This window comes from Plecotus auritus (genome assembly GCF_963455305.1).
Source record: "Plecotus auritus genome assembly, chromosome: 2".
NCBI lineage: Eukaryota > Metazoa > Chordata > Mammalia > Chiroptera > Vespertilionidae > Plecotus > Plecotus auritus.
Window position 1 is genome coordinate 120,994,256 of NC_137771.1, and position 130,431 is coordinate 121,124,686.

Consider the following 130,431-nt stretch of genomic DNA (forward strand, 5'->3'; position numbering starts at 1 on the left):
TATTTTACAAGAAAGTGTGCAGAACTTATTTGGCATTCTTTATTAAAGGAAAAGAGTCACAATATTTTTGGTACTCACCCTTTCTGAAGGAAGGAAAATCACTACATGACAGGTTGAACACCAGGTGGCGATGTTTCAGAGAACCCCCCCACCCCCCACAGGAGCCCTCTGCTTCCAGAGCTCTAGTCTTTAGACTGGGGTGTTCTGAAGGATGTAAACAAATGGACAAAGGCCTGAGCATTTTTCTGATACGCTTGCATGGAACAATCAGACAAACGCAAGTCAGGTTTCATCTTGAGAAGAGCTTCAGTGAATTTAGCCCTGCGATGAGGGAGCCCTCTGTCCGCTTAATCTCATTCAGATGGAAAATGTTACTCTTGCTCCTCTGACCATGGACATTTTTCTTAGCAAGACACAAAGTAGGAATTTAGGCTGCAATGGAATAATAACGGCAAAAGAAATACAGTAAACCCTCAATTTTTCGGACCTCAATTTAATGTACTTCGGATTTAATGGACAAAATTTCTGGCCCGTATGTCATATATAAAAATTAACACCCTGTTAATTTTAAAATGAGTTTAACCAAGATTTGCCTATAATTAAATTAACAGGTTATTTTTATTATTAATTCACTGTTATTTTTTAAAAATATTTTTATTGATTTCAAAGAGAAAGGGAGAGGGAGAGAGAGAAACATCAATGATGACAGAGAATCATTGATTGGCAGCCACCTGCACGCCCCACACTGGGATCAAGCCTGCAACCAGGGCATGTGTCCTAACTGGGAATTGAACTGAGACCTCCTGGTTTGTAGGTGGATGCTCAACCACTGAACCACTCTGGCTGGCTGGGCTTCCCTGTTATTTTTAACAAATTTTAGAGAATAGGCCGTATGTTGGAAAAAACATTAGATATTTCGCCGACATAAATAAATATTACATATTTACAACTATAGTCTACATATTTAATTCCAGTAGCCACCACTCATAAACAATGTTCAGTGAATGATTATCACGTGGTAACACCGCACAGTGCACGGAATTGGTTCTGTGGTCGCCTGCTATGGCTTTCTGCAGCAGTTTTAACGGTGCTAGGCCACGCCCCCAGGCCAAGCCGAGCCGTGTGCATTTGTTTCCTAGTGCTGAAAGGTGAATGCAAGCATTTACTAGACCTACTCAGTATAATTTTTTTGTTTCCACTGCATTTATTACTAATATAAAAAACGTTAAAAAGAAAAAAATTCATTTTCAGTTCTCCAACGGCTCTCACCCTCTCTCTTGCCCACACAACTCCTGACTATGTCCTCAGGGCCAGTTCAAGACTGAGTCTGCTCTTTGCCGTTTTCACAGAAAACAACCAGCAGCAGCGACGCAGGGATGGAGGTCGGGAGAGGGCGGCAGGACTGTCCAGGTGGAAACTCACAGAATTCAAACGGAAGGCCTGTGGCCTCCAGTGCCGTAGTCTAAGGAACACGGGCTGTAGAGGAAAAAGGGGAGGCTCACCAGAGGCTTAGAGCACATCTCATGGGCCCATCAGACCCAGAAAAAGCCACACCAGAAGCATGGGGAGGCCAAGGTGGCAGTCTGGCGGAAGTTCCCAGTGCTCCTGTGTTGGGGGTGGGGAGAGCCTAGAGGGCACCAAGAGCCTCACTCGTTTTGGCAGAAATACTCTAGTGGGGAAGCCGCAGGAATGCCCCGGCACCGAGGAAGGCTCCGAGGGGATGCGGTTCACCAAGCACAGCGATCACAGGCCACAGCAGTGGGGGCCATGCTACTGATGGCGAAACTACGAAATCCAAGAGCAGGGAGAGTGTCCTTTCAGGAAGTGACTCTGTCCCAGTCATCCAAACTTGACCCCAGGTCAGTCAACCTGGGAGTTCCTCAGAGCAGAGGGCAGTACCGGGGTCTGGGTGGACCCGTGCACAAGAAGCTGCACCAAATACCCCTCCTGCTCAGCAGTCAGTGGCAAAGGAGAAGAGGACCCAGGAGGCAGTTGAGGGAGCAAAGATGGGGTCCTGAAGGCGAGTCTCTGGAGGCTAGATCAGCAGAAAGAGTTCACACCTCACCCCAGTGATGAAACGCAACTCTGAACCCCAAATGGAGGAGGTGGTGGACTGGGGTGGTGTTACTGAGGGAGGGCTGTGGGTGGAACAGCCTCACAGTAGCTGCCACAGGGAAACACATGGCCTAGGTCACAGGGCTCCCGCCAGCTCTGCTGGGAGGGCTCAGTCTCACAGAGGAGGTCCACTGACGCACAGAGGCACAGAGGTCCTCATATCGACAGTGGCCTTTTTTGGCAAAGTGTCAGCAGACTGGGCAGTTAAATTTGTCTTCCATAACCTGGGATTCATCCTTGGGGGGCAGGTATTCTTGACAAGAGACCAGCTTTTGAGCCTCCAAGAATGTCTCTATTCTTTGTGAAAGCCTCCCCTGGGGGGACTACCTTGGTCTGGCCCAGGAAAAGGAGGCTCAGCACTGATCCCCCACCAACGGCAACCATACGTGCGACACCTGGGGCCCAAGCCTCCCCAAATTGGGCCTCTGCCCCGGGTAGGAGGTGGGAGACCCGGCAGTGGTGGAATCATCAGTCCTCTTGATCCTGGGGGATCTCTGGAAGAGAGCCTGTATTCTTTTGTGTCTAGCTCCTTTCGCTCGTTTGTGAGATTCATGCACGTTGTGCGTAGTAGGAGTTCACTAGTTTCATTGCAGTGTAGTATCCCATGGCATGCACACACAGCAACTTATTTATCCATTCTACTGATGGTGGACATGTGTTTCATCACTGGGGTGAGGTATGCACTCTTTCTGCTGATCCAGCCTCCAGAGACTAGTCCCCCATCTTTGCTCCTTCAACTGCCTCCTGAGTCATCCTCCCCCTCACCACTGACTGCTGAGCAGGAGGCGTATTTGGTGCTGTTTCTTGTGCATCTGTTCACCCAGCCCCCGGTACTGTCCTCCATTCCTGAGACTGGAGCAGTTTCCTACCATTCCCTTCTTCTGGCTTCTTGTTTCAAGTCCTCTCATGTCATTCCAATTTGGGCTGACTTGGGGTCACCAGGCTTTCCATTGGCCATGGGGGGAGGTCCCAGAAGGCTAGGTGGTCCTGGGGCGGCGGCTGCCACTGAGTCTGCTTCTTCCATTTTGGCATCGAAGTGGCTGCAGCAGGGCTTCTCTATCCCCTTCCAGGGTGGCAGCGGAAGGGGGCAGGGGGCGGGGGGGGGGGGACAGAAGTGCTGGGTTGACTTTCCTGGAGGCTGTGGGAGCCTTTGTGCCTTTTCTCATGTCACCCTCCCCGCGCCTCTGCCTCCACCCTCACCACGCTCTGGAAGGCCAGGCCCACCTGCTCCTATAAATTTAAAATTATAGTAATACATATAGAAAACTTTTCTGTGAAATTAAACTTTTCATGTATACTTATTTTTATTTTTTAAAAAATATTTATTTTATTGATTTTTTACAGAGAGGAAGGGAGAGGGATAGTTAGAAACATCGATGAGAGAGAAACATCAATCAGCTGCCTCCTGCACACCTCCTACTGGTACATGCCCTTGACCGGAATCGAACCTGGGACCTTTCAGTCCACAGGCTGACGCTCAATCCACTGAGCCAAACCAGTGTCTACATAAGAAAAAACAGGTAAACTAATTAATTTGTTAATTCTTAGCATACAAATGTAAAAAACATACTTTATTATATAACGGACTTTTGGTTTTAATGGACACCCCCTCACCCGAATTAGTCCGTTATATCAAGGTTTTGCTGTAATAAGCTTTCCTTTTAGACAAAGACAAGGCAGTTGTGAATTGTCATTACCAGGTAGGTAACCTGTTTATATTACTCAGTTCACCCAGTTTCACCATTACAATTTACAAAATCTATTTGTCCAGGGTGTACAATGTGTGGAATAATGCTTCTTTGTGAAAAGCCAAGATTCATTTAGAAAGAAGGCCAAGCGCCTTCTGACCATGTCACTGTGCTGTCAAATTGAGCTCTTGAGGCAGAAACCTATCTGAATATGTCGGTTTCCTGTCTAAAATCCCTTAGGCTCCAGAATGAAATTCATCTCTCTGACGATGTGGTTATAGACTGTCCTCTAGTCTCATCTCTGGTAACTTCACTTTGCCCTCGGGGTTCTAATCATACCTACTGACTTTTCTCTTTTTTAAAGCTATATTCACTGAGCCTGCTCTGTACCACAAGTCAAGTACAGTGCAAGGATTGTATATGGGTTACCTCATTTAGCCTTAATGACAACTCTAGGAGGTAGACCCAGAGGGCGTAAGTAACTTGCCTAGGTAACTCCCTATAGCCAGTACTAGTAAGTGCTAGACTAAGAATTGAACCTACGCAGTCTGACCACAGAGCCAATGCCTTGCCTTGCCTCTCCCCTGGAAGTACCATGCTCTGTCTTGGCTTTCCATCTTTGTTTATGCTGTTTCTTTTGCCCTTCATACCTCTGTAACTCCTTTGCTTTGTTTAGAAGTCAGAATGGACATCACCTCCTCTCACATGCACTCACATGGTACCTGTAGTTAATTCTGTCAGAGTTGTCATATGTGTGTGTGTGTGTATGTAATTTTTTATAGTCTCCCTCCTTACCAGGCTAACAGCTTTTTTTTTTTTTTTTTTTTTTTTTTAGCTAGGAACTACATCTTTTATCTCCATATCCCTACTCTGAGCTCCTAGAACTTAGGAAGTCCTAAGTATATAAGACAGTCAGTACAGTTTTTTCATTTAGGCAGTGAATGTGTGATGTGTACCTTTTCCTCACCTGACAGTCTGGATCCAGCATTCAGGGCTGGGAGAGAGCAACAGGGGGAAGGGCCCAGGCTCCTTCTGTCTCTTTGTTCCTCCATCCTGGGAGTGCTGCTCTTGTCCACCACATTCAAACATTCAGTGGGAAGGGAGAAAGGAATAAGGGGAGCACTCACTCTTTCCCTTTAAGGACCCATCTTGGTATTTACACTACTCACCTCTGCTCACATACTGTTGGTCAGAACTGAGTGATGTGGCTACACCTTGTTATAAGAGAGCCTGGGAAATGCATTCTGGGAGGCCATGTGCCCAGATAAAAACTATTAGCATTACTCTTTCTATATATAAAAGCCTAAGTGACTGTCACAACCGAAACAACTGAACGGACAACCGAACAGGCTGCGTGGGGTGACCAGGCCAGCAGGGGGGTTACTGAGGGGCAACCAAACGACCAAACAGCAGGCTTCGTGGTGCAACTAGGCCAGAAAGGGGGACAGATGGAGGTGACAAGGCCGGCGGGGAAGGAGGGCAGTGAGGGGTGACCAGGCCAGCACAGGGGGTCAGTGAGGGGCAACCAGGCTGGCGGGGGGGGGGGGGGGCAGTTGGTGATGACCAGGCTGGGTGATGACCAGGCTGGCGGGGGGGGGGCAGTAAAGGGGCGACCAGGCTGGAAGGGGAGGCAGTTAGGGGCAACCAGGTTGGCAGGGGGGGCAGTGAGGGGCAACCAGGCTGGTGTGGGGGGAAGTTGGGGGTGACAAGGCCAGCGGGGGGGGGGGGGAAGTTAGGGGTGATAAGGCAGGCAGGCAGGTGAGCAGTTAGGGGCCAGTGGTCCGGGATTGTGAGAGGATGTCTGACTGCCTGTTTAGGCCCGATCCCCAGGTGAGTAGGATTGGGCCTAAACCGGCAGTCGGACATCCCCCGAGGGGTCCTGGATTGGAGAGGGTGCAGGCTGGACTGAGGGGACCCCCCTCCCCCCCGTGCACGAATTTTGTGCATCGGGCTTCTAGTATTACTATATAAGAAGAAAAATGAATATTTGGGCATAACTATCAATTTTTGCCATAGTGAACAAGAATTTAAAAATCACTATAGAGTCTATCTTGGGTATATGTTTGTGCTGTGTTAAATCAGCATGTTGAAAGTAATTTACTTGGTAGACTCTAAGAACTTTTTAGCTGGAATAACTTGTCAGTGTTTGCATTATTAAGTGAATCAGTATAGTGGAAGGATGGAGGAGTGGCTTGTCAGAGAAGGTTTCATAAGGGAGGAGGGTCTGATCTGATTTCTGAAGCATCAGTAGGAGTTAGCCAGGTGAAGGTGAGCCCATGGCTCCAGGTTCTGAGGCTGCAATGGTGACCAGATACACATGGGCCACCATCAATTCCATGCCAGCGCCACCTGACAGCACCCAGCTACACGCCTGTGCTCAGAACTCTTGCATTCAGTTCTGGGGCTTCCCTGGTGATGGTGAGAGTGAGAGGTTGTGGGACCCCATTCAGTGCACACAAATACACCTTATGCCTGAGATAAGAGCTGATGGATTCGTTTATAGCCCTTTCTCTCCAGGCTGAATGACCTTGAGGTGTGTTTTCAGTGGCTTCTCAGAGGAGTGGTCTGAAGTCCAGCAGTCAGGCACACGCATGTGCTGCACTCCCATGTGTCGACCTTTTCCCCTGTTTCACTCCCTGTCCCTCACTTCTGCCCATGGTGTTGCTGTCCCTAATAAAGGACAAATGCCCAGGCCTTCACCTTTCAGACTGCTTTCCAGAGATTACCTTGTTTCCTCAAATACCACTTCCCATTCCATCAGCAACAAAATTCATTCTCTTCTCTGTCATCTCTGTGAAGTGAGTGAGAGGCACAATACTCGTCCACAGGAATACTCTCATTCCCCACCCCTCCCTTTCCCTGGAGGATTTTAACTTTTGTAAAGACTTACAGGCACAGGACTTTTTCAGAAAGCCATTCAACCACATATTTCAATTTAGATCACATTGATCCCATGTTAGCATGCGGAGAGGGAGTTATTAAGTCTGCTCTTGAGTGGTTCTTGCCCTTGCCCTGCCACAGAGGAGCTTGTCATCCACACGGGGGTGGGGCAGACAGGCAGGTGGAGCTGGGGCATCAAGGAGTTGGAGTCAAGTTAATGTTAGAAGAAAAGTCCTCCCCCACCTCACCTCATACCCACAAAAAAATTCCCCCTCAGACACTCAGCAAGGAAAATAGGACAGTCTCACCTTGACTGTGGAGTCCCTACTTTAAATAATAGAGGAGATTTTATCTACTACCTGTTGGCCAATCTTGTTTTTGCCTCTTTTTTTTCTTAAATTAGAAGAACATGGCATTAAAAACATTTAAGAAAAAGATAAAAGATCATCCACAATCCCACTCACTTAATATAGTGCCAGAGACTTGTTGGGAGCAGCTGAGGTTGGTGACCTTCACGGTGTTGTGGGTGTCCAGGAATCTGTGATCCTGGCTGTGATTGTGTTTCTCTTCCTAGTCCTGCTGAGGCTGACAGCCCATCACCTTCCCAGGCCCCATACTTGTCCCATGGTAGAGTCCTGGGGCCTCGCATGGGCCAAACTCTGGAGTGGTTGGAACTTCAGGGTACAGTTCAAGTGGTTCCCTCATTAGCCCGAAAGTGCCAACTCTTTGGGTCTGGGAGCAACTTCCTGCCATTGGGAGGAACTTGAATGTTTTTGATCCAGTAATAAAGCATAAGGGCTTAGGTGTTAATTTTGTTAAATAACTGTAGAAAACAGAGTGTAAAAAAGTCATCCACAATACCAACATCTTATAATTATTATTACCACTGGAATCTATTTTCTTCTATATCTACACATAAAATGGTCTCTGCTTATCCTGTGATGACTTGAGCACCCATACTACCTCATTAGCATGAAGCCCAGTGTTTCCTTCATGAATTCTGAAGGGATGTCTCCTTCCCCTTATTTGTTGAAAAACTGCAGGAGTTTACTTGGGATAGTGGTTTAGTTCTGCTTTCAGATGTCAGGCATGGGTAGCACCAGAAACTGGTCATTCCTACACCACTCATTGCTTCCTAGTATGTATTGCTCTTGAAGACTATTCTGTGCTATTGAACCAATGACTTCCATACTCTCTGAAACATTACAAAGGTGCTTCACATGTTAGCTTCAAGTTCATAGCCATGGGTGCCCAAGGCATGAAACCTCTGAGGAATGACACAGCTAGGGAACCTATAGCCCCTCCTGAATCCTCAAATCCTTTGGGTTGAGTCTGGACCAGTCTACTAGTAAACAACCCCTTTTCCTCAGGGTAATTTTATATCATGACCTTGTTGCCCTTTGCTAAGCTGGGTTTTGCTTGGGATTACCCCATGATTCTCCTAACAGATCTCTCTAATGTGAATTTCAGTAAGCAGGGGTGGAGCAGATAGCACCTTCTTACCCCGAAGGAGCTTTGGCACTTTATGCTAATAGATCTACTCATCCCCACAATCCTCCAGTCCTACTAACCACAACAGATGGGGACCAGTTACACCTTTTTCTTCAGGACCACATGTGGCCACCACCTTATACATCCATTGTTAAAAGGACCTCTCAATCAGCGGTACATTGGCAAATGTTTAAGCACAGATCTCTGAAAAAATTAAAAGTTCTGATTGTTTTCCAATTTCTGTGATGTAAATACTCTTACCATGGCCAATTCAACCTACCCAGGTGATGCCACTAGGCTGGGAGTTGGGACTTGATGCATGCATGGGCACACTGTGCCCTTGGGAGTCCAGCCGTCTCCAGGACCCTGCTGCCTCAAGTGACCAGGCATGAGGGGACCTTTTGTCTTTGCCTACCAGAGAACTGCTAGAAGCATTTTCTAAATATGTAAATAAAGTATACCACATGTTATGGTTAAACTCTGGGATCATACCAAACAATATAATCTTTAAACATTATTGAAATGAAGCTTCTAAAATCCAGGGTGTTTTTTTGTTGTTGTTGTTGTTGTTTGTTTTTGGTAATTATCAAACACCTTACAAAACCAGGGTTATTTTGTTGTTGTTTAACTATTAGCTTAAAAAAATGTGCCCAATCATGTAAAGCACCTCCTTCCTAACCAACTCCATTATCTCTGCCCTTTTTGCCCCTCCCCCACCTCCCTTCTCCCTCTTCCCTTTCTGCCTTCTTGCTGAGGAATTAGGACATTGAGAAGCAAAGTCCAGTGTGCAGGCAGCTCCAGGCTCTGTTCCTAGACCCCTAAGACTTGGACTTTGCTGTTTAAGGCTGTGTGATTTTTTTTTTTTAAGTTTAGAGCGCAGTAAAATTCAGTAATGACTTTATTTTTTCAGTTAACATAACCAGCCCACAATACAGCACACTGACTCTTAGCATACAAATCCAAGGAAGGTAACACCTTCACTAAGTTACAAAACTTTGGCAAATCAATACAGTACTCTTTAATAGAATCAAATCATATTTTTGTTGGAGTTATATTTTACTTGAGTGATAATTTTCACTCCCAAAATGTGTGGACAAAAGGGGCCACATGCTAATTGACAAGCCCAGGGAAGGCCTGCATGGCAGTCTTGAAACTCAGAGACCTAAAGTAACCACAAAGGATGGCCTGAAATGAAACTTTAACTAAAAGCAGTTATGGTGGGTAGTTACCTCCTAGGCCGGTATCTTCACTGACAAGGTCAACCTTTACCTTAACCGAGCCTATCTCTCTTTTTGCATCTATAATAACATACCCTTGAAATGTCTGGGTAGCTTGTAACTTCCCTTTTTCCAGAGACCTTGCAGAACAAGTTAATGTGCCTGGGCAACAGGACAGATACCACAAATTCCTTCATTGTTATCATGTTAATTGTTGACTGTTGGCTATCCTACACTCTATCCTACACCCATTTAAGTAATGTGTCTATCATTTTACTTTTTATCCAATCCCAGAGGTTTCCCCACTTTGCTTTCTCCCGCCTCTCTAATCTATCACCAATGGATTTCAAGTAACCCACCTACATCCCCTCCTTTGATTGCAATGTATAAAAATTGATGAAAACCCACCATGCTCAGAGCACTATCCCAATCCATAGAGATACTGCTTCTAGGCAATTGTCGACTGTCTGGCTCAAATAAACTCACAAATTCTTTACAGGTTTAAATGTTTTTACGTTAACAAATGTCATTTAAGTACCAAATTAAAACACTGTGGTTTTTAATGGTGGTTTATAGCAGAGCAAGTTATTTTATGCAAATTAACATCTTTAACACGATACAATTTCTCCTAAGAAAGTGAGTTCCCTCTTGAAGTTTTCCACAGCAGGGTATTTGTGTCTATTTGCAGGTGGCTTTGCTTTGTTCTGGGGTTGCTCCAAAGCCAGGTAGAGTTCCAATGCATGAAAAGCTTTAAATTCTACCTGAAGAAGATTTAATATGCTAACACTGTTGCAGAAGACCAAAAAAAAAAAACAAAAACAAAAACCAAGCGATGCTTTAAAGAAAAGGAGTGACACTTTTTATTTATGCCAGCGGACTCAGAGAATAACTTTCCAAATCTGAGTAAAGTAACATGCGGGGGCTTCTCTTTTATATCTTTCGGGGGTCTTTGTCCCGCAGATATGGATTATGCTTCTGGTCCCTTTCACGGGCCTTGCAAGAAGGCCCCTAGGTGTTGGAAGTCTCCAGGCCATATCTGATGGTCTGGCCTGGCGCCAGCATTAATAACCCTCCCTCTGGGGCAGTGCATTGTTCAGTTTTATGGCCTCTGTAACAGGTTCTACAAGACCAGTTTCTGGGAAGGAGGTAGTGACTTAATTATAGGTTATCAAGAATGTACACTGAGCTTGCTGGCATGGATTCAGATCACTATCCCCCAAATATCAGGGTTACATTGGAATTAGCCCTTTTTAGCCTTCTCAACACCAACTTTCAAGTACTTAAAAAAATTGTTTAATTTTTACATAAATAATGGAACCTTCAAAGCCAGACAGTCATTTCAAACATTAATAATTTCACTGTTCCCTTTTATTTAGAAACACTGTACCTCTTTGTTTTGATCAAATCACATAACCTTTCTTCAACTTATTAAAAAAATATAACCTAAAATATAGTTGTATTTTTTAAATGACAAATAAGTATAATGCCAGCTAATAGAGATCTGGGGACTGGGTGTTATATACCAACTTCCATCATTTCTCTACAACAAGCATGTCAAACTCAAAGGCTAACATGGACCAAATAAACAAGGTTTAAGTATATGTGGGACCACAAAAAAACAAAAGCTTCAATTTTCATAGAAATGTAGGTTTATTTCTATAGAGACATGCTGAATAAAAAGGGCTGAAATAAATGAGTAATCGTTAACATCAAATAATAGAACATTTTAATAAAAATTAATATTTTTTCTTGAACATTAACTTACCAGACACTGAATAACTGCACAAATTAATAAGCACAACACAAATAAACCTATTTTTCTTGTTCCCTGAATGCAAAATAGCTCCTGTTGCGCACACCAAACAAGTCAGTACATGACTAATGACGTGGCAATCGGCTGCTAAAATATTTGCAGCTAGTATTAGTGAAGAGAAATGGTGTGCTTGCGCGTAAGGCAGGTAAGGGAAATGAATGCAACACGATTATAGTAATCAGTCATTAACAAACATTGTAGTTTGTTATTAATAATTATGTGTAACAGGATATTGTAAAAATTTAGTTATGAATTTTTTATTAAAACATTTCTTACATACCGTTATATTGGCTGGGCAGCAAAAATACTTGTTGCAGGCCGCGAGTTTGACATACTTGCTCTACAAATGCTGCTGCTACTGCCATTGGCATCTGTATGCTCCCTCCTGTTGAAGCCGTCAATTCTTAATCTCAGCGTTTAATCTATGCATTAGCCATTCCATTGCTCCTAGGCCTCTGTCAGCATTTGAGATGTACTTGCCAGCAGCCCTTTGAGATGACTTCTGAGACTGGCTCCTTTCACAGTGATTATGGCCTCTAGAATTGAAATTTTTTTTTTTTCTGGGTCCTGAGGATGTGGTTTGTGTATAAGTCTCTCATCTACTGAAGCCATATTTGCAAATGAAATATTAATGGGTTTTAGTTCCATTGTTTTCTCTCCAGGGTCAACCTCAGAATGGTCTTGCACATGTGTTTTGGTTCCTGCCACACCTACGAGAGATTTCACAGTGGAAGGCAGTCCCCACTCTGTGCTGAGCGGTCTATGGCTGTGCAGCTTTCCAGAAGGACCTCTATGTCTGTCCAGTACAGCAGCTCCAACCACACTTGGGTTCATAGGGTTTGGGTATTTCTGCATTGAGGCTGTTGAAACAGTTTCCATGGGTGGTCAAAGACGTGCTCCGAAGTCCAGATCTTCAAGGTGCCGCAGCCTGAGCGGTGTCTGGGCGGCACAATGAGGCAAAGGGCTAAAGCTCTGTGATACTTTGATGAAGAATCTTTTGTTATTTATTAGGCATTTGGTTCAGAGGTGTAATCAATATCTGCTAGCATCAATTTCCTTTAGGGATCTTAGTTATACATTATAATACACATTTGCTTTAATATCCATATTGCCAGTTTTGTCTCAAAAGCCTATCTAGTGATTTAAAAAAAAAAAGAAATGCTAGGTTACACTATAATTAATCCTCTACCTTTTCAGTGTTTTGAAAGAGGATTGTTGGCACTGAGCTACTATGTGTCCCCTTCTCCCCCTATATCTTAGTTTGGCTCCCAGTACAGAGAGGATCCCCTTCTGGGCAGCTCCCTCCATAACATTTCCTTTTTCTTCTGGGGATTTTGCCTATGGCCTTAACACACATGATGGTGAGATAATTTAGTCACAATAGGGGAAGCTTATAGGAACTGTGCATTTATTCAACAGTTTTATTCGGAGCTTACAACATGCAAGGCGCTGTATCAAGTGCTGAGTTTTATCAGTGAACAAAACAAAATTTCTGTTGTCATTAAGATAATGAATGAATGAATGAATGAATGAATGAATGAATGAATTCTGTGCAAACAAGGACCAATGGCCTGCTGGGGCAGTGTTCACTTTTTGCTGAAGGACACTGAAGAGTCCTGGAGTCTTTCAGAAAGACTTCAAAACTCGGCTATCCTGTCATAGACTCATGAAGCGCGCTGTTTGGGGTCAGGGAGATGGCCAAACAGTGGTTGGCTCTGAAGTCACCCTTTCCATCAACCCTCAAGACTCAGGAGTGGTGGACTGGCCTCGCCTGCACTGATTTAGCAAACAGGTGGCAGCAGAGACAAGGGTAGAAGGACACCCCTCCCCTCAAGGAATCACAAGTCCCAGGTTCGAGTCCTCCTAGATGTAAGGCTTCAACTTGTTTACCTTCTCCGAATGTATTTCCTCACCAGCAAATGGGCTGCTAAAACACCTCCAGGATCATTGTGAAGTTTACAATAGCTGATACATAGAAAAGCATGTTGCAAACCTAATGCACAATTTCAGTCTATTTAAAGCTATATTGATTATGAGCTAAAAAACCTAGTGACAGAGGTGATCAGTTTGGAAATCTGTCATGTGCTTTCTTTGTGACCCTTTCTCTCTTACCATGTAAACTGCATTTCCAATTCGGTATTAGATGCTGAAGCTATTTTCAAGTGGGGGGTTAAATAAAAGATTAAGGAACCATGTCAGGCACCTGCCTGGTGACAGTGTGAGACTTCTCTTTAAGTCTGAACCTCCTCTGTTGTAGTAGGGGCCCTTAGGAATTGACCTAGTAGCAAGGTCCCTGTTCCTAGGGCTGAAAAGAAGGGGTGGAAGTTCACAGGGTGTCTCGGGACTCAGGTGGAGATGGGATGGAGGGTGATGAAGGTTCAGGTGCAGAACCACTAGGAGAAATGCTGTCTCAGTCAGGGTAGATGGAGGTCTTTTAACAAGTCCGAACCTCTCTGCCATCTTGCACAAAATTCCATTCTGTAGTGTCCAAGGAAAAGCCATTGCCTGTGGTTCTGATTTGCACATACAGGGCGTCCCTTGCTGTAACTTAATAATAAACTAATTTTTGGTCATTATTTGCCTGAAACCTCAATGCTGACTGTAATCTCATAAGCAACCTTTTGGGTCACACTCAGAATGTTTATTGATGCTCTAAAAATATTAAATTTATGTCAAGGCATTTACATGAAAGAACTGATTGTGTTTATAATTTGATAATTAAATCTCACAGCTCAAGAGTGGGGAGTGAGGAGGAGAGAGCAATTGCAAAGCTTACACCTAAGTCAATGTTAGGAACCATTACCTGCACTTTTCAATTCCACATCTTTAAAGTGCACACACACACATTGGGTTTAAAAACATATGCTGAATGTTTAACTATTAAACTTCAACTAAAGGTTGAATCATTTTCCCCCGTGATGATTGTTTCATTATTGTCAGAAGGAGCCTAAAGCACTTAATGTATTGTTGTAGTCCTAATACTTTTGGAAATAGATTGTGGGCTGTAGTTATTTAAAAATGAGAAAACAAACTCGGTGAGGGAATACTCTTTTCTTCTGGTGCAAAATAAGCCAGACATGACAAGAAGTCAGCTTTTCTGACTAAGCAGGTGTCTGTTATGGCTTTTTACAAAACGTGCACAATTACCAGGGTGCACGGTTCTCTTTCCTCCCAGTCCAGCTCTCTGGGCAGCTTGCCCCTTACCAGCCTGTCTTAAACACTCTCTCTCCCTCTCTCTCCCTCTCTTCCTCTCTCTCTCTTCCCCTCCTCTTCCCTCCCTCCCTAAAGATACCATTCAATCAAAAGATAGATTACAGCTCTAGCTGGTTTGGCTCAGTGGATAGAGCGTCGGCCTGCGGACTGAAGGGTCCCAGGTTCGATTCCAGTCAAGGGCATGTACCTTGGTTGCGGGCACATCCCCAGTAGGGGGTGTGCAGGAGGCAGCTGATCGATGTTTCTCTCTCATCGATGTTTCTAACTTTCTATCCCTCTCCCTTCCTGTCTGTAAAAATCAATAAAATATATTAAAAAAAAAAGATCGATTACATTTATTTCTCAGGCCAAAAGATGACTCACAAGACAGAAGCAAAGAAAAAATGGAAGGGACAGACTGGTTTTGAATTATTTATTCAGTAGCAGACTCCATGTAAATAAAACTATCAAAAACCTCAGGATTTCCAGGGAGAAGAAGCCAGAAAAGAGCAGCCCAGATGTGGCCTGCAGGTTGGCATGGCAGTTGTTCACACAATTTTTTTTAATGTTGAGACAGAACAAAGAGCCCTGGCGTCTTACATCCTTAGTTCATTCTTTCCCTTAGCTAGCAAGCTCAGCCTGAGTGTGCAGGGCAAAGTGACCCAGGTCGCTGCAGGAGCAAAGTATTTTCCATGCTGTACCATTCCTTTTTCGAAATGGGAAATCTCATTTTCTGGAAAAGATTCCAAATTGGCTTTTGATTTTACATGCCAATTGCCAGGGCAGCTGCAAACGACTTTAAGCAGTGATTACAGCCATGTGCACATAACTTTCTGCCTTTTATTGCCTAGAAATTCAGGGGCTGGCCTCTCTCCGCTGTTATTCTGAACTGGCTTCACATTCAGAGACTTGCACTCCCGCACACCTCACCCGTGTTCGGCACTTCCTGCGCTGAGACGGGCCTGAGAACCAGCCAATAGCAAGGGGGCGATTTTATTTCTACAAACACGGCAGTTAAGTTCCCTTAGCCAGCTCAGGTGCCCGGCCCCGCCCCGCGGTTTTAAATAGCTTAGTTAGTGCATCTGGCTTAATGTTAAGTAGCAGTCAAGCAGGTTGCTCACCTGCCACTTTCGTTTTGCTCGCCAGGCTCCCCATCTTTCTGTGCGGTCAAGTCTGATTAACTTTTTTTTAAATTTTATTTTATTGTTTAAAGTATTACAAAGAGTAGTACATATGTCTCCTTTCCCCCCCCCCCATTGACCTTCCCCCAGCCTCCCCTACCACGCACATGCCCTCCCCCCCCCACCCCCGCCAGTGTCTTGTGTCCATTGGTTATGCTTATATGCATGCATACAAGTCCTTCGGTTGATCCTTACCTCACCCCACTCCCCGCCCTCACCCAACGCTCCCCAGCCTTCCCGCTGTAAATTGACAGTCTGATTAACTCTTGCACAATGTGGCTTCTTGGGCTGCTGCTGAGGGTAACCTGTGTGCTCCCTGCGCACATCTGCGTATGGCGCTCAGTCGTGCAAGCACCACAGGGAGGCAGGGGAAAGAGTGCTGTGAACTTGAGTGTCCTTGGCAGAGGAAGGGGCTAGTTGCATCCCTTCTGTGGGGTTATAATCTCATGCAAAACTAAAGCTACTTAGAAGTGAGGTAGGGGAGGGTCTGCTTTCAGGGTGTGTAAGACTCCACATATTAGTTTCTTGTAAAGGAACTGTGTTGGTTATTCTAGGGAGGGGTGTGGTGATGAAATTTTCAACACCTCTCTCCCAGATGAGCTTATGCATCTCAAAACATTCTGGTTAGAGAAAGAGACTGTTTGTCCCCACAAATCTGTCAGGTTTTTATAATTTTACCATGACCCCTTTCAAATGAATGGTATCAGTACTCCTTATAAGTAACTATCTTTATAAACAGTTTTATTGAGATATAACTCACATTCCATAAAGTTAACCTATTTAAATGCTCTTTAGTATACAGGGTACCCCCCCTCCATGTATACATTGAAAGTGCCATTTAATGTAACAGAGTTTGAACAGTTTATTGGCATGGTTTCAGATTCTCATTGCAACTAAACTTTAACAAATGACTGCTTGTAGAGTTTTGAGGTAGCATCAAAGAAGAACAGCCGCAAAGCTATTAAATTTCTCCTGCCTTACTAGCTAAATATCTATGTGAGGATTGTCTTTCTTCATATATTCAACCTAAAAACATATCACAATAGATTGAATGCAGAGGCAGAAATGAGACTATAGCTATCTCATATTAAGTTGGCCTTTAAACAGATTTACAGAAATGTAAAATAATGCCACTCTTTTCACTATATTTTTGAAAATATTGACTCTTTTAAAAAATACTCTCTTAGGTTAATATGTAAGGTTTTATTATTGTTATTTTAAATAAATAAATATTTAAATAATTCTTTAGTTTTAATTTCTAATAGGATAAATATTAAATAGTCATAACCCAGATAAACAAAAAATATTTGGGGTTATTGATAATTTTAAGAGCATAAATGGGGGCTGACACCAAAAAGTTTGGGAACTATTGTCTAGTGGGTAGTAGGTATTTAACACATAAACATACACATAAGTACATAATTGAAACCATGGTAATATAGAGAAGAACAAGGTGCTGAGAGAGGACCAGGGGAACCTTAGATGGGGGATGCTCTCAGAGAAGGCCCTTCTGAAGAAGAGGTTTCTTAAACAGAGATCTGAAGAATAAAATGGGTGAAGATTATTGTGGGCAGAGGGAATAGCATGTGCAAAGCCCCTGAATTGGGGGTTAACCTTGATTTGGGTGGAGAAGGAGAATGGCAGGAGATGGGTCAGAAGCTATCTATCCTATATAATAAAGATGTAATATGCAAATGGTTGTTATGCCATGAAGCGTAATGACTGACCATGTAATGACCAGGTCACAGATCAGCAGGAGGGTGGGGCAGCGAGCTACAAGCAGGCGGTGGAGAACTATAGGAGGGGGCAGGGCAGCAAGTTATGAGAGGGTAGGGGGAGGAGGGGCAGGGGGAGCTACAGGAGGGTGGGGCAGTGGGCGGAGAGTTACTGGAAGGTGGCAGCGAGCTATTGGCGAGCTACTGGCACACGGATTCATGCACAGGGCTACTAGCATATATATATATATATATATATATATATATATATATATATATATATATATATCTAATATGCAAAGTGTCCCCTGGAGTTCGATCAGGAGACCAGGAGTTCGATTGCTCGCTATGATGTTCGCTGACACCAGAGGGCATTGTGGAATGAAGGAAAGCCCCAGCCAGCAGCTGGCAGCTGTGAGGGACCTTACCTGTGCACAAATTTTGTGCACTGGGCCTCTAGTCTATAATAATAAAAGCATAGTATGCTAATTAGACCGGATGTTCTTCCAGATGTCCTTGCTGACAACCTTACAGATGAAGCTGGGGCTGCAAGGGAAGCCTGGGTCCTGGATGCCTGCTGGCAGCCAGAAGGAAGCCCAGGTCCCAGGTGCCAGTGGCTGGAGGGAAGCCCAGGTGCTGGGAAGCCAGTGCTGGCAGCCAGGGGAAGGAAGGCCTACTCTTGCATGCATTTTGTATATCGGGCCTCTAGTCTATATATATAAAAGCCTAAGCGACCATTATGACTGAATGACTGGAACCACCGGACAACCCATCGACCAGTTGCTATGACACGCACTGATTATCGGGGGGGTCGGGCAGATGCTCAATGCAGGAGCTGCCCCTGGTGGTCAGTGCGCTCCCATAGCAAAAGTGCCGCTCAGCTGACTGACCTGTCCTGGCAGCCCACCAGCAGGCGGCAGCCACTCACTCCCTCAGTAGTCCTGCAGGTCCATTCTCCAGAGAACGGGCCAGGGACCGATGTACCAACACCTCTGGCATGATCCTGACAGCACCTCCTGGAAGTCGGCCTCATGCACTGTGGCTGCCAGGTGGCTCCCGATAACCAGTGCAAATGTCAGTGGGATGGATCCGGACCCCAGGCCGGCAAGGGCATCCCACTACCCGCCTGGAGGGCCTATTGCATCCCGGCCCCCACATCCCCCTTGGGACGGGCCCCAGACTCAGGGCTCATGGTTGGGGAGCGCTGCTGCAGTGGCATGAGCCTCTCCTGATCAGGACTGACTGGGCGCAAGCCTGTGGCAGGCACAGCAGGGTGGCCAGGATGAGCGGGAGCTGCAGGCAGAGCAGCAGGAAGCATTGGACTGCCAGTTTCGGCCCAATCCCCGCAGGCCATGCCGAGGAACCCCACCCATGCACAAATTCATGCACCGTGCCTCTAGTATCTTATAAGCTCTTGTAAATCATGTTAAAATTTTGGCATTTTGTCTGAAGTACATAAAAATGACTATAATATGAATTACTATACTATGATCATTCAAATTTTAGAAGAGAACTGATTGCTTTGTTGGAAAAGGATTGGAAGGGGACAAGAAAAAAGATGAGGAGAGCACTTGGATGGCCATTTTAAAGGTCCAGGTGAGAGACAGTGGCCCCTGTACTGGGAAGAGATGGTGCACATGGAGTTACTTTGTTTAATATAGTTCTTGCTGTCCCCATTGGAGAGAAGACTCCTACTCACCATGCTTAGTGACACCAATTCTAAGTATCACAAAGATTACATATCCATTACATCAATTTTATAATTATTTACTTTATGTGTGTGTATTGTGACTAAATGTCCATATTTACTTTGGTAATTATGTTGGATAACGAGATTGAAAAAAATCACTCTAATAGCACCATCTTGTGGACAGTAATGAGAAGTTTTCTGTTTGTTTATTTATTTTTAAATTGGGTTCAATAACAAAAACCTGAAGACATACAAAGTTCTCCAGAGGGTTTACCAGTTATCAGCCACCCTGAGTCCTTCTGGAAGGAGATGGGATATGAATGTATTCAACAGAGTTGAAGTTAAACTGGATATCCTGAAAATAACTGCCTGGATTGAATAAATAAATAAACTTAATCCTCTCTGGTTGATTTTAACACAGAGTCATTGACTGAAAATCATTCATTAATTAATTCATTCATCCATTATAAAGAGAGTCCCACAACTTGCAGAAGCTTTGGGCCTCACATAACCAAACCAGAAGCTTGAAAATACCTTTTAGTTGGGTATCATTGATGGCCACCTCCTCTATCTGGATGTGTTTTCTCCGCCTCCTTTCTAGGCTATTACTAGTCAAGTACTTCACTTGACTACTGACACTGGCATTCCTCGGGGCTCAGTTGTAGGTCTAGCTCCCTTTTTGCTTCATAGTTTCCTTAGGCCAGTGGTCAGCAAACCGCGGCTCACGAGCCACATACTGCTTGCGAGCTGCGGTTTGCTGCTCTGTTGACTAATGAGTTTGCCGACCACTGCCTTGGGCAATTTTATTCCAGACCATCATGTTACTATCAGTGACTTCCACATGTATTTCTCTGGTCCAAACCTCTTCTCGGCGTCCCAGGTCCTTAACTTAATGCAATATTTTTTTAAAATTGATTTTTAGAGAGAGAGGAAGGGAAAAGAAAAGAGAAATAGAAACACTGATGAGAGAGAAACATCATCGATTGGCTGCCTCCTGCAGGCCCACTGAGGATTGAGCCTGAAACCTGGGCATGTGCCCTGACCGGGAATTGAACCAGTGATCTCTTGGTTCCTGAGTCAATGTTCAACCACTGAGCCACACCAGCTGGGCTCTAATGCACTCTTTAAAAAAAAAAGTTCTTTCTTGTTTAAACTTGCAGTGGTCGCCAACCGGTGGTCCATGGACCACTGGTAGTCCAAGAGGTCTGAAAGGTTGGCGACCGCTGGTTAAAGTATTACATATGTCTCCTTTTTCCTCCATTGACCTCTCTCTGGCCACTCCCACCCCCATCACATGCCCTCACCCCCAACTGTCTGTGTCCATGGGATATGCTTACATGCATGCGTACAAGTCCTTTGGTTGCTCTCTTACTCCCCTTCTCCCCACTCCTCACCTGAGATTGGATGGCCTGTTGATGCTTCTATGTCTCTGGATCTGTTTTTGTTCATCAGTTTATGTTGTTCATTATATTCCACAAATGAGTGAGATCAATTCATATTTATCTTTCTCTGACTGGCTTATTTCGTTTAGCATAGTGCTCTCCAGGTCCATCCATGTTGTTGCAAATGATAAAAGTTCCTTCTTTTTTACAGCAGCGTATTATTCTATTGTGTATACTATGTACCACTGTTTTCTTCACTCATCTGCTGATGGGCACTTAGGTTGTTTCCAAATCTTAGCTATTCTAAATTGTGCTGCTATGAACGTAAAGGTGCATATATCCTTTCTGATTGGTGTTTCTGGTTTCTTGGGATATATTCCTAGAAGTGGGATCACTGGGTCAAATGGGAGTTCCATTTTTAATTTTTTGAGGAAACACCATACTGTCTTCTACAGTGGCTGCACCACGCTGCATTCCCACCAGCAGTGCATAAGGGTTCCTTTTTCTCTGCATCCTCACCAGCACTTGTCCTATGTTGATTTGTTGATGATAGCCATTCTGACAGGTGTGAAATGGTACCTCATTGTCATTTTGATTTGCATGTCTCAGATGATTAGTGATTTTGAGCATGTTTTCATATGGTTGTTGGCCTTCTGTATGTCCTCTTTTGAAAAGTGTCTATTTAGGTCCTTGGCCCATTATTTGATTGGATTGTTTATCTTCCTTTTGTTAAGTTGTATGAATTCCCCAGAAATTTGGGAGATTAAACCCTTATCAGATATAACATTGGCAAATATATTCTCCCATGCAGTGGGCTCACTTATTGTTTTGTTGATGGTTTCTTTGGCTGTGAAGAAGCTTTTTATTTGGATGTAGTCCCATTTGTTTATTTTCTCCTTAGTTTCCATTGCCCTAGGAGCTGTATTGGTAAAGATATTGCTACAACATATGTCTGATATTTTGCTGCCTATCGATTCTTCTAAGATTTTTATGGTTTCCCATCTTACATTTAAGTCCTTTAAGCATTTTGAGTTTATTTTTGTGTATGGTGTAAATTGGTGGTCTAGCTTCATTTTTTTGCATGTATCTGTCCAATTTTCCCAACACCATTTATTGAAGAGACTGTCTTGACTCCATTGTATACTCTTGCCTCCTTTGTCGAATATTAATTGAGCATAGTGGTTTGGGTCAATTTCTGGGTTCTCTGTTCTGTTCCATTGGTCTAGATGTCTGTTCTTGTGCCAGCACCAGGCAGTTTTGAGAACAGTGGCTTTGTAGTATAGCTTGATATCTGGTATTGTGATCCCTCCAACTTTGTTTTTCTTTGATGCACTCTAATATCTCTCCACATGAATGTTCATGTCCAAGACTGAACTTGTGACTTTCTCCACTCCAAGTCCGTTGTTCTTTAGTGTTTTCAAATTCAATGGAAGCACAACCACCACTTTTCAAACCAGAAACTTAAAAGTCATTCCTGAGCCCTTCTTCTCCTTCATTTCCATCCCCCTGCAATCAATCTCTTGCCCTTGTCTATTTTACCCCCAAGTGGTATTTGCTCTACGTTTATTGCTGCCCCTCTACTCTGGTCCTGTCTTGCCTAGTCGTTGCTATAGCTTTCTAACTAGTCTCTGCATTGACTCTGGTTTCTCTCCAACCCATTCTCCACACTGAGCCATTTTTTCAAAATGCAAATCTTACCAGGCCACTTAAAACCTCCCGAGGTTGCCCATGCCTCTCATCTACCCTGCCTTGGAGGTGCTTACCTGCCCCTCCAGCTGCCTCTCCACCATCTCCACCCTGCTCTTTGCATGGCAGCCCCTGGGGCTTCTCTGTTCCTCAGTCTCATTCACCACAGGGATTTGTACCTTTGTCCTCTTCCCCTCTCCTAGTAATCTCTACTCAGCCTTCCACATGCAGCTTAACCGTCTGTTCCTCAGAGATGCTGTTTCCTAAACGTCCAGGCCTTTATTACAAGATATTACTCATCAGAAACCCCTGCCCTCCAAACCTTGTCTCACTTTTCAAGTTTATATTCATTAAGGTGTTTTTATTATTCCCATTGTCATGACCTCAGAAGAGCCTAAGCCAGCCGTGGGCAAACTACGGCCCGCGGGCCAGATCCGGCCTGTTCGGCTGTTCTATCTGGTTCTCTTGCTCTCCCCTCTGCTCCTTTACTTTGAATTTATATTAGTTCACACAAACACTCCATCCATGCTTTTGTTCCGGCCCTTCGGTCCAGTTTAAGAACCCATTGTGGCCCTCGAGTCAAAAAGTTTGCCCACCCCTGGTAAGCTCTGTGAAAGAGGAGGGGCCATGGTTGGCTTTGCTCACTGTTTCTCCTGCCTCCACCTGGCACATAGGGGAAGTTTAAAAATGAATGAACAGTTGTGTCTCTAGGCCCTGACAAGGCATTTGCAACAGTCAACAATGTCCATAGTTTGTTACTCACTTAAAAATAAAATCAGGGAAAGCACTTCCCTGCTGGGGAATAATGGCGGCGGAATAGACAGACGTGTTCTGAGCCTTGTCCCGGAGCAGAAAGAAAGAACAGCTGAGGGTCGCACAAGGAGTGTTTGTTGGCTGGTTGGGAGACAGCAGAATTCCAGAAGGAGGTGGGGGACTGCTAAACGGGGTTCCCCTGACCTGGCAGCACCAACTGCGGCTGGGTCCCCTCCCGGAGCTGCGGGCTTGGACGCGGAGTCTGCGCCATCTTGATCTGGAAAGTGGAGCTTATCGGAAGCCTGAGAATCCACAACTGCGGCACCCAAGGAACGACTGCGAGCCCCAGAACAACGCTCCCCAATTGGCGCAAACACACGGGTTCAGAGGAGCTCTACACTCCACCACAGAAAGGTCAGATTTCGCCTGGGATAAGGTGAGGTCTCTGGTCCCGGCGGGAGAGAGGAACGCGCGTTTTGTGGGAGCTGGAGGACCAGGGAAGTCTGTGCCTAGAAAAATCCGTGGCTGTAGGGGCTGGCGTGATCTGTGATTGTGGAAAGGGGTCATCAGAGCTGCTAAGAAAAGGGCACTCTAAAAAGCAACCCATTTTGATCTGACGTGGAGGGACACCCTAAGAATTTCAGGCAGCCCAGACTTACGCGCAGCCCCTGTGTTCCCTGGGTGCCTGGGCTTAGGCGCAGTCCCGGAGTTCGCACAACTGGGCTTTTTCCTCTTGAAATTCTTGCTTCTGATTACTAAGCCCAATACATAGGATCACCCAGTTGGGGACACCCTGGGAGACTGCAGGGGAAAGTTGTTTTTCTGGAACCTGGGGATCGGAGCAGGGAGTGACCATCGGAGAGTCAGCTCTGAGGCAGCCCACTCCCACAAACCGGTAGTGAGTGCCACAGGGAAAAAAGGCTCTAATACTGCCTAGAGAGGCCATAGATAGACCCGGAAGTCAATCCAGAAACACTGCCACCCAGGGGCTGAATCACAAATTGACTCTTGTGTAATCAAAAATAAAGGAATACGAGAAATTAAGACACACCGCCTGCTTAAAATCAGGACTGGCTTACAACACTGAAGAGCAGTGGATCGCAGGGAACTGCAATACTGTCTGGACTGAGAAACAGGCGCGACAAACAGAAAAACAGAGGAAGTGAATGACCTTCACTACTTCACATCTTATTTTTACCTTTTATTTATTTATTTATTTATTTATTTTTATTTTCATTTTTTGCATCTTTTAATCAAGAAACATTTTTTTTCTTTTTTCATCACTTGATTTTACCTTTTTAATTATTACATTTTTATTTTCAATCCGTATTATTACTACTGCTATTTTATCTTTTTTTTTTTTTTTAAGTGTCATTTTATTTTCTCTTCATTTTATTTTGGGATTAGGGATCTACATTCTATTTTTATCTTTCCTTTAGCATCGTTTTACTCTATCTCAACTCTACCTTTAGGCCATCACTCTCTTCCTAACCTCCCCCTTTTCAGTGTCCTGTTTATCTTACCCTTTTACTGCTTTAGATTTTCCCTATTCTTTCTGTTTACCCCTTGTTAAAATTTCACCCTACTTACATATCTAATCTCCAATCCCCTGCTCCAAGTCCACATACACCTCTCCCTTCGCTGTCTGAGCTATCCATAAACTTGTCCTTCTCTCTGTCCTTTTGTTGTTGTTTGCTTGAATGTAGATTATATCGAATTTTTATGCTTTTTTGTGAGATTGTTCTGCTTACTCTTCTTTTGTTTATTTATTTTTTGTTTGTTTTGTGCTTCAGCTTTCCCTTGCCTCACTCCATATTAGTTGGTGTTGTAGTTTGTACTAACCCCCAGGCACTTGTTGCTGGCATTTGCTGGGATTAGTGATTGTTCTATTGGAGTTTTATCCCCAATATATATAGTCTGTTCCCCTTTCTCTCTTAGTCACTTTCTTGTCTCTCTTACTTTTTTTTTTCTTTACTTTCCCTTTTCCCAATTTCATTTTCACACTCCTTTTTTCTTTTTTTCTTTCTTTCTTTCTTTTTGCCTCTTCTTCTTTCTCTCCTGTCACCTAATTTGTCTTTCTCTGGTGGTCACCTATATTGGAGGTTATTAATATCGTGAATACATTCCTGTTCGGTGCCTTGTGAGTTGTACCTGGTAGTGCTGTAGTTTGTGCCTTTAAATCAACCCAGGAGAGAGAGAACTACATAACCAGACACCCAGAGAAGAGAGACCATGGGGAGACAAAGAAGCAGCCCACATATGAAAGAAAAGCAGGCAACACCAGAAAAGGAAGTAAACGAAATGGAGGCAAGCAACCTTCCAGAAAAAGAATTCAGAGAAATGGTCATAAGGTGGCTGAAAAGAATGGAAGACAAATTCGACAATATGAGCAAGAACCAAGAGGAAATGAAGAAGAACCAAGAAGAAATGAAAAATGACATCGCTGCTGTAAAGAACTCAATAGAAAGCATCAAGAGTAGACTAGAAGAAGCAGAGGACCGCATCAGTGAGCTAGAAGACAAGATGGAAAAAAATACCCAAGTAGAGCAACTTCTAGAAAAAAAAATTAAAAGGCAGGAGGAGAGTCTAAGGGAACTTTGGGACAACACGAAACAAAACAACATCCGCATAATAGGGGTTCCAGAAGGAAAGGAAGCTGAGCAAGGAATAGAAAACCTCTTTGAAGAAATAATGACAGAAAATTTCCCTGATATAGGAAAGAAAAAACCCACACAAATCCAAGAAGCTCACAGAGTCCCAAGCAAAATGAACCCCAAAAGACTGACGCCAAGGCACATTATAATTAAATTGGCAAACACCAACAACAAAGTAAGAATCTTAAAAGCAGCAAGAGAGAGACAGAAAGTTACATACAAAGGAACCCCCATCAGACTAGCAACTGATTTCTCAACAGAAACTCATCAGGCCAGAAGGGAATGGAATGAAATATACAAAGTCATGCAAAGGAAGGGTCTGAATCCAAGAATACTGTACCCAGCAAGGCTGTCAATCAAAATTGAAGGTGAAATCAGGAGCTTCACAGACAAAAAAGGACTAAGGGAATTTATTACCACCAAACCAGCAATGCAAGAAATGCTAAAGGGTCTGCTGTAAAAAAAAAAAAAAAAAAGAAAGAAAGAAAGAAACAGGAAACAAAGAAGTAACACAGGGGTAAAGAATAGGAATGGCGACAAATAAGTACCTATCAATAATAACATTAAATGTAAATGGATTAAATGCCCCAATCAAAAGACATAGGGTAACGGATTGGATAAGAAAACACGACCCATATATCTGCTGTCTACAAGAAACCCACCTCAGAAAAAAAGACGCACACAGTCTGAGGGTGAAGGGATGGAAAAAGGTTTTCCAGGCAAATGGAACTGAAAAAAAAGCTGGGGTAGCAATACTTATTTCTGACAAATTAGATCTCAAAGTGAAGGACATAACAAGAGATAAGGAAGGCCATTTCATAATACTAAAGGGAGCAATCCAACAAGAAGAAATAACTCTGGTAAACATATATGCACCCAATACAGGAGCATCCAAATACATAAAAAAAACTCCTGGAGGATATCAAGGGAGAGATTGACAGCAATACAATCATAGTAGGAGACTTTAATACCCCACTATCACGACTGGACAAATCCTCTAAACAAAACATCAGCAAAGAGCCGAAACCGGTTTGGCTCAGTGGATAGAGCGTCGGCCTGCGGACTGAAAGGTCCCGGGTTCGATTCCGGTCAAGGGCATGTACCTTGGTTGCGGGCACATCCTCAGTGGGAGGTGTGCAGGAGGCATCTGATCGATGTTTCTCTCTCATCGATGTTTCTAGCTCTCTATCCCTCTCCCTTCCTCTCTGTGAAATATCAATAAAATATATTAAAAAAAAAAAAAAAACATCAGCAAAGAAACATCAATCCTAAATGACTCACTAGACCAGATGGAATTAATTGACATCTTCAGAACATTTCACCCCAAAGCCACAGAATATACATTCTTCTCAAGTGCACATGGGTCATTTTCAAAGATAGACCATATGTTGGGACATAGGCAAAGTCTCTTCAAATTCAAGAAGATAGAAATCATATCAAGCATCTTCTCAGACCACAGTGGCATAAAACTGGAAATCAACTACAATAAAAACAATCCAAAGAAATCAAACACATGGAGACTAAACAGCATGCTATTAAACCATGACTGGGTTACCAGAGAGATCAAAGAAGAAATAAAAAACATCATGACAACAAATGACAATGAAAACACTACAATCCAAAATCTATGGGACACAGCGAAAGCAGTCTTGAGAGGGAAGTTCATAGCTGTACAAGCCTACTGCAAAAAACAAGAAACAGGGGTAATAAATTACCTAACCCAACAACTCAAAGAGTTAGAAAAAGAGCAACAAGAAAAGCCCAGTGTAAGCAGAAGGAAGGAAATAATAAAGATCAGAGCACAGATAAACGACATAGAGACCAAAGAAACAATACAAAAGATCAACAAAACCAAGAGCTGGTTCTTTGAAAGGATAAACAAGATTGATGAACCTCTAGCCAGGCTCACCAAGAAGCAAAGAGAGAGGACCCAAATAAACAAGATCAGAAATGAAAGAGGTGAAATAACAACAGATCCCGCCGAAATACAAAGGATTGTTAAAAAATACTACGAACAACTCTATTCCAACAAACTGGACAACCTGGAGGAAATGGACATATTCCTAGAAAAATATAACCTTCCAAAACTCAATCAGGAAGAATCTAAACAGCTCAACATGCCAGTAACTATGGAAGAAATTGAAGCAGTCATCAAAGAGCTTCCGGCAAACAAAAGCCCGGGGCCAGACGGCTTCACAGGAGAGTTCTACCAAACATTCAAGGAAGAACTAAAACCTATCCTCCTCAGACTATTCCAAAAAATTCAAGAGGAAGGAACACTTCCAAGCTCCTTCTATGAAGCCAGCATCACCCTAATACCAAAACCAGATAAAGACAACACAATGAAGGAGAATTACAGGCCAATATCCCTCATGAATGTAGATGCCAAAATCCTCAACAAAATTCTAGCAAATCGGATCCAGCAATACATCAGAAAGATCATGCACCATGACCAAGTAGGGTTTATCCCAGGAATGCAAGGATGGTTCAATATCCGCAAATCAATAAATGTGATACATCACATAAACAAATTGAGAGATAAAAATCACATAGTCATATCAATTGATGCAGAAAAAGCATTTGACAAAATCCAACACCCTTTCTTGATAAAAACTCTTAACAAGGTGGGAATAGAAGGATCATACCTCAACATAATAAAAGCTATATATGATAAACCCACAGCTAACATCATACTCAATGGACAAAAACTAAAACCATTTCCCCTAAGAATAGGAACAAGACAGGGATGCCCACTCTCACCACTCCTGTTCAACATAGTACTGGAAGTATTAGCCACTGCAATTAGACAAGAAGAAGAAATAAAAGGCATCCAAATTGGAAAAGAAGAAGTAAAGCTGTCCTTATTTGCAGATGACATGATATTGTACGTAAAAAACCCGAAAGACTCCATCAAAAAACTAACAGACTTAATAAATGAATTCGGTAATGTAGCAGGATACAAAATTAACACCAAGAAATCTATGGCATTTCTATACACCAACAGTGAACTTACAGAAAGAGAGACTAAAAAAGCAATCCCATTTTCCATCGCACCAAAAAAATTAAGATACTTAGGAATAAACCTAACCAAGGAGGTAAAAGACCTATACGCGGAAAACTACAGGACACTGAAAAAAGAGATAGAGGAAGATGTAAACAGATGGAAGAACATACCATGTTCATGGATTGGTAGAATCAACATCATTAAAATGTCCATACTACCCAAAGCAATCTATATATTCAATGCACTCCCCATTAAAATACCAATGGCATATTTCACAGACCTAGAAAGAACTCTCCAAAAATTCATCTGGAATACAAAAAGACCCCGAATAGCCACAGCAATCCTGAGAAAGAAGAATAAAGTAGGAGGGATCTCAATACCAGATTTCAAGCTGTATTACAAAGCCACTGTCCTCAAAACAGCCTGGTACTGGCACAAGAACAGACATATAGATCAATGGAACAGAATAGAGAATCCAGATATCGACCCAAACCAATATGCGCATTTAATATTTGACAAAGGAGGCATGAGCATACAATGGAGTCAAGACAGTCTCTTCAATAAATGGTGTTGGGAAAATTGGACAGATACATGCAAAAAAATGAAACTAGACCACCAACTTACACCATACACAAAAATAAACTCAAAATGGTACAGGACTTAAATATAAGACGGGAAACCATAAAAATACTGGAGGAATCCACAGGCAGCAAAATCTCAGACATATGCCAAAAGAACTTTTTCACTGATACTGCCCCTAGGGCAATGGAAGCCAAAGGGAAAATAAACAAATGGGACTACATCAAAAATAAAAAGCTTTTTCACAGCAAAAGAAACCATCAACAAAACAACAAGAAACCCATATTTGCAAATGTTATCACTGATAAAGGTTTAATCTCCAACATCTACAGGCAGCTTATACAACTTAATAAAAGGAAGATAAATAATCCAATAAAAAAATGGGCAACAGACCTAAATAGAATCTTTTCAAAAGAAGACAGAAGGAGGGCCAAGAGACACATGAAAACATGCTCAAAGTCACTAATTATCCGAGAGATGCAAATCAAAACGACAATGCGATACCATCTCACACCTGTCAGAATGGCTATCATCAACAAATCAACAAACTACAAGTGTTGGCGAGGATGCGGAGAAAAAGGAACCCTCGTGCACTGCTGGTGGGAATGCAGACTGGTGCAGCCACTGTGGAGAACAGTATGGAGTTTCCTCAAAAAACTGAAAATGGAACTCCCATTTGACCCAGTAATCCCACTCCTGGGAATATATCCTAAGAAACTAGAAACACCAATCAGAAAGGATATATGCACCCCTATGTTCATAGCAGCACAATTTACCATAGCTAAGATTTGGAAACAGCCTAAGTGCCCATCAGCAGATGACTGGATCAGAAAACTATGGTACATCTACACAATGGAATACTATGCTGCCATAAAAAAGAAGGAATTACTACCATTTGTAGGCACCTGGATGGAATTGGAGAACATTATGCTAAGTGAAATAAGCCAATCAATGAAAGAAAAATACCACATGATCCCACTCATTTGGGGATAATGAAAAACATTATAAACTGATGAACAAAAAGATAGATACAGAGGCAGTAAAGCATCAAACAGACTGTCAAATTACAGCAGTAAGGTTAGGGAGAGGTGGGGGAAATAAGAGATCAACTGAAGGACTTATATGCATGTATATAAGAGTAACCAACGGATGCAAAACATTGGGGGGTGAGGCATGTATGTGAGTGGGGTGGGGGGAGGCAATGGTAAGATATGTACACATATAATACCTTAATTAAAAAAAATAAAAATAAATAAAAATAAAAATAAAAAATAAAAAAATAAAAAATAAAAAAATAAAAAAAATAAATAAATAAAATCAGGTCCAGGTGTGACTGAAGTTTGCATGTAACCTGTACAGCATGAAGCCAAACCAGCCAGTGCTAGGTGAAGGGGATCGCAGGCCTGCCTGCCCCGTGGCCTGGTCCCACTTGGTCTTTTAACATTGGTGAGTACACATTTGGAAAAATGTTACATGCATCTTCTTTAAGAACAAACAATAATTTTGAGGGACATTCCAGTCCAAGTCAATATTTGAGAAAAAGAAAAGCGTTTGCCTTCTCCTTCAGGGCTCAGTCCCACTAAAGATAGAGTCAGTTTAGGTAACTATTCAGAAAAATCATGATCCTTGTCTCAAGCAAATGGCTTTCGCCTGCTCCATATTTGAGAATCTGAAAGAACAATTAGTCATTTTTCTCAAAACACAGAAAGTTCAAAGGTAAATTGATGGTCTCAGGAAATTTCTAGCTACTTTTAAATAACTTTTTACCTTAAAAACATTTCAATTATTACTGGGTGCCCTGTTTATAAGGTAAAATAAATACTTATTTTCACTGAACATTGACGTATAAAGTTATTAATACCTTTATATATAAAAATTATTATACCTTTATGTATAAAACATACTTAATCTTTGCTGTATTATTTTACTCATTTAAAGATTTGTTCCAAGAATAATTTAAGTACAAACTATAAAATATGGCAAAATAATATATATTATAGAGGAGAGAAACCAAGATGGCAGCATAGGTAAGCACCTGAACTGCTGCCTCACACAACAATTTCAAAACTACAACTAAAAGACAGAACGGACACCATCCAGAATCACAGGAAAACTGGCTGAGTGGAAATTCTACAACTAGAAGGAAAGAGAAAAGCTCACAGAGAATTGGAGGTACGGCAAAGGGTCTTTGTGCGCACAGAGAGGAAGGGCGGCTGAGAGCCTGGCTGACTTTCTCTGGCGGAAGGGGGAAGAAAGCCCCCGACAGCACTGAACCCCAGTTCTGACTGCACTGAACCCCGGTTCCAGGCGAGCCCCTGGGGACCCACGCTCTTGTGGGGGGAATCTGGACTCTCGGGCGGAGACTCGGGAGCCGGGGAAGGCAGAGGTCTGAAGGCGCGCGCGTGCACACAAGGGCAAGGCTGACGGGAAGCCAAAACTGTCTGCTCCGCCCTGAGACTCCACCCCATCCAAGCTGAGCACAGAGGCTATTGCAATTTGGCAAGTCTAATCCTATAAGGCTGTCTCCAGCACCGAACTTCTCCCAGCGTAGACATAGCTGATTCTTACAGCCAACTGGCCTGGAGGTCAATTCCTCCCAGTGATACCAACAACAATCAAGACTTCATTACAACAAGGCTGTACACACAGTCCACAAAGGGGTGCACCAAGAGTGTCCACCTCAGGTTAACTGGGGAGGCTGACCCACTGGGCCATATAGGAAACCTAGCACACAAATCTACCCTACCAACTCAGGGAAGCAGTGAAAATGCAGCGTCAAAGAAACAGATCACAAACGAAAGAAATGGAGGAAAACAAACTACTGGATATAGAATTCAAAACCACGGTTATAAGGCTTTTCAAGAATATCCTAGAAAAGGCTGATAAATATAACAAGACCCTCGAAGATATGAAAAAAGACCAACTAGAAATTAAGCATACACTGACTGAAATAAAGAATATTATACAGAGACCCAAAAACAGACTAGAGAAACACAAGAATCAAGTCAAAGAATTGAAATATAAAGAAGCAAAAAACACTCAACCGAAAAAGCAAAAAGCAAAAAAAAAAAATCCAAAAAGTTGAAGATAGTGTAAAAAGACTCTGGGACAACTTCAAGTGTACCAACATCAGAATTATGGGGGTGCCAGAAGAAGAGAGAGAGCAAGATACTGAAAACCTATTGGAAGAAATAATGACAGAAAACTTCCCCCACCTGGCGAAAGAAATAGACTTACAAGTCCAGGAAGCGCACAGAACCCCAAACAAAAGGAATCCAAAGAGGACCACACCAAGACACATCATAATTAAAATGCCAAGAGCAAAAGACAAAGAGAGAATCTTAAAAGCAGCAAGAGAAAAACAGTTAATTACCTACAAGGGAGCACCCATACGATTGTCAGCTGATTTATCAACAGAAACTATGCAGGCTAGATGGGAGTGGCAAGAAATATTCAAAGTGATGAATAGCAAGAACCTACAACCAAGATTACTCTACCCAGCAAAGCTATCATTCAGAATTGAAGGGCAGATAAAGAGCTTCACAGATAAGAAAAAGCTAAAGGAGTTCATCACCACCAAACCAGTATTATATGAAATGATGAAAGGTATTCTTAAAGAAGAGGAAGAAGAAAAAAGTAAAGATAAAAATTATGAACAACAAATACATATCTATCAACAAGTGAACCTAAAAATCAAGTGAATTAAAAACCTGAGGAACAGAATAATCTGGTGAATATAATAGAATCAGGGGCATAGAAGGGGAGTGGACTGATAATTCTCAGGGGGAAAGGGGTATGGGGGGTTCAGGAAGAGACTGGACAAAAATCATACACCTATGGATGAGGACAGTGGGGGGGAGGTAAGGGCAGAATGTGGGGTGGGAACCGGGTGGAGGGGAGCAATGGGGGGAAAAAGGAGAAACAATTGTAATAATCTGAATAAAGATTTATTAAAAAAAAATATATATATTATAAATAAATTAAAATTCAAAGGCAAAATATAATAGGGACAGAAAATAAGTTCAGAAACTAGGTCAATTAAAAATGCCTTTTGTAAGAAGGAACACTGCTAGGCTGGGGTCTACACAACCGCCACCCTGCTCTTCCTTCTACAGGAACCAAGGGTCCTGTGCACAGTCCTAGAGGGTGAGCTGTGACTGGTTAAGAGTCATGGACCCCTCGCTGGACCATTCTTGTTAGAAAGGAATGTCCTGGTTGTGTGAGACGCTTGTAGTGAGATCTCGTATTTGTGGCTGGGCTCTTGATTCTCTATTGCCAAGATTCTTTTGGCAATAGCTTTCCAGCAGTCCACTCCAAAGGGACATTTTGTTAGAGATAACTCTGTGTCCCTAAAACAAAAGCAGGCTGCACAGAGAAAACACAATATTGCTAAGTTAAGACCAAATGAGACACGGGTCTGTAGGGATTCATTTGTTTGCCCAATGTATTTAAAATCCTGAATGAAAATACCCATGATACAGATGTTGTAATCAAGCAACCCACGCCAAATTGGCTTTCTCTTTTGACGTAATTTATTACTCACCTTGAAGTTTCATTTTCCGCATGCTCCTTAAGTTAAAACATTTTTCTTTTAACCAAATGAAAATGCATTAACAAATTAACTTGGAAAATATGTGCAGAAAAGTTGTTCTTTACAAACTAACCTTTGGCTTGTGTGTGAGTGGGCAGACCAGTGGGATGGGTAGGAATGGTGTAGGCAGTTCCTATGTGCTCCCTTAGAAAGAATATGTCTTACTCTGTGTATTTCTTCAGGAAAAATTGTTTCCTCTAAACACTGAAAGCAACTGCAGAGGGCTTAACAGAGACAAAAAATGACATAAGGAGAGATTTTATTTTTATATATAATTTAATTTTATCTAGGAACCAGACTTCTTTCTGTTTGTCTGTCTACATATCTATAAACAGCTTATAAAGAAAAGAAACAAACAGCACTGAAAGGTTGTCTCCTTCTGTGTGCTTGCCATGACTATTTGAATCCACAAGTTCACTTCTATGGATGCCAGCCCACCAGGAATAGCACCCACAACAAGCCTGACGAAGCCCATTTATTACTTTAATGACAAGAACTTGCTAATGTGGGCACATGAAATGTAACCTTGGAAAGGCATGCTCTTTGCACCGGGAGGTCTTTGGGAAGCTTGAGTTTTTGCCAGGACTAAGCGTTTGATGCATTACCAATGACTTCATCCCAAGAAAGGACAATTTGGAAATAGCATGCAGGAAAGAGACTTCATTTTCTCTTTTGAATAGAATAAAAGAAGTAGTCTACATGTGTATAGAGGATGCAGCTCCCAGACCCTGCAGTAAGGGCCCATGTTTCTCCTACAACTGCAGAGGGCTTAACACAGAGTGCCCTAAAATATAATGGGGTTTTTCTGTGGGCAATGTAGATGTGAAATGATCTCCCCCCAAATTAATCTTTGTATCCCATCATTCTGACACTTCATTGCACATCCTGGCTTTCTCTTTAGAAAAAGGGAATAGTTCCATTCCAGTTAATGGTGGCTTCTCTCCACTTGGTTCTGATTGCCATCTCCACTGGAGAACACTGTCTTCCTGGTCCATGTTCCTCCACACGTTGGTCACTTTCCCAGTGATGGGAGTGAGTATCTGCAGGAGGAACAGCCAGCACTTAGACACCAGCCTATGCACCCCGTTCCAGAGGAAGCCAGGAAGGAAGGCAAACGGGGGGTGGGCAGGAGTCAGGCTCAGCATGTGTTCCTAGAACCAGTAAGCAGAGGGGGATGGTACATGGAGAAACTGGGTTGTTTTGTATTTTGGAACATGAATATTGATAAGTCATGTAATGAATGTGGCAATACCATGATATAACCTAGAGCAAGGTGTAGGTCACCAGATGTTGTCAGGAAAAAACAAACAAACAGGTAAAGTGGAATGCTATGACCTCTTCAATGCTTCTGTGAAATTTTGGGTGAAGAGCAAGGTATCCTGGTAAGGTAATCAAGAACTGTGTTCAAGGCCCAGATTTGTTTCATGCAACATTTGAGAAGGCACTGAACATCTCTCAGCTTCCTGTAGTCAATTAGTAACTATTGGCCACCTCTGTTTCCTCCATGTAAAAATAGGTACTAGTATCTACCTCATATGACTGTTGAGAGAATTTAATGGGAAAATGTATGCAAAGCTTTCAACACAGTGCCCACAACAGAATGCTTGCCATGCATGTGAGCTAATAAAAAATGATGCTTTCCTCAAATAAGACAGTAAAGTAGAAATGATAATATATTTTAAGGAACATATTGTCCATACCCCACTAAATTAAATAGTTTAATATATATTTTTCAGAATTAAAGAAAAAGAATCAGTAGCTGCACAGATAAGCCAGTCACTAAGATACTTCTCCAGATTTAGTCTTAATAATAACAGGCCTGTGATGCCCATACGAAGAGTCAGAGATGAAATCAACAGACGCCGTTCTCATCACTTTTATTCCCTTGTCCAAAGGGTCAGTGTTTAAAGCCACCTTAAGGTTAGTCTTTTCCCGCATGAGTTAAAAAACAAGATGGTTGAAATTGCAGTGAGATGACCCATGTGGTTGTCTGCTTGTTCCATTGGACTAGAACCTCCTGATGTTTGCAGGACTGTACCTTAGTCTTTTGCTTTCTTGGTGTTCAGCACAGTGCCTGGCACTTAGTAGGCCCTCAGAAAGGCTTTGTGAACTAATCTGAACAGAAATGCACCATCAGATTAGTTACTTATGTCACTGGATGCTCATCTTATGTTGGGTCATGGGATAGCATTGGCCAGTGGGAACCTTCTCCTCCCAATTGTTTTAGCGGTTCTTTCCTCAGGCATGAAATGCCACATGCTCAAAGACAAATGACCCTGGAGAAGGCTTTTTGGAAATTTGACTCCACCTTTTGTTTTTCCTCTAACCTATAAGTTATTTGTTCCTCTGTGCTGCTTCTAAGCCCCTGCTCTATTTACAGCTGGCTTAGAACTCCCAGGTTACAGTGCGGGGTTTAGGCCCCTGGAGCTCATGCAGGGTTTCCTTTCATATGGCAAGCCTAAGCATTCGCTTGCAGACCTAGCATGAATATCCACACTGCTGTTAAATGTCTCTTTGAGCCCATTAAAGCACACGGCCTATGGAGTCAGAAATGCTCACCCACTGTAAGACGGGCAGGCTTTTTCTGGAAGGGCTGCCCACCATACAAGTGCAGATCAAACCGCCGCTCCACTTTCCAGTCTCCTAGGAGCTGCCTGTTGGTGCTAAAAAGGACATTGTAGCTTCCATTGATGTTGCACAGCCAAATGGGCAATTTGGGAGTCTTCAGCATGCTGCCCACCTGGGAGGGGGAAGCACATGCAGGTGAATACATAGCTTTTGCTGACTTTGTGGCGGATGCTGATACAGCTTCGTGATCAAAAAGCAGCTCTGAGACACCTGCTGCACCTGTAGCAGAGAGGGGCTCTGCTGGAGGGAGACTGGAAAGGAAGCTTCATGAATGAATTTACATTGATGAATGGTGCGTTCTGCTAATCATGCTGTTTTTCTCTCAATGGATTTTTTTTTTTAAACCAGGGGCCCAGTGCAGGAATTCCTGCGCTTTGAAAGGAACTGTGGGCCTTGAGGCTGCATGGGCACAGGGGCAGGTCTTGGCCCATCCTCCACACCTGGTCCCCTGTGTGCCCACAGCCCGGCTCCCACCACCACTGCTCCTGCCACCGCCGCTCCCACGTGCTGACGGTGCCGGCCCTGCTAGCACCCACCCTGCTAGCACCCGCTGACTATGCAGAACGATTGGGGCTGGCACCCGGATCGCCCCTTAGGAACATGGGGAGGTGGAGAAGCCCTCAGGGGTGATCGGGCTGGCAGCCGCTGTTTGCACCTGCTGATGGTGCCAAGTGATCAGGGCTAGCGCTGGGAGCCAGCAGCAGGTGCGAGTGGTGGCTCTGGCACCGGCAGCGGGGGACCAGGGTGCGCGGGAGCAAAGAATTTTCAGTAACCACCGGAGGCTCTCCCCGATGACAGAGATTAGTGCCCCACCTTGGTCTGGCAGCCCTGCTAACCTGCTCTACCATCCTGCTGTAGCCGATGCCTGCCATGTCCCATGCTCTGCTGCCTGCTGTCAACGCCTACCATGTTCCGCGTGTGCCCCCTGGTAGTCAGCGCATGTCATAGCGACTGGTTGTTCGGTTGTTCTGCTGTTCAGTCTATTTGCATATTAGGATTTTATATATATAGACTAGAGGCCCAGTGCATGCAAATTTATGCACTTGGGGGGGCAGTCCCTCAGCCCGGCCTGCGCCTCTCTTGCAGTCCAGGACCCCTCAAGGGGTGTTCACTTGCCGGCCTAGGCCTAATCCCCTGGAGAGTGGGCCTAAGCTGGGAGTCAGACATTCCTCTGGCAGCCCAAGATCCCTCAGGGGATGTCTGACAGTCGGACATCCTTAGCACTTCTTAATGCTGCTGTGGAGGAGAGAGAGGCTCCCACCACTGCTGGGCTTGCAGCCGTGAGCCCAGCTTGTGGCTGGGTGGAGCTCCCACTATGGGAGTGCACTGACCACCAGGGGGCAGCTCCTGCATTGAGCATCTGCCCCCTGGTGGTCAGTGCATATCATAGTGACCAGTTGTTCCTGGTCTTCTGCCATTACGGTAATTTGCATATTACCCTTTTATTATATAGGATGTTTGAAGTTGGCCTCACGGAGGAGGTAGAAACACCTTAGTCTGGTTTTGAAGTGAGGTAGAGAGCACAAAGATAAACTGAAATATAGGTGGAGGGTGGAACAAGAGAACTCCCATTTGTGTTTACCGACTAGTGTAATGACTCCTGTTCCCAAGGTAGGACAGACTACATTCAGCATGTGGTCAGACTTCAAGCAACACTAACCATTTAGAATATGAAGAAAATATTATTTAGGATATAGAAATATAGAATATACTTTTTAAATCCTTACCTGAGGATCTCTCTCTCTCTCTCTCTCTCTCTCTCTCTCTTTCTCTCTCTTTCTCTCTCTCTATATATAGTCAAGCCCACCACCTTTTGGTGTATGGGATGATGCCATAATATTTTGAATATAGGAAAAACTTCTGGGAAATGAGGTGAACCTAAACACACACACACTCATCTCTATATATAAAAGCCTAAGTGACCGTCCGACGATTGGACCATTAACCTGTTAGCTATGATGCGCAATGACCACCAGGGGGCAGATGCTCCAACCAGTAGAGGAGGGAGCCCGATTCCTCACGGAACTGGCTGTGGATTAGGTTGCTGCTGGGGCACTGTCGGCCCCGAATCTGCTTCACCCGCACCCTGGACCCAGAGAGGAAGGAGCCCGATTCCAGGGTGTGTCACCTGAGAACTGCCCTCTTGCAATCTGGGACCCCTTGGGGGATGTCGGAGAGCCAGTTTCAGCTGATCCCCGCAGGCCAGGCTGAGGGACCCCACCAATGTAAAAATCCGTGCACCAGGCCTCTAGTATGTATATACACATATCTGTATGTTAATGCATAGATCAATTGTGAAGATGTATTTGGAGCTGAATGTACTAGTTTGGTATTATATATAGTAAGTTTACTGCTATAACTACATTGCTAACTGTTGTTTTTTTTTCCAGGCAACTGTCAATTCGGCCTTGAATTCTTAAAGCTAGTGGATCAGATTCACAAAAGCATCACTCTGGGGCCCAGAGTAAAAGGAGCCAGCATTTCAGTAGTCCCTGAAGGTATCATGCTATTGTAGCACATTTCTATTAATGATAGCTACTATTTGTTTAAAGAGGCAGGGAAGCAAATGTTTTTTAAAAGATTGCCATTAAAACACATTAACATAAAAAACAATTCTTTCCTACTTAGAGAGAGAAACATGAGCTACATGGAAAAACCTCTATCATGTCCACGTGATGCCAGGCAGACCAACAGGACCCTCTGCCCTGGCGTGTCTTCCCATGACAGTAAAATCTGATTCTGTCTCTTTCCTCCGCAGTCCTCAGAGTTGTACTGTATGTTCAGGAACATATCCCGTCTTATGGAAAGTCTAGCTTTGAAAAATTATCACGTGTTTTGTAAACCCAATCATTAAAGGCTAATAACTTGATATTTTGATTTCTCAATAGTTCTATTCCAATTTCTTTGTTTTTCTTTAAATTCTTCAGTGTGGGTGAATCAGAGATGCTTTTGTCTTTAAGCTTTTCACTTGGCACTACCACAGAAAAATTATATAACTGTACTTGAAAGAAATGACCTCAGTTCTAATTGATAGTTTAAAAAAGGGGTGCAAGCCTAGCACCCCAATCTGGATCTACTTATAGTGGGTGCAGGGTTTGTTCATCTCTCCACACTCCAGTTGGCCCCTTGGGGCTGCATACAACAGGAGCATCTCCCATATCAAACATGGGGCAAGTTGCCCACTGGCTGGAAATAAAACAAGGATGTGTCATTGAAGCAGCCGCATGAGGTAACCTTCCAGATCAACCCCAAGTTCCAAATCACATGGTAGCCATTCATTAGTTATAACTTAAGCACTTTCTTTCTTAAGCCTTCTTATAACGGCACCTTCTATACTAAGGTTACATATAATCCAGGATCCAGAGGACATGGAATTCTTAGGATTAGAAAACTTGGATAAACTAATTAGGAATCGAGGACTCCTCATAATAAAATACCACTCATGTGGAACTTCAGGTGGACATTCTGGCTGATTTTAAGCCAATGAGTGCTCCTGTAAAGTATGTCTGGTTGATGTAATAGATTATAGACACATATGATATTGCTTCACAGAATCTCTGTGCGGTAGGAAAATTTAGCTGGCACTCAGATAACATGCTCTGCAAGGAGCTGACACCACACTAGTGTCACTTTATGCAGCAGGCAGTTTTCTTTCCTGGACTCGAAGCTATTCAAGATTTTATTAGAGTAGGATGAAAAAGAAGAATGCTTGACCTAAACAATGCAGTGAGGGGATAGTAGCGCTGACCCTTGACCCTTGGAAAATTTGTGTATAACTTTTAACTCCCTCAAAACTGAAGCTGTCTCTCAGCATCAGCGGGGAATGGAGTTGGTTTCAGGACCCCCAGGGATGCCAGACTAGCTGATGCTGAGCCCCCTGTATAAAATGGTGTGGATCAGTGCACATGCTTGGCCCTCCACATCCAGACTCCCAAACTGCTGATCAAAAGCAGATATTTGTTGAAAAATATCCATGCATAAGTTGATGGCGGAGTTCAAACCCATGTTGTTCAAGGGTCAGCTGTATAGTTATAAATACAACAATCTCCAACCCCAAAGTGATCAGACCGGGACCCCACGCTGAGCAGGCAGAGCCTTGCTTGCATTGGGAGATGCTGGTGAGAAGGAAAATGCCATGTGTGGCTGTCATGGTACTTTGGGTATTAACTCAAGGAGGTGGGCCTCCCGATTACACTGAGAAATACCTGGCTTACAGTGCGGTCTACAAAAACACAGCAAAGCACCTTCCCCCCAGCTGAATCCAGCAGGTATTCCACCTCCTTCTTTTCTCGGCAGACCACATAATCTGTCTGACTGGAATTTTTAGTCAAGAATTTGTATTGCTTTTAGGTAGTTTATCAGCTACCCCTCCTCCCAAAGCAGGATTCTAAATATGTTTTACTGGTGAGATTCCACCAATGCAGAATTGGTGCATGCTGCCTTGTTGCCATGGTAAAGAGGAAATTAAATTGTGATACAGTGGTGCTATAAATAAAATACCTTCTTAAGTTTACTCATTGTGTAATAAGCCCAGTAGGTTCAATATTACGTGCAGCAACCGAGCCTTTCATAATATGTATTGTTTAAGCCAATGTCAAATTACAAGGACAAGAGAAAGGATGGACAGATTCTAACATTAGAGGGCAAGAACTGATTCCCTGTAATTCTGTTTTCATGCCTTCTAGAACAATGGCACATAGAATGTGACTTTGCATAATGAGCTTGATATTGTAAGTCCCAAGGCCCCAGTCTGGTAATCTGAACAGGAGAAAGGAGTCGGAAACCTTGTGCTTTCTTGGCTGATTCCCGGGGATGACTCACATGCATAACTGTTAAAGTCCTGGCTCTTGTCTCTGCCACCTGGAACAGAGTCGATCTACTTTCCGTGAGTGCGTGCACTGTGCTGTTGTGTGTGCAAGACACTTTCTCAGCAACTCAGGGGCAGAGTGCACAGGGGCAGCTCCATTTGGTACTTTTATGGTTGGAGTTTAATCAGTCTCTTTAAAGGAAAATGTAACGATGGAAGAGCTACAGCTGGAAGGGGCTGTGCTCTGCCAGGCTGCTGGGGAGTCATTCCAGCAGACCTGACTGGCTTCAGTCCCTTCTGAAATCAGCGTTGGTTTTTCTTCTCAGTGGCAGGTGTGAAGATAATGTGAACCTCCTAAGGCTTTCCAGATGGTGTTAGACTCAAACCGCTTTATGTTCTCACTCAAGTATTGGAACCTCACACTCAAACCTGGACCTTCAAATAGAAAAATGATGGGAGGCTTCCGAACAGCCTCGTCCTGTGAGTCCTGGCTGTGTTCCGTGGGCATTGCCAGTCTGGTGGCTTTGGGGGCTTGCCATGTCATCTAATGAGAGCTCCATTAAAAAAATCTCACCCACTGGGCAGTGACATTGGGACTAAAAGACATGTGTTTTTGCAGCCTCTGCAATTTTGTCACAGACTAAAGAGTTATTCACTTGATATATTATAGATTCTATGTATTATAGATTCACTATAGATATTAAAGATTAGGGAATGTGAGTCTGCATCCACATATAAAGAAATATATATTCTACACTAATGAAAGAGAAACATGCAAATTGACCGTTCCTCCGCTACGCCCACCAGCCAATCAGGAGCAAGTATGCAAATTAACCCAACAAAGATGGTGGCGGTGGCTACGGAGCTGGAGTGAGCAGGAGGCTTGGGTTGCCCCCGGCAATGGAAGAAGCCAAGCTTCCTGCCTGCCCTGGCCACCACTCAAGGAGTGTCTGGAGAAGAAAAAAAGTAGAGGGGCTGAGAGCCTGGGTCGCTGGGGGGTGTGGCCAGCCTGAAAACGGCCCTCAGCCCCTCACCCAGGCTGGCCAGGCACCCCAGCCAGGATCCCCACCCTGAAGGGGGTGTGGCCAGCCTGAAAATGGCCCTCAGCCCCTCACCCAGGCTGGCCATGCCCCCATGGAGTAAGATTCCCTGCTGGAGGGCCTAGCCAGCTTGCAAAAAGCCATCAGCCCTCACCCAGGCTGGCTACACGCCCCCACCAGTGGGGACCCTCACCCCATGGGGGCGTGGCCAGCCTGCAAACCACCATAGGCCCCTTGCCCAGGCCACCCCATGCCCCAAGGGAACCCCCACCCTGATCCAGGACACCCTTCAGGGCAAATCAGCCGGCCCCCACCTGTGCACCAGGCCTCTATTTATACTAATAAAAGGGTAATATGCTAATTAGTCTGTGAGACCTTCCAGGAGACCTTCCAGATGTTCTTCTGGACAAAGCCATGATGGCAGGGCTGAGGTAGAGGAAGTTAGAGGCCAAGAGGAGAGGCCAGTTGTGGGTGATCAGGCCAGTGTGGGGGGACTGTTGGGGGTGATCAGGCCAGCAGGGGAACAGTTTGGAGTGAGCAGGCCAGCAGGGGGGCAGTTGGGGGCAAGCAGGCCAGCAGGGGGGGCAGTTGGGGGCAAGCACACTGGCACAGGGGGCAGTTGGGGGTGATCAGGCTGGTGGGGAGCATTTGGGGGCAAGCAGGCCAGTGACAGGGAGCAGTTGGGGGCGAGCAGGCCAGCAGGCAGAGTGGTTAGGGGCAATTAGGCAGGCAGGCAGGTGAGTAGTTAGGAGCCAGCAGCCCCGGATTGCGAGAGGGATGTCCGACTGCTGGTTTAGGCCCAATCCCTGTAAACCGGCAGTAGGACATCCTTCGAGGAGTCCCAGATTGGAGAGGGTGCAGGCCAGGCTGAATTTCGTGCACCGGGCCACTAATATATATGCAAGACTATAAAAGCACTTAGATTATAATTCCAAGAATGGGCATTTTGTGTTTACCACTTATCAGAAAACAAGTAAGGATGATAATGCCAGGCAGCATGGCACTGTGGGTGGAAGGTGGGCTTTGACTGTACATAGATCTGGGATCACAGCCTGGCTCTGTCACTGACCTAGCTGATGGCCTTGGGCAAGTGTCTATCCCTTTCTCAGCCTGGGGTTTCTCATCTCTAAATGAATGACCGAACAACAGACACTGGACTTAAACTTACACTGATTATAACTTTAGGTGAAAGTGAGGGTTAAATAAAATAAGGTGTCATTGCAAGTGGCTCAGAGAGAGTCCAGCACATAGGATGCATTCACAACAGTGAATAAATAAGCTTCATATACACAGTAGTCCTCATTAAATGCCATCAATAGGTTCTGAAACTTGAAGCAAAAAGACATATAATGAAACCAGTTTGGGGCTAGACTAGTTGATATAAACAAGAGTTAAACTCCTATGGCATCTTATGAATGTAACTTAAACGACATTGAACAAAATGGTGTTATTTGGTTATTTGAGGATCTGCTGTACTTTCTTTAATTACCATTTTCTTTTTAAAAATATATTTTTATTGATTTCAGAGAGGAAGGCAGAGAGAGAGAGAGAGAAACATCAATGATGAGAGAGAATCATTGATTGGCAGCCTCCTGCATGCCCCCCACTGGGGATCGAACCTACAACCCGGGCATGTGCCTTAACCGGGAATTGAACCGTGACCTGCTGGTTCATAGGTCTATGCTCAACCACTGAGCCATATTGGCTGGGCTGTAATTATTTTAATAATATAGATGAGTTCTGTATTACTTTTATCCTAAAATAATAAGCTGATATAGAAATAATAAAAAACACCTTTGGATAAAATAAACTTGTATGTATACAAGTATATGTCTAACACATTCATATATCCCAGTAGTTCAAGGAATAAAACTAGCTGCCAGCTGTTTGCTCTTTAATACGTTTGTTCTGAAACCCAACTTCAAGAGCACGACAGAGATAACTTAATAAACATCCTCAGGGTTGCAGGCCATTATTGCACAATTTCAGCCAATTTTCACTGTGGCCAGGATTCACAAGAGTCTCCTTGGGGACAGAACACCGAGTCCAAAAGGAAGGATGGGAAACCACATTAGTCACTTTCGAAAAGATGGAAGCAGCATAGGTTTGATTTCTATGTAGACATAGAGCTAACCTGAGCATTCCCGTCCTTTGCCTACATTACATCTGTGGGCAAGCATCACGATGGAAGCCCTGTTGTCGGGTACCTTTTGCCTTCTTCCCAGCAGGAAAGCTCTTATTTCTTATGCCTCAGCCTCTTCACTGGCTTTAGGTTCTGTCAAACATCCACTTTATGTTTTTTAATTTTTATTGGATGATCTTCTTCCATTATTTCTTTCTTTTTTAAAATTTGAAGAAAATCTTTATTGTTGGAAGTATTACACATGTCCCCTTCCCTCCCCCTCATTGACCCCTTCTAGCCTGCCTCCACTTCCCCCACCCCCGGTCTTCATAACACTGTTGTCAGTGACCATGGGTTTTGCATATATGCATACAAGTTCTTTGGTTGATCTCTTCCCACCCACCCCTGCCTTTCCTTGAGGTTCAACAGTCTTTTTGATGCTTCTATGTCTCTGGATCTATTTTTGTTCATCAGTTCATGTTGTTCATTATATTCCACAAATGAGTGAGATCATGTGATATTTATCTTTCTCCTACTGGCTTATTTCACTTAGCATAATGCTCTCCAGGTCCATTCATGCTGTTGCAAATGGTAGGAGTTTCTTCTTTTTACAGCAGAATAGTATTCCATTGCATAAATGTACCATAGTTTTCTAATCCACTCATCTGCTGATGGGCACTTAGGCTGTTTCCAAATCTTAGCAATGGTAAATTGTGCTGTTATGAACATAGGCTAGGGCTGTTTCTGACATGCTACAGGATCTCCTCACTTTTACACCAGGTTTCCACAGTGTGGAGCAAGTGCCCACTGGTGGCGTGTGGCATGAAGTCAGTAGTACAAAGGGAAACTTTGAAAACAAAACATCCTATCTAATAAAAGAGTAATATGCAAATTAACCATCACTCCACTACACCCACAAGCCACGCCCACAAGCCACGCCCACCATCCAATCAGGAGCGAATATGCAAATAAACCCAACCAAGATGGCTACGGCCATAGAGAGCAGGAGGGAGGCTTGGGCTTCCCCGGCAATGGAGGAAGCCAAGCTTTCCACCTGCCCTTGCCGGCCTAGGCCTCCACTCAAGGCTACAAAGTTTCAATGATATAAGATACATAAACCCAAACAGAAATGGCGGCAGCCACGGAGCTGGAAAGAGCAGGAGGCTAGGGTTGCCCCCGGCGATGGAGGAAGCCAAGCTTTCCGCACATCCTGGCCGGCCCAGGCCTCTGCTTAAGGCTACAAAGTTTCAATTATAGAAGATACATAAATCCCAACAGAAATGGCTGCTGCCACAGAGCAAGCAGAAGGCTTGGCTCCGCTCCAGGCTACAAAGTTTCAATTATAGAAGATAAATAAACCCCAGATCCCAGGGCCTCCACTTGGGTCACCAGGAGGCGTGGCCGGCCTGCAAACGACCACAGGCCCCTCGCCCAGGCCGCCCCACGCCCCAAGGGAACCCCCACCCTGATCCGGGACACCCTTCAGGGCAAACCAGCTGGCCCTCAGCCATGCACTAGGCCTCTATCCTATCTAATAAAAGAGTAATATGCATATTGACCATCACTCCAACACACAAGATGGCTGCCCCCATGTGGTCAAAGATCCTGCCCCCATGTGGACACAAGATGGCCGCCATAAGATGGCCAGCAGGGGAGGGCAGTTGGGAGGAACCAGGCCTGCAAGGGAGGGCAGTTGTGGGCGATCAGGCCAGCAGGGGAGGGCAGTTAGAGGTGACCAGGCCTGCAGGGGAGGGCAGTTAGGGGCAATCAGGCTGGCAGGGGAGCAGTTAGGCATCAATCAGGCTGGCAGGGGAGTGGTTAGGGGGTGATCAGGCTGGCAGGGGAGTAGTTAGGGGGTGATCAGGCTGGCAGGCAGAAGTGGTTAGGGGCAATCAGGAAGGCAGGCAGGCGAGCAGTTGGGAGCCAGCAGTCCTGGATTATGAGAGGGATGTCTGACTGCCCATCAGATGTCCCTTGAGGGGTCCCAGATTGGAGAGGGTGCAGGCTGGGCTGAGGGACACCATCCCCCCCTCCCCGTGCATGAATTTCATTCACCAGGCCTCTAGTGTTTATATATTTAAATATGTATTAGGAAAGAAAACAGCACGTCAAGTCTGTGGTGGTTTGTATTATTGCTGCAGAAAAGGTTAGATTCAATTTTTTTAAATTTAAATTTTAAAAGTGAGTTGGTTTAGATAAAAATATTAAGCAAATAATAGCAGAGGTGGTGTGGAGAGACGACAAAGCTTGTGAATTATCTACTCAAATGACTTAACTATGAGACACTGTTTTAAATCTTTTTAGTTGATAATGAGGATATAGTGAACTAATATTATAAAAGAGCTTTGTAAAAGTAGACAAAGCATTAAATTGTTGTTGTGGGTTTTGTGCTGCCACTCCTTGAAACTTGTCATGCCATTTTCCTCTAGAGTCTCGGCATATTACTGGGCTCTGATTGATAGAGTGCTTGACCATGGCCATTTTATATATATAACAAATTCTAAGATGAATTTCCAAATATCTGGGACAAGTGACTAGGAACTTTATAATAATAACAGATCCAGTTTCTGCTCAGGGGGTATTCAAAGTACAGTCCTTCCTGTTTGTACAGTGGGACCCTTTGCATCCATTAAATATAATGAAGGACAATTACTGCTGATATGTAAAGATATTTGTGCTAAATGAGAAAAGCAAGTTTCAGGAGAGTAGAATGGAACATATTTATATTAGAAAGAAGAAGAGAAGGATCTATTTGTGAAAGGATTGACCCAAGTGATAGGATTGGATTCATCTTTTTTACTTTTAGTTTTTCTGTCTCTCCTCATTTTTCTGTGATGAATTTAGATTTCAAACTCAAGGAATAACATTTGTACACAAAACACACTAATTTTGCCGTAGTCATACATAACTGTCCTGACACCATTGGATGCAAGGTTTGTATGTGTTGTAAGATGCTGATTTCACACAGCTGGAGCCACAGCGGGTGGGAAGGTGCATGGTGCTGTGGATACAGAAGGACTTGTCAGGTGCGTGGCCCTGTGCACATGGAGGGATTGTGAGCTGGGACAGGGAACATGAGGGGCGGGATGGCACTGAGCCGCAGGCCTCCTGGGTGCTGCTGGTCAGGAGACATTGGGGATGGCGAGGCCTGGGGATTTCTGTCACTATCATATTGCATTACATCACAACTAGTTCAAGGCCACTCCAGAGAATTAGTTGCTTTTCACAGAATCCACATTGCCTTCCCTGGGTCTCAGAATAAACATTTTTGTGAAAATAGAATAAAAGCACCTTTGATTTGTGGTCTGGGTGAGTATATCTTCTTTCTTACTCTCTCCTGTTTGTTTTGTGGAATGCCATCTTGCTGAACTTGCTCATTGTGCCTTTCAATAGCACATTATACTTTCCAGTTGTCACAGGCTGTAAAGCCCCCGACTGGGAAAGCTTGTGAGGGGAGTTTCACAAGTGGGCCCTCTTCACTGTTTTGTGCACCTGAAACTAATATAAAATAACACTGACTGTCAACTGTAATCTATATATATCTATGTATATAAAAAGCCAGCGACCAGAATGCTGGAACAACTGAAACGACCAGAATGACCTGTCACTATGACGCTCACTGTGGCGGCCAACCGGCCCATTGGGGGTGAGGCTGTCTGGCCAATCTCCCGTGTCCTCTCACCCCCCACCCGCCCGGCCCCCATCAGCCTCCATCAGGATGGGACGGCCGGACCCCACCCAATCACAAATTCATGCACCGGGCCTCTAGTATATATATAAAAGCCTAAGCGACCATTAAGACTGAATGACTGGAATGACTGGTTGCTATGATGCACACTGACCACAAGGGGGCAGCCTTTGCCCCCCCCTGGTAGTCAGTGCGCTCCCATAGCCAACCTCCTTGACCAGCCAATCTCCCGTAGTTCCTCCCACCAGCCGGCAGGCCCTGATCACCTGATCGGGGCCAGGCACCAGTCTGGGACAGGGAACTGGGGGTGGGTGGCAGCAGATGCGGCCCCTTTCCCAGAAGGAACAAGGGCTGGCTCCCTCCTTGAGGCTGGTGGCCAACCTCCTGTGGTCCCTCCCCTGGCCAGCAAACCTCCCACAGTCCCTTCCCCTGTCCCTCTCCTTGTCTGGCAGGACCTATCCCTCCCCCCGGCTGGCAAGCCCCGGTGGTGGCACAGCAGTGAGGGAAGAAGGAGTGGGGGAGGCAGGGAACCGTGCGGTGGTGGAGTGCTGACAGCGGGCGTCAGCATCCGGCATCCGTTCCTTCCGCACCCGGCCTGGCGACCATTGCCTCCTCTCCTGACCCCACTGGGGCCTTTGGGCTCTGGGCTGGGACAGGGAACTGGGAGTGGGTGGCGGTGAATGCGGCCCCTTTCCCAGGGGGGGCAAAGGCTGACTTCCTCCTCAGGGCTGGCAGCCAACATCCCATGGTCCCTCCCCTCCACCCCTCCACCTGACCGGCAGGCCCTGATTGGCCTGGCCCAAATCAGCCTGGCCCCGATAGGTCCTGATCACTGGCCAGACCTAGGGACCCCACCCATGCACAAATTTCGTGCACTAGGCCTCTAGTTGAAAATAAAATTTAAAAAACCCAAGGGTTTTCCTTTATCCCCCAGTGATAATTTTTTAAGGCTTTGAGCAATAGATAAAATGTATTTGCTCATTTTCATAAATAAAGGATTGGGAAGATACCCACCAGCTATTGACCCTACTGATTTCTGAGAAGGGGATCTGTAGCTGGGTGGGATGCCAGATGACTTTACTTTTATCTGTATATTTCAGGTTTGTTTTTGTTTTTTATTAAATCCTCACCCAAGGTTATTTTTCCATTGATTTTTAGAAAGAGTGGAAGAGAGAGGGAAAGACATAGAAATATCGATGTGAGAGAAACACATTACTGGTTGCCTCTTGCATAAGCCCCAACCAAGGCCTGGGGTGGGGAGGAGCCTGCAACCAAGATACGTGCCCTTGACCAGAATCAAACCCGGGACCCTTCAATCCGCAGGCCAACACTCTATCCACTGAGCCAAACCAGCTAGGGCTATTTCAGGTTTGTTTTTTAAAAAATTATTTGCATATTACTTGTATTACCTATACTCTCTATATATCTATATTAATAAAAGGGTAATGTGCTAATTAGATCAGATGTCTTGCGGATGTCATTCCAGATGTCCTTCCTGACAAAGCTGGGGCCAGAGGGAAGCCAGCCTGGGTCCCTGGTGCCTGTGGGCAGCCGGAGGAGGGAAGCCCGGGTCCCAGGTGCCAGAGGGAAGCCCGTGCTGGCAGCTGGGGGAAGGGAGGCCTACTCTTGCATGAATTTTCATGCATCGGGACTTTAGTAAAATACATAAAATAAAATATGAAGTAAGTAGAGTTGGATATTTCTGTTTATGCCTGAAAGTCTCTCTGTGTGTGTGTGCATGGTGTGTGTGTGTGTGTGTGTGTGTGTGTGTGTGTGTGTGTGTGTGTGGTGGGTGGGAGGTATGCAGGAAAGGTAAAAGTAAGATCACACTTGAACTACCTTAACATAGAGACTTAAACATGTCAAAATATTGGCACTTGATCATGCAGTTGAGAATCAGGACCACTCACCTGGGAAAGCCCATCCTCCGAGGTGTGCTTCCCCCACTGCAAATAGCCAATGTCACTGCGTGCTGAGACTCCATGCAGTATTTCCTGAGACTTCCCATTTTGACAGCCATTAAAGACATGTGGACTTGCTCTTCCAGTTAAAACCATGTTCAAAACTGCCTAGTGACACAGTTTATAAATACTGCATTTTAGGTAGCAATGACACAAGGACTTAATTTCTTTTTTCTTTAAATAATCATTTTTAAATTACCATTTTTATTGAAAATAATGAAATCACACAGTACGTTATTCTGGAAAAATGTATGTCATTAACATTTTAGGGTTAAAACAACTGTTTTTCTTGAGCCATAGTCCATAACTTCCCATGTGCCCCACTTGGAACCTGTTGCTCATCCTCCCTTTACATTCCTTTTAAACTTTGGTTTCCATAGTTAGGATTTAAGAAGCACAAGACTAATATGTTGTTATAGCACTTTTCTTTCAGTTATTAGGGATTCCTGGTGGGTCTTGACAAAATATTTTTGGGAGGTGAAGGAGAGTATTAGGGGATAAATGGTGATGGATGGAGACTTGACTTGGGGTGGTGAACACACAATACAGTATACAGATGATGTGCTGTAGGATTGTGCACCTGAAACCTCTATAATTTTGTTAACAGTGTCACCCCAATAAATTCAATATAAAGGGGAAAAAAGGATATTTTCGAATGTTTCTGGAATTTCGGGGATAGAGGCCTCTCAGAGGTAAACTAGAAAGGACTGTAATGGGAACTGGAAGGTCAAATCTGATAATAAACTCAGGGCAGCATCTTAGTCTTTCAAGGGTAAGTTGACCTCTCTTCATTTAAGAGAATATGATCATTTTTAAAAAGCCCAATTCATACTCTACAACAGAAGCCAGTCTTCCACCCTACCTGCCTGCATAGGAAGCCTCCAGCATTTGGTTGTAGCAGATGAATGGTGGAGACATCCAGGTCCTTCTGAAGCCTGCAGAATGGGAGGTGCCATCAGCATTTGGGTCAGCGAGGATGACTGCGCCAAGGACCTGCAGCCTCTCCTCCCTCCAGCACAACACAAAGCGGCGGTCAAATGGGCTTGCCTGGTCACTGTCCCTCCCATGTGCCCTCCCTGTCTCTTTCTCTCACAGGAAGGCTTCTAGGACTAGGGCTGCATAGGGAAAGCTATGGGTACAGGTGGGAGAAGCCAGTGATAAGTGGTGAGGGAGAAGCTACAGACCGCATGCATTAGAATCCCTGTGTATGCTCCAATGCTGGGCCCAGAAGAGGAACTGCTCTGGGACAAGGGATGCTTGGCTTAGGGTGGTGACTCCAGAGAGAACTGGCCAAGGCAGAATTGAACAGACTGTTTAAGTGGAAAACACCAGCTTGGGGGTTGAGCTCATTTCTTGGCTATAGAAGGGCAGCCTCTACTATTTCATCAGAGACCAGGGGTTGGGTTTCTATCCTGGACAATGTTAAAGTCAAGGTGCAACGTGGCTCCTGTTGTCACTGAGAGGAAGATGCTGGTATGAGAGCTGTATGTGTCCTTGACAGAACCTATTCCCAGGACTAGAGGTCACTCCCTTTTGTGAATAAGACCCAGACACTTGCTCAAGCATGGCAAATGCCTTGATGGCATCAGGTACAATTCAGGGCAGTGCTTTCCAAAGTATGGCATGATTTTGGATGGTACAGAGATGAGCATTTAAAATTTTTTATAGTGATGTTTTTAATACATATTTTCTTCAGCACACCAAATACGCGATTTAAAGGATATTAACGTTTAGAAAGAAGTAATATTTAAATGTGTGTTGATTTAAAGCAAGCTTAAGCAAAAAATAATATAGACCACAAAAATGTGATGGAGATATACAAAAGACAGGTTTCAGGAATACTGCTTCAAGGCTTGTAATTCTTCCCTTCTGGGGGCTCTCTAGCTCTCGCAAAGCTTACCTCTCTTTCAATCTACTTCTAAGAATCCTTTCTTGACTCATAACTGCTGGGCACCCTCCCTCCTCTGGAATCTACTGGATTAATTGTCTTCACACCTCATTTGGCCCATCAAGTACTAGCTGGGACTTGCCCAAGCTCTATGTGGACCTCTTGCCTTTCCCAGACTGGAACCTGCAGGAGGCCAGGGTCCTATCTTCTTTTATTTGTATTTCCCACATTGTGAATAACAGGCCTTTGCATATTACAGAGGCAAAATAAATACTTGAAAATCTATTTTACTGTGCATATAAGTAATAAAACATTTTATATGAAAATTGTACAAATAAGCTTTGTTGTCTGCCAATATTTATAACCACAAAAAGGACCCTAGGACTGCACCACAAAAGCAGATTCAGTTTCCTGACAGTCATTTACCCATTACTATGGCCAAACTGATTATAGAAAAGGACGTATCAACAGCAAAAGCATCCACTAGAAAAAAAAATTGCCCTCATGTTTCCAGTAGGCATGAAAGTATTATCCAACACCAGAGTACATTGTTTATGTGACCCCAGAGCCAAAGGAAATGCTGGGTAAATATTTGTAGGATTTACCTTTCAAATGTTCTGGAGAAGATCAGGCTGTAAAGAAACAGGATGACACCGTGGCTTCCTTCCCCACTGAACTGTTTGGAAAGCAAGGGAAAAGCACATTTGTCTCCAAGCAATGCAGCTATGTATACCTGTGGGCATGAATTCAAGGATTTACTGCCTGAGAGATTTATTTTCTAGCCGCTTAAAGGGCAGCTGGAGCTCTCTCTGCACCCTCTGGATCTATCTCCACTCTCACATGCATTCTCCTTCCTGCTTCCAGCCTGCCAATGATAACACCATTCTCTCAATTTTCAACCTTTCTTTCCTCCACTTCTGACTTGTGATTTTCTTCAAACCATGGCTAAGATGTAGCGTATCTTTCCTCTCTATTTTTCTGGGTCCATCCTAGCCCAAGTCCCAGGGCTGCTCTTGGCTGGCCTCCCTGCCCAGTCTCTCCTTAGTCAGCGAATCCCTCTTGGTTGCCCAATTAAACTCAGGGGAAGTGTGTGTGTGTGGCGGAGGGAGCGGAGGGAGCGGGGGGGGGGGGTGGGGGTGGGGGTGGGGGTGGGGGTGGGGGGTGGGGGTGGGGGGGTGGGGGTGGGGGGGGGTGGGGGGGTGGGGGGGGGGTGGGGGGGCGGTGGGAGATGAGAGGCTTTATAGAAATACAGACCTCGAGTTATACAGACCTGAGTTCAGAACCAGTTCTACTACTTACTAACTCAGAGTTCTCTAACTTCTTTGAGCTCAATCTCCTCATCTGCAATTGCATATAAAAAAAACCATTCCGCCAGGTTTGTTGCAAAAGTGAAATGACGCAATGCAAATACCTGCCTTGATTCTCAGAAGGGAATGTGCTCGGTCCCAGCACCTGTTCTTTTCTGAGGCACTTCTCCCCTGTCTCTTCCCTCGGGCAGGTTGCTTTTCTGCTCAGAACCGTCCGAAGGTGCCCTGATCTCCAGGATCAAATCCAAATTGACCAGCCAACATTCAGGGCCTCTCCTTCATTGGCCTTATCTTAGTTTTTGGTCAACACTCCACCTGTTGCAAAGAAGCTCCTTGGCTGGCTTTCGAAATACCAGGGGTAAGCCCGCTCCTTTAGAGGCACTGCATCAGGAAGGCTGTAGCTAAAATGCCCGTGCTTTGCCTTTTATGGATTCATTTGTCCCCTTCACTATCTGTGACCTGGCAGGAGAATAAATTCCAGTGCCACAGGAACCAGGGCCTGACAAACTCTAATGCCATAGGAGCTAGACAGGAACCCAAATGGGTGCACTGTAGGCTGTGAGGGAGGGCCTGGCCTGAGGCATGCTAGTTTCCTGTCACTGCCATAGCAAATTACCACAAACTTGGGGGCCTAAAACAACATGAATTTATTATTTAACTAGAGGCCCAGTGCACGAAATCGTGCATGGTTAGGGTCCCTAGGCCTAGCCTGTGATCAGGGCCATTTCTGCCCTCTTGCCAGTCCCTGGCCACCGCTGCTGCTGTGAGCCAGCCAGTTCCCCTCACAGGCCTCCACCTCATAGCAACCGCCTCCTGCCTCCCGCCATGTGTGAGGTGCGCCACCTCCATGCACCTCCTGGTGATCGGTCGTTTGGTCGTTTCGGCCGTGATGCCTCTAGCCTTTTATTAGTAAGAAGTTCTGGAAGTTAGAAACCCAACCTGGTGTCAGTGCACCCAGTTCAAATGGCTGGCCAGCCTGCATCCCACCTGGAGGCTTTCCTGCCTGTTTCCAGTGTCTGGAAGCCATCCTTGTTTCTTGGCCAAGGATCCCACATTACACAGCCCTACCCCTCTGCTTTGGCACTGCACCTCTTCCTCTTTCTCTCCCACCACCCCATTTTCCTTATGAAACCCATGAATAATTGAGCCTACCAGGATAAGCTAGGATAATCTCCCCATCTCAAAATCTTAAACTTCATCAGAGCCCTTCATACCTGTTAGGTAACATCATTCACTCCATCACAACTTGTCTAATGGGAGTCACACTCAGCTAACTAATGACATGCCAAGCTATAGGTCTAGAGCAGCCAAATTTCCTGATTTTTTTTTTTGCGGGGGGAAGCTAAAATTCAGGTTTTTATGTGGGATTTCCTGATTGGTTTTGACTATTGCTGACTCAAATTAAAAAAAAAAAATCTAATATCGTGTGGGTTAATGCTGCAGATATAGGTGTGTTGCTTTCCTAGCGCTGCTATAACAAATTACTAAAAATCTGAATTACTTACAACAATAGGACACTATTCTCTCCTGGTTCTGGAGGCCAGAAGTCTTAACTGAAGGTGTCAGAGCAAGGCTGCGCTCTCTCTCTCCAGGCCCTGGGGAGGATCCCTCCTTTATCTTCCCAGCTTCTGGTGGCTGCTGATAATCCCTGGTGTCCCTTGGTCTGGGAGATGCATCACCCCAGTCTCTGTCTCCATCATCACAGGGTGCTCTCCCTGCATGTCCGGGTCTGTGCCCAAATTTCCTTCTTATAAAAACACCAGTCATTGCATTAGGGCCACCCCAATCCAGCATGACCTTATCTCAACTTGATTGCATCTGCAAAGACCCTGTTTCCAAATCAGAGCACATTCATTGGTGATGGGAGTTAGGATTTGAACATATCATTTTGGGGGGATGCACTTCAACCTATAACAACAGGTCTGCTGCTCACATGTAACCCTCAGACCCCTCACTTGAGATCTGTGCTTTAAACTAGGACACAGGATTGGTGCATTTTGAGAGTGAATGGGGTTTGGTAAACGTCTGAATGGGGGATGATCACAACGAGCAGCCTCTGGTCAGGAAGCACCCTTCAGAATATGTGCATTAAGTTCCACCTCGCTCAGGAAATGGGGCCAACCCATCCTCAGCGTGGCTATGGAAAGGGTCAGCTTGGGTCAGCTTGATGCAGGCAGCTCTGTGCCGAGCCCACCTGTGCTGCACAGTCTGCTTCTGCTTAGGGCCTTTGTTAGCTTTTCCAACGCACTCCTAGCCTTTGATGGGGAAAGCCTGTGTGGAGCTTCCGCGCTGGCCCTCTGATTCTCAACTCCAGAGAAGACCTTGTAGATGGGGTTCCTTCCTAATAATTAGACTCTCCCAGGTCTGAGTTGAAGAGATGGAAGACAGAGGGAAGCTTTTTAGCTGGAAGGATCATTTATTTCTTACATGGCTCCTCTCTCTCTGTGTAACCCCATTAAACATCTCCTGCTTGCAAGATAGTCTCAAGCAGGCTTCCAGCTTAACATTTCACGTCAGCCATTGAAAATCTATCATACAGGTTTTATTTGTTTCATATTGCTGCTATAACAAATTACTATAAATTTAGAAGCTTGAATAATATAAACGTATTATCTTACAGTTCTGGTGGTCAGAAGTCTGAAATGGCTACCTCACTGGGCTAAAATCAAGATGCCAGCAGGGCCGCGTTCTTTCTGGGGGCTGCAAGGCAGAATCTGTTTCCTTTCCTTTCCAGCTTTAGTGGCCCTGCCCACATTCCTTGGTTCAAGGTCCCACCTTCCATCTTCAAAGCTGCAACAGTGGTGACACCTCTCATCCCACATCACTCTTCCCCTCTCTTCTGCCTCCTCCACATTCAAGGAGCCTGTGAGTACATCGGGCCCACCTGGGTAACCCAGGGTACTCTCCCTGTTGCAAAGTCAGCTGACTAGAGACCTTAATTCCCCTTTGCCAGGTGATATAACAGTCATAGGTTACAGGGATTAGAGTATGGACATCTCTGGGAGACCATTCTTGGCCGAACACAGACCTATGAGATGGTGGGTGAGATGGGCCTAGGGGAACCAGTCTAAACAAGGTCTTATACAGTTAGTGTGGCTGGGAACTCAACCCCCAGGTTTCTGCCTCTATGGTCTTTGAAAGGGAGCAGAGCAGTGAGTTCCATGGATCACAGTCCCCTTCTACACAGCCCAAAGTTGTGTGGCTTCACCGTCACCCTGCTCAGGTTCTCTGTTTTCACACCATAATCTCAGTTCCTCAGAAAATCAGCTTTCCTTTGTTTCTCTGCAGAGGAATCTTTTAAAATAAAACCTTCCATTACTTTCCAGGGGCTGAGTGAGAACCATTGTGGAGAACACTGTGTGGGAAGTGCTGATAGAAGAGGTGAAACAGGGCCACCTTTTTCAGGCCAAAAGTAATTTCTTTGGCATAGATGTGAATTGTCATTTTGGCAATTCGGACTAGAACCTTCGTTGTCTACCACTTTTGTCTTTTATTCACTAGAGGAGGCAAGACTGCTTTAACATTTTCTCCCCACAAAAGAAATCTTGGCATATGCCCTCTATCGCGTTATTTTCTGGGCTTGATTAGCCAAGGAGTGGCCAGTGTGTGATCTGCCTCTTTCTAGGTTGTGGGGAGGGAGAGGCGGCTTCCTTTCTCTTGTTCTGCCCTTCCTGAGCCCTCAAGACGACCTGGTTTTCTTAACAAGTATCATTAAAAAGACACTTTGTAAAAGAGAGGCGGTTCCTGTAAGATCAGTTCAACATAAAGTAATTATCTCAGTACTTAAACACTTACACATTGTAAATGATCATAGATGAATTTCTCAGTGGCCTCTTTCTCCAAAACTTCAAATAGCTGGAGCTATAAATCAGGAAGAGAAGATTAAAATGAGAAGAAAGATGAAAGCTACACCTATAAGATGTCAATTCACTGTTATTACCTCAAGGGAGATTTTTGCTTCATTGTAAAATCATATTGCTAAAAACTGACATATTCTCTTACATAAGGCCATATAAAACATGGTAAAATTGGGTGGCTACTGGCCTCATGTTTACATCCCTCAGTTTTAAATCAATATGATATCTTGAGCAGTAAAACCATAAACAGACTCCCCCGTAGAGTTTAGCTTTGTTTAAGACAGTGGGCATGGACATGAACTTTATGATGATTTCAGGTATGGGATATTCTTGATCGTGGTGGCAGGAGAAATCCGTAGCAGAATTCTCTATTTTGGCTGCTTGGATCACCTACAACCCTTGCCCCTCACCTCTTTGAATGGTGCCTCTGGCCACAGCAGACACTCACAGACCCATCGATGGGGCCCCACCTCCACTTCCATGGTGAACCAGTACAGTACCAGACTTTGTCCACCCTTCTCTGCCAGAACAGGCAGACTGCACTCACCCTCTCAGTGAAATTGTCCCCAGCATAGTCAGGAGTCGAGGTGACTTGAGTGTTCTCAGTGACAAGACAGACGGTGGCCTTCTGAGCTTCTCCTGCCACCCACAGGATACCAGCGAGTGCCGCAGCCAGGGCCTGCTTCTGCTCTTGCTTGCTTATTGCACATAGACTGCAAGGCAGGAGGTGGGGTCAGAATGGACTGTCATCTGGCAGTGTGCTGGGGCCTCCACTCTTATGAACTCTGAATACAAGGTTGGTTCCTTCACAACCTACACTGCGAGGATGTCACGAGGGCTTGTCCTCTCTGCTGTCACTGGAACTGGCATCCTTGCAACAGCATATTGCTCTTGGTAATATGCGGCGGGGTGGGGGGGGGGCGGGTGTTACTACTGCCGCCATCGAGTCCCACCACTGTCCTCTCTCCAGAACTCTAGCAGGGACTGAACTATGCTCTTTAACCCAATAACACGGGCCCTTTCCTAGCACAGCCCCAAACCATTCTCCCAGTTTTATCTCCCAGATTTCCATTTTGCAAACCCTCTGCCTCAGATGGACCAGTCCCTGAACATATTTCCCACATTTGCTCATGCACTTGTCTGCCTTTAATGTGCACGCCATGTATGTCCTGTCTGCCTGACCACAGCCTGTGCATCACTGGAAGTCTACTTCAGGTTGCCCGTATTAACCGGAAGCTGACACTCACCTGGCACTCACTGTGCCCAGTGTTGTTCTGAGCACTTCACACATATCACCTCCTTTAGTCCTCACAACAACCTGCGAGGTAGATACTATTACTACTCCCATTTAAGAGGTGAAGTTAAGACAGAGAGGTTGAGTAATTTGCCCCTGGTCATTCATCTTTGAAGTGGTAGAGCAGTGATTTGAATGTGGGCAGTCTGGCTCCTGATTCCCTAGTCCTAACCATTACACTCCATTGAGTAATAATCTCAGGCTGCCCAACCTCCCAGGAAATAGGAACCCATCTTTAGTCATATACTTAATTATGCCTGTTTTCTCAGTATTTTACATTGACAACTGTTGTCCCAATGAAGAAACACATAGGGTTTCATTAATTAACTCAGCAATAACTTATAGAATCCATCTAGTTCTATGGCAATACAGAAATGAGTCGCAAGGCGCCTCATACTCCAACATCCTAGTAGGAGGCGGATGAGAACAAAAGAGAGTGCTGTGAGAGTACAGGAGAGAGAACGCATGGCTGGAAAGGTGCGGGAGGCTTCGTGGAGCTGATCTATCACAGCAGTTTCTCATCACCATGTATTTCATATTTGCCACATGCCAGAGTGTTAAATGCTTTACATTCATGTAGCAAATTGTGTGCACTCCATCTAGATTCCCTGGGATCCCTTTTACTTAGATGGTGGACATGTCACCCAGCTGTTTCCAGTACTGCTGCTGCTGGCTCCTACTTTTCAGCTTTCTCTGAAGTACTGGAGGCACCTGGCCAACAGGTGATGAGGAGTTATGCCTCTCCTGCAGGATGGCCAAGGCCGATGCCTGATGGAGTGGAGGTACCAAAGCCCTGCTCCCTCAGCTGTGGGTGGGCAATGAGCACCAGGGATTAGGTTGAGGCTAGACTTCACAAGAACCCTATTCTTTTTTAAAAAAATAGATCGTTATTGTTGAAAGTATTACATATGTCCCCTTCCTTCCCACTCACTGCTTCTAGCCCGCCCGCCCTCCCCACCCCCTGCCTCTGGCCTTCACCACACTATTGTATGTGTCCATGGGTTATGCATATATGCATACAAGTTCTTTGGTTAATCTCTTCCTACCCACCCACTCTGTCCCAATATTGTCTCTGGTTCAATATTGTTCATCAGTTTATTTTGTTCATTAGATTCTACGTATGAGTGAGATCATGTGATACTTGTCTTTCTTTGGCTCTTTTCACTTAGCATAATACTCTCAAAGTTCCCTCCATACTGTATCAAAGAATAAGAGATTCTCCTTTTTTACTGCTGCATAGTATTCCCTGGTGTAAATGTACCACAGCTTTTTTATCCACTCATCTAAGTACTTACCTTGCTTGAAGGCAAATAGATGCCTTTTACTTATTTATACTTTCTCTAATAGCAAGCATGAAGTTTTGCAAACAATAGGGTTTGTTAACTTCTAAGACTAAAGTAATTTGAACTAATGGCAACTACCAAACACTGTACTTTGGTAGCCTGATTAGAGAGGAATATTAGTCCTTCACTTATCAGGGGTTTTCATTGCCATTTTGTTCCTCCCTGAAATTGCTAGGTTGAAACTTCCTGTTAAATATTATCAAGGAAGCCCACCCAAGACCTGGTGCTTTATTTTACCTGACAGAGTGATCTGCAGCAGAGCATAAAACTGTCAGCATTATTCTGCAGCTGTGCTTTGAGAGTAACTCCGGGAGAGCTGTCCCCATCACAGAATCCAGTTCCGAGGGAAGAACCAGCCCCTCCTTCCTGAGGGGACCCAGGGATTTCTGCTGTGATTATTTAGCATCTACAGGTTCTCATGAAACGAGTAATTCTTCCAAGTACTTCCTCTTACCTGTGGAAGTTACAGTCTTTCTTCTCCCTTGTAAACAGCAAGTACTTGATGATCAATCCTTGTACGGCCATCTGAACGCTTTGGGCACCTCCCTGCAAAGGGGAAGATGAATGGTAAGGCTGGGTGCAGAGCTTCACAATTGTAATGGAACCTCTCAGGGCTTACGTTCCAAGGGAGAACTCATGCAAATGGATATAATGCTCTGTTCTTCTGTGCAGCCCGTCCCTCCTGGTGTACAGCATCCCCTAGACTGAGCAAGGGACATTGTACTACACTGACCCACCCTTCTCCATGGGCTGCTGCCAAGCTGGAATCTGCAGTGATCAACTTCCTTATGGAGCACTGGCACCTGGGGATATATGCTCTCTTCCACCCTGACTCCCTGGTGCCCCTGCTTCATATCAACTTGCACATTTGTAGGAGATAAGGAAATAGATGTCTAGCTCTTGAACTTCTGTGTGATTGCTGATCAATGACATGAATTATTGAGGTTTTGAATAAGCCAGAGAGAAGTTGCTAGATCTCCTGCCTCTAAATCCTCAGGGATGCTTAGGACTTGGGTAAAGATCCAGGAAAATTGGAAGTTACAAGGAGGGGGAAAGGAGAAAAAGAAGTCCAAGCCTTTGTTACAACTCAGACAGTAAGTTATAATTTTATTTTATTTAATTAATTTATTTTTTTAATTGTTTGAAGTATTACAAATAGTAGTACATATGTTTCTTTTTTTTTTCCCATTGACCTCCCCCCGGCCTCCCTTTCCCCCCAGTACATGCCTTTACCTGCGCCCCCCCCCCCAGTGTCTTTTATCCATTGGTTATGCTTATATGCATGCATACAAGTTCTTCAGTTGATCTCTTACAGCCGCCCCTTACCGCCCCCCGCAAAAACCTCCTCTGCCTTTCCGCTGTAGTTTGACAGTCTGTTCAATGCTTCTTTGCCTCTGTATATATTTTCTAGTCTGCAGAGGCAAGATTTTTTAAAGGAAAGTAAGTTAAAATTTTAAACAGTCTGTTATCATTTAAGCTCAATTTTTAAATTATTGATATGTTTCTACAAGTTATTATGATGAAAACATGTGTTACATGGATGAGAATAAAAGGAAACATAGATAAGGAATATGGAATTGGGGTTTTAAAAATTGTCACCTGCTATTACCTTTCCCACTTCCAAAGCAAAAGCCAGGTCAGAAAAAGGATCATGGAACCTGAAACAGGCCTTTTTCCAATCATAGCTGAAGACATAGACCGTATTTCCAAAGAGGCTCTGCCGCAGCTTCTGAGAGGAGGGAATACAAACGGTGAGTTCAAATGAAGATAATTCTTCTTAGACACGTTCCTCATCAATCTTAACTAAGGCAGTGAAACCATGGAGGTGGCCTGTCCCCTTCCTACATTTAGAGCTACACTTCCCTATTTTAATTGTACAGTCCTTTGCAAAAGATTCATTTCAGGTTCACTGAGGACATTTTATCCTGAAAGCTCAGTGTGCCAACCCTAAACCTATATAATCCCTATTTGATGTAGTCCTTGTATCCCCTTTCATTGCTAGCCATCTCTACTTTTACCCCACATAGTACACTCCAGGCTGTGGCTCTGTCCTTGTGCTGCTGTCCCTATATTCATGACTTGCTCCAGAAAAAAAGGAATAGCCCAGCCGGTATTGCTCAGTGGTTGAGCATCAACCTATGAACCAGTAGGTCACACTTCAATTCCAGGTCAGGTCACATGCTGGTTTCTGGGCTCCATCCCCAGTAGGGGGTGTGCAGGAGGCAGCCGATCAATGATTCTCTCTCATCATTCATGTTTCTATCTCTCTCTCCCTCTCCCTTCCTGTCTCTGAAATCAATCTATACATATAAAGAAGTAATATGCTAATTGTCTGTTATGGTGTCCCTGTAATGACCAATTTGCATATTGACAGACCAGCAGGAGGCTGTGTGTACAGCAGGGGGCGGACGGCAGGAGCCAAGTTCCCGGGGTCTGAGGAGAGTGCTTGACAGGAGCTTGGACTGCAAAGAAGGAAGAGGAAGCAGCCATGGGGAGCTCTTCCAATCCCCCTGCTTGGAAACCCTACCCCAGCCCCCACACCCCAGGGGGGACAGGGAGGCTGACAGGATGGGGAGAAGACCCAGCCTCGGGGATAGCTGCAGCCTGCACCTCCGACTCCCGATCTCTTCCCCTGCCACCCCTGCCAGGGGCGCCCAAACCAATAGCACACCGGCAACCACCCGTCAGCGCCCCCGAGGTACCCAGGGCCCATGGCCCGCTGCTGCTGGGCCCCCTTCACTAGGGCTGGGCATGCCTCTCCTCCCTACAACTCCAGACCCAGGTGGAGGCAGGCCTCAGCGGCCCCTCAGGGTCAGACCCTTCCCCCCCACCCCTGACAGCAGCAGGGCCGTCTCTGCAGTGGAAGCATGCTGAACCTCGCTGGGGGTGCCGCTAAACCCATCCTCCTACCCGCCTGGCTCCACCCTGGCCCAGCCCCCACCCCGCTTCAGGAGATCGGAGCCCCGCCCTGAGCAGGTACAGCTGTGAAACAGCCACGTACAATTTAAAGAATGGCGCCAAGGGGAAAGGTTTGACAGTTACTCCCCCTTTGGCCTTGCCACCCCCCCTAGCACCCCCCTAACTCCCTGCCCCCAACCAGTGCCTTCAGGGATGACCACAGCTACAGGGCTGCTGGCCAGAGCCCGCCCCTCTGAGGCCTGCGGAACCCTCTGCAAAGCTTCCATAGCTACAGTCCCAGGGAACAATCATGCCCTCCTCCCCTAATCAGCACCTGCTACCTGCGAGGGTACCTGTGAGCTTAAAAATAACAATCCCTTCCCATTTAGACATCACTTATTTGATGAAACATTTCTAGGTTTATTAGCTCAGAACCTCCTCAGGACAACCCAGTGAGGTAGGCGGAGAAGAGATTACAATTCCCATGGTATATGCGTATGTATTCAGAAATGAAGTTCAGAGAGGAAAAGTGTCAAGCCCAGTGGTTCCCAAGGTGCAGCACACGTCCCACGGGGGGGTGGGGGGGGGCAATTTGATTTTAAGTGGGGGCAATTTGAGAATGAGTTAACAGTGAATTTTTTGCATTTCTAATGGTTCTAAGGGGCCTCATCTACAGTGTATCCTACATAATAAAAGGCTAATATGCAAATGACCGAATGGTGGAATGACTGGTCACTATGATGTGTGCTGACCACCAGGGGGCAGACACTCAACACAGGAGCTGCGCCCTGGTGGTCAGTGTGCTCCCACAGGGGGACCGCCGCTCAGTCAGAAGCTGGGCTCACGGCTGGCAAGCACAGCGGCAGTGATGGGAGCCTCTCCCACCTCCGTGGCAATGCTAAGGATGTCCGACTGACGGCTTAGGCCCACTAAGCCGTCAGTCGGACATCTTCCCAGGAATCCCGGACTGCAAGAGGGCGCAGGCCAAACTGAGGACAGCCCCCCCCCCAATGCACAAATATCGTGCACCGGGCTTCTAGTTAAAAAATAAATAAATAAAAAGAAGTAAACCTAAAGGAGGAAATCTCTCTCTCTCTCTCTCTTTCTCTCTCTCTCAAAAAGGAATATACAGGACTGTGTTTCTGTCCTGAATTCAATAGTGATTTTGATGATATTAAACAAGCATTCTCTGTTCTCTTGCCCCAGAATCTTTAAGGTTTTCCAATGTACTCTTGATAGTACATTGAGATTTGAAACCATCAAAATGGAAACGAGCCCGAAAAAAGGGGATCCATTCATAATCAGAGGTGTATTCATTGTTTAGCATGAGTTAATTCTGTGTGGGCTATAGATATGTGAAAAGTCTAACATCCCACAACTATGTACAAGACAGAGGTGTGAAACTCCACAAATCAAGTGCAAAGTACCATGAGCGAACAAAGGAGAGAGAACCTCTGACTGAAGCCCTTGGGAAGGCTTTGGAGGTGGCATTTCAACTAGGCTGGTGAATGATATCTAGCATGTATTGAGTATTTTTATGCACCAGGCACTGGGCTAGTGCTTTACAATCACTATGTTAATTTAATTCTTTGAGGTAGGTATATTATTACCCTCCCCCCCCCCCTTTATAGAGAAGTATTTGCCAAAGGTCACCCAGCTCATAGAAGCAGAGTGGGAATGTGTGCCCATTCTAACACCAATGATTGCCTCCCCAACTTTAATCCTGTATGTACCATCTGTGACTGCCAATCAAGGAGAGGGAGCAGACAGGCACAGAGGCTGCTCTTAGAAGACACAGACTTAGTGTGTACCATGGCCAAAGAGGGCCACCAGCCCAGGACATCCCGAGCAGAGGACTGAAAGTAACAGAAAGTGGTTCCCTGCCATCAAGGCTACATAGCACAGAGGAAAGGCTGACCAGTGCAGAGAAGTCCCAGTTATGCTCCTACTGACCACGTGAACTCGACAGGTTGCCCAGCGCTGTAAGATTTATTTGCTTATCCCAAAATGGGGAGAACCCCTGCTTGATTAACATGGTTATCCTTGAAAGAGAAAAGGACCATGAGTGCTGAGTAAATGGAGGGTGTTACTACCTTTGTGAAACAGCCTGTCTGTGCAGTAGGAAGCAAGTCCTAACACAGGGAAAAAGACCGAGACTGGCAGGAATGAGGGAGAAGCTGTGTGTGAATGCACAGACTAAGAATGTCGAGACTAAAAAGGCTTAGAATACAAATTCAATTAGAAAAATTCTGCAAGTCAAACCATCCCATCTCCTGTTTCTGTTACAGAGTTTCACCATCTATATCAGCCGTGGGCAAACTACGGCCCGCGGGCCGGATCCGGCCAGTTCGGCTGTTCTATCCGGCCCGCGGAGCCGAAAGAGCGGAGGGTTCTCTTGCTCTCCCCTCTGCTCCTTCACCAGCAGCAGTGTTAACATGGCAACGTCGGGAAACACAGCCGCAGCTCCTTCTTCTGAGTGGGCGGATTTATATCCACCCATTCAGTAGAAGGAACAACCTCTCAATCTTCCAGAGGCTCCTTGTAATGCCCGCGGACGCATCTCCCAACATCACCCTGGGAATGCGTAGACACGTTATCGTGGTGATGTAGGGAGACACGCCCCTGGAGAGCACAGTATCAGAGCCTTTCTGAGGTAAGATTAAGAGCTCTACTCAAACACAATTTTTTCCTGTTCCCACATTCTGTACATCACAATGACTTGTTAATAAAACAACAAAGACTTTCAGCTTTTAGTCACTTCAACTGGTGGCCTGTCCTTTGTCACAAAACCCTGAAACAGCACCAGAAGAGGTGCAACTGGAACTCATCGATCTTCAGTCTGACTTTGTCCTAAAGGAGAAATTCAGCTCTCTTGAACTAAGAAACTTTTATGCTTCACTTAATGAAGCCACTTTTCCAAACATCCGGAGGATGGCACAGAAGATACTGGTGCTATTTGGGTCAACCTATGTTTGTGAGCAGACATTTAGCGTCATGAACATCAACAAAGCCCCTCACAGATCCAGCTTAACTGATGAACACCTCAGATCTATCCTGAGAATAGCCACAACAAAACTAACTCCAGACTTTGATGCATTAGCTAAAAAAGGAGATCAACAACACTGTTCCCACTGAAGTTGATGTTTTAAAGACCAAAAACCTTTCAACCCAGTCTACATTGCCATCTACATCTACGTCCCGGGCATAATTTGGAAGTTGCACTAAAGAAAATGTTTAATTTACTGTTTACACATTTTGTTCTTTTCTATTTGTTTTAGTTTTAAATTATTTTATTATATTTAAGTTTAATTTGAAAGGCTTTTGTACCTTTCCTTTGTTAGGCAATTTTATTTTGCCTTTGCCATCTTCAATATAAGGTATGTTATTGTGCTATGATTCCTCCATTTTTTGAAGTTTCAAATTATAATAATCAGTGTTTACATTCTTCTTGTTAAAATCTTTGAAATGAATAAAACTATTGAAATAAAAAAAAAAGACTGTACCCTTTTATGTAATGATGTTTACTATGAATTTATATTAGTTCACACAAACACTCCATCCATGCTTTTGTTCCGGCCCTCCGGTCCAGTTTAAGAACCCATTGTGGCCCTCGAGTCAAAAAGTTTGCCCACCCCTGGATTAGAGTGACAGCAAAGGTGCTTCATCTTACTGTTTATTTTACATCAAATATGATTTACAACAAGATTAACCTGATACATATTCAGTGACATACATATGTTGCTCTGCTGCCTGGTCACTGGAAACAATAGTAAGTGGTCTTAATAAATGACTGTAATGATCATTACTATTTAATACAGACGAGTATAGTTTATAGTTTTTCTCTTTTCACTTTGGTTTCTAGGATTTTAATGGATACCTCTTTCCTGTTTGTTGTGATGATGATAATAATGATGATCATTAACACACACACACACACATACACACACTCACCAGGTTTAATTTCCTTATCCCAACTGTTTGTTCCTTGTCACTGGGCTGAGAGTTTCCTTGGGACAACCTGGTCCAGTCCAGTCCTCTTCTACCCCCACCCCCACCCAACATGAAGTAGAATAATTCTCTTTGAAACTCCTTCCCTAAAGTTTTCTTAAAAATTACTGGCCCATCATGGAGCAGAGATTGTCAGAGTTAGTGCATCTTAGCCCATCAGACTAGGCTCTTGGTGGGTTGTGTTCGCCATGGATTTGTCTACATCTGGAGTAGTGCCTTGTACAGAGTAGCTCACAATAAGCATTTGTTGAATAATTTTTAAAAAATCTAATTCAACCTTTCATTTTACATGTAAAGATCTTGAGGCCCAGAGCAATTAATTGGGATGCCCAAGGTTACATAATTAGTAAATGGCAGTGCCAGGACCCAAATGCAAGCCTTTCAACATATACCAGTCAGGGTCCCAGCAGGAAAAAGTGATTCTCTCAAGTCAGGGTGATTAACTTGAGGAAAGTTTAATAGAGGAACTATTTACAAAGATGTGGGCTACTTATGGGGAAACCACAATGACTAATGCAGCGGGGAGGAGTGGTTACCTGAACCAAGAAGGAGAGTCCTAGGGAGGGGACTGCATCGGAGGAGGGGATCCAGCCAGCTTTGCACAACCTGACTTCATTCCCTTCCCTTCCTCCAGTCTCCCTTCCGGGTTCCCATTGGATAAACTGGACAGAAAGCCAGAGGAGGAGGGAGCACTACGGTCAGTCTCAGGTTAGAGGGTGCATCTGAAGTGGCACACGAATGATACCCACCATCCCATGCTGAAATGCCTCTCCAGGGGATCATCCAGAGCAGTGAATTAATGAATTAAGTAAACATCTCGTGGGGCCCATCTATCGGCCAGACCTTATGCTGGGGCCACCAGGCTGTGCTTCCTGCTCCCCAAAAGCCATCTCTTTGCCTGATGCCCTCTATTCTCTATTATAGCTTCATCTATTACAGTCTCCCCAGAATACTTGCTTTCCCAGCATGACATGCGATCCAGCCAGTGTAGTGTGATCCTGCTGGGTAGAGTTGCAAATACACCAAGGTTTGCTTATTGGCTGCCAATAAAAGAGGCTACAGGAGTGTGTTCTAGGTTGGGTCCCGGAGGGTCTGGTTGTGGAGGAGGATGGAAAATTGCCACTGGAGGGAAGGAAGGCAGTGGCGTGAGGCTGGTGGAAGAGCCCAGAGGCAGGTGCACGAGCTCCATGAGTTCACCTGGGCCAGCAGTCCTGACCAGAGTCGACTGCAGCACATCCACCTGAGATGTTAGATGGGGGAGGAAGAAGGCTATAATATTGGAAATCGGGCCACAAAAGGTGAGAAATAGGAGACCTGGTGAAAGCAAGGGTACATAGAGCCCTTCACCTAACCCTGCTTCCTGAGCAGATTCCCAAAAAAGAGTGTGTGCCAATGGCAAGAAATCCCACACATGCCATTTCAAACAGCGGGAGAAGAAGACAGCAGAATGGCGACAAAAATGCATAATGCAGTGGGTGTTAGGATTCAACAGCTCTGATAATTTGCCAGGCTGGTGCACTGCCAAAACGTGTAGAATTGGCCAAGCTTCTAAACGACCTCCCGGGACACATGTATTCAGAACCCCAAAGTGTCATCTTCAAGTCCCAGGGAGTGTTTAATTAATGGGACCACTGTATAAAGGACACCCTATCATCTGGCCCACATAATGGGAATAAGCCCCATCTTTTTTTTTTTTTTTAAGAAAAATCAATCATCTCTACTTCTGGGACTTCCTTAATACTCCATCAATCCATTTCAGGCTATAGTGGTCCAAATTTTTTGTATCCCAGCCTTTTCCAAATGGAGAGAATTGCGATGGAAAAGTCAGTGGGGAGGTGTCCAATTGCATTGTGTTTGTGTTCGTGGAGAAAGGAGAGAATTCAGACCCAGACTCTCCTGCTTCCACAGAACAGAGGGAGACTGGAAGGCTCTGAAAGCATCTGTGAATGCATTTTTCTATTTTTAAAGTTTGTATGTGTGTTTTTAAAAATAGATTGTATATTCACATGGTTCAAAATCCAGAGTACAAGAAGGCCGCTGAGAAAGACTCCCTCACACCCGCGCCTCTGGTCTCCATGCTCCCACGGCTCCATGCTATGCATTCGCAGCATACACAGGCAAATACCAGTAGATAATCATAGTTTCTCTCTCTTTCACACAAAAAGTAGCCTACTTCCATATATATATATATATATATATATATATATATATATGAATTTTAAAGTGATATTCTCCATAGGCATTTATTTTAATATTACATTTTTATTAAAGGGTGTTAATTAAAAGCATTATCTTGGCCAGTAAAATACAGTTAGTTGCTCTAACTTTTGTTCCTCCAGCATAGTGTGGCCGTGTAACCACGGAGGCTGGTTACACTCACAGGATGACGCATCAACTATCTTCATTACCCAAAGAGGAGGATTCACTAGATAGATACCTGAGACACAAGTGAAGGCACCCCCCAGGGGCTGGGAGGCCAGCAAGCAAAGTGTAGCATCTTATGAGAGCCCTGCTGACCTATCTTCTGTGACCTCTGGTATTTGAGTAGAAGAGGGAAGGTGGATTGAGGTGGAAAGACTTTGGTGAGAAGGAGCAAATAGGTCTCCAGTACACTTGTACTGCACATGTGACAGTGGGGCCTGTGAGAATATGCATGATAAAAAGCAATGGAGTGAGGGAGGTGAAGGAGGGGCTAGAGTCCCTAAATCTGATGTTTCATCTGGGGAGCTTAAGGAAAGGCCATATTCAGAGTAGGAAACACTGTGGTCTGGCCAGCTCCACCTCTGTGCTCAGAAAGCAGGTACAGCCCTGGCTGGGTGGCTCAGTTGGTGGGAGCATCATCTCATACACCAAAAGGTTATGGGATGATGCTTGGGCCATGTAGGGGAGGCAATCAATCCATGTTTCTCTCACATAGATGTTTCTCTCTCTCTCTCTCTCTCTCTCTCTCTCTCTCTCTCTCTCTCTCTCTTCCTCTCTCTAAAATCAGTAAACATATGCTTGGGTGAGGACTTAAAAAAGAAACAAAACAGGTGGAGATTGTGATTCCCCCAAAGGGCTTCCAGGCCCCCTCAATAACCCCCTCAGCAGGGGCTGAGGACGGTGCCAGACCATGGAGCTGTAAGCACAGGGCACCTGTTGCTGCTGTTGCTCAGATGGCCAGGCTCAGCCCAGAGGTTTCTGCACCCATGCCCAGGTGTAGGACAGCCTGTGGTCAGGAAGGAGGTGCTTCCTCCTCTTACTTTTAGGGTCCCGGGAGAGGTCTCTGCCCAAGGCTCTAGAATACAGTGTGAAGTTAGGGGATGAGGTGAATGTGGGGGCTACATTGGAGGGCTGTGCAATTGGAGGGATCTCTCACCCTAGCAGGTACTGTTTTCCTGGCTCCGTCCCTGGCTGAGCTTCCTGTTTCCAAAGTGACTCTGACCATGACAGCTGGTTCTTTGGGACATTTGCCAAAGCCCTGCCTCCAGCCCTGGCCTGTTTAGTCCAGTGAGTTGCTGTTGGTCCTGTCTCCTAGCTGGGTCTCCATAGCTTTTCGCACCCACCCTGGACAAGTTTTGAAATAAGCAAATGGTCCTTAGGACCAGAAGCTTCCAGATCTACTTGGATCCTCAAATATCAGGTTCTTTTTCAAATCTGCATATTAGTTGACAGTCCCAGAACATCATTTTTTCCTGAAATCAGCTCTTGCCCAGGACTGGGTCTGGCACAGGTCCTCACCTCCCTCCCTCCTGCCCACATGCGGACAGGATCCTGTCTCACCCCTCGACATTGTCTTGCGTGTTTGCAGAACTCCCCAGCCAACCTACCCTACCCTACCTTATATGGTGACTCATCTGACTTCACTCCCTCAAATTTAACTGTCAGGTCCAGGAAGTGAATAAAGAGAGACTCAGTGTTTGGGAGGAAAAGACTAACATCAGCAGTGCCCTTGAACAATACTATAAATAAGTCATTTTAATTATATCCTCCTTCTACCAATAACAACCGTCTGTAGTCTTATCTTCATAATGGTCTCACATGACAGCAGATAAGATTCTCCAGCCCTGTTGCTTGGGGAAGATTACATTTCATTTCATGTTTAATTGACAAGCTGTACTCACCATGGCCATTGCTAAGGAGATAGGAAAGCTGTTCGATTTTGAAGAGATGATAGAGGGCTTGGGAGTAGAACAAGGGCCACTTGATGGCAAGAGTCCTTGTCTTTTGGGCTGAGGTGTTCCTGATCCATCTTCACTCTTATCAGCAGACACATGGCTGCCTTCATGATTCTGTGTAACATGCCATCACCAAAAACAAAGCAAACAGTGCTGGGATGATGAGCTCTCCCCTTTCCTTTCTCTCTGAAATACTTTTTATCAGAAAATGTTGTCTCCCTTTTCAAGATGTCTGAGAATTGTGATACACAGCAATAAAAGAGGCAGAAAAACCCCAGTGTCTGAGTCAAAGGGGCTTCTCCTAAGTTTTATGTGACTCGAGGAGGTTAAATGCAACTATGGAAACATAATTAATGCTATTAAGACCTTGACTCAAAATTATGTTTAGAGAAGAATATAAATGTCAGTGTGTCTTGTTTTGAGAGGACAGCATCTTATAAATAATGGGTAACTCTTTCAAGTCTATACGAGGTATTTTTTATTATGTTGTTAACTGGCTAATAAATGAAGTCAAGTTACCTCCTTTTATTTTTCTCAGATTCATATTCCCCAATGAGTATAATTTTCTTCTTCCTTTTTTAAAAAATACATTTTTATTGATTTCAGAAGGAAATGAGAGGGAGAGCGAGATAGAATGATAAAAGAGAATCCTTGATCGGCTGCCTCCTGCACGTCTCCTACTGGAGATCAAGCCTGCAACCCGGGCATATGCCCTTGGCCAGAATTGAACCCGGGACCCTTCAGTCCACAGGCTGATGCTCCATCCACTGAGCCAAACCAGCGAGGGTTAATTTTCTTCTTTAAAAAAAAATTCATGCCCCATCTTTAAGGTAAAAAATCTATTTTTATTTTTTTGTGACTGATTTTATGGCATTTAAATATGTTAGCATTAACTCTTCTTCCAATTTACTTAACTTCTACACTAATGTTATGAAACAAATCTGCCCTATTGGTAGCTGAAGCATGAAAGAAACTGCTTTCTTAGTTTTTCTGGATTCCTAGAGGCGAAGATGCTTTCTTATCTCAGAAATATAGCATCCAAGTCACAGGCTACTGATGGGATAAGATGCATTTTGTAAATCAAATGGAAAATCTTTACCTTTGTGCCAGGGGTTTCCACCACCTGAATAAGGCATAACTTGGCATTTATTTATTTATTTTCTTTCAAAGATTGTTTTATCATTTGAGCATTCTATTCCCCCAAATGTCAGCTATCTCCATTTAACACTTCCAGGACTAAAATACCATCACTATCTCCCTGATTCTCATTAAGACTACGGTTAAGAGAGTAGCACAAATAAGGCTTTTGATCACAGGTTAGTTGGGGCAAGATGTTTTAGTGTTGTGGTTAAGGTATTAATAATTCCATTGTTTGATCATATCATATACTACTGAAAATCACCTTAATATTTTGTGCTGTGTTTATTCAATGATTGAATTAGTATCTAAATACAAAGTCTATTATCTTCTAACCTTTTCAGGTGACATGAAATACAAACATTTTTTATCTTACATTGTATAACAGATTTTAAAATACTTTCTTAACACCAGAATTCTGTCATCTTTCTCTCCTTTGAAAATGGTGAAGGAAAACAATTTCTCAGAAGTTGAATAAAGGTAAGTGTTTTCAAAACTGCTTTTCTTCAGGGACACTGAGCTCTTTGTTCTCAGAATACAGTGTCATTTCACAAGTGTGGGAACTCTAGATTCTAATATTACTTTTTTCTAAAATAATAACCATATGGTGCTTTAATGATGAAAAATAGCTCTTAAAAGTAGAAAGAGATTTGTATGAAAAAAGAAAGCACAAGAAAAGATATTCAGCAGGCTTTCTAGCTGTATGTTTTCACATGTTAAATGCTGGTGCCTGAGTGACATTATGTGCATAAAATAAGTGGATTTTGCTGTTAACGTGGTTGTTTGAAGAAGCAACTAGAAGAAAACACATTGGCTTTGAGAAAAGTAATTACCTGAGAAGTTGTATTATTGGTTCCCAACCTAAAGATGAAAGAGAAAACATCAAGAAAATTACTCACTCTTTTCTACCCTCACATGCAAACCTCAACCCAGGCTTACTGGGAAAGCCTTTTTCTGCAAATAGTTATGCCTGAAGTGTTTTAAATGTAAATTGATAATGGAAGCTTTTCATGGAGCAAGCATAAAAGCTGATTACTTAAACACCTAAAATACCTCTGGTTCTATTTCTAGAAATAGAAAAATGAGAAAACGAGAGCATCTTACCTGTGATAACTAAAGATTTCCCTCCATTTGTCAAGAAAAGAAATTTTCCTAGTTATCTCCTCCAAATCCAGCTCTTGGAAGCTTTGTTCCTGGTCCAGGAATGCCACAGCCATTTAGTTATATAATGTACAGAAATGGAAGAAGGAAGTAGTTAAGATGGATGAGAGGTCTGGCAGTGGAGAGATGTGGTGGCTGTCACAGGTGGCCAGGTGAGGACTGCTACCCCTACCTTTGACCAGCAAGGAGATCACACCACAGCTGCTGCCCCTGGCTCTCTGTGAGCCCCTGTTATCAGATCCTGATTAAACTTTCATTAGAGGTGGAATACTTTGTGTATTTTTGTTCACTATATAGATGCCATGAATGTTTAATCCAAGACACAGATTTATAAACAAAAGGACTGCAATTACTTATCTGTATCAAAGCAACTGGGATACTTTAATTGATGAGAGATGCATGCTCGTGGAATGTGATACTACCCAGTGCTGTAGTGCCTCTAGGAAATATTAGTGAACAGAAAATATGCAGCCAAAGAGGGTAAAAGCCACCCTGTTATATCAAAGAACTCTATCAACTACAGTTGAGTAATATGTAGGCCAAGAAAAACACAGGCCAACAGATATTTGATGTAGATTTTAGTACACAGAAATCTTGCACACAATTTGTAGAAGAACTAGCTTGGTTTGTTTAAGAGAGAAACAAATTGTAGTTGTAATAACTGAGATAATAAGGAATATTGATGGTTGTGATAGTTAATTTTATGTGTCAACTTGCTAGGCTATAGTAACCAGTTTTTGGTCAAACACCAGTTGGGGTGTTGCTGCAAAGGTATTTTTCATATGTTATTAACATTTAAATAGATTTTGAATAAAGAGGATTATTCTGCATTATATGGGTGAGCCTCATCCAATTAGTTGAAGGCCTTAAAAGAAAAGACTGGGGTCCCCAAAGGAAGAAGGAAGTCTGCCTCCAAACAACCTTCAGATTTGAGCCACAGCATCACCTCTTCCTCGAGTCTCCACCTGCCAGTGGCCCTGTCTGTATATTTTAGAATTACCAGCCTCCCAATCATGTGAGCCAATTTCTTAAAATAAATCTCTCTCGCTCTCTCTCTCTCTCCCTCTCTCCTATCTTATTGGATCTGTTTCTATATAGCACCTTGATTAATACAGTGGTGTTCATCAAAAACAAACTGGTGCCCTAGCCGGTTTGGCTCAGTGGATAGAGCAGCCGTGGGCAAACTACGGCCCGCGGGCCGGATCCGGCTATTCTATCCCGTTCTCTTGCTCTCCCCTCCGCTCCTTTACTTTGAATTTATATTCACACAAACACTCCATCCATGCTTTTGTTCCGGCCCTCCTGTCCAGTTTAAGAACCCATTGTGGCCCTTGAGTCAAAAAGTTTGCCCACCCCTGGGATAGAGCATCGGCCTGTGGACTGAAGGGTTCTGGGTTCGATTCTGGTCAAGGGCACATGCCTGGGTTGCAGACTCAATCCCCAGTAGGGGACGTGCAGGAGGCAGCCAATCAATAATTCCCTCTCATCATTGATGTTTTTCTCTCTCTTTCTCTCTCTCTCCCTCTCCCTTCCTCTCTGAAATCAATAAAAATATATTAAAAACAAAACAAACAAACAAAAAAACTGAACCTCTTCAGCAGGAGGTCATCCTATATAATAAAGAGCTAATATGCTAATTAGACAGAACAGCCAAACGACCTTCCGGAAGTCCTTCTGGAAAAAACCGGGGTTGTGAGGGTCAGCCAGGGCTGCGAGGGTCAAGCCCCTTGCACAAATCTCGTGCATCAGGCCTCTAGTTTTCTCTATAAACATTTCTGATCATGAGTTTTGTAAAATCCTGGGAATGCTAAGAGGTCAAGGAAAAGAGGTGCTTTGGATTTATTATGACTCAAGTGGTCAGCGCTGAGGACCTGCTTATATATAACACTAATGACCCATAGTGGGAAATCATGCAAGACCTGGGACCCTCGCCCTGCCCCCTGCCCCGGGCCATAGGACCTTACCTGAATGCTTTGAGCACAAACCCCTGCACTTGCTACTGGAATGAGGTTCATGTGGTCGGCCATCTTGGCTATGCCCCCTTACACCTTGCTATGCTCCTCAAGCCCTTCAAGTCATTTTGCTTATTCACATTACTCCCTGTTGGCCAACAACGCCTTAAGCCACTCCCTGGCCACGCCCCCTAAGGGCACCTCAGCTTTGCTCAGAGCCTCTTCCACAGTCTCGAGCGTGGTAACTTGGCCCTGCCCCTGCCCTCTGCCTGGGTTCAAACCTCCTTCTAGCAGGACTATCTTCGCGATGCCTCTGAGGGCAGCAAAGCTATGCCCTATGGACTGGGCACGCCCTCATGTTCAGGGTACATCCTTGTATAAACTACTCTGTGGTCCCTCCTCTCTATTAGTGTTCACCCTCATTCTGCTGACTCTGTTCCTTGTGCCCATGTCCCTGCTTTTAACTCTAGTAATTCCTGTGCCTGAGTTTACCCCTCTGGCAATCTCTGGGATAGGCCAAGGCCATGCCCCTACCCACAGGGCCGGCGCCTGCACTCCTTCCCACGGTTCCAGGCTCTGCCCCTCCGGTCTGAGTCCTGGAGTCCCACCCTGCGTGGCCGGCATGCTGCGGAATGGCCCTGAGGCCTGGAGTGCCACCCCAATGCCCTGCCTCTGCGCAAGTGGGGCCAAGGAAACCCCAGCAGAATCCATGCTCCAGTAGCTCTTTACGGGGCCTGGACGCTTTGGGCAGCTGCCCAGAGGCTCTCCACGGCCCAGAGGCCCATCCGTGGCTGGGCGTGGAATGCTTGCCTCGTCGCCATGGCGACAAAGCAAGCATTCCACCAGTCTGCTCACGCTGCCCACTCTCAGCAGCCATCCCCCCAGGACTGGGGAGCTCTGGGGGGGCTGAGAGGACTGGGTGCCTCAATCTTGTGGCTGTGGGCGCCGTCATCTTTGTGACAGAGTGACAGTTAATTTGCATATTACCCTTTTTTTATTAAGGTATATGTGTACATATCTTACCATTGCCTCCCCCACCCCACTCCCATACATGCCCTCACCCCCCAATGTCCTGCATCCATTGGTTATTCTTATATGCATGCATCCAAGTCCTTCGGTTGATCTCTTATTTCCCCCACCTCTCCCTAACCTTCCCGCTGTAATTTGACAGTCTGTTTGATGCTTTACTGCCTCTGTATCTATCTTTTTGTTCATCAGTTTATAATGTTTTTAGTATCCACAAATGAGTGAGATCATGTGGTATTTTTCTTTCATTGACTGGCTTATTTCACTTAGCATAATGTTCTCTAATTCCATCCAGGTGCATACAAATGGTAATAATTCCTTCTTTTTTATGGCAGCTATAGTATAGTATTCCATTGTGTAGATGTACCATAGTTTTCTGATCCAGTCATCTGCTGACGGGCACCTAGGCTGTTTCCAAATCTTAGCTATTGTAAATTGTGCTGCTGTGAACATAGGGGTGCATATATCCTTTCTGATTGGTGTTTCTAGTTGCTTAGGATATATTCCTAGGAGTGGGATTACTGGGTCAAATGGGAGTTCCACTTTCAGTTTTTTGAGGAAACTCCATACTGTTCTCCACAGTGGCTGCACCAGTCTGCATTCCCACCAGCAGTGCACGAGGGTTCCTTTTTCTCCGCATCCTCACCAACACTTGTCTTTTGTTGATTTGTTGATGATAGCCATTCTGACAGGTGTGAGATGGTATTGTATTGTCGTTTTGATTTGCATCTCTAGGATAATTAGTGACTTTGAACATGTTTTCATGTGTCTCTTGGCCTTCCTTCTGTCTTCTTTCGAAAAGATTCTATTTAGGTCCATTGCCCATTTTTTTATTGGATCATTTATCTTTTTTTTATTAAGTTGTATAAGTTGCCTATAGATGTTGGACATTAAACCTTTATCAGTGATAACATTTGCAAATATGTTCTCCCATACAGTGGGGTTTCTTGTTGTTTTGTTGATGGTTTCTTTTGCTGTGCAAAAGCTTTTTTTTTTTATGTAGTCCCATTTGTTTATTTTCTCTTTGGCTTCCATTGCCCTAGGGGCAGTATCAGTGAAGAAGTTCTTTTGGCATATGTCTGAGATTTTGCTGCCTGTGGATTCCTCTAGTATTTTTATGGTTTCCTGTTTTATGTTTAAGTCCTGTATCCATTTAGAGTTTATTTTTGTGTATGGTGTAAGTTGGTGATCTAGTTTCATTTTTTTGCATGTATCTGTCCAATTTTCCCAACACCATTTATTGAAGAGACTATCTTGACTCCATTGTATGTTCATGCCTCCTTTGTCAAATATTAATTGAGCATAGTGGTTTGGGTCGATATCTGGATTCTCTATTCTATTCCATTGGTCTATATGTCTGTTCTTGTGCCAGTACCAGGCTGTTTTGAGGACAGTGGGTTTGTAATACAGCTTGAAATCTGGTATTGAGATCCCTCCTACTTTGTTATTCTTTCTCATGATTGCTGTGGCTATTCGGAGTCTTCTTTTATTCCAGATGAATTTTTGGAAAGCTCTTTCTAGGTCTGTGAAATATGCCATTGGTATTTTAATGGGGAGTGCATTGAAACTATAGATTGCTTTGGGTAGTATGGACATTTTAATGATGTTGATTCTCCCAATCCATGAACATGGTACGTTCTTCCATCTGTTTATGTCTTACTCTATCTCTTTTTTCAGTGTCCTGTAGTTTTCCGCGCATAGGTCTTTTACCTCCTTGGTTAAGTTTATTCCTAGGTATCTTAATTTTTTTGGTGCGATGGTAAATGGGATTGCTTTTTTAGTCTCTCTTTCTGTAAGTTCACTATTGGTGTATAGAAATGCCATAGATTTCTTGGCATTAATTTTGTATCCTGCTACATTGCCAAATTCATTTATTAAGTCTGTTAGTTTTTTTGATGGAGTCTTTCGGGTTTTTTATGTATAATATCATGTCATCTGCAAATAATGACAGCTTTACTTCTTCTTTCCCAATTTGGATGCCTTTTATTTCTTCTTCTTGTCTAATTGCAATGGCTAATAATTCCAGTACTATGTCAAACAGGAGTGGTGAGAGTGGGCATCCCTGTCTTGTTCCTGTTCTTAGGGGAAATGGTTTTAGTTTTTGCCCATTGAGTATGATGTTAGCTGTGGGTTTATCATATATAGCTTTTATTATGTTGAGGTATGATCCTTCTATTCCCACCTTGTTGAGAGTTTTTATGAAGAAAGGGTGTTGGATTTTGTCAAATGCTTTGTCTGCATCAATTGATATGACTATGTGATTTTTATCTCTCAATTTGTTAATGTGATGTATCACATTAATTGATTTGCGGATATTGTACCATTCTTGCATTCCTGGGATAAATCTTACTTGGTCATGGTGTATGACCTTTCTGATGTGCTACTGGATCCCATTTGCTAGAATTTTGTTGAGGATTTTGGCATCTACGTTCATGAGGGATATTGGCCTGTAATTCACTTTCATTGTGTTGTCTTTATCTGGTTTTGGTATTAGGGTGATGCTGGATTCATAGAATGAGATTGGAAGTGCTCCTTCCTCTTGAATTTTTTGGAATAGTCTGAGGAGGATAGGTTTTAGTTCTTCCTTGAATGTTTGGTAAAACTCTCCTGTGAAGCCATCTGGCCCCGGGCTTTTGTTTGCCGGAAGCTTTTTGATGACTGCTTCAATTTCTTCCATAGTTACTGGCATATTGAGCTGTTTAGCTTCTTCCTGATTGAGTTTTGGAAGGTTATATTTTTCTAGGAATATGTCCATTTCCTCCAGGTTGTCCAGTTTGTTGGAATAGAGTCGTTCGTCGTATTTTTTAACAATCCTTTGTATTTCGGCGGGATCTGTTGTTATTTCACCTCTTTCATTTCTGATTTTGTTTATTTGGGTCCTCTCTCTTTGCTTCTTGGTGAGCCTGGCTAGAGGTTCATCAATCTTGTTTATCCTTTCAAAGAACCAGCTCTTGGTTTTGTTGATCTTTTGTACTGTTTCTTTGGTCTCTATGTCATTTATCTCTGCTCTGATCTTTATTATTTCCTTCCTTCTGCTTACACGGGGCTTTTCTTGTTGCTCTTTTTCTAACTCTTTGAGTTGTTGGGTTAGGTAATTTATTACCATTGTTTCTTGTTTTTTGCAGTATGCTTGTAGAGCTATGAACTTCCCTCTCAAGACTGCTTTCACTGTGTCCCATAGATTTTGGATTGTTGTGTTTTCATTGTCATTTGTTGCCATGATGTTTTTTATTTCTTCCTTGATCTCTCTTGTAACCCAGTCATTGTTTAATCTCCAGTCATGCTGTTTAGTCTCCATGTGTTTGATTTCTTTGGATTGTTTTTTATTGTAGTTGATTTCCAGTTTTGTGCCACTGTGGTCTGAGAAGATGCTTGATATGATTTCTATCTTCTTGAATTTGAAGAGACTTTGCCTATGTCCCAACATATGGTGTATCTTTGAAAATGACCCATGTGCACTTGAGAAGAAAGTATATTCTGTGGCTTTGGGGTGAAATGTTCTGAAGATGTCAATTAATTCCATCTGGTCTACTGAGTCATTTAGGATTGATGTTTCTTTGCTGATTTTTTGTTTAGAGGATTTGTCCAATGGTGATAGTGGGGTATTAAAGTCTCCTACTATGATTGTATTGCTGTCAATCTCTCCCTTGATATCCGCCAGGAGTTTTTTTATGTATTTGGGTTCTCCTGTATTGGGTGCATATATGTTTATCAGAGTTATTTCTTCTTGTTGGATTGCTCCCTTTAGTATTATGAAATGGCCTTCCTTATCTCTTGTTATGTCCTTCACTTTGAGATCTAATTTGTCAGATATAAGTATTGCTACCCCAGCTTTTTTTTCATTTCCATTCGCCTGGAAGACCTTTTTCCATCCCTTCACCCTCAGTCTGTGTGCATCTTTTTTTCTGAGGTGGGTTTCTTATAGACAGCAGATATATGGGTCTTGTTTTCTTATCCAATCTGTTACCCTATGTCTTTTGATTGGGGCATTTAATCCATTTACATTTAAAGTTATTATTGATAGGTACTTATTTGTCGCCATTTTTATTCTTTACCCTTGTGTTCCTTCTTCACTTCCTATTTCTTTTTTTTTCTTTCTTTTTTTTTACAGCAGACCCTTTAGCATTTCTTGCATTGCTGGTTTGGTGGTAATAAATTCCCTTAGTCCTCTTTTGTCTGTGAAGCTCCTGATTTCACCTTCAATTTTGATTGATAGCCTTGCTGGGTACAGTATTCTTGGATTCAGACCCTTCCTTTGCATGACTTTGTATATTTCATTTCATTCCCTTCTGGCTTGATGAGTTTCTGTTGAGAAATCAGTTGCTAGTCTGATGGGGGTTCCTTTGTAGGTAGCTTTCTGTCTCTCTCTTGCCTCTTTTAAGATTCTTATTTTGTCGTTGGTTTTTGCCAATTTAATTATAATGTGCCTTGGCGTCAGTCTTTTGGGGTTCATTTTGCTTTGGACTCTGTGAGCTTCTTGGATTTGTGTGGGTTTTTTCTTCCCTATATCAGGGAAGTTTTCTGTCATTATTTCTTCAAACAGGTTTTCTATTCCTTGCTCAGTTTCCTTTCCTTCTGGAACCCCTATTATGCGGATGTTGTTTTGTTTCGTGTTGTCCCAAAGTTCCCTTAGGCTCTCCTCCTGCTTTTTAATTTTTTTTTCTAGAAGCTGCTCTACTTGGGTATTTTTTCCCATCTTGTCTTCTAGCTCACTGATGCGGTCCTCTGCTTCTTCTAGTCTACTGTTGATGCTTTCTATTGAGTTCTTTACAGCAGCGATGTCATTTTTCATTTCTTCTTGGTTCTTCTTCATTTCCTCTTGGTTCTTTCTCATATTGTCGAATTTGTCTTCCATTCTTTTCAGCCACCTAATGACCATTTCTCTGAATTCTTTCTCTGGAAGGTTGCTTGCCTCCATTTTGTTTACTTCCTTTTCTGGTGATGCCTGCTTTTCTTTCATATGTGGGCTGTTTCTTTGTCTCCTCATGGTCTCTCTTCTCCGGATGTCTGGTTATGTAGTTCTCTCTCTCCTGCGTTGATTTAAAGGCACAAAATACAACACAACCAGGTACAACACACAAGGCACTGAACAGAAATGTATTCACGATATTAATAACCTCCAATAAAGTTGACCACCAGAGAAAGGCAAATTAGGGGATAGGAGAGAAAGAAGAAGAGGAAAAAGAAAGAAAGAAAAAAAAAGAGTGTCAAAATGAAATTGGGAAAAGGAAAAAAAAAGTAAGAGAGACAAGAAAGAGACTAAGAAAGAAAGGGGAACAAACTATATATATGGGGAGAAAACTCCAATAGAACAACCACTAATCCCAGCAAATGCCAGCAACAAGTACCTGGGGATTAATACAAACTACAACACCAACTAATATCAAGTGAGGCAAGGGAAAACAGAAGCAAAAAACAAACAAAAACAAAGCAAACAAAAAAACAACCAACCAAAAAAAGAATAAGCAAAACAATCTCACAAAAAAGCATAAAAATTCGATATAATCAACATTCAAGCAAACAACAACAAAAGGACAGAGAGAAAGACAATTTTTTGGATAGTTAAGACAGCAAAGAGAGAGGTGTGTATGGACTTGGAGCAGGGGATTGTAGATTAGATATATAAGTAGGGTGAAATTATATCAGGAGGTAAACAGAAAGAATAGGGAAAATCTAAAGCAGGAAAGGGGTAAGATAAACAGGACACCAAAAGGGAAAAGGTTAGGAAGAGAGTGATGGCATAAAGGTAGAGTTGAGATAGAATAAAACGATGCTAAAGGAAAGATGAAACTAGAATGTAGAACACTAATCCCAAAGTAAAATAAAGAGAAAATAAAATGATACTTTAAAAAAAAAAGGTAAAATAGTAGTAGTAATGATACTGATTGAAAATAAAAATGTAATAATTAAAAGGGTAAAATCAAGTGAGGAAAAAAAGAAAAAAAATAGTTTCTTGAGTAAAAGATGTAAAAAATGAAAATAAAAATATAAAAATAAAAAAATAAAAAAAATAAAATGTGCAGTAGTGAAGGTCATTCACTTCCTCTGTTGTTCTGTTTGGCACGCCTGTTTCTCAGTCCGCACAGTATTGCAGTTCCCTGTGTTCCACTGCTCTTCAGTGTTGTGAGCCAGTCCTGATTTTTAAGCAGGCAGTGTGTCTTAATTTCTCGTATTCCTTTATTTTTGATTACACAAGAGTCAATTTGTGATTCAGCCCCTGGGTGGCAGTGTTTCTGGATTGATTTCTGGATCTCTTTGGCCTCTCTAGACTGTATTTACATCTTCTTTCCCTGTGGCACTCACTACCGGTTTGTGGAAGTGGGCTCAGAGCTGGCTCTCCGATGGCCACTCCCTGCTCTGATCCCAGGTTCCAGAAAAACACTTTCCCCTGCAGTCTCCCAGGGTGTCCCCAACTGGGTGATCCTATGTATTGGGCTTAGTAATCAGAAGCAAGGATTTGAAGAGGAAAAAACCCAATTGTGCAAACAATGGGTGTGCGTGCAAGTCTAAGCAGCCGGCACACCTTTGAAATTCTTAGGCTGTCCCTGCCCGTCAGATCAAAATGGGTTGCTTTTCAGAGATCCCTTCTGTTAGCAGCTCTGAGGACCCCCTTCCACATTCACAGATCACGCCAGCCCCAACAGCCGTGGATTTTTCTAGGCTCAGACTTCCCTGGTCCTCCAGCTCCCGCAAAACGCGTATTCCTCTCTCCCGCCGGGACCAGAGACCTCACCTTATTTCAGGCGAAATCTGACCTTTCCATGGTGGAGTGTAGAGCTCCTCTGAATCCGCGTGTTTGTGCCAACTGGGGACCGGTGTTCTGGGGCACGCAGCTGTTCGGTGGGTGCCGCAGTTGTGCATTTTCAGGCTTCTGATAAACTCCACTTTCCCTTTCCAGATGGCACAGACTCCATGTCCGAGCCATAGCTCTGGGAAGGGACCCAGCCGCAGTGGGGGCTGCCGGGTCAGGGAACCCCATCTAGCAGTCCCCCACCTTCTTCTGGAGTTTAGCTGTCCCTTAACTTGCCAACAAACACTCCTCATGGGGCCCTCAGCTCTTCTTTCTTTCTGCTCTGAGACAAGGCTCGGAACACATCTGTCTATTCTGCCGCCATTTTTTCCCCTCTTCCTGCATATTACCCTTTTATTAGATAGGCTGTAAAGACCTTGAAACACAGCAAGTGACTACATGAACCAGAGATGAATTTAGGTGTCCACAGTTTTGCCTGGTTTCCAGGTTTTTACACCTCCAGCTTCTAAAGCTAATTTTTGGTGGTTGTTTAACCACTTCACAGGTCCCGTAAATTTCCACCAGATTTAGTATTTTTATTGTAAATATAAAGGGCATAAAAATTCTTTCTAAGTTTCCTCCTTTTTTAAAAAAAACTTTACTGTTTTCCTCTTTATAATTTTATAATTTTAATGGTATTATCAGTATTTAATACTCATTGCTCCCCCCAGTATAAAAAATATAAGAACTTACTTAATTTTTGCTCTCAAATAATATCATGGTCAGAAAAGTCTATGAATTTTCTATTTAGAAAATCATATTAAAAAATAAATTCTGGGCCTGCTATTTAAATTATTTAACAACCCCAAGCTAAGAAAATTATTTTTCTTAAGAGTCATTATTAAATATGTGTATTTTGGGCTATGTCTGTGTCTAATTTACAGAATTCTGTGATGGCAGAAGTATAAATCTTAATGATTAGGCCACTTACCAATAAACCATTCTGTTATTTCAAAAAATAGATTTTGGATTTAATATACATATTTTGAGTATTTCCTGTGTACCAGACACTTGGAGATGCCAAGGTAGATAAGATGTGGTTCATGCTCTTCTAGTGGAAGAAACAGACCCATGCAAAAGAGAAAGTGCTATGCGGACAGTGGCTCAGAGACCGTGGGAGTTCAGGGGACAGGAAGAGAGAGAGAGAAGAGCATGGCTTCCGGGTCCAAACTTTTAGTTTTGAATCATGGTTTCACCTCCTACTAGCTTTGTGGCCTTGGACAAATTATTTAATCTCTCTATACCTCAGTTTATTCATCTGTGAAATGGGCATAATTTCATACCTTTACTATATTGAGACTTCTTCTAATCTATGTAAATGGCATATCACTTATTTAGATCTTTTTTATCTTCCCATTGTTTAATTCCCTGAATCAAATATAGTAATTTTAAAGACTTTGCTACATATTATCAAATTTCATCATTGTTCTTGAGCTTTCCTTGCCCAGCCCCTCTTATTCCTTTTATCTCTGACTTAGAATTCATGGGCCCACCTTTTTCAATAAAGAAAATGCTGATTTTACTTCCCTACCTTTCTCTCTCCTCTCAGTTAGATGTTGATAAGGGCTCTACAGATGGAAGGGCTGGTCTCTGGAATACACCAAGAGTTAAGCACCTGATTCTCCCACATCAGAGGAAACCACCATTTTCTTGGGCATTTTGTCCAAAGACTTAGAGTAGGAGGCCTGGCTGTAAGAAGTGGGGTGAAAAGAAAAGATGGCATTGGAGGTACTGATCCAGATCAGGAGGAATAAATAGGGCAGGGAGGGATACAGAAATATGTAGAATCTGGAATTGCCCCTTCAGTATTCTTAATGCCTTGCCTCCTCAACATGACATATGAAATCACCTAAAACTTCTGTCCGAAGACTGCCCCTGACACATCAAAGGCTTGGGGTAGCAACAGGCCTGCAGCAGCAAAGGGAAAGAGCAAGGACAAAGCAGGGGCCATAGGGAGGAGGAGAGTTTTGCAGCCAGGCGGTGGGTTGGGGGTGGGAGGGACAGTAGAGATTGTTCCCCTATAAAGGAAATGAACTGAGTAAGTGCAGGAATCTGTGCCTTAATCCATTTGCTTTCTTTGCTGATATTTTGAAAAAATAATAGCACTGATTTCATGAGAAAAGCTAGTATTTGTTCCAAACTTGGAAATTGGTATGTAAAAATTTAATGTTAACATTTTCTATAGTTTCCCAAAAAGTTATGACTGATCTTTGTAATCATTTACTCAATTTAGTCTTAAACTGAGATTTGAAAAACGATGGGCTTGCAAGCATTTTTTACTAGCTTGCAAAATTATCCCCAACCTTTTTCCTTGATGTTTTCATATGATGCTTCATAAACAGAAATTGGAAGCAGAATTTTAGAGCTGTTGATTTTTTTAAAAACAAAATCTCATTAGTGTTTAATTAACCTTACCCCTGAAAAACTCTTCCTTAGGATTAAGTTAAATCCTCTATGCTTTAATTATCATTCATTTTCTTTATTTCTACTTTCTGTGGAGATGGAAATTTCCTGATTATATTCCTTCCTAAAATATTTCTGCCAGTCCACTAGAAACTGGAAGATGGCTGATATATCCTCCTTTGTTCTTTGGTGTGGGGGAGAAGGAGGGTGTCAGGCCCAGGATTAAATCCCAGGGCCTCCTCCTGACTGTGTAACCTTGGAGAAGTTATTTAGTCTCTCTGAGCTTCATTTTCCGTATCTTCTTTTACTTACCTCAGAGAATCAAAATGAATGATTTATGTGAAAATTACTAACCTATAACCAATGTTTTCTTGCCTCTTATATGTTAAAAATACTCTTTTAAAAGTTTTATTTTCCCTGCCTTTATGTATGTTAGGGGTTGCAGCCTGAGCTAGGGATAGAGCTAAAAGTCAAAAGTCCTAAAGTGATAATACTGGGGCATTGGCCCTAACTCAATTCCCTAGCTACTGGCCATTTAGCCTTCTGTTGGTCACTTAGCCACTGGTGTGAGTCCTGGTCCTCATCTGAAAGGCCTAAAGACCAGTGTGGGATGATGTAAAATATATATTTGGTCATTGTCCCCAGTGCCTGGTATAGAACTCCTAATATCCTTAGAATGTCCTGAGTTGCAAGGATGATAGGACTGTCTTCTGTTCTAATTCGGCTTGGCTGGGCCCTCGATGACTTCAGAATGAGAGGTGGTCATCAGAAAGACCATGCCTTCATGAGAAGCCTGACATTTTCAGCCCCAGACCCGATTCTCTAGGGAGGAGAGACAGGTTAGAGGTTGAGTTCATCTCTAATGGCTGATGATTTAATCAATCATGACTATTTAATGAAACCTACATAAAAACCCTAAACAATGGGATTTGGGGAGCTTCCAAGTTTGTGAACACATCCATGTGCTGAGAGGCATACCCCAACTCTACTGGGTCCAGGGTTGTATGCTCAGGACCCTCTGGACCTCACGCTCCCTATAACCTTCTTCATCAGGCTGTTTATTTGTATCCTTTATCACAAAATATTATGCATAAGCAAAGTGGCTTCCTGAGTCCTGTAAGCCATTATAGCAAATTACTGAACTTGAGGAGGGGGTTGTGGGAACCCTCAACTTATGGATGATTGGTCAGAACTACAGACGACTTGATACTTGCTACTAAAGTGACAGCAGTCTTGTGGGACCAAGCCCTTAAACCTGTGGAGTCTAACTCCAGCTAGTTAAGAAAGGAATTCAATTTTAGGAAATCTAGTTGGTGTTGGAGAATTAGAAAACTGGTTGGTCTGGGGGTAAAAAACAACCCTCTCATTTGGGGGTCAAAAAGAACCTGAGAACCAACATTTAAAGTACATGTCCTGGAGTCAAATTGGTTGGGAATCTCTGCTCCTTGACTGTACAGTATTAGTTATTTATTGCTGTATAAAAAATTACCCCAGATTTAGCAGCTTAAAACAACATATTTCCTATTTCACGGTTTTCATGAGTCGGGAGTCTAGGCATGTTTTAGCTGGTCTTTTGCTCAAGGCCTCACAAGTCTTCAGTGAAGGTGTTGGCCAGGTCTTGAGTTCTTATCTAGGCTCAGGGTCCGCTGGTAAGCTCATATAGCTGTTGGCAGAATTCGTTTTCTTGTGAGTACAGAACTTGTTTCTTTAAGATGAGCAGGAAAAAGGAGGTCTCTGATGCTTCAAGTCTGATCTTGGGGGAAGCCCAAGATCTCTTATAAAGAGCTCACTTGATTAGGTCAGGCCCACCTGGAATAATCTCCCTTTTGATTAACTAAAAGTCAAACTGATTAGGGGTCTTAATTACATCTGCAAAATTCCTTCACTTTTCCATATAACATTTTCATGGGAGTGATGTCTCATCACCTTTGCCTTTTTCTGTTGGCTATATTCAAATTGTCTTTCTTGTGTGTTTTGGTCTTTCAAGGCATTGGTCAGTTTCATCCAGATTATCAAATTTGTGAGCATAGAGTTATTCATAGTATTTCTTTATTATCCTTTCATTTCTGATATTAGTCATTTGTATCCTCTTTCTGTTTTTTCTTAGTTAGGCTGGCTAGAGGCTTATTGATTTTCTTTATCTTTTCAAAGAACCACCTTTTGGTTTCATTTATTTTCTCTATTGATTTTCTCTTTTTAATTTCATTAATATCTGCTCTAATTTTTATTACTTATTTCATTCACCTTACTTGGGTTTAATTTACTCTTATTTTTGTTAGTTGTTTAAGGTGGAAACTTGGATTGTTACTTTTAGATCTTTCTTCTTTATGATATATTTATTCAATGCTATAAATTTCCCTCTAAGCACTGCTTTTGTTACATTCCACTAATTTTGATAAGTCATGTTTCATTTTCATTTAGTTCAACGTATTTTTAAATTTATCTCAAGGTGTTTTTTTTTAATCCATGTTTTATTTAGAAGTGTGTTGTTTAATCTCCACATATTTTGGAATTTCCCCATTATCTTTCTGTTATTGATTTCTAGTTTAATTTCGTTGTAGTCTAAAAGCAGAAGCTGAATGACTTCTATTTTTTTTTTTTAATTTAAGTTTTGTGACCACTCTAAGAGATCAACCATTTAACCAGATAGGTGTGGTTTATATCCAAAATTGTGGGCCCTAACATAACATCTTATAGTATGTTAGGTGAGTTTTATGGCCCAGAATGTCTGTCTTGGTGAACATCCCATGTGAGCTTGAGAAAAATGTGTATTCTGCTGTTGTTGGATGAAGCAGTCTATAGAGGTCAATTATATTCAGTTGGTTGATGATGTTGTTGAGTTCAACTATGAAGTCTCCAACTAGGATAGTGGATTCATCTATTTTTCCTTGAACTTCTATCAGTTTTTGCCTCACATTTTTTTTCTTTTTTTTTTTTTTTTTTTTAGAGAGAGGAAGAGAGAGAGAGAGAGAGAGAGAGAGAGAGATGTGAGAGAGAAACATCGATTGATTGCCTTCTGTATGTGCCCCTACCAGGGATCGGACCCACAGCTTGGGTATGTGCCATGACTGGGAATCAAACCCGCTACCTTCTGGTGTACAGAATGATGCACCAATGAACTGAGCCACACGGCCAGGGCTGCCTCACAAACTTTGATGCTCTGTTGTTAGGTGCATACACATTAAGGACTGTTATGTCTTCTTGGAGAACTGACCCCTTTATGATTAAGGTGATGCCCTTCCTTATCCCATGTTCTGCTGATAAGAAGCAAGTCAAGTACAGGTCCCACCAACATGCTAGGTGAGAGTATTATACCGAAGCGTGATTTGTTAGGGCTCGGGTCTCCCTAGGTGTGTCCACCACATCTATATACCAGCAGTGATCTTGGGCCAAAGATTTCACCTCTTTGTGCCTCAGTTTCTACTCTTGTAAAATGAGGATAATAATTTTAACTATTTTATTGGGTCACTATGAGGATTCATTAATTAATACCTCTGAAGCTTTTAGAACAGTGGCACATAGCTGGTATTTATGACTTTTAGCTGTTTCTCTTCAAAACAGTGATAACAACTCCTGCCTGGTTGCACTTTTATAGTTATTACAAAATCCAGGGGGATGTGAGGTCTCTGTTAATTGAAAAGCACCACACAAATGGAGTGGTTACTGTTTTAGAGCATGTCTCCCTCATGCTTTTAAAAAATGTCACTTTTCAACTACTGTCCTATGATGGTGCAATGACACGTAGTTGTCTGTTTGCATTTGTGGAAGGAAGGAAGGAAGTAAAGGCTCTGCATCTATTCATCATGTTGGTACTTTGAGATACTTTCTGCCTCATTTTAGAGGCTGTTGAGGCAACAGAAAGGTCATGGAGCAGCAATCAATGAACTATGGACTCAGAATCTGCTATATAATCTTATGGAAGTCACTAAACTTCTCTGAGCCTGCAGAGGTAAAACAAAAGGGGGGTGGGGAGCTGATTGGACCACGTTAGATACACTTCAGATAACCCCTTCAGTGTCTACCTTCTCTGATTTTGGCCTCATTTGTCAACTCTACCTAACTCGACATGAAATCTCTGACTCGGGCCCATGAACCATAGTCTACTTATGGGCTGTTTGTGGTGTGTGTAATGCTTTGTGCTCTCTCCATAGACCTCAGATCACCAATTTTCTATGGACCCAAGGAAGCCCTTTAGAGAGAGCAGAGTTCATCCTCAGGAACATAATTCTAGGAACCAGAAGCAAAGTAATGCTAAGTCAAAAGCAGGCAAATTAACAAAAGCTCCCAGTAATGAACAAGGTTCAGAAAGGTTTACCTAATGACTACCTCCGTAGGGTCTAAATAGGAATGCTTCCCTTCCCTCCTGTCTCCTTCACACCAACTGTTATTTATGGCACACAGTCAGTAACTGCTATATGTGACCTTTGTTGTTGGTGTCAGGGACAACACTGTGCATTGCAGCTTTCTTCCATCTCTTGGCAGCTGTGGCTATAAGGTTGTGTCTATCCTAAGATGGTAGATCAGGATTTCTCAGGCTCTTGTAACTAAATATAAACAAATCACTCACCCTCCCTATTTGGAAGTAAGTTATAAATAAGAAGTTGGAGCAATCTTTCATCAGAGATGCTGCCGTTACTAGGAGACGGGCACTGCAGTTGAGCTCTCTGTTGTCATTGTGTATCCACGTGGCATTGAGTATAAGCTGTGGTTTTTTGTCTTTGGCCTTTCAAATAGTTCTTGCGTTTCCTGTTTTTGCATATTCTCCTCTTTGGCCTGTGTCATCAACTTGCTGTGTGACTTTGGGTGAATTAATTCACCTCTCTGGTTTTCAGTTTAATTCTCAGTAAGAGAAATGAGAAGATTGGTCTAGATCAGGGATTGGCAAATTTTGGCCCACAGGCTAACAAATCTGGTCTGCCATCTGTTTATTTAGGGCCAGAAAGCTAAAAATGGTTTTTACATTTTTAAATGGTCGAAAACAAATTAAAGAAAAATAATATTTTATGACACTAAATACCATACTATTTCATAGTATAACAATGTATAATTATAAGATATAATTGATACTAATATACTGTATATTATATTTCATGAAAAGTATATTAAATTCGATTTATATCCATAAATAAAGTTTTATTGGAACACACTCTTTTGTTTACATACTCTCTATGATTGCTTTTGCAGTCAACAGCAGAATTGAATAGTTGCAACAGAGACCATATGACCACATGAAACTAAAGTAATTATTATCTGGCCCCTTACAGAAAAAGTTTGCTGACCGCTGTCCTAGGTTGGGTCTGTAAAACACCATTTTACAAATTCACTAAATCTCAGCATGCTCCTTCTCAACATGGGAAAGAAATTTCAGGCTTTAGGTGAACCAGGCCTGAGCTACTCTGAGGGGAAATCTGGTACTTTCAGTGAGTTCTGTTTGCTGTCCTGGCTAATAGATGGCCTTAAACAGACTGAAAATGTCTTGGCCCAAGACTGAATTGGGCTCTGAACATTAGTCCTGCCCTTGCTCTAGGTGGCCCAGGCCTCTAATGAGCCATAGACTTGTCCTGTAAGCTGGGGCCTGCAGTGGTTCTGGGCTGAGGCACCTGCAGTCTAGTGGAGAGGCGAGGTGTTAGGATGTCACGACACTCCAAGCAATAGTGGTTTAAACAAGCTAGCAGCTCATTGATCTTTCTTGTAAAAGTCCAGGTAACCCATACATTAAAAGAGACATATTACATGATTGCAATCTATGGAATTTATTTGGATCCCGCAAAAACAAAACAAACAAACAAAAACAAAAGGATGAGAAAACTGAGGACATTTAAATACTGTATGTCTGATAATAATAAAGAACTATTGATTTTTAGGTGTGATAATGATGGGGAAAATGAGACATTTTGGGGGGGCTAGCAATCTGAATCTGTGCCAGTAACCTAATGCACATTCTTGTTAGCCTATAGTCTAGTCACTGCCCCTTCTTTAATTATCTGGTCTTGCAAGACCTGTTTACCTAAGTACTATTCCCATTTTAGAGAGGCCATAAACCATGAACTATACACAACCCCCAGATGAAGTTATCAGCGCTGGCGCCAGGCCAGGCCTTTAGGTGTGGTCTCATGGCCCCCTCCCCAACACATGGGGCTTTTTGCAAAGCTTGCAAAAGGTCCGGACGTCCCATCCCATATTTGGGGGACAAAGAAACTAAAGAGTATAAAGGGAAAACTTCCTCCATATTGGGGGGCTCAGGATTTGGGAGAAACAGTCTTCCCTGAGTCACTGTACCGGTACATGTGAAACATATGAAAATAAATGGGTCTTTCCTGTGTCTTCAAGTACTCCTGTGTGTTCTTTGGTCACCTGTAACAATAATAATATTACAATAATGTTTTTAAGAGTCCTTACCTGAGATGTGTACAGAATATTTACAGATGAAATGATGTGAGGTCTGAGATATGCCTCAAAATAATCCACTTGGGGAGGAGTGGAAGTGGATGAGGCCATATAGGTAAAGCAAAATTGGTTAGAAATTGGTAAAGATGTGATATGTAGGTATTCATTATATTATTTGCTCTCATCATGTGTACATTTGAAAATTTTCATAATAAAAAGTTTAAAATATTTAATGTTCACAAGCAGTGATTAAAAATTTGTATTTAAAAAATTAGGCCTATAAAAAAATCTCACACAAGAGCCAAAAGTATATAATTACAGTCTTTGTAGCTAGGTTTATAATAGAAATATCTGGAGAAAGATTCTCTATGAGAAAAAGAAAATTCCTTAAAGAGGAAAATTTGTGTTAAAATTCTAAGCATTTAATAATTTCAATAGATGACATATACTTTATTTTTTTACATTTTTTAGTTTTTGGAAGAACTTATCCTGCAATTTTTTTATTACACTGTTACTTTTTGGATAGCTTTACAAGTGTATCCTTTTTTAAAATTGAATTTATTGGGGTGACATCTATCTAATAAAGAGGGAATATGCTAATTGATTGCCAAGCCGTCAAAGATGGTGGCACCCACAAGATGGCGGTGCCCAGTCCCCTCAGCCCCGCTGGGGCTGCAGGCACGACACAGGCAGGCCCGCCCCCAGGCGGGTCCGGCTGTTCAGCGCACCTGCCTCCAGAGTCCCCCAGTCCCCTCAGCCCTCAGCTGCCCAGGGCCACCCGAGGTATAGGCAAGCCTCAGATGTCTGCTGCCCAGCCGCCTAGGGTCAGCCTGGGGCACAGGCAAGCCTTGGATGGTGGCTGCCCAGATGCCCAGTTCCGCCCGAGGCTCAGGTAACCAGGGCCAGCTGAGGCTTGTGCTGCGGGCAGTGGCAGCAGCAGAGGTGTGATGTGGGCATTGCCTTTCCCTGATTGCCGGGTCGCCTCCTGCCCCTGAAAGCTCGTGGACTGTGAGAGAGGGCAGGCTGGGCTGAGGGACCACCCCGCCTCCAGTGCATGAATTTTCATCCACGGGGCCTCTAGTTGGTTAATAAAATTACATAGGTTTCAGGTATACAATTTTATAATACATCATCTGTATATTGTATTGTATGTTCACCACTCCAAGTTAAGTTGTCTTCTATCACCATTTATTCTGCCCTTCACCCTCTTATAACTCTCCCCACCCCCCTATCCCTCTGGTAATCACCATACTGTTGTCTGTGTCTATGAATTTTTGTGTGTGTGTTTTTGCCTAATCCCTGCACCTTTTTCACCCAGCCCATCAATCCCCTTTCCTCTGATGGCTGTCAGTCTGTTCATTGTATCTATGAGTATGTTTTTATTTTGTTTATTAGATTCCGCATATAAGTGAAATAATATGGTACTTTTCTTTCTCTGATTGGCTTATTTCACTAGGCATAATACTCTCCAGGTCCACCCATGCTGTTGCAAAAGATAAGATTTCCTTCTTTTTTATGGTGCAGTAGCATTCCATGTGTAAATGTATCACAACTTTTTGATCCACTCATCTACTGATAGGTACTTGGGCTGTTTCCAGATCTTGGCTATCCTATCTAATAAAAGAGTAATATGCAAATTGACCATCACTCCAACACACAAGTTGGCTGCCCCCATGTGGACACAAGATGGCCGCCACAAGATGGCCAGCAGGTGAGGTTCAGTTGGGAAGGACCAGGCCTGCAAGGGAGGGAAGTTGTGGGCGATCAGGACAGCAGGGGAGGGCAGTTGGGAGGGACCAGGCCTGCAAGGGATGGCAGTTGGTGGAGATCAAGCCTGCAGGGGAGGGCAGTTGGGGGCGATCAAGCCTGCAAGGGAGGGCAGTTAGGGGTGACCAGGCTGGCAGAGGAGAGAAGTTGGGGGCGACCGGGCCTGCAGGGAAGGGCAGTTGGGGGGGACCAGGCCTTCAGGGGAGGGCAGTTAGGGGCAATCAGGCTGGCAGGGGAGCAGTTAAGCATCAATCAGGCTGGCTGGGGAGTGGTTAGGGGGTGATCAGGCTGGCAGGCAGAAGCGGTTAGGGGCAATCAGGAAGGCAGGCAGGAGAGCAGTTGGGAACCAGCAGTCCTGGATTGTGAGAGGGATGTCCGACTGCCCAGTTAGGCCTGATCTTACCAAGATTGGGCCTAAACGGGCAGTCAGACATCCCTCGAGGGGTCCCAGATTGGAGAGGGTGCAGGCTGGGCTGAGGGACACACACATCCCATGCATGAATTTCATGCACTGGGCCTCTAGTTGTAAATAATTCTGCTATGAATGTAGGGATGCATATATTCTTTCTAATTAGTGTCCTGGGTTTCTTTGGATATATTTCCAGAAGTAGAGTCACTGGGTCATGGACAGTTCTATTTTTAATTTTTGAGGTAATTCCATGCTATTTTCAACAGTGGTTGTACCAGTCTGCATTCCCACCAACATTGCATGAGGGTTCCATTTCCTCCATATCCTCAACAACACTTGTTGTTTATTGATTTATTGATGGTAGCCATTCTGGCAGGTGTGAGATGATATCTCACTGTAGTGTTAAATTGCATTTCTCTGATGATTAGTGACATTGAGCATCTTTTTATATGTCTATTGGCCATCTGTATATATTTTTTGGAGAAGTGTCTATTTAGGCCCTTTGCCCATTTTTTAATTGGATTGTTTGTTGTTTTTGTTGTGTAGGGTTGTATAAGTTCTTTATAAATTTTGGACATTAACCGCTTATCACATTTATCATTGGCAAATATGTTCTTGCATTGAAAGGGTTGTCTTTTCATTTTGTTGATGGTTTCCTTTACTGTGCAAAAACTTTTTATTTTGATGTAGTCCCATTTGTTTATTTTTTCTTTTTCCCCTGACCTGAGGAGACATATCATTAAGATATTTCTATGAGAATGTCTGAGATTTTACTGCCTATGTTTTCTTCTAGGATTTTTATGGTTTTGAGTCTGACATTGAAGTCTTTAATCCATTTTGAGTTTATTCCTGTGTATGGTATAAAAAGGTTGTCTAGTTTTATTTGTTTTGCACTATCAATTGTCTCAACACCATTTATTGAATAGACTATCTTTACCCCATTGTATGTTCTTGTCTCCTTTGTCAAATATTAATTGACCACAAAGGTGTCAGTTTATTTCTGTGCTCTCTATTCTGTTCCATTGGTCTATATGTCTGTTTTTCTGCCAGTACCATGCTGTTTTTGTTACTATAGCCCTGTAATATATTTGGACATCAGGTAGCATGATTCCTTTAACTTCATTCTTCCTTCTCGAGATTACTATGGTTATTCAAGGTCTCTTGTGGTTCCATATAAAATCTTTGAATATTAGTTCTAGTTCTGTGCAATATTCCATCTTGTTAGTGAGGCAGAATAGTAAGAAGCTATGAAAATTCCTTGGCTAGTGGAATGGTGAAACTGCAACAGATAATTAAACAAGGCCAAACAATCTGAACAACTTATAGCCAGCTAGTGAATCACAAGACTTTATCTTCCCTAACTGAGGACACTTAAGAGTAAATGGTTTGTACCTCACCTCCCTAACAAGAGAATAAATAGCTTAAATCATTCTGGTCAGGGAGATTGGTAAAAAAGACGCATTTAGTGCCATTTGTGCCAGCCAAACCCAAGGACAGATGAAATCAGGGGAACTAATAACAAAAATTCTATTAGAGCCAGTTAGACCAAAGATAAAAGTAAAGCAGTAAAGCTGACCAGAGAATTATCCCAAAGTCCCCTTTATGCTCCTTTTAATGCACCAACATATTAAAGAGCACACCTGGAAGCTGATGACTATTCTGTTGAAACCCTTCCCTAAAACCTCCCTTAATATTCCTGCTGCAGAAGAGAGCGAAAAACCCTCAAGACAAAGGATGCCAGCATGGACTCTCTTTGGAGCATATGCACACATTTCTTCCTTCTCAGATGTATATCTTTACTTTTATATTCTAACTTCTAAGGGTCTCCAGGAGACTTGCAACCATGGAAGCAGCAGGCAACTGCAGCTTATCCAGAGCTGACCCTTTGAACCTGTCTCCAAGGCCCCTTTTCTCTGACTTTCCAATGAGCTATCAGCAGCTCCGCCTTTGCTCACCTCTTTCCTATAACGTTTCTTGGGAACCAAAGCAGAACTCTGCCTAGGCTTTTTACAGTTGCTTCTTCTGCCTTAAGCCCTGTCTTAATTTCACTGTTCCCAGCTTTAATAAATGTACTCTCATAATCACCTGGACTGGTATTTGAAATTGTTCCTGCATGCAGTCAAGAACTCACAGACAACCAGCCAGTGGAGGCAGCCCTGATCCTGGTCCCCTTCTCGTGACAATAGGAATTGTGATAAATTTATTGATTGTTTTGGGTAATATGGACATTTCTTTCCAATTGGTTTAATTTTATTTCAAAATTGTACAAAAGACCATAAGTGGTTATAAAAAAGCTTTGTCTTCAAACACATGTAAATTCAGGGAAAAAAATATCAAAACAGATATTATTCACAGTGTAATGGGAAAGCTTTCTCTGAGGCAGAGTATGAACATTTTAATGATGTTAATTCTTCCTATCCATGATCATGATATATGCTTCCACTTACTTGTATCTTATTGAATTTCTTTCTTCAGTGTCTTACAATTTTGTAATTGATCTATTCAGATATTCTAATTTTTCCTGATTCCATTTTATTTATTTTTCATTTTTTTGTGTATTTACTTATTTTATTTTTTTAATTTCTTTATTGATTAAGGTATTACATGTGTGTCCTTATTCCCCCATTATCCCTCACCTCCCATTCATGCCCCCACCCCCCTGTGGTCTGTGTCCATTGATTAGGCTTATATGCATACATATAAGTCCTTTGGTTGATCTCTCCCCTTTACCCCCACTGTCCACTACCTTCCCTGAGGTTTGACGTTCTGATTGATGTTTCTCTCTCTCTGGATCTATTTTTGTTCATCAGTTTATGTTGTTCATTATATTCCACAAATGAGTGAGATCATGTGATATTTATCTTTCTCTGCTTGGCTTATTTCACTTAGCATAATGTTCTCCATCTCCATCCATGCTGTTGCAAATGGTAAGAACTCCTTCTTTTTTACCGCAGCGTAGTATTCCATTGTGTAAATGTACCACAGTTTTTTAATCCACTCATCTGCTGATGGGCAGTTAGGCTGTTTGCAAATCTTAGCTATGGTGAATTGTGCTGCTATGAACATAGGGTGCATATATCCTTTCTGATTCGTGTTTCTAGTTTCTTGGGATATATTCCTAGAAGTGGGATCACTGGGTCAAATGGGAGTTCCATTTTTAGTTTTTTGAGGAAACTCCATACTGTTCTCCTCAGTGGCTGCACCAGTCTGCATTCCCACCAGCAGTGCACGAGGGTTCCTTTTTCTCTGCATCCTCACCAGCACTTGTCATTTGTTGACTTGTTGATAATAGCCATTCTGACAGGTGTGAGATGGTACCGCATTGTTGTTTTGATCTGCATCTCTCTGATGATTAGTGACTTTGAGCAGGTTTTCATATTTCTCTTGGCCTTCCTTCTGTCTTTTTTCGAAAAGTATCTATTTAGGTCTGTTGCCTATTTTTTGATTGGGTTGTTTATCTCCTTTTTGTTAAGCTGCATGAGTTCCCTGTAAATGTTGGAGATTAATCGTTGATATCTTTGGCAAATATGTTCTCCCATTAAAATAGCAACGGCATATTTCACAGACCTAGAAAGAGCTTTCCAAAAATTCATCTGGAATAAAAAAAGACTCCGAATAGCCACAGCAATCCTGAGAAAGAAGAACAAAGTAGGCGAGATCTCAATACCAGATATCAAGCTGTATTACAAACCCACTGTTCTCAAAAGTGCCTGGTATTGGCACAAGAACAGACATATAGATCAATAGAATAGAATAGAATAGAATAGAATAGAATAGAATAGAATAGAATAGAATAGAATAGATAACCCAGAATCGACCCAAATCACTATGCCCAATTAATATTCAACAAAGGAGGCATGAACATACAATGGAGTCAAGACAGTCTCTTCAATAAATGGTGTTGGGAAAATTGAATAGATAGATGCAAAAAAAATGAAACTAGACCACCAAGTTACACCATACACAAAAATAAACTCAAAATGAATCTAGGACTTAAACATACGATGGGAAATCATAAAAATACTAGAGGAATCCACAGCCAGAAAAATTTCTGACATATGCCAAAGCAATTTCTTCACTGATACTGCTCCTAGGGCAATGGAAACTAAAGCGAAAATAAACAAATGGGACTACATCAAAATAAAAAGCTTTTGCACAGCAAAAGAAACCATCAACAAAACAACAAGAAAGCCCACTGCATGGGAAGTGCATTGAATTTATAGATTGCTTTGGGTAGTATGGACATTTTGATGTTGATTCTACCAATCCATGAACATGGTATGTTCTTACATCTGTTTACGTCTTTCTCTATCTCTTTTTTCAGTGTCCTGTAGTTTTCCACGTATAGGTCTTTTACCTCCTTGGTTAAGTTTATTCCTAGGTATCTTAATTTTTTTGGTGCGATGGTAAATGGGATTGCTTTTTTAGTCTCTCTTTCTGTAAGTTCATTATTGGTGTATAGAAATGCCATAGATTTCCTGGCATTAATTTTGTATCCTGCTACATTGCCGAATTCATTTATTAAGTCTAATAATTTTTTGATGGAGTCTTTAGGGATTTCTATGTACAATATCATGTCATCTGCAAATAAGGACAGTTTTACTTCTTCTTTTCCAATTTGGATGCCTTTTATTTCTTCTTCTTGTCTGATTGCAATGGCTAGCACTTCCAGCACTATGTTGAACAGGAGTGATGAGAGTGGGCATCCCTGTCTTGTTCCTGTTCTTAGGGGAAATGGTTTTAGTTTTTGCCCATTGAGTATGATGTTGGCTGTGGGTTTGTCATATATGGCTTTTGTTATGTTGAGGTATGATCCTTCTATTCCCACCTTGCTGAGAGTAGAGTTTTTATGAAGAAAGGGTGTTGGATTTTGTCAAATGCTTTGTCTGCATCAATTGATATGACTATGTGATTTTTATCTCTCAATTTGTTTATGTGATGTATCACGTTTATTGATTTGTGAATATTGTACCATTCTTGCATCCCCTGGATAAATCCTACTTGGTCATGGTGTATGATCTTTCTGATGTACTGCTGGATCGGATTTGCTAGAATTTTGTTGAGGATTTTGGCATCTATGTTCATGAGGGATATTGGTCTGTAATTCTCTTTCATTGTGTTATCTTTATCTGGTTTTGGTATTAGGTTGATGCTGCCTTCATAGAAGGAGCTTGGAAGTGTTCCTTCCTCTTGAATTTTCTGGAATAGTCTGAGGAAGATAGGTTTTAGTTCTTCCTTGAATGTTTGGTAAAACTCCCCTGTGAAGCCGTCTGGCCCCGGGCTTTTGTTTGCTGGAAGCTTTTTGATGACTGCTTCAATTTCTTTCATAGTTATCAGCCTATTGAGATTTTTAGTATCTTCCTGAGTAAGTTTTGGAAGGTTGTATTTTTCTAGGAATGTGTCCATTTCCTCCAGGTTGTCTAGTTTGTTAGAATAGAGTTGTTCATAGTATTTTTAAATAATCCTTTGTATTTCTGTGGGGTCTGTTGTTATTTCTCCTCTTTCATTTCTGATTTTGTTTATTTGGGTCCTCTCTCTTTGCTTCTTGGTGAGCCTGGCTAGAGGTTCATCAATCTTGCTTATCCTTTCAAAGAACCATCTTTTGGTTTCATTGATCTTTTATATATTTTTTTGGTCTCTATGTCATTCATGTCTGCTCTGATCTTTATTATTTCCTTCCTTGTGCTCACTGTGGGCTTTTCTTGTTTCTCTCTTTCTAATTCTTTGAGTTGTTGAGTTAGATGATTTATTACCATTTTTTTCTTGTTTTCTTGAGGTAGGCCTGTAGAGCTATGAACTTCCCTCTCAGGACTGCTTTCATTGTGTCCCATAGCATTTGCATTGTTCTGTTTTTATTGTCATTAGTCTCCAGGGTGTTTTTAATTTCTTCTTTGATCTCATTGATAACCCAATCATTGTTTAATAGCATGTTATTCAGCTTCCAAGTGTTTGAATTTTTTGGAACGTTTTTATTGTAGTTTATTTCTAATATTATGCCATTGTGGTCTGAGAAAATGCTTGATATGATTTCAATCTTTTCTGAATTTGGGGAGACTTTGTTTGTGACCCAATATGTGGTCTATTTTTGAAAATGTCCCATGTGCACTTGAGAAGAATGTATATCCCATGGCTTTGGGGTGAAATGCTCTGAAGATGTCCATTAGGTCCATCTGATCTAGTGAGTCATTTAGAATTGCTGTTTCTTTGCTGATTTTTTGTCTAGAGGATTTATCCAGTGATGTCAGTGGAGTATTAAAGTCCCCTGCTATGATTGTATTGTTGTTGATATCTTCCTTGATATCTTCCAGGAGTTTTTTTATGTATTTGGGTGCTCCTGCATTGGGTGCATATATGTTTATCAGAGCTATATCCTCTTGTTGTATTGATCCCTTTATTATTATGAAGTGGCCTTCCTTATCTCTTGTTATGGCCTTTACTTTGAGGTCTATTTTGTCAGATATAGATACTGCTACCCCAGCTTTTTTTTCATTTCCATTTGCCTGAAAGATGTTTTTCCATCCCTTCACTTTCAGTCTGTATGAGTCCCTTTTTCTGAGGTGGGTCTCTTGTAGACAGCATATATATGGGTCATGTTTTTTTATCCATTCAGCCACTCAATGTCTTTTGATTCGAGTATTTAGTCCGTTTATGTTTAAAGTTATTATTGAAAGGTACTTATTTGTAGCCATTTTTATTTTTTGTGTCTGTCTTCCTTCTTACCTCTTTATTTCTTCTTTTTACACCAGTCCCTTCAGCATTTCTTGCATTGCTGGCTTGGTAGTGATAAACTCCCTTAGCATTTTTTTGTCTGTAAAGCTCCTTATTTCCCCTTCAATTTTGAATGATAACCTTGCTGGATAGAGTATTCTTGGATTCAGTCCCTTGGTTTGCATCACTTTGTAAATTTCCTTCCTTTCTTTTCTGGCCTGATGTGTTTCTGTTGAGAAATCATTTATAATCTAATAGGAGCTCCCTTGTATGTAACTTTCTGTCTCTCCCTTGCAACCTTTAAGATTCTCTCTTTGTCCTGAATATTTGCCATCGTAATTATGATGTGTCTTGGTGTGGGTCTTTTCGGGTTCATCCTGTTTGGGACTCTCTGTGCTTGTGTGACTTTTTTCTTTGCCACATCAGGGAAGTTTTCTGACATTTTTTCTTCAAATAAGTCTTCTAACTCTTGCTCCTCTTCCTGTTGTTCTGGCATCCCTATTATTCGTATGTTGCTTTGTTTCATGTTGTCCCATAGCTCCCTTAGCTCTCTTCCTGTCTTTTAATTTTTTTCTCCAGTTGCAATTCAGTTTGGCTGTGTTTTGCTTCCCTGTCTTCTAATTCGCTAATTCGGTCCTCCGCTTCTCCTAGTCTACTGTTAAAACTTTCCATGTTGTTTCTTATTGCAGCTGTATCACTCTTCATTTTTTCTTGATTCTTACATAAGTTGTTGATTTTTTCATCCATTTCTTCTTGATTCTTACATAGGTGTTGATTTTTTCTTCCATCCGGTTTATGAACTCTATGACCCTTATTCTGAATTCTTTTTCTGACATATTGCATGCCTGTGTTTCACTTAGCTGCTTTTCTGGCGATTCCTCCTTTTCTTTCCTTTGGGGGTATCTTTGTCTACCCATTTTTGGTCTCACTGACTGATCTAGATGTCGAGCTGTGCAGGGGCTGCTCCTTGGGTGGCAGTGGCTTCTCTGGCTGCAGTTGCTCCTCAGGCGGTTACGGTAGCAGCTGCTTCTCAGTTGGCAGCAGCTCCTCTGGTGGGTGCTGTTCGTAGCAGTGGTGCCTCTTCTGGCTGGTGGGGGAGGCTGCTTGAATAGCTGCTGTTTTTTGGATGGGGGTGGACTGATTATGAGGTTGCTGCTCCTCAGATGGGGATGGGTTGCTCGTGTCCGCTGCTCCTCGGACAGGGGCAGACTGCTCGCATGGCTGATGTTCTTTAGATGGGGGCTGGCTGCGTGCTGCTGCTGTTCCTCAGATGGGATGGGCTACTCATGATGCCGCCGCTCCTTGGACAGGGGCAGGTTACTTGCAGGGCTGCTGCTCCTCGTATGGGTGCAGTTTGCTTGTGCAGCTGCTTCTCCTCAGACGGGGGGTGGTCTGCTCGTGTGGCTGCTGCTCCTCTCATGGGAGTGAGCTGTTATTGCTGTTGATGCTCCTCGGACCAGGACGGGCCGCTCACCTGGTTTCTTCTCGTCGGGCAGGTGTGTGTGGGTGCTGCTCCATGGACCAGTGCAGACTGCACAGGGCTGTTGCTCCTTGGACGTGGGCAGTCTGCTTATGTGGCTGCTGCTCCTCAGAAGGGGGTGGGCTGCTCACACAGCTGCTGCTCCTTGGATGTGGGCGGGCTGCTCACACAGCTGCTGCTCCTCAGATGTGGGCAGGCGGCTTGTGCGTCTGTTGCTCCTCAGAAGGGGGTGGGCTGCTCACACAGGTGCTGCTCCTCAGATTGGGGCAGGCAGCTCACACAACTGATGCTCCGCGGATGGGGGCAGGCAGTTCATGTGGCTGCTGCTCCTCGGAAAGGGGCTGTCTACTCACACAGCTGCTGCTCCTCAGATGGGGGGCGGGCTGCTTGCACAGCTGCTGCTCCTTGGAAGGCGGCTGGCTGCTCTTCGGACAGGTGGAGGGTGTGGGCTGCACGCAGCTGCTGCTCCTCAGAGGGGGCCGGCTGCATGGGGCTTCTGCTCCTCAGTAGTGGGTGGGCTGCTCAAGCAGCTGCTGCTCCTCAGATGGGGTGAGCTGCTCGTGTGGTTGCTGCTCTTCAGACAGGTGAACTGGCTGCTCACACAGCTGCTGCTCCTTGGACAGGGGCAGGCCATGTAAAGCTGCTGCTTTAGGCCTGGGGCGGGCTGCTCATGGGGCTGCTGCTCCTTGGACAGGAGTGGGCTGCTCACGTGTCTGCTGTTCACGTGGTTGCAGTGCCCTGGGCTAAAGTGTTGGGCTGGTCAGAGGGGAGCCCGCTTCCGAACACACAGGAGCCTGCACCCAGGGTGGCTGGAGCCTTGTTGACCGTGGGGTCACAGCCTAGGTAGCATGTCCCTGGCAGGGTTGGCTGTAGAGTCCCAGGTGTTATCTGAGGGCACTCAGGGTGGAGTTGAGGCTGGGAACCCAGTTACAGCAGTCTCCCCTTCAAAAAGGCTAGACCTCTGAGGACAAGCTGGCCTCCTGGTACTGTTTGCAATGGTAGCAGAAGCTGCCTAGTTAGGCGAGCCTGATTAGCCTGCCCCTGAAGGTCCTGTGGGATCTAACTGTGCCTCTCTCTCTCTCTCTCTCTCTCTCTCTCTCTCTCTCACACACACACACACACACACACACACACACACACACACCACCTGACCACACACCACTCCTCTTTTACTACCTCACTCACTCATGCTCTTTCCCTCACTGCTGCATTCTTCCTGCCTCTATAGTTGGGTCTGGGGTGTTATTGACCCGTTGGTGGATGGAGTTTCCTCTCCAGGTATCTCGTTATGTGGCTTGCTCTCAAGCCCCTTGGCCAAACAGGATAAAATTCACCTCAACAAGACACAACACAGAGGGAACTAAGCACAAATGTACACACGACACCAATAACCCCAATATAAGTGACCACCTGAGAAAAGAGAGGGCAGAAAAAAGAGAGCACAAATGCTATCAAAGAGAGATAAAAAGATAAGGGATAAAAGACAAAGGAATAAAAAGGAGAATATATATGTATGTGGGGGTAAGACACCACAGAACCAAGAGATAAACCAAAAAAAATACAAACACCACACATCCAGCAAAGAGGATTGGGGCAGTATCTGTAGAGCAGGGGTCCTCAAACTACTGCCCGTGGGCCACATGCGGCCCGCAAAGGACATTTATCCGGCCCGTCAGGTGCCGCTGCCTGTCCTGCTTAGCAGCTGACTCATCCTGGGCCCGCAGTGCACATAGGAATTTGTTCATAGTTTTTTTTTTTTTTTTAAACTATAGTCCAGCCCTCCAACGGTCTGAGGGACAGTGAACTGGCCCCCTGTTTAAAAAGCTTGAGGACCCGTGCTGTAGAGGCTGAGCTTATATGGTGAAAATAGGATTAAGAATTGGATGAATATGGGGAGGACCTCAATTTAGTATTGAGGAAGTAGAAAGGGAATAAGTGGATGAGAAGAATGAGAATGAGAAGGAAAAAATAATAAATTTACCAAAAAAAAAAATAAAAATTTGATTTCAAAAATGGTATAAAAAATTAAAAATAGCAAATTAAAAATAGTGATGAAAAAATAATGCGAAAAGAAATAGAAAATAAAGCAACAAGCAACAATAGGAAAACATAGAAGAAAAGAATAAAAAATAAAAAAGGGATAATAAAAAAATAAAAATAAATAAAAATAAAAGTGAAAAAAGTGATGTGTCGTTCCTTAGGCTGGCTTGATTCCAGTCATCTGTACTGTTTCTCAGTTTCCAGTTGCTGGGGCTAAAGATTTCTCTTTAGGCCTGTTCCTATGACCTCAGGGAGTATTCAGATTCCTTTGTGTTATTCAGGGTGGAATCTGGGTGTGGCTATATTGGTTGCCTGGAGACTGGAGGGAGGGGCTATCTCTCAGGAGAAAATGGCGACTCAGGTGTGACTCAGCACCAGACTCGCTACCACCTCTCCTGGACCACCACCTACTCTCCCCAGATTCCACAACTCCACACCTCCCGCACCTCAGCAATGGGTGTCTGTATCCGAAAGGTCCTACGAACTAGGTTCAGTGGAGAAAGGCACAGGCCCCAGTGTGAGGAGGGACTGCATCTCTGCAAGCTCCTCTGTTGCCAGCACTGCGCGGTCTGGCCAGCTCTTCAGGGCTGCCTCTGAGCTCAGATCCAAAATCCAGACTCCAAGGTCCAAAACCCTTACCTCCTGCAGTCCCGTGGTCCCTTTTTTCACAGTCAGACACTTTGCCTGTCCTCAGGGACAAGGCTTGGCGCCCTGTAATTTCTCCCTGACCCTCTAGACACAGAGGTCCAGCAGACTCTCTTGCCTAGATCCTTGATTTCACCTTTATCCAGGGGACCTCTGCCCTTCCCAGCTGCAAACTGTTTCACCAGCTGCGTTTCCTTCGCCAATTCAGGCTGAATTTCACTCGTTTCCGCCGCTCACTCTATTTGCTCTGGGACAAAGCTCAGGACACGTCTGTCTATTCCGCCGCCATTTTGTCTTTTCCTCCTGATTCCATTTTAGAAGATTAGATGTTTCTAGGGATTTAATTCTCCTGTTTCATTTCTGATTTTATTTATTTGGGTCCTTGCTCTTTTTTTCTTGATGAGTCTAGTTCAAGGTTTGTCAATCTCGTTATCTTTTCAAAGAGCCAGCTCTTAGCTTCACTGATTGTGTGTATTGTTTTTTAGACTATATTTTGTTTATTTCTGCTCTGATTTTTAATATTGCCTTTCTTCTACTCACTTTGGACATTGTTTGTTATTCTTTTTCTAGTTCCTTTAACTGTAAAGTTTAGATTGTTTATTTGAGATTTTTCTTGTTTCTTGAAGTAGGCCTGCTTTCACTGTGAAAATATAACCCATATATTTTGGGTTGTTGTGTTCTCATTTTCATTTGCTTCTAGGTGTTTTGATTTCTTCCTTGTTCTCATTGTGAACCCATTCATTTTTTAGTAACATGGTATTTAGCCACCATGTGTTTGTGTGTTTTTCAGTATTTTTCTTGGAATTTATTTCTAGTTTTATGCTAGAGAAGATGCTTGATATGATTTCAATCTTCTTAAATTCATTGAGACTTGTTTTATGTTCTAGCATGTAGCTTATCCTAGAAAATGTTCCATGTGAAATTGAAAGGAATGTATATTCTGTTGCTCTGGGATAAAATGCTCTGAAGATACCAATCAACCCAACTGATCTAGTGGGTCATTTAAAGGTGCTGTTTCCTTGTTGATTTTTCTGTCTGAAAGGTCTATCCATTGATGTCAATGGGGTGTTAAAATCCCCTACAATGACTGTAGTACTGTTGATCTCTCCCTTTATGTCCATCACGATTTGCTTTATATATTTAGGTGTTCCTATGTTCCTATGTTGAATGCATACATGTTTACAAGGGATATATCCTTTTTTTAAAAATATGTTTTATTTAAATTTTTTATTATTTAAAGTATTACATATGTCTCCTTTTTTCCACCATTGACCTCTCCCCAGCTGATCCCACCCCTCAGCACATGCCCTCAACTCCCTATGCATATGGTTATGCTCAATTGTATGCATACAAGTCCTTTGATTGATCTCTTACCCACCGCCCCCGCCACCTCTCGCCTGCCTCCCTCTGAGGTTGGACTCTGTTTGATGCTTCTGTCTTTGGATCTATTTTTGTTCATCAGTTTATGTTCATTATATTCCAAAAATGAGTGAGATCATGTGATATTTTTATTTCTCCAGCTAGCTTATTTTGCTTAGCATAATGCTGTCCAGGTCCATCCACACTGTTGCAAATGGTAAGAATTCCTTCTTTTTTACAGCAGCATACTATTCCATTGTGTAGATGTACTACTGTTTTTAAATCTACTCATCTACTCATGGGCACTTAGGCCCAAATCTTAGCTATTCTAAATTGTGCTGCTATGCATATAGGGATGCACATATCTCTTCTGATTGGTGTTTCTGTTTTCTTGGGATATATTCCTAGAAGCGGGATTACTGGGTCAAATGGGAGTTCCATGTTTAATTTTTTGAGGAAACTCCATACTGTTTTCCACAGTGGCTCACCAGGCTGCACCAGTCTGAATTTCTACCAGCAGTACACAAGGGTTCCTTTTTCTCCACATCTTCACCAGCACTTGTCATTTGTTGATTTGTTGATGATAGTCATTCCAACAGGTGTGAGATGGTACCTCATAGTTGCTTTGATTTGCATCTCTCAGATGATTAGTGACTTTGAGCATGTTTTCATATGTCTCTTGGCCTTCTGATGTCCTCTTTTGAAAATTGTCTATTTAGGTCCTTTGCCCTTTTTTTAATTAGATTTTTTATCTTCCTTTTGTTAAGTTGTATGAGTTCCCTATAAATTTTGGAGATTGAATTGTTATCAGATATAACATTGGCAAATATGTTCTTCTATGCAGTGTGGGCTCTCTTATTGTTTTATTTATGGTTTCCTTTGCTGTGTAGAAGCTTTTTATTTTGATGAAGTCCCATTTGTTTATTTTCTCCTAAGTTTCCATTGTCCTAGGAGTTGTATTGGTAAAGATATTGCTATGACATGTGTCTGATATTTTGCTGCCTATGGCTTCTTCTAAGATTTTTCTGGTTTCCCATCTTACTTTTAATTCCTTTATCCATTTTGAGTTTATTTTTGTGTAAGTTGGTGATCTAGTTTCATTTTTTTTTGCATGTATCTGTCCAATTTTCCCAACACCATTTATTGAAGAGACTGTCTCAACTCCATTGTATGCTCTTGCCTCCTTTGTCAAATATTAATTGAGCATAATGGCTTGGGATGATTTCTGGGTTCTCTGTTCTGTTCCAATGGTCTATATGTCTGTTCTTATGCCAGTACCAGGCAGTTTTGAGAATAGTGGCTTTGTAATATAGCTTAATATCTGGTATTGTGGTCTCTCCTACTTTGTTTTCTTTCTCAGGATTGCTGTGGAATAAATTTTAAAATTAAAATAAAATAAAAAAATTGATTCTAATCAAGATGTTATGTACAGCCTTCAGGGTAGGTGTGGGGCAGCAAGCAGTTCACCTGACAAAGGAAAGTAATGCCAGGAGTCTGGGAAGATGAATGTTTGCTGCTCTGCTTGGGTATGTTTTTTCCTACCTTTTTTAATTTGCTTATGCAGTCCTCAGCTTCTTCTAGTATACTGTTGAAACTTTCCATTGTGTACTTTATTACATCTATGTCATTCTTCATTCACTCTTGATTCTTCTTCATTTCCTCTTGATTCTTTTTTTTTAAAATATATTTTATTGATTTTTTACAGAGAGGAAGGAAGAGGGATAGATAGTCAGAAACATCGATGAGAGAGAAACATCGATCAGCTGCCTCCTGCACACGTCCCACTGGGGATGTGCCCGCAACCAAGTTACATGCCCTTGACCGGAATCATCCGCAGGCTGACACTCTATCCACTGAACCAAACCGGTTTTGGCTCCTCTTGATTCTTACCCATGTTTTGAATTTGTCTTCCATCCTTTTCAGGGTTCTTATAACCATTGCTATGAATTCTTTCTCTGACAAATTGCTTGCCTCCATTTCATTTATTTCCTTTTCTAGTGATTCCTCCTTTTCTTTTGTATGGGGGTTGTTTCTTTGTCTCCCCATTTTCGCTGTTCCTTTGTGATTGTTTCTAGGTATTAGATCAAACTGCTTGCCACACAGATTTTTTGAGTTTGTCTTATATAGATGTTTCGTGGGACCCAGTGGTGCAATTTCTCAGGTCTTCTGGGCTCGGTATTCTAGGGATGCCCCTTACTTGGGATATTTGGGTTCTCTTGGTGTAGTTGGGTCTTGAGTGTTATTGTCCCATTCGTGGTTGGAGTCTCCTCTCAGGGTGTCTGGTTATGTGACTTGCTATCTACCATGTTGACCAAACAGCACAAAATACAACTCAACAAGACACAACAAAAAGGGAACAAAACACAAATGTACTCACGACACCAATAACCCCAATAAAAGTGACCACCACAGATAAGAGAATTAGGAGAAAAGAGAGCAAAAATGATATCGAGAAAAGAAAAAAGATAAGAGATAAAACAAAAAGAAGAAAAAAATACATAGGGAGAAAACACCATACAACAAACAAATAAACCAAAAAATGCAAACAACAAACATCCAGAAAAAGGGAGGGACAGAGTCTGTAGAGGCAGACCTTATATACAGAAAGTAAGGTTAAGGAATTTAAATGAATAGGGGAAAGATCATGGTTCAGTATAGAGGATGTATAAAGAGAATGAGTGGATAAAAAAGAAAAGAAAAACAAACAAATAAATAAAACAAAAACAATTTTTAAAAAATATATCTATTTATTTATTCATTTATTTTTGGAAAAGGAAAATAGAGGAGAGAGCAGATAGGCTTGAGTTTAGTGAGTTAAATTAATTAAACAATTAGAAAAAGAGAGCAAAAGAGGAGAGGAAAAACAAAAGCATAAAAAATTGACTAGCGAAGAAAGAGAAAAAAGAAGGGTGAATGGACTTCAAGCAGGGGAGAGGAAATTAGATATATGAATAAGCCAACAGAGACTACAATAATAATAACACATCAATAAAGCAGATAAAGAAGATCCATTTTTAACAAGAGGTAATAAGGAAGGAGAGAAAAAAGTAAAGTGGGAACAGGAGAAGAGAAGGCAGGATGAAAAAAGGAGAAGTGAGGAAGAAAAGGGTGGAAAAAATAAGATAAAATAAAATAACAAATAAAAAAATAAAAATAGAATGAAGAAAAAATAATACAAAAAATAAAAGATAAAAATTTTTTAAAAAAATAAAAAATAAAAAAGTGGTGTTGTTCACTTCAGCTGAGTTTTAATGCCTCATGGGGGCTGTTTTAAGACCCCACTCTTCTGTTCTGTCTGCCACTTCTCAGTTTCCTGTTAGGTAGTCAGCTCCATGTTGAAGTTCCAAAAGATCCACCGCTGCTCTGTGTCTGTCTCCACAGCCTTGGCTGCAAGCAGGTGGGACCAATCTGCCCACTTTGCTTTTTTGCCTGCTGTCAATCTTAATTGCTCAAGCCTCTGTCTCTGACAGGGCTTTACTTGGGGGTAGTGCTGTATTGCTTTTTTAGGACTAAACGGGCCCCTCTTCAACCCAATCCCTGAGGACTCTTTGGGGCTATTCAGAGTCTGTTTCCTTTGTAAATCTCAAGGTGTAGGCTGGGTGTGGCTGTATTAGCTGCCTTGAGACTGCTGGGTGTGGCTGGCTTTCAAAAGAAAAATGGTTGCTTAGGTTTGGAGGATCTCAAATGTCTCAGTGCTGGATTCCTGTTCACCTCTCTCTGTCCTGCTCTCCTCCACAGCCTCTCCCCAGACCCCACAATCTGCACCTCTACCTGCACCGAAGCCTCGGGTGAGTGTTTGTAATTAAAAGGTCCTGTAAACTGGGTTAGCAAATAAAAGCGAAGACAAAACAGAGGCAATACAACCATGCGACTGTGAGTTTCTCCCACCCGCCCAGCACTGTGTAACTCGGGCAGCTCTTCTTGGCCGCCTTTCTGGGTGCAGCTTCTCACGGCTGTGGACTTAGATCTAGATTCCCCATCTGCCAGCAGCCCTGTGGACTTCCTTTCCACAGTCGGATGTTTTGCCTGTCCCCAAGGGCTGTGGACTAGGTGTTGTGCACTTTCCATCTGACCCTCTTGACCCAGTGGTCACGCATCTCTCTTCAGCCAAGATCCCTGATCCTACCATTCTCCAGGTGACCTATGCCCTTCCCAGTGCTAATTGTATCACCAGCTGTGTCTAATTCACCAATTCCAGGTGGATGTTATTCCATTTAGTTGCTCTTTCTATCTGCTCTGGGACAAGGCACAGGATACGTCTGCCTATTCAGCTGCCATTTTTCCCCCCTCAAGGGATATATCTTCCTGTTGGATGATCCCTCTATCATTATGTGTGTCCTTCTTTGTCCCTAATTATAGCCTTTCCTTTAAAGTCTATTTTGGTTGATATAAGTATTGTTACTCCAGCTTTTTGTTGTTGTTGTTAATCCTCACCCAAGGATATTTTCCCATTGATTTTTGGAGAGAGCAAAAGGGAGGAGGAGAGACACAGAGAGAGAAATATCAATGTGAGAGACACACATGGATTGGCTGTCTCCTGCACAAGCCTCGGCCAGGGCCAGGAATCGAGCCTGCCACCAAGGTACATGCCCTTGACTGGAATCAAACCAGGAATCGAGCCTGCCACCAAGGTACATGCCCTTGACTGAAATCAAACCAGGACCCTTCCGTCGATGGGCTGATGCTCTATCCACTGAACTAAACCAGCTAGGGCTACCACAGCTTTTAAAAAATATCCATTTGCATGAAAAATTTTCACATCCCTTTACCCTTAGTCTGTGTGTCTTTCATTCTGAGGTGAGTCTCTTGTAGACAGCATCTATATATATGGCTCTTGTTTTCTTATCCATTCAGCTACCCTGTGTCTTTTTATTATAGCATTTAAGCCATTTACATTTAAAAGTGATTATTGATAGGTATGCATTCATTGCCATTTTATTCTTTTAACTATGTTCCTCTGTTTTTGTTGTTGTTTGTTTGTTTTTGTTTGAATGAAGACCCTTTAACATTTCTTATAATACTGGTTTGGTTGTAAAGATCTCATTTATTTTTTTTCTTTTCTGGAAAGCTCTTTATTTCTCCTTTAATTTTAAAAGATAGTTAGCTGAGTAAAATAGTCTTAGTTATAGGTCCTTGCTTTTCATCACTTTGAATATTTCATGCCTTCTGGCCTGAAATATTTCTGTTGAGAAATCAGCTGACAGTCTTATAGGAGCTCCCTTATAGGTAATTATCTGTCTTCCTTTTGCTGCTTTTAAGATTCTCTCTTTGTCTATAATAGTTACCATTTAAATTATATGTCTTGGTTTGGGCCTCTTTGGGTTCAACTTGTTTGGGGCTCTCTTGCTTCCTGGACTTTTGTGTCTTTCTCTTTCACTAGGTTAGGGAAGTTTTCAGTCATTATTTCTTCAAATAGGTATTCAACCATTTGCTCTCTCTTTATTGTTACCCTTATGAGGCAGATGCTCCTACACTTCATATTGTTCCAAATGTCCCTTCAACTGTCCTCATACTTTTAAATTCTTTTTTTTTTCCCTAACTGGTTTGGCTCAGTGGATAGAGCATTGGCTTGTGGACTGAAGGGTCCCAGGTTCAATTCCGGTCAAGGGCATGTACCTTGGTTGTGGGCACATCCCCAGTAGGGTGTGTACAGGAGGCAGATGATTGATGTTTCTCTCTCATTGATGTTTCTAACTCTTTATCCGTCTCCCTTCCTCTCTGTAAAAAAAATCAATAAATTTTTTATAAATAAATAAATAAATAAATAAATAAATAATTTTTTCTTTTTGCTGCTCTCATTGGGTGTTTCCTGCTATCTTGTGTTTCAAATGGCTGATTTGATCCTCCTATTTATCCAACCTACTGTTTAATCCTAGTGTATTCTTCATTTCAGATATTGTATTCTTCATTTCTGACTGGTTCTTTTTTATGGTTTCTATGTTCTTTTTCATGTTGTTGTATTTCTCAGTAACTTCTTTAAGAATCCTTATAACTATATTTTGAACTCTATATCTGGTAAATTGCTTGCTTCCATTTCATTTAGCTTTTTTTCTGAAGATTTCTCCTGTTTTTTCATTTGGGGCATGTTTCTTTGTTTTTCTATTTTGGCTGCCTCTTTGTGTTTGGTTTTATGTATTAGGTAGATCTGCTCTGTCTACCAGTCTTGGTTGGGTGGCCTTATATAGTAGGTGTTTTGTGGGACCCAGTGGCACAGTCTTGTTGATTGTCTGAGCTGGGTGCTCCAGGTATGTCCTTGTGAGGGTTATGTGAGTCCTCCTGTTGTAAATGAGCCTTGATAGCTATTGGCCTGTTCGTGCACAAGGTTGACCCTTAAGGCTGGCTGACTGTGATAATCAACCCTGACCACCGTGTACAGGCTGCTGTATGGATGCTGACCACATGAAGCAGAATTTGACTCAGCAGGATCTGGTGCCTGCTGAGATCTCTCTTTGGATATGCCTTTTGTGAAGCTATTTGGATCCTTCTCTGATGTTGTCTAAAGCTGGCCACTTAGCATGATGGAAGGGACTTCTGTGAGGGTTAATTTGAGATGCTGTCTGTGATTAGCTCTGGACAACATTTTAGAGCTACAAAGTGATCCACAGTTTCTGACTGCCTCTGCTGGACCCAGGTAAGCATGGGAAGGACCAAGGCTGGCTTTTACCAGCACCAGGCCTGGGAGCAAGTCAGCAAAAGTTCCAAGGCACCCCAAAATCTACCTCTGCCTGCCAGCTGCCTGAAAGACACTGAAAGATTTTCTCACAGTACTCTAGTTACATGAGATAGGTTCTCAATGAGTCATCAGGTAGGGGAAAGTAGTGTTTACCAGATTGATAACTCAGTTGCAGTGCTGTGTCTGAGGCTACTCAGCAAATTTCCTCGTGTATACCATGTCTAGCTGCTACCTGCTGTATGCTTTTCACACTCTTATGGTGGGGTGGAGTCTCATGGAGTCATTAGGGTGAGGCCAGCGGAGTTTATCAGGCTTAAAAAGACCAAGATTTATCTATGTGAAGGGAGAGCTCTCACTGGTTGGCATACCAGGGAAAAAGGACCCCTATCCTAGAGCCGTACAACTCAGCCTTTCACAGATTCTGTCAGTAGAACAATCTCAGCAGGGTGGGGTCATGGGGATTTGGGATGATGGGGCTAGTGGATCTCCCTTGAGGAGGAGGTACCAGTCAGACTTGGGAGAAGGTGGGAGAAGTGGTCCCCTCCCCAGAGCCACACAAATCAGCCTGTCCCATATTCTGCCTAGACCTTGGGAGGGTAAACCACCAGGAGTTGGGAGGGTGGGGCCGCTGGTAGCCTGGAGAGTGCAGCTAGGGAATCTCCCTCCTGTGAGGGGGAGGTACCAGTCAGGTTCACAGGAATTTGGATGGAGTGGCATCCACACAAAAGCCACACAACTCAGTTGTTGACACCCCCTGAGTCTGCCCAGATCTCTTCATCCTGGCCCAGGCAGCTGCCTCCTCCATAGGGTGTAAGCTCCATTGGGTGGAGCAAGAGGGAGTCCAGGGGGTAGGGTTATTGCATTTCTCCAGGATGATGTAGTAAGAAAGAGAGTGCCCCATCCAAGGAAGATAGCATCTGCAGTGTGGAAGAGGAGCTCAGTGCAGGGATCCTGGCAGCTGTCCCTTCAATTCTCTCCCCAGACACAATCCTCAGTCTCTCATCACATGAATCTAGTCCACTCTGCCCTCCCTCCACTCAAACCCAGGGTGAGTGGCTACAAACAAGATTTTGTGCTTTTGGCCCTTTAAGAAGGCACCTGTGTCTCTAGAAGACTCCCTGGCAGACAGAGTTCTCACTGATTTTCACTGCCGAATGTTATAATGGTGCCTTTTTGTGGCTCTGGTGCTCAGGGCTGGGGAGCCTGGCTTGGGGTTGAGACAGCACTCTCCTCAGAGGGAACCTTTGCAGCTGCGATAACCCTCCAGAATCTCTGCCTCTGCCATGGGAACAAGGCTAACCCTTTTCATGTCTCTGCTCTTCCTAACTGTTTCTATGTGGCTTCTTCTGTAAATCCTTGGTTATAATAGTCTTCAGTAGGTTATTCAGGTTGATTGCTCTATATTTTAGTTCTAATTACAGTTTGGTCCTAGGAGGAATTGAGTGTAACTTCCACCTACTCCACCACTATCTTCTATCCCTGGTAACATATACTTTAGTAATAATTTTACTATTGATATATAATCATTTAAAAATTTAAAGTAAATAAATAAGACATATAAATTAATACTAACTTCCTAGCCAAATACACCAATTTTTTTTGGTATTTTTAGCCTGTACATTAATTGTGGAAACATTTAACATTTACCAGTGCCTACTAGAATACTGTGCACAATGCATCACATTTTATTATTTCTTCAATATAACTGTTATAAAATTATTTCTTGGACTTGAAAATAAGTCTGTGTTGGCAGTGATTGATTGGTAGCCTATCAATTATCAGTAACTGATGCTTCTTCCATTTTGTGGCTCTGCCATTCTCATTCTTGGTTTGCTTCTCATGGTCCAATATGGCTGGTTCACCTCCTGCCATTAGCTCTGCATTCCAGAGTGTTGGAAGGGGAAAAGGGTAAAGGACATGCCATTTAAGAGTGTGACATGGATTTTGCACATGTCACTTCTAATTACATCCAATAGGCCAGAATCATGTGGTCACTAGTGGAAAGGGTGTTTGGAAATGTAGCCTTTAGCTGGGCAGCCATTCATTTTTTTCAGAATGTTTTTACTACATTGTAAGGGGAGAATAGCTACTGGGGGGCAATGAATAGCTTCTGTCAGGGATGCCATATAGATATGTTTATGTGTAGATTCCAGGAGTCTCCCTCTTGATCTGAGTCTATTTCTTGCTTTTCTCTCTCTCCATGTATATCTGGTCCCTCTTCCCCCTTTCTCTGTTTTCTTATAAATAGCTCAGATGAGAAACATAAATGGACGTATTTCTTCAGTTCTACTGGTTCTGATCCAAACACCCACTAACCTATTTTCTATAAATCCCTACACATGTAGTCATTCATCTCTCCCATACCTACACTCACATATTTTATTTTATAGCTCAGGAGACATGGGTTTAAGTCCTATTTTCTGTACCTAGGCTATCTGTGATCTTGGGTAAGTCAACTAAGCTTTGTAAGCCTCATCTTCCTCACCTAAAAGAAGGCATCATTGCATCATAGGAAGTTCCTCGCTTACTTTATGTGATAACTGAGGATGGGAAGAGTTATGAGAAAGTGGTTGGGCTTTATAAAGGGTAAAGCCACTGGCTGGGCAGTCATGTGTGAAGGGAGCCCAGGTGTACTGCACTTCCCTCAAACCCTACACATTATCCCTCTCACAGAGAGCACATGTGTCTACAGCATGACCCCACCCCAGTCACACCTGGTTGATTCAGGCATAGAATCTTGTCCCAAACAGGCTTGATTGTTTATTTTGGGAATGTGTATTTGGACTTGAGGGTCATATGATGATAACAGAATCCTATTATTGGTTGATATCAGTAGGTAGACTGGCCTTTGTTCCTATTCCTCCTCAACAGGTCCCAGCCTGGTGCTCTTCTGTTGTGTGAATCTAGCTTTGCCATTTCTCCTCTATGATCTGCTGGAGAAATGCCCAATACACAGGCCCTTCCCCAGGATCTGTGCTTGCTTCCTCCATGCAGCCTCCAGAGTTGGCCTCCCAAGGACTGTGCACATATCCCTGGCCAGCCTTCCAGGTAAATCTAAACCAGCCTTACATTTGCCTCTCTCTGGTTCTGTCAGCTTGCTAACTCAACAGTGCTCTCCCTATCTTTAACAGTTGCAGGATGATACCTCAGCTGCAGGCAGTGATTAATTGGACTTGGACTCTGGAGCATTTGTAACTCACAAGGTGCTGGAGATGGACCTTTGAACTTCCTGAGCATGGAGCATATTTGGAAAGCCCCCAAAGGTTTCCTACACAGAAACTTTCAATTCCAAAGTGAGCCATTAAAAAAATATGAAAGCAGAGAGAAACCAAGATGGCGGCATAGGTAAGCACCTAAACTGCTGCCTCGCACAACAATTTCAAAACTACAACTAAAAGACAGAACGGACACCATCCAGAACCACAGGAAAGCTGGCTGAGTGAAAATTCTACAACTAGAAGGAAAGAGAAAAGCTCACAGAGAATTGGAGGTACGGCAAAGGGTCTTTGTGCGCGCAGAGAGGAAGGGCGGCTGAGAGCCTGGCTGACTTTCTCTGGCGGAAGGGGGAAGGAAGCCCCCGACCGCACTGAACCCCAGTTCTGACTGCACTGAACCCCAGTTCCGGGCGAGCCCCTGGGGACCCACGCTCTTACGGGGGGAGTCTGGACTCTCGGGCGGAGACTTGGGAGCCGGGGAAGGCGGAGGACTGAAAGCGCGTGCATGCCAGTGCGCACAAAGGCTGCGGAGGTTGCCACAGGCTTTCCCTAGTGGAAGGGAGTCGGAGGTTCCTGACTGCACTGGGCCCCAGTTCTGACTGCACTGAACCCCGGTTCCAGGCGAGCCCCTGGGGACCCACGCTCTTACGGGGGGAATCTGGACTCTCGGGTAGAGACTTGGGAGCCGGGGAAGGCGGAGGACTGAAAGCGCGCGCGTGTGCGCAAGGGTAAGGCTGATGGGAAGCCAAGACTGAGACTCCACCCCATCCAAGCTGAGCACAGAGGCTATTGCAATTTGGCAAGTCTAATCCTATAAGGCTGTCTCCAGCACCGAACTTCTCCCAGCATAGACACAGCTGATCCTTACAGCCAACTGGCCTGGAGGTCAATTCTTCCCAGTGATACCAACAACAATCAAGACTTAATTACAACAAGGCTGTACACACAGTCCACAAAGGGGTGCACCAAGAGTGTCCACCTCAGGTTAACTGGGGAGGCAGACCTACTGGGCCATATAGGAAACCTAGCACACAAATCTACCTTACCAACTCAGGGAATCAGTGAAAATGCGGCGTCAAAGAATCAGATCACAAACAAAAGAAATGGAGGAAAACAAACGACTGGATATAGAATTTAAAACCACGGTTATAAGGCTTTTTAAGAATATCCTAGAAAAGGCCAATAAATATAACGAGACCCTCGAAGATATGAAAAAGGACCAACTAGAAATTAAGCATACACTGACTGAAATAAAGAATATTATACAGAGACCCAAAAACAGACAAGAGGAACACAAAAATCAAGTCAAAGAATTGAAATACAAAGAAGCAAAAAACACTCAACCGAAAAAGCAAAAAGCAAAAAAAAAATCCAAAAAGTTGAAGATAGTGTAAGAAGACTCTGGGACAACTTCAAGCATACCAACATCAGAATTATGGGGGTGCCAGAAGAAGAGAGAGAGCAAGATACTGAAAACCTATTTGAAGAAATAATGACCGAAAACTTCCCCCACCTGGTGAAAGAAATAGACTTACAAGTCCAGGAAGCCCACAGAACCCCAAACAAAAGGAATCCAAAGAGGACCACACCAAGACACATCATAATGAAAATGCCAAGAGCAAAAGACAAAGAGAGAATCTTAAAAACAGCAAGAGAAAAACAGTTAATTACCTACAAGGGAGCACCCATACGACTGTCAGCTGATTTCTCAACAGAAACTATGCAGGCCAGACAGGAGTGGCAAGAAATTTTCAATGTGATGAATAGCAAGAACCTACAACCAAGATTACTCTACCCAGCAAAGCTATCATTCAGAATTGAAGGTCAGATAAAGAGCTTCACAGATAAGAAAATGCTGAAGGAGTTCATCACCACCAAACCAGTATTATATGAAATGCTGAAAGGTATTCTTAAAGAAGAGGAAGAAGAAAAAAGTAAAGATAAAAATTATGAACAACAAATACATATCTATCAACAAGTGAACCTAAAAATCAAGTGAATTAAAAACCTGAGGAACAGAATAATCTGGTGAATATAATAGAATCAGGGGCTTAGAAAGGGAGTGGACTGATAATTCTCAGGGGGAAAGGGGTATGGGGGGTTCAGGAAGAGACTGGACAAAAATCATACACCTATGGATGAGGACAGTGGTGGGGAGGTAAGGGCAGAATGTGGTGTGGGAACCGGGTGGAGGGGAGCTATGGGGGGGAAAAAGGAGAAACAATTGTAATAATCTGAATAAAGGTTTATTAAAAAAAATATGAAAGCAGTACTATTATAAGGGAAGATGCAAAAAATGGGAAAAAGAAGCCTCAAATATTAGATGAGTATGGAATACCAAGGACCTAAAATACTGACTGTCTACCTTCTTGTCTCCTTGGTCTGCATGGCAGACCCTGCAAGGAACAGATTCTCAAACATGCATGGTATGGGGCTGCCAGGTTAGGGCAGGCCCAGGTAGCCTCTGCTCACCCTGTGTGGCCAGAGTACGTGCCCCCAGTGGCGCTCTGCACTGCCTGGTAAGATCTGTGCTCTGGAGGAAGCACTGGATTCCTTTGCTCATAGGCTGTTTCAGCCACAACGGATTGTAGAGATCTTTTGGGTGGATAATTTTTCATGTAGTGGATGATCCAGCTGTGGATTAGATCCCAACTCTACAAAACATGTGCTGGGACCTTTCCAGATGCATTGATAAGATAATGACAAGCAGAGATGTGTGAGGCTTCGCCTTTTGGGTTGGAGAAGGAAATTTTATAGCTGGGTACCTGTAGGGAGTGGTTATAGGGTTAAGCCTCGGACTGACATGTTGGCAAAACCACAAACAAGTCCCAGCTTAGAGGGCACAGCCCTCTTAGCATAATTAAGCTTGATCTTGTGAAGCTCCCTAGATCTTTCCTGGGTAGCTAATGGGCTGTGGGAGGTGCAGCAAGTGCTGCCAAAACAAGTGAAACCTACAAGAACATTGTAAATTACCTTGTTTACCTCTGACTATAAAATAAAGGCTCAGCTTGCAGTCTGGATCTTTTCTGTGGTCTCAACCAGGCACAGAAGATCCACCTAGACCCAGCTTATTCTCTTTGTCTGTCTTTTCTTCATCCTTCGCCAGCCCCCATCAGGCTTGCCAAACCCTTGGCTGTCCTGGTGCAGCACAGGTACCTGGAGAAGAGAGAAGAGGGACTTGTGACAGAAGCAAATACAAGCACATGACATTTGTGGGTCTATTGTGGAGCTTTCTTGGAAGACGTGACAAGCCAGACACAAACAAGGCTAGTTGAAGGCACAGATGACTGAGTATGCAACAGAATTGGGAAGGGGTTCTTCTCCATCCCACCCCACTCTATCATAGACCTCAATGCATTCTGGAACCAGTCTTAGGGTTGCAATACATCCCTCAGGGAGCAACTCTTTTGCCTTGGGAAAGCAGTCCCATCACAGAAGCCTCTGAGCCAGGTAAGCTGTGAGTTGCCTTGGTGTGAACAAACTTGTTCCTGAGGAAACAGGACTTAGAAACTCCTAAAATGAAGGGGGTGGTTGTTGGGGAGAGGTCAGGAATGGAAGCAATATCTTTTTTTTTTCTTCTTCTTCTTCTTTTTTAAATTTAAATTCTTTATTGTTTACTAGTAAAGTATTACATAAGTCTCCTTTTTTCCCTTATTGACCACTCTCCGTCAGCCTTCACCAAAGGCCCTCCCCGCCTCCCCCACCCCATCTGTGTCCATTAGTTATGCTCATTTGCATGCATACAAGTCCTTTGGTTGATCTCATACCCCTTCACCCCCCACCTTTCCTTATAGGTTGGACAGTCTATTCAATGCTTCTATGACTCTGGTTCTATTTTGTTCATCAGTTTATGCTGTTCATTATATTCCACAAATGAGTGAGATCATGTGATATTTATCTTTCTTTTTTTTTTTTTTTTTAAATAAATCTTTATTCAGATTATTACAATTATTTCTCCTTTTTCCCCCCATAGCTCCCCTCCACCCCTTTCCCACCCCACCTTCTGCCCTTACCTCCCCCCCACTGTCCTCATCCAAAGGTGTATGATTTTTGTCCATTCTCTTCATGAACCCCCCATACCCCTTTCCCCCTGAGAATTATCAGTCCATTCCCTTTCTATGCCCCTGATTCTATTATATTCACCAGATTATTCTGCTCCTCAGGTTTTTAATTCACTTGATTTTTAGGTTCGCTTGTTGATAGATATGTATTTGTTGTTCATAATTTTTCTCTTTACTTTTTTCTTCTTCCTCTTCTTTAAGAATACCTTTCAACATTTCATATAATACTGGTTTGGTGGTGATGAACTCCTTCAGCTTTTTCTTATCTGTGAAGCTCTTTATCTGCCCTTCAATTCTGAATGATAGCTTTGCTGGGTAGAGTAATCTTGGTTGTAGGTTCTTGCTATTCATCACATTGAAAATTTCTTGCCACTCCCGTCTGGCCTGCATAGTTTCTGTTGAGAAGTCAGCTGACAGTCGTATGGGTGCTCCCTTGTAGGTAATTAACTGTTTTTCTCTTGCTGCTTTTAATATTCTCTCTTTGTCTTTTGCTCTTGGCATTTTAATTATGATGTGTCTTGGTGTGGTCCTCTTTGGATTCCTTTTGTTTGGGGTTCTGTGGGCTTCCTGGACTTGTAAGTCTATTTCTTTCACCAGGTGGGGGAAGTTTTCGGTCATTATTTCTTCAAATAGGTTTTCAGTATCTTGCTCTCTCTCTTCTTCTGGCACCCCCATAATTCTGATGTTGGTACGCTTGAAGTTGTCCCAGAGTCTTCTTACATTATCTTCAACTTTTTGGATTTTTTTTTTTGCTTTTTGCTTTTTCGGTTGAGTGTTTTTTGCTTCTTTGTATTTCACTTCTTTGACTTGATTCTTGTGTTCCTCTATTCTGTTTCTGGGTCTCTGTATAATATTTTTTATTTCAGTCAGTGTATGTTTAATTTCTAGTTGGTCCTTTTTCATATCTTCGAGGGTCTCGTTATATTTATCGGCCTTTTCTAGGATATTCTTAAAAAGTCTTATAACGGTGGTTTTGAATTCTATATCCAGTCGTTTGTTTTCCTCCATTTCTTTCGTTTGTGATCTGATTCTTTGACCCCGCATTTTTACTGATTCCCTGAGTTGGTAAGGTAGATATTTGTGCTAGGTTTCCAATTTGGCCCAGTGGGTCTGCTTCCCCAGTTAACCTGAGGTGGACACTCTTGGTGCACCCCTTTGTGGACTGTGTGTACAGCCTTGTTGTAATTAAGTCTTTATTGTTGTTGGTATCACTGGGAAGAATTGACCTCCTGGTCAGTTGGCTGTAAGGATCAGCTGTGTCTATGCTGGGAGAAGCCCGGTGCTGGAGACAGCCCTATAGGATTAGACTTGCCAAACTGCAATAGCCTCTGTGCTCAGCTTGGATGGGGTGGAGCCTCAGTCTTGGCTTCCTGTCAGCCCCGCCCCTGCGCGCACGTGCGCTTTCAGTCCTCCGCCTTCCCCAGCTGGAGTCTCCGCCTGAGAGTCCAGACTCCCCCCACAAGAGCGTGGGTCCCCAGGGGCTCGCCTGGAACCGGGGTTCACTGCAGTCAGAACTGGGGCACAGTGCCGTCAGGAGCCTCTGACTCCCCTCCACTAGGGAAAGCCTGTGGCAACCCCCGCAGCCTTTGTGCGCACCAGCGCGTACGCGCGTGCGCACTTTCAGTCCTCCGCCTTCCCCGGCTCCCGAGTCTCCGCCCGAGAGTCCAGACTCCCCCCACAAGAGCGTGGGTCCCCAGGGGCTCGCCTGGAACTGGGGTTCAGTGCAGTCAGAACTGGGGTTCAGTGCGGTCGGAGGCTTCCTTCCCCCTTCCGCCAGAGAAAGTCAGCCAGGTTCTCAGCCGCCCTTCCTCTCTGCGCGCACAAAGCCCCTTTGCCGTACCTCCAATTCTCTGTGAGCTTTTCTCCTTCCTTCTAGTTGTAGAATTTTCACTCAGCCTGCTTTCCTGTGGTTCTGGATGGTGTCCGTTCTGTCTTTTAGTTGTAGTTTTGAAATTGTTGTGCTAGGCAGCAGTTTAGGTGTTTACCTATGCCGCCATCTTGGTTTCCGATATTTATCTTTCTCTGACTGGCTTATTTCTCTTAGCATAATACTCTCCAGTTCCATCCATGCTGTTGCAAATGGTAAGAATTCCTTCTTTTTTACAGCAATGTACTATTCTGTTGTGTAGATATACCACATTTTTCTAATCCACTCATCTGCTGATGGGCACTTAAGCTGTTTACAATTTTTAGCTATTGTAAATTGTGCTGCAATGAACATAGGGGTGCATATATGCTTTCTGATTGGTGTTTGTGTTTTCTTGGGATATATACCTAGAAGTGGGATTACTGGGTTAAATGGAAATTCCGTTTTTAATATTTTGAGGAAATGCCATTCGTTTTCCACAGTGGCTGCACCAGTCTGCATTCCTACTAGCAGTGCATGAGGGTTCTTTTTTCTCCACATCCTCGCCAGCACTTGTCATTTGTTGATTTGTTAATGATAGCCATTCTGACAGGTGTGAGATGGTACCTCGTTGTTGTTTTGATTTGCATCTCTCAGATGATTAGTGACTTTGAGCATGTTTTCATATGTCTCTCGGCCTTCTGTGTGGCCTTTTTAAAAAAGTGTCTATTTAGGTCCTTTGCCCTTTTTTTATTATTATTATTGGATGGTTTATCTTCCTTTTGTTAAGTTGTATGAGTTCCCTATAAATTTTGGAGATTAAACTGTTATTGGAGATAACATTGGCAAATATGTTCTCCCAAGCAGTGGGCTTTTTTATTGTTTTGTTGATGGTTTCTTTCACTGTGTAGAAACTTTTTATTTTGATGAAGTCCCATTTGTTTATTTTCTCCTTAGTTTCCATTGCCCCAGGAGCTGTATCAGTAAAGATATTGCTACAACATATGTCTGCTATTTTGTTGGCTATGGCTTCTTCTAAGATTTTTATGGTTTCTCATCTTACATTGAAGTCCTTTACCCATTTTGAGTTTATTTTTGTATATGGTGTAAGTTGGTGATCTAGTTTCATTTTTTTTCATGTATGACCAATATTCCCAGCACCATTTATTGAAGGGACTGTCTTGACTCTATTATATGCTCTTGCCTCCTTTGTCAAATATTAATTGAATATAATGGCTTGGGCCGATTTCTGGGTTCTTTGTTCTTCCATTGGTCTATATATCTGTTCTTGTGCCAGTACCAGGCAGTTTTGAGAACAGTGGCTTCGTAGTATAGCTTGATATCTGGTATTCTGATCCCTCCAACTTTGTTCTTCTTTCTCAAGATTGCTGCAGCTATTCAGGGTCTTTTTTTTTTATTCCAGATGAATTTTTGGAGAGTGTATTCTAGGTCTTTGAAGTATGCTGTTGGTATTTTAATGGGGATTACGTTGAATTTATAGATTGCTTTGGGTAGTAAGGACATTTTAATGATGTTGATTCTACTAATCCATGAACATGGGATGTTCTTCCATTTGTTTATGTCTTCCTCTATCTCTTTTTTCAGTGTCCTGTAATTTTCTGAATACAGGTCCTTTACTTCATTGGTTAAATTTATTCCTAGGTATCTTAATTTTTTTATTGCAATGGTAAATGGGATTGTTTTTTTTAAATTTCTCTTTCTTTGAGTTCATTATTGATGTAGAAAAAGCCATAGTCATTCAGCAAATATTTATCGCATGCTTAGCACATATCAGTCATTGTTCTAGGAACTGGGGATTCAGCAATAGACAAAACAGAATTGATTTAAAGTGAAAGCACTTTGAGGATCAGGCTATATTTTATTTATACTTCTTCTTATGCTCTTGTGAATGAAAAAAGGTATTCTATGGAAAGTAACCTTGCAGGGTGATCTGATCATAAATTCCTAACTGGACACATCATGGTGGATAGTCACATCCCAGGCTTATAACTTTTTTAGTGAAAAGATTTCTTTGTTTTTAATTTATCTTTATTATTGAAAGTATTACAGATGTCCTCCCTTTTCCCCCCATTGACCCCTCCACTCCGCAGTTTTAAGCAAGCCCTGTCTGTCCACTGTTCTTGTGCATCTAGGTTAACACACTTTTGGAATACCAGAAGTAATACCCCCTAAAGGGGGGTATTAACCCTCAAGAGAGCACATAATCTTGTTAACTATCCAGTAATCCAATACCTACCTTGCTTTCTCTATTCTTCCTTATGTCCCCTCCTTGACTTTAAATACTTAAAAAAAACTGAAACCCTATTATTCTCTGGATCATTTGAGATCTTGCTCCCTGGCATATGTCATCAGTTTGGCTCAAATAAAGTCTTATAAAAATTCTCTGTAGGTTTGGGCATTACTTACATTGATACCTTTAGAGTCCTAGGATGATGGGAAGACTTAGATTTATAAAATTTATATCACACTTTGTTCTAACAAATGTAAAGCACAATTCACTTAAAGATTATAAAATAGAAGTAGAAGAGATAGGTAAATAAGTTTTTAAAAATTTGGAAAGCATCGGAACCCAAAACCAAGTCAGGAATAAAGTTATTTACTAGGATACAACATGCACTTTGAAAATCCTAGACATCTCAACAAGTGAGCAATAGATGTGGCTTTAGGCTTTCAGTGACTAAAGTACAGTGGGTGACGGTACTATCCATTGAATCAAACAAAAAACAACAGATCTTTGGAAGAAGAACAACACATTCTAATACTCAGACCAGAAAAATATTTCTCTAAGAAGCCTCCAAAAATAAGACTTTGTGGATGTGCAATAGGACTACATCACAAGGCAAACAGCCCTCAGATGAGTCTGGGAGAGCTGTCACCTTGAATCCCATGGCCAAGACTTTGTGAGTTAATATTCCATCTACAGGCAGTAGGTAGGGGCAAGGATGTTCATGGTAAGTCAGTCCCTGGAGCTGAATTCAGCAAAGACATGAAACACGGTAAAGACTGATTTGTGTGTGTTTCCTGAGATAAAGAACTTAATGTGCCATTGTAATCAAAACTGCTTGATACAGGCATAAGAACAGGCATATAGATGAATGGAACAAAACAGAGTACCCAGAATCAACCCATGTTTCAATGGTCAATTAATATTTGACAAAGGAGTCAAAAATATACAATGGAGTCAAGACAGTCTCTTCAATAAATGGTGTTGGGAAAATTGGACAGGTACATGCAAAAAAAAAATGAAACTAGATCACCAACTTACAACACACACAAGAATAAACTCAAAATGGTAAAAGATTTAAATGTAAGTTGTGAAACCATAAAAATCCTAGGAGAAAACATAGGCAGTAAAATCTCAGATGTCTCTCATAGCAATTTTTTCCCCAATATATCTCCTAGTCAAGGGAAACAAAGAAAAAAAAAAAAACAAAAAACAAACAGGACTACATCAATCAAAAGATTCCTGCACAGCAAAGGAAACCATCAAGGTAAAAAGGAAACCGACTGTATAGGAGAACATACTTTCCAATTATATATCTGATAAGGGGGTAATTTCCAAAAATACAAAGAACTTATACAAATTAGCATTAGGAAGATACACAATCCAATTAGAAAATGGGAAAAGGGCCTGAATAGACACTTTCCAAAGAGGACATACAGATGAACAAGAAACATGAAAAAGTGCTCAACATCACTAACCATCAGAGAGATGCAAATTAAAACCACAATGAGGTACCATATCACACCTGTCAGAATGACTACCATCAATAAATCAACAAGTGCTGGTGAGGATGTGGAGAAAAGGGAGCACTCGTGCACTGCTGGTGGGAATGCAGATTGGTACAACCTCTGTGGAAACAGTATGGAGTTTCCTCAAAAAATTAAAAGCAGAACTGCCTTTTAACCCAGGGATCCCACTTCTAGGAATATATCCCAAGAATCCCAAAACACCAATCAGAAAGAATACATGCACACTTATGTTCACAGGAGCGTTATTTACAATAGCTAAGATCTGGAAACAGCCCAAGTGCCCATCAGTAGAGTGATAAATGAACTTTCTGTAAAGCCACTAAGTTTGTGTGGTTATTTGTTACTGCAGCTTAGCCTCTCAGATAAAAAAGCTGTGGTATATTTACACAATGAAATATTATGCCACTGTAAAAAAGAAGGATCTCTTGCCATTTGAGACAGCACAGATGGACCTGGAGAGTATTATGCTAAACAAAATTAGCCAATCAGAGAAAGACGAGTACCATATGGGATCTCACTTATATGTGAGTCTAATGAACAAAATAAACTGGTGAACAAAATAGAATCCCAAGGCCTGGATACATGAAACAGACTGACAGAGGTCAGAGGGTAGGTGGTGAGAACTGGATGAAAGAAGGTGAAAAGATTAGCCAAAAAACTTATATGCATAGCCCATGGACTCAGACAACAGTGTAGTGATAGCCAGAGGGAGGGGGGAGGGGGGAGGGGAGGTGGGTGAAGGGGGGAAATGAGAGAATCTGTAATAGTGTTAACAATAAAAAAAAAAAAGAACTTAATGTGATTCACAGGGTAGCTGGAAGCAAGGCAGGAGGGCGATAAGAAGGCTTATGTCAGTGTCTTGCATTGAAATGTGTATCTGTAAATGTGATCAGAACTCCCAAGGGTTTGGCCATAGATATGCTGTGATGTGGGTGAAGGAAGACCAGGGAAAGGAAGGAAACCTTCTGTCATTCAGAAAATTCACTCTCTGGTCTTCATTTCAGCAGGTGATGGACAATGTGGCCAGAGGGCACAGCTTCCAGGACAGCGGCACAAAGCAGCTCAGCGTTGGTGATGGGGGGTGCACCTGGCCTCAGGCTACACCTTGAGCCACCTAGAGCAGTGTCTCAGTGGCACAAAGCATAAGAGCTACCCTGGAGAAGAGGACCTATTGGCTGCTAGGCTATGAGAGGCTAAGCTGCAGTAACAAATAACCACACAAACTTAGTGGCTTTACAGACAGTTCATTTATCACTCTTGTCACACTCCAGTGCAGGTCTCAAAGCCTGCCAGTTTTGTAGCCTCACCATTTGGATCACACAACCTTCCAAGCAGCAGTACCTGGGAAGATAGAACTGAAGGGTTGAGTGGGATGTTCTTCAGGGTCAGGCTGGGAAGTGGCACAGGTCATGTGAGCCTCCAGACTTACTCAAACAGACCCACTTACAAAGGAGGCTGGGAAATGTAGTTTAGCTGTGTGCCTAAGGAGAATGTGATAGGGAACACACTCTCAGCCACAGAGAGTCAGTGGGAAAGGGTGACTGCAAAGGAGTGCGAAGGGAGTACATAATAGCAGCAAATGAAAGGGAATGAATACACCAGCTTCTCTCTGCCTGGGATGTGGGACAGACACTCTTCTTCCCTAAGTTAAGACACACTCTTAGTTATACTTAGCTAAATGGAAGGATGGAAATTTAAGTGAAAATCTGTGAGCTGTGGCTTCCTGGAATCCATACCTCCGAGTTAGATATGACACTTTTTTGCCTATGTTAAGGTCATGGCAAATAGGAAGTTGAAGAAACTGCCAGGACAGGGCGAGCTGCTTGTGTGTACCGAGATGGCATGCTTCTGGTAGGGCATGGGCTTAAATCACTTGAGGGCCTAGGCCACCCTCTCCATGTGCCCCTTACTAACCAGACTGGAGGAGAGAGGAAGGAAGGCTTTCAAAGGAGCACCTGAGTCTCTCATCTTCCTCCTGAATTAGTCATGGCCCAAAGGGACAGGGGTGGACTTTGGCCTAGTGAGGGACACAACTGCCTCTCTGCTCCTTCTGTTCATGTTGGGTGGGTCAAAATCCTTCAGACCAAGATTCTAGCAAAGAAGCAATCTTTCAGACACTTGCCTTTAATTATTGGGTGGCTTGTCTAGCACCATCCCCCATTCTCTACCTCTCTGCCCCACCCTGCCCCCAGGTCTGATACTATCTCATGCGGTCCTTTAGGCCCCCACAGGGGACATTCTATGGAGATTGGAGATTTTGGACTTAAATCATCCAGTCAGCCTTTGGATTTTCCAAATAGCCCAGTGAGCGGTGGGTTGTGACAGCCCAGGTATGTCTGCGGGTGGGGGCAGTGGGAGTCACAAAGTCTCTAAATCAAAGTACAAGTTTATCAAGTTTACATTAGCATTTTGATAAGCAAGAGGGCTTTCCCCAAGGAGGAATTTCATCCCAGAATCCAGGGCCCCAGGCCTGCCTGGCCTTCTTTCTGCCTGCTTGCTTCAAGGAGCAGGTCCCTTTTCTCTAAACCAATCAGCATGGCTCTGTCCCTTGTCTGTTGGAGGAGGGGGCTTATCTGCCCTGAGCCACTGTGAAGGTGGTTGAGAAAGGAAGACTCACGGGATCAAACCTGAGCACCCAAATAGCACAGGATCCAAATAGAATATCTAAACAGAAGTGATTAGGGCCAGCCAGGCAGCTAGAAAACCAGGGCGAGTGGCCTGAGCCTGGGCTTGAAGCAGCATTTCTATAACAACGACACTATTTTTACCTATACTGGATCTTACTGGAAGGGGAGAGGTTGAGGAAAATTGAGAGAGATGGTAAATCTCCCTGCGGTCCGCAGCCTCCTTCCCAGTCTCCCTCTTGGTTCTTGTTCGGGTTTTGATGGGTAAATGGTTGGGACCAATATCCATTCTAATCGCAAGCTAGAAGCTGGGGCACACTAATGTGGACAGTGGGAACCCCTCCTCCCTCCACCTGCTGCCCTAGGGTTGTGTAATGTGTGAGCCACCAGCAAACTCATCCACACCGAGAGTTTGTGAAGTGACTGAGAGGGGCTGCTCTGGAGGGGCATAGGGGACCACCAGAGCACAGGAGCTTCACAACCTGCAAAGCGCCCTCCTCCTCCTCCGCACTGTGGCCTGCCCTGTCCCACAGGTTAGTTCAGGAGCCCCCTCCCATTCTGGTGAATGTGTCTTGCCAAGTTCACTGCACAGTCTTCACAGGAGAGCTTCAGATGACTTTCACAGCTTCTTGCCATTCTTTCTCACCGCATAATAAGCGCTGGTATTCTCGGTGCTGAGGGTGTCTGCTGATACCTGGAACTGAGCACCCAACGATGGCCTTATGTTTGTGGCCCCAGAGCCAGCAGGGGGCCTTGAGTCCTCGTGAGAATGTGCGAATGCTGGCTGCCATATGGGTGGGAGGTCGGACAGGCCTTTGATCCCCACAGAGAGAGCCACAAAAAGACATCCTGGCCAGAGCCCTCTTCTGAGGGCTACTCTTAGAACACTAGTGACCACACATTTCATCCGAGAGAAGAGAGAGACAACTTAATAGCACTCTGAGGATCAGGTTTTATTTATTTTTGTGAGAGACACAATTTGCAGGGACCACGGCCCACCCTCTACTTCCCACTGAGGGAATAGTGTTAGTTTGCCTGGTAGGTTCTCACTGGATTTTTATCTGCTGCTCAAAGTTTTTTCTTTTTACAGAACAGAGAACAACCAGAGACTTGTTTTTTAAAGAATAAAAGCTTGGTGTTAGAAGTTTTTCAAACCTCTAAGGAGGGAAGTAGGGAGGGAGGGAGACAGAGAAAGAGAGAGAAAAAGAGATTGGTCCAATGAGAGCATGGGGAACCTGGCCTTCGGGGATCTCAGGCCACTTACCCACAGGGAGGCTGCCTCTGCACTTCCTGCCCACTCCTAGCTACAATGCCTGTGTATCTAACCAATTTGGCTAAAGACTCCCATAAGTGGGCTCTAGCTCATTACTAAACCAAATATTCCCTCTAGCACTAGACTGAGTTGTGATCTAGAAATTCTCTAGGTGAGTTTCCTGAATGGAGGAAGAGGGACTACATCTGGAAGGTGTGGTCTAATGTCAGCATGTGGCTGTAAACTACCAGCAGAGCAAGTTAGTTCTCAGGGATACAGTCATTTGTTTCTTGTAGGCTTTTCCAAAAGGGAAAAAAGCATTTTTGTAAAAAATAAGCACTTTCAAAACCCTTGAATGGGAGTTAAGTACCGAGCAGTTCTGGCGGGTGGCCTGGTGACGTGTTCTCTGTCATTCTCTGCTTCTTCCTGTGTGTGCTCTTGAGGACAGCAGGTGGAGGAGAGAGGGGTTAGCTCCAGGCTCAGCTGTGGCCTTTGGTCATCTGCAGATCAATTTCATGGGTAATTCAGTGGGGGAAGTTGACCTGGGTCATGCTTTGTGACAGCCAGACCAAAAACCACAATGACACAGTGTTGCCATCATAATCCCAGAATGTACCATAATGTCATAATTGGAAATTAGAGTTTAAGACACTGAGGTTAGAAACAACAGCCCCAATGAGTCATTTTGTATGAAGTTTACCAGGAAAATATTTTTTCATGATTCTTCAGAGGCCCTGGCAGTTGTCTCCCTTGTAAATACTGTGTGAATGTAGTGGGGTCCTAAGCATGAGAGAAATACCCTTAGCTTTGGTTTTTCTTCTTGGTTATTTTTTTAAGTTTGCAAATTTAAATCAACAGGCATGATAGTAAGACTGTACTTTAAATGAACTTTTTACAAAGCTCACTTAATGCACTATCATTGTAAGAAGTTATTCCTGCTCTGTTTTCTGGTGTCTGTGGCAACAAATGTATGGTTATGCCCGAAATAGTATGTTTCTATTAAAATAGATCCCCATGCCTTCTGATGCCCCATGATGGAGTAGGCATTTTGCACGTTGCTATGTAGGAGGTTTGTCCATTCCAGTTGACAGCC

General features: G+C 43.2%; 1 protein-coding gene and 2 pseudogenes across 3 annotated transcripts; all 3 read right to left on the reverse strand.

Moving 5' to 3' along the window:
- Positions 1-2,186: 2,186 nt before the first annotated feature.
- Positions 2,187-3,073, reverse strand: LOC308241194 (proline-rich protein 3-like; annotated as a pseudogene). Its single transcript has 2 exons — positions 3,045-3,073; positions 2,187-2,621 (listed from the first exon to the last, which is right to left on the reverse strand). The product of its transcript is annotated as a proline-rich protein 3-like (transcript).
- Positions 3,074-9,999: 6,926 nt separating this feature from the next.
- LOC308241195 (PRELI domain containing protein 3B-like) lies at positions 10,000-33,605 on the reverse strand (annotated as a pseudogene). The gene is made up of 3 exons: positions 33,584-33,605; positions 11,540-12,132; positions 10,000-10,152 (listed from the first exon to the last, which is right to left on the reverse strand). The product of its transcript is annotated as a PRELI domain containing protein 3B-like (transcript).
- A 923-nt stretch (positions 33,606-34,528) lies between these two features.
- Positions 34,529-72,983, reverse strand: MINDY4B (MINDY family member 4B; the record flags this gene model as incomplete). Its single annotated transcript, XM_080654665.1, has 12 exons — positions 34,529-34,671; positions 36,191-36,371; positions 49,827-49,985; positions 50,740-50,812; positions 52,371-52,441; positions 56,868-56,933; positions 57,477-57,642; positions 60,021-60,112; positions 61,176-61,295; positions 70,576-70,743; positions 72,600-72,627; positions 72,871-72,983. The coding sequence occupies 12 exons, from the start codon at positions 72,981-72,983 to the stop codon at positions 34,529-34,531; spliced, it is 1,380 nt and encodes a 459-aa protein (XP_080510791.1).
- Between the last annotated feature and the right edge of the window lie 57,448 nt (positions 72,984-130,431).